Source organism: Vigna unguiculata, chromosome 7 (genome assembly GCF_004118075.2).
Source record: "Vigna unguiculata cultivar IT97K-499-35 chromosome 7, ASM411807v1, whole genome shotgun sequence".
NCBI classification, from domain to species: Eukaryota; Viridiplantae; Streptophyta; class Magnoliopsida; order Fabales; family Fabaceae; genus Vigna; species Vigna unguiculata.
This window is the reverse complement of record NC_040285.1, coordinates 37124931-37230339: the sequence shown is the minus strand read 5'-3', so window position 1 is coordinate 37230339 and position 105409 is coordinate 37124931. Positions and strand designations below refer to the sequence as shown.

General features: G+C 33.3%; 16 protein-coding genes across 20 annotated transcripts; 9 read left to right on the top strand and 7 right to left on the bottom strand.

The window, feature by feature from the left end:
• Positions 1-559: 559 nt before the first annotated feature.
• LOC114192662 (leucine-rich repeat protein 2-like) lies at positions 560-3151 on the top strand. Its single transcript, XM_028082437.1, has 7 exons — positions 560-813; positions 1105-1237; positions 1415-1486; positions 1963-2106; positions 2226-2297; positions 2392-2463; positions 2777-3151. Exons 1-7 carry the CDS (start codon positions 729-731, stop codon positions 2841-2843), a joined length of 645 nt encoding a protein of 214 aa, XP_027938238.1. The 5' UTR covers positions 560-728; the 3' UTR covers positions 2844-3151.
• A 2220-nt stretch (positions 3152-5371) lies between these two features.
• On the top strand, positions 5372-9104 carry LOC114190405 (PXMP2/4 family protein 4-like). Its single transcript, XM_028079273.1, has 4 exons — positions 5372-5979; positions 7549-7777; positions 8611-8735; positions 8835-9104. Exons 1-4 carry the CDS (start codon positions 5614-5616, stop codon positions 8910-8912), a joined length of 798 nt encoding a protein of 265 aa, XP_027935074.1. The 5' UTR covers positions 5372-5613; the 3' UTR covers positions 8913-9104.
• A 924-nt stretch (positions 9105-10028) lies between these two features.
• LOC114192573 lies at positions 10029-12160 on the bottom strand. Its single transcript, XM_028082334.1, has 2 exons — positions 11868-12160; positions 10029-11636 (listed from the first exon to the last, which is right to left on the bottom strand). Exon 2 carries the CDS (start codon positions 11506-11508, stop codon positions 10438-10440), a length of 1071 nt encoding a protein of 356 aa, XP_027938135.1. The 5' UTR covers positions 11509-11636; positions 11868-12160; the 3' UTR covers positions 10029-10437.
• A 3289-nt stretch (positions 12161-15449) lies between these two features.
• LOC114190270 (40S ribosomal protein S29) lies at positions 15450-16741 on the top strand. Its single transcript, XM_028079083.1, has 3 exons — positions 15450-15651; positions 16313-16412; positions 16541-16741. Exons 1-3 carry the CDS (start codon positions 15590-15592, stop codon positions 16547-16549), a joined length of 171 nt encoding a protein of 56 aa, XP_027934884.1. The 5' UTR covers positions 15450-15589; the 3' UTR covers positions 16550-16741.
• A 6093-nt stretch (positions 16742-22834) lies between these two features.
• LOC114192422 (QWRF motif-containing protein 2) lies at positions 22835-27822 on the top strand. 2 transcript variants are annotated; one of them, XM_028082138.1, is made up of 6 exons: positions 22835-24497; positions 25426-25545; positions 25917-26033; positions 26124-26213; positions 27134-27244; positions 27329-27822. In XM_028082138.1, exons 1-6 carry the CDS (start codon positions 23106-23108, stop codon positions 27407-27409), a joined length of 1911 nt encoding a protein of 636 aa, XP_027937939.1. In that variant the 5' UTR covers positions 22835-23105; the 3' UTR covers positions 27410-27822. The 2 variants fall into 2 exon arrangements, with proteins under 2 accessions (XP_027937939.1, XP_027937940.1); XM_028082139.1 differs by having other exon boundaries at positions 22838-24497; positions 27137-27244.
• Positions 27823-28803: 981 nt separating this feature from the next.
• On the bottom strand, positions 28804-32414 carry LOC114190279 (mitotic checkpoint protein BUB3.1). Its single transcript, XM_028079099.1, has 9 exons — positions 32169-32414; positions 31930-32060; positions 30918-31000; positions 30549-30815; positions 30344-30419; positions 30093-30173; positions 29367-29445; positions 29176-29276; positions 28804-29102 (listed from the first exon to the last, which is right to left on the bottom strand). The coding sequence occupies exons 1-9, from the start codon at positions 32286-32288 to the stop codon at positions 29015-29017; spliced, it is 1026 nt and encodes a 341-aa protein (XP_027934900.1). The 5' UTR covers positions 32289-32414; the 3' UTR covers positions 28804-29014.
• Positions 32415-33587: 1173 nt separating this feature from the next.
• LOC114190657 (pentatricopeptide repeat-containing protein At5g43790) lies at positions 33588-38481 on the top strand. 3 transcript variants are annotated; one of them, XM_028079624.1, is made up of 5 exons: positions 33588-35654; positions 35966-36015; positions 36946-37053; positions 37138-37304; positions 38240-38481. In XM_028079624.1, exon 1 carries the CDS (start codon positions 33819-33821, stop codon positions 35610-35612), a length of 1794 nt encoding a protein of 597 aa, XP_027935425.1. In that variant the 5' UTR covers positions 33588-33818; the 3' UTR covers positions 35613-35654; positions 35966-36015; positions 36946-37053; positions 37138-37304; positions 38240-38481. The 3 variants fall into 3 exon arrangements, with proteins under 3 accessions (XP_027935425.1, XP_027935423.1, XP_027935424.1); XM_028079622.1 differs by having other exon boundaries at positions 33588-36015; XM_028079623.1 differs by having other exon boundaries at positions 33588-36015; positions 38233-38337.
• On the bottom strand, positions 38011-39779 carry LOC114190658 (LOB domain-containing protein 38-like). Its single transcript, XM_028079626.1, has 2 exons — positions 39061-39779; positions 38011-38588 (listed from the first exon to the last, which is right to left on the bottom strand). Exons 1-2 carry the CDS (start codon positions 39242-39244, stop codon positions 38236-38238), a joined length of 537 nt encoding a protein of 178 aa, XP_027935427.1. The 5' UTR covers positions 39245-39779; the 3' UTR covers positions 38011-38235.
• Positions 39780-41732: 1953 nt separating this feature from the next.
• Positions 41733-48112, bottom strand: LOC114192077 (BTB/POZ domain-containing protein NPY2). The gene is made up of 5 exons (XM_028081651.1): positions 47413-48112; positions 46045-46823; positions 44460-44529; positions 42661-43836; positions 41733-42504 (listed from the first exon to the last, which is right to left on the bottom strand). Exons 2-5 carry the CDS (start codon positions 46104-46106, stop codon positions 41938-41940), a joined length of 1875 nt encoding a protein of 624 aa, XP_027937452.1. The 5' UTR covers positions 46107-46823; positions 47413-48112; the 3' UTR covers positions 41733-41937.
• Positions 48113-58901: 10789 nt separating this feature from the next.
• On the bottom strand, positions 58902-60112 carry LOC114192483 (zinc finger protein ZAT10-like). Its single transcript, XM_028082217.1, has one exon. It carries the CDS (start codon positions 59965-59967, stop codon positions 59173-59175), a length of 795 nt encoding a protein of 264 aa, XP_027938018.1. The 5' UTR covers positions 59968-60112; the 3' UTR covers positions 58902-59172.
• Positions 60113-71274: 11162 nt separating this feature from the next.
• Positions 71275-75388, top strand: LOC114191874 (ATP-dependent Clp protease proteolytic subunit-related protein 1, chloroplastic). The gene is made up of 9 exons (XM_028081317.1): positions 71275-71567; positions 72383-72495; positions 72663-72863; positions 72969-73073; positions 73168-73230; positions 73363-73474; positions 74607-74668; positions 74750-74938; positions 75017-75388. Exons 1-9 carry the CDS (start codon positions 71384-71386, stop codon positions 75098-75100), a joined length of 1113 nt encoding a protein of 370 aa, XP_027937118.1. The 5' UTR covers positions 71275-71383; the 3' UTR covers positions 75101-75388.
• A 94-nt stretch (positions 75389-75482) lies between these two features.
• Positions 75483-78675, bottom strand: LOC114191875 (mitotic checkpoint protein BUB3.2). 2 transcript variants are annotated; one of them, XM_028081320.1, is made up of 10 exons: positions 78584-78675; positions 78386-78507; positions 78145-78275; positions 77473-77555; positions 77086-77352; positions 76881-76956; positions 76637-76717; positions 76067-76145; positions 75882-75982; positions 75483-75808 (listed from the first exon to the last, which is right to left on the bottom strand). In XM_028081320.1, the coding sequence occupies exons 2-10, from the start codon at positions 78503-78505 to the stop codon at positions 75721-75723; spliced, it is 1026 nt and encodes a 341-aa protein (XP_027937121.1). In that variant the 5' UTR covers positions 78506-78507; positions 78584-78675; the 3' UTR covers positions 75483-75720. The 2 variants fall into 2 exon arrangements, with proteins under 2 accessions (XP_027937121.1, XP_027937119.1); XM_028081318.1 differs by lacking the exon at positions 78584-78675 and having other exon boundaries at positions 78386-78574.
• Positions 78676-80009: 1334 nt separating this feature from the next.
• LOC114192133 (zinc finger protein-like 1 homolog) lies at positions 80010-84566 on the top strand. The gene is made up of 9 exons (XM_028081743.1): positions 80010-80300; positions 80693-80773; positions 81069-81189; positions 81278-81372; positions 82073-82144; positions 82890-83132; positions 83290-83398; positions 83513-83699; positions 84045-84566. The coding sequence occupies exons 1-9, from the start codon at positions 80277-80279 to the stop codon at positions 84130-84132; spliced, it is 1020 nt and encodes a 339-aa protein (XP_027937544.1). The 5' UTR covers positions 80010-80276; the 3' UTR covers positions 84133-84566.
• A 6918-nt stretch (positions 84567-91484) lies between these two features.
• LOC114189633 (transcription factor bHLH85-like) lies at positions 91485-93143 on the top strand. The gene is made up of 5 exons (XM_028078258.1): positions 91485-92055; positions 92177-92416; positions 92640-92705; positions 92787-92852; positions 92939-93143. The coding sequence occupies exons 1-5, from the start codon at positions 91513-91515 to the stop codon at positions 93035-93037; spliced, it is 1014 nt and encodes a 337-aa protein (XP_027934059.1). The 5' UTR covers positions 91485-91512; the 3' UTR covers positions 93038-93143.
• A 3601-nt stretch (positions 93144-96744) lies between these two features.
• On the top strand, positions 96745-98622 carry LOC114192731 (transcription factor bHLH84-like). Its single transcript, XM_028082528.1, has 5 exons — positions 96745-97367; positions 97531-97785; positions 97902-97967; positions 98051-98116; positions 98225-98622. The coding sequence occupies exons 1-5, from the start codon at positions 96795-96797 to the stop codon at positions 98321-98323; spliced, it is 1059 nt and encodes a 352-aa protein (XP_027938329.1). The 5' UTR covers positions 96745-96794; the 3' UTR covers positions 98324-98622.
• An 848-nt stretch (positions 98623-99470) lies between these two features.
• On the bottom strand, positions 99471-103950 carry LOC114192730 (vacuolar-sorting receptor 1-like). The gene is made up of 12 exons (XM_028082527.1): positions 103357-103950; positions 101898-102590; positions 101723-101811; positions 101554-101623; positions 101400-101483; positions 101246-101322; positions 101082-101163; positions 100738-100820; positions 100566-100632; positions 100236-100364; positions 100038-100150; positions 99471-99881 (listed from the first exon to the last, which is right to left on the bottom strand). The coding sequence occupies exons 1-12, from the start codon at positions 103661-103663 to the stop codon at positions 99783-99785; spliced, it is 1893 nt and encodes a 630-aa protein (XP_027938328.1). The 5' UTR covers positions 103664-103950; the 3' UTR covers positions 99471-99782.
• Positions 103951-105409: the final 1459 nt, after the last annotated feature.

Here is a 105409-nt window from a genome sequence, read left to right as displayed (position 1 = left end):
ACACACCAAACGTTTGAATCATGAAATAGTAGATGCATGTTCAGAAAGAAAGAAAGCTAATTAAAAACAGTACCAAAAGAGGAATAGTCCAATCTAACCAATGCAGAGTGGCATTGAAATTTGAAACACAGCATCCGAAGCTGACCCCTTCTTCATTATCCACAGTAAAAGACACAAAGTCCACAACTTTCATTCCAATTTAGTGGAGATGTTAGGTGGGAAGAAGACACTAATCAGTAATCACGTTTATGGCCATGTCCACAATTTCAGACAGGTTAGTTCTCAGTGCTCCGTTCTGTCCTGCAGTCAATACTGTTTCCTTCTCAAGTAACCATAAACCATGTAACAAGTAACACCAACAAAACAATGAATAATGATGATAACAATAAGTGCTTCTAACTCGCAAGTCACCAAGTTCCATAGATGGGGTGGGGTACCCCACAGAACGCGCTTAGAAGACTCTATCTCACCACTTACTCCACTCAAATCTCACACAACCCATGCGTGACTTTTCCACTCATCATCCCCCATTTGAACCATAATATAATAATTTGACCATGACTCACTCTTCTTTTTCCAACCACTGCCAACTTGGTCCACTTTTTTCTTCTCTTCTCTCTTCTTTAGTCCTTGCCCTTCACCTTTTTTTCCTTCTTCTTTCCAAAGTCTACATCTTTCTTTCTTACTTTCTCTCATTCAACCAAAAGATTGCTCACAAAGGAGGAATAATGGCAGTGACACCTTTCATTTCCCTCTCTTTCTTCTTTCTCTTTCTCCATTACCCCCTCCTATCCCTCTCAACCAATCCGGAAGGTATGCCCTACTGCTTCGTTTTTCTCAGTTGTGGATGCTCAATTTCGTTTCTCAACAGTTAATGCCAGCTGGGGAACTTAATCTTCAAAGCTCTTCTTCTTATGGCTAGATCATGTGCTGTTTTGTTTCAATTGTTTGGTTTTCCTTTTTTTCTAATTTTTGTTTTGGGAATGGACATACTTAGTTGCATATTGTGTTTCCAAAATTACCAATTTTCTTTGGCCTCTTCTTAGCTAGAAAACGGGCTTGGTTTGGTCTCAATAGTTTGATTTGATCCAAATTACTGTGTAGGGAATGCTCTGCATGCTTTGAGAAGCAGGCTTTCTGATCCCAACAATGTGTTGCAGAGTTGGGACCCAACACTGGTTAATCCCTGTACTTGGTTCCATGTTACCTGTGACTCCAACAATCATGTGATTCGCTTGTAAGAATCCCTTTGTCCTTTTCTTTTCTTTCTGTTTGTTTATTCTGCAGATATAGGTTTTTTTCTTTTGCCTGTGACTCCATTCATCATGTTTTTTTTTTTTCTTTTGAGTCTTTTGGTTGCAGTAATTTGGTTCGGGCTTTCTAATAAGTTGTATAATTAATCTTTGGATTTCAGAGACTTGGGCAACTCAAACGTTTCAGGGACCCTGGGCCCAGAACTTGGCCAGCTACAGCATCTTCAGTACTTGTATGGTCTTCTTCCCTTGCCTGTGTTACAGCTCAGAAACAGTGTGATTATTTCAGAAACTAGCTCCTGTTTGATCTGTTGTTTGATTTGAAATGCCATCTGACATTTTTCAAACAGTGTAATTCAACAAGATGAACTTTGAATTTTATTTTGTGCCAGTTTACATGTTTTTGTCCCAGGCTAGAGTTAGGAGAGTACCAAATTATGGACTACTCCTACAATTTAATTTAATGGCGTCTTGCACATGTTTGCAGATTATTTGTAGAAAATAACCACTTCAATGCCTAATTTCTCTCTAGAAACTGATAAAAATCAAACCATTGCTTCTTTAAGCTAAGTTGAACCAAACACATGCAGGGGCAACTAGGTTATATTTTTGCTTAACCAAATACGCATTCAAAATGCTTTTTTTTTTTGTGGGGTGGAGGTTAGTTTTGCAAGAAACGGATGAGAGATTTTGAAATTCTTGTTTGCAGGGAACTCTACAGAAATGACTTAACAGGAAAGATTCCTGAGGAACTTGGTAACTTGAAGTCACTAATCAGCATGGATTTGTATGATAACAAGTTGGAGGGGAAGATTCCAAAGTCCTTTGGAAAGTTGAAGTCACTTAAATTCCTGTAAGCGAGTTTATGTTGATTTGCCAAAATCTTGTTGACCTTTTGTTCTTGATTTTTGTTTTCACTGATGCATAAATTGCTGGCTGTTTTACTAACCCATTTTTGCTTTGATGAATTAGGCGGATAAACAGCAACAAGTTAACAGGATCCATCCCAAGAGAACTCACTCATCTCACTGATCTCAAAATCCTGTGAGTTTTCTTTTCATATTGTTTTCTGTTCTTGTTCTTTTATTTACTTCTCTGATTAGTTTTATCAGCTAATTTCGAACCTCAATTTTTGCAGTGATGTTTCTAATAACAACCTATGTGGAACAATACCAGTAGAGGGCAATTTTGAATCTTTCCCAATGGAAAGGTATACCAACTCTATTTCATTGTCATACCATATTCTTAACAAGTGCCTTAACAATTCAAACATGTTTTTGACAAACAGACAAGGTTTATCATTTAGAACTGACAACACATTTTCTTGCACCAAGCATGTAAAACGTCAATACCAAGACGCATAATTAGTGTCATTTTTCTGTTAGAAACTTGGATTCAAACACGAAAAACCAGAAATCATCAAGTGCTAGCTTTCTTGCACTTCATTTGTATAATTTTATCCTAACGATTTCAACACTAATCTAATTGATTTAGTATTTACGAAATGTTTCTCCTTGTTTCAGTTTTGAAAACAACAGGTTTAGTGGTCCTGAACTGAAAGGACTTGTTCCATATGATTTTGGATGCTGAAGAAAGATATAAGTTGCAACAAAGAGGCTTACTTTACTTAAGGAGGGAGTATCAGAAAAGGGAAAGGATGGTGTTAATTGCCCATCAAAATTTCCTCACCATTTTTACACTATAAGATGGGAAAAAGTTGAAATCTGTGTTTTTCTTATTTTGTTACATAGGAAGAAGTGATTTAAGAATGTTCTGAAAAACAATTGTGTGTAAATAACATTGTTAATGATGTATGTTTGACCTGAATATGAATCTAAAAGTGTCAGGCTTGTATGTCGATCTATCTAATAACATCTTTCCATGGCTTTATGGCATAATTTTGCAGTAAGATATGTATAATAAGTGAAACTAAAATACCTCTCACAGTCACACCAGAAAGATTCTTTACTTTTTTTATGAAGAAACTCGTGAAGATTCTTAACCATACAAAACATTCAAAAATTAAATCAATCTTTAGTTAAAGTATTTTAGATCTACTAAAGTTTTGATGAGGGCATATTCCAAAATGGTTAAGTTCTCTGATAAAATCTATTAATAGTTTCTGAGCACTCAGGACACAGAATACATTGCAAATAAAGACTCAATTGTAATAAATCAAAGAAAATAACTTTATCTAATCCAACTTTCAAATGATAGTAGTATAAATCAAAATCAAAAGTACAGCAATTTACACGTAGTATAAGTAACAATATTACACAGCTTTTAAAATAAATTACTTGTTTAACATTTAAAAATTTAAGATTTCTGTATCTGCATTTTGAGAGAGGAAATAAAGCTATAAAAGTGACTATCTGCTTTGGATTGCAACTATGACTCTGCATTGCCTTTGTGAGAAATGAAAACTAAGAAAGTTGTGCATTATTTTAGAAGAAAGAAAACTAAAACAAAAAGTGATTACTTATTTTGAACTGTGTGTGAGACGATCTGCATTTTGTCTTTGAATCAGTGTGTATGAACAATTTGATACTATATTCATTCATAATTATACAGTAAAAGGAGAATCCTAATTATTTTAGTTTTAGTAAAATAATACTAACAATTCTATGAAATTTGAGAAAAAGAAAAATTCAAAGTACTACTAGAGTTACTGCTTTAAATGTTGTTCGTTATCTATAAGGTGGCAATGATATATTATTGTTACAATGGTATAAGATTATTGCAATGAGTGTGATTAAGGTAAGAAAGCTATTGAACTTGTCTTGAGTGGAACAAATCAATCCATCATAGAAAATGGGTTACAAAACATTAACCACTCCAATCAAACTTACATTTTACATGGACCAAAATTTTACAGTGATTCAGAATGATCAAAACCAAAATTTAAAAGAAAAACTATTCTTAAATCAATGACATTCTTATCTAAATGAAAAAAAAATACTGTAATAAGTTATTAATTTGGAACAATCTTTATGTAATAAATTATTAATTTTTATATTAAAAAACTCAATTGCAATAAAAATTACTGACATCATAAATGAACAAGATTTTGATCAGTTAATAATTTGTGGTGTATTAGGTATTGCTAGCTTTCTTAAAAAAGAGAAAGGATGGCCACAAACTATAGTTAATCATGTAAATTAATTTAGGGATTATGGTGAGATAATCTGAAATTAGTTAAAATGTAATATTATCATATTTAAAATTAGTATGAGAAGATTGTTTCGTGTACGCACACAGTTTTTTCTTGAAACTACAAGATTGAATTTTTCAACTTTGAAAACACTATAATTCAAAAACAATTTTTCATGGAACGCTGGCGACAACGTGTTAGGTTAAACATATACGTGTCATCAAAAGAAACTGCATGTTACATGCGTGGCAACAAAACTATCATACCAACCTGAACCCCATTTTTTTTTTTCGTTTTTTAAGTAAACAAATTAAAATTTAGAAGCTTTATTCAACAAGGAATTCAAACGTTTAATACCTGATAACATTATAAAATTAACACCTGGAGTCAAAATTCCAAAACATCATCTCATAACAAACATCATTTTTAATACCCTTAACTTACTTTGACTACTATAATTTTAGAATTTGTAATTTTAAAATTTTATAAAATTTTGATGACCTGATGTTTCCATTTTTTTTTCAATAAAATAATTTAATCGACTGTTAATATGTTATTAATTGTTAGCGGAAATATGTAACTGAAAAGTTAAAAGACTGACTTTCTAATTAAAATTTTCAGAAAAAAATAAATAAATAAAAGTATACTGTTCTAAATTTTTTAATGACTAAAAGGTGGATTTAATTCTTTTTAATGTTAGTAAATGAATTATAATTTTCTAATTAAATTAATTAATTATATCTTATTTTTTAAATAAAACTTTTATTTTAAAAATAGCTAGATCAAATGCATGAATTCATGAACTAAAATTAAGTCAATTTCAGTAATTATTAATTTTTAAATACTTTAATAGAAATTTTGATACTATATATTATTAATAAGATAATAAGAAGGCGGAAGAAAAAAATAATAATTTTTTGAGTTTTTATTTTTCTTTTTAAAAAAAAGGAAAGAAACCCTGTAATAGGAGCATACTCAGGTGGTTGAAGAGCTCTTGTTAGCCTTTGCATGTGCATTGAACAAGTTGGGGTTTAAAGCTCCCAAACCCTTTTTCCTTTTCTGACTTCTGAAACACACACACACACCACAAAATTCCCATGAATTGGGATGTTTGACAACTGAAACTTAAATTTTCATCAGATAAAGATTCAACCTTTATTTGTTGAAGGCTACTCCAAACCCTCAAGCCCGAAACTTCAGATAAAAAAAATGAGCAGTGCTTTTCGAATGAACTCTGCAAAGATTTCCCATGTCATGGGGATACAGAGGCACTTCATGTTGGTGAACCATGTCGTTCATCCAGTCAAAACCTCTTCTTTTCTCTTTAACAAAGTGCATTCTAAACCTTTTATTCGATTGCCACATTTCATCAGAAAACCCAGAGAATATGAAACTTCTCTGTCCTTGTTCTCTTCATCTTTCTGCTCTTCTTCCTCTTCTTCATCTGCTGTTGCAGCTTCCCTATCCAAGGTTGGCTTTGTGAGTTGGTATTTGGGGATGATCAAGTCGTGGCCAATTTTGACAAAAAGTGTTACTTCTTCACTTATTTATATCGGTGCTGATTTATCCTCCCAGGTCTACTGATCTCCTTTATTCAATCTCTTTTGTTATGATAAGATTGGTAACTAAAAAGGAAGAGAGAATGCATTTGTTTGTGTTTGAAAAATTAACAGTTTTGTGTTGGGGTCATGGTTGTTGATTTGTTGCCCTATACTTGTAAAAATTTTAGGGTTTGTAATGCAATTTCTGACATTGCCGGGCATAATGCTGTTGTCAATTCAAATAGACTGAGGTGGTCTTATATTATCTTAATAATGCAGGAACCTAGCAAGAACTCCTTAATTTTAGAACTAATAATTATGATCCTTTTAGTTCCTGTTTTTTCTTGTTCTATCTTTCCCGGCCCCAACTCTTGTAAATATTTCATTATTTGGACATGGAGTGTGAAATGAAAGATGAGAGAACTGTAAAAGTATAAAACTGTAGGAATGTTGTGTAACGCAGTACCATGATCACAGTGTATTGTTCTGTTTCTCCATGATTTTTATTGTTGCCCTCCCTGGTACACACTTGGTTTGGGGTGTCACTCTGCCATGAGATGCTTTGGATGTTGCTAAATTTTTAGCAATATAATTTTTTTTTGTTTTTCCTACAGTCTCCTCAAGGTAGTGTTTTTTTTTTTTTTTTTCCATTTCAGCATTCAATTTATAGATTCTAATACTCATGGGATTAAGTACAGCGGATAAGGGTCGATACCTTGCTTTAGTGTTTGACTATGCCTTGACTAAGACTGCTTCATGGGGGATACTTGTGGGAAACCTGAGATAAAAGTTGCTGTACTATCTATTTTTGTTATAAGCGTTTGGACAGTACATGAAGTGAAAAGGTTCTTTTTGTTTTCTCATTCACCTAGCAGTGCACTGGATGCAGAGAATATGGTTTGTGTTTTCTCTTGATAGATAGTGCTTTGTTTGTTGATTTGTTGCCACTCACTTTGTATCACCATCACATCATTTTCGTTTGGGGCATCCTTGAGTGCACTGCACAATCACTAAAGATCTTTTTCCCATATTTTTCTTCTGACCATTTTTCTCTGAATAGAATCTATAAGTAGGAACATAACCTCTAATGAAATGGAGTATGTTTTGAAATTGTTATTAATTTGTACTTTTAATTGGTAAAAAAAATTAATGATGAGAAGGGAGCAACAACTATACTCAAATCATTAAAAGATTCATATCTATAACCTGAAATCATTAAAATATACTCTTACATGTTTTGAATGTGTTGATGATATGTGATCTTGAAAATACATACATTTCATTGTTCCTATGCAATGTGGTAAAAGCTTTTGCTGCTCACTTAGTCTGAAGCTATATGGTGAAGCTATATGGTTAACGATTTTTATAAGCCTCAAGGCTGACTCTATTAAATTCTTACAATACTTATATTGGTTCACATTCTTGTGCAGACTTGAGACCTTTTTTACTCTGTTGAATAGACATTTTCAACTCATTAAGTGACTTAGTTTGTTTTAACTTGTTTGGTTTAACTTGCACACTTCATGCACATTGGGTCATTGTGTTCTTCATGCTCATTGTGTTGTCCAACATACTCATGGTATTTATTTTGTTATTGGTTTAGACTATTGTGCGCGAACCTTCGGAAGCTTTTGATTTTATGAGGACTTCACGCATGGCAGGATATGGGATGATCGTTTTAGGACCATCCCTGCATTTCTGGTACAATTTTGTGTCAAAGCTTTTCCCAAGGAGGGATATTTTCTCTACATTGAAGAAAATGGTCATCGGTCAGACAATTTATGGACCTGCCATGACTGTTATTTTCTTGTCCTTGAATGCACATTTGCAGGGTATGTTCAATTCTCTTACCATAATATTTATCATGTAGTTTCCTTTTATACATGTTTTTCTTTTACTGGCCTTTTAATTTGCAAGGGTGGGGGGAAGGGTAATGTTCGGGAACTGAATAACGTATTTTAAATCCAAAAAGATTGGACAAGACAACTAGAGCTGTCATCTGGCTATTTTATGGTCTATGCTTTTTTTGAATCCTTAAGTTCATATTGTTACTTCTAAAACGCTATAAAATACTCATAAACTTACAATTTTAAAATGTGGCACTGCATTGTTGTGGGTCCAGTAGCTTATTTCTTTTCAAAATATTCAATATCATGGCATTTTGTTCTTCTTCCAAAATATAAGCTGGCTTTCAAGATGCAGAGGATATGTCTTGTACATGCACCTTGATTAATGTTGTGTTGCAAAGTGTCAATGTGCTGTTATTGAATTGCACTTTACCTTGCATGTGTTTTTTCTAGCGTGTATTTTGTGTTTACCAATATGTCCAATTTCATGCATCGGTTGGTTGGAAGAGATGCAAAGGAAAGGAAAAGAAGACATGGAGAAATAAGGGAAGTTATTTCCCATTGTTGATTATGATATCTTTAATTTGAATTTGATGGCTTTATCTGTTTACAGGAAGTGTACAGTGTACAGTAATAAATTATTTCATTTGGCTTCCTTCGAACCAAACAATATGTTCATGGAGTCCAAAATTTGTGCTCAAAATGAAGTTGTGTGTTGAGACTCAACCGTTTCATATTTGATTTTCTGCCAAATTGGTTATGAAGTGTTACACTGTTTCTCTTGTTATGAAGTGTTAAATGTTTCTCTTGGTTGCCAGGTGAAACAGGGTCAGAGATAGTTGCACGCTTAAAACGCGATTTTCTTTCAACGATGCTGGGTGCGATTATGTATTGGCCTATATGTGATTTTATTACCTTCAAGTTCATTCCTGTCAATTTACAGGTACCTGTTTATTATTAGCATGCCAGTAAACTAAGTTTGGCAGCCAAAAAAATCATTTTGTTCTTTCTGTTATTGACTCTGCATTATTTATATTGGCAGCCATTGATCACCAATTCATTCTCGTACTTGTGGACTGTTTATATGACGTATATGGCAAGCCTAGAGAAAGCAGCGTGATCACCATCAACACTGTCAATCGTTGTTCCACTGTTCAGCCTGGAAGCTGCGGGATACAGACTGCACTATTTCTGATCTCAGATTTTCCCTCTCTGTGCTACTAACCAATATACTCGGTTGTGTAACTATAGACCTTTTTTTTTTCTTTCTCGAAATGAATTTTGGAATCATTAGCATTTCCTTTCTGAGTAACTCTTTATTCTTACGAGTAACATACACGTGGTCACTTGAACAAGAAAGGACTCTATATTTCCGCATAGCAAACACCCTGTTCAAAATCCAAATTATTCTTTTGCAAACCGTTAAGTCGATTAAAAAACTGATGAAATAAAAAATAAAAAAATAAATAAAAAAACGTTTCTTGCAATTTTGGTTATGTTTCAGTTATTGTTGTGAAGACCGAACTATAAGCTAAATTGAATTGCTCATTGCCGATCCACAAAAAACAAGTGAACTGCGCATTAGTTACTTTGATTTTACTTGATGAATGTTAACATTATATGATATTATTTTAAACTTTAAGATAGTATGTTGTTCATAATATATTTTTATGAGGTCTGTAATATGTGCCTTTTGTTTTTCAATTGGGAATAGGTATTAAACTAATTTACATCATTCACTGTAATTGAAATGCACAATTTACTTCTATGTTCTAAAAAGGATGTATCAGTATTGCAAGAGAATAATGATCGCAAAGGGTAGTTGGTGCACACAATACTTTTAGCTAGAATATTGCACTTATGCATAGTGAAACAGTAGAGGTCTTAGCTACACGAAAATCTTTGTAGCGCTCCTTCTCCACTGAACATTGGGTGAGTTGTACCGTTGGGGTTAGGGGTTTCATGGACAACCTAAAAGCTCAACTGCTTGCCAATCCTAAAAGCTGAACTACTTGCCATATTATAAGCCTAAGGTTTGCGTGGGAACGACCTCACAAGCTGAACCAAATTCCTTACATTAAGAATAGGATGGATTCTTGACTACTGTTCTATTCTAGCATCTATTTAAGAAGTGTCCATTGACATTTGTTCGAAATTAAAGACTATAGCACGTTTGTCGCATTGATCCAAAATCAATTCCAAAACTTGTGGTCAAATACAGACGACCAGCCATGGGTGAGATTTAGAACTCAGAATGCCACACTGTTATATTTCAATGAAGAATTGTGAACTAAAAACAAGTACAACAGAGGAGAAATGAAGAGAGAAACAAGAATAAGAACGGGATACCACGAAGAATGGTGACCCTCTTGAAAGTATGAAACAATGAACTTCTTAACCCTATCTAGAAGTTCACATATTTTCTGTATTAACATGACTCACTCCCTACCAATCAGCAATCCTTAAATCTAAGATCCTGTTGTTTATTGTTTTGGTAAATTGTGGAGATTCAGGAAAACACAAAAATCCAAATTTAAGTCAGCTAAAGTAAACGCTTCCGCATTCCAAGCCTTCAGCAATTACCAACTCTGCCTTTTAGATTTCAACCAGCAGTAAATATATAACCTACAGTAACATAGCCGGATTCAATCTTCAGATGCACGTATGCAAATCTTCTCAAGTTGTATGGGCCAATCTGGTCCAAGAACTTGAGGATTTAATTCCATTGCAAGGCGAAAATCTAAAAGAGATGCACCCGCAGATCCAGTTGCTTTTTGCATGCATCTTCCAGGTAGCAAAACATTTGAACCGGTCGCCATCTGCCTGTTTTGCTGTCTTAGGTTCTCATTTCCACATCTTGGCCCACCTAAATCCATAAAGGATTCAATCAGCCTCTTCAGGTATGAATCCAGTGCATTATTCAATAGATTTACACAATCTACTGTCGTAGTCAAACCCTCCTTCTCCAACTTTTGCTCCAGACGACTCCTCAAAGATCTGGTGTCAGGGAGATCTCCATTGGTGTGACAGGTCTCTGGATAACCTTTGCTACATAATGAAACATTAGAATGACGTCTTCCACCACGAACAAAATTCATCGATATACCAAGAGGAGCCGTAACAGGGCTTCTACTTTGAACACTGGGGCTTCCAGCCATCTGTTCAACCTCCTCTCCTTCTTCAACGGAAATTGGAGGTCTACTGCCAAGGGAATTCAGTTCTGTCGCACTCTGCTGCTCCAGTGTTTTACATACAAATTCATCAGACGCAAGACCAAATTGGGGTTTTCCTAAGGGCCCCAAAGAATTTGGGCGGCCCTTGGACCTTCTGTCTCGAGCAGCTGAAGGGCCAATCCTCCGCAACGAAGGAGGAAACGCATCCCCAAACAACGATTGGATAGAGCCTCTCTGCAACCCATTTGAATCTTTTACACTAAATGCACTCCCTGTTTTTGCAGAGCCTCTAACTGGTGGGACTTTAACCAGACACGCATTCTTCAATATCGCTCTAATTAGTCGATTGTGAAGAGGGATATTTTCCCTCCCAATTATCACGATGCAAATTTTGTCAAACTCTGACTTGCTTATCTTTGAACTCAGTAATCTCCGAAGCTGATCAAAATACTTGTCAGCTCTCTGATGACCAACCTTCCTAACAATCAGAGCTTTCAGCTCCAATGTGTCAATTCGAGAATAGCTTCGTTTCGGTATCGTCATTTTGCACAACAATATTCTTCTCCCAATCACTGCCAATCACTGCGTCAAACTATAATCGTAATCTCATATGCTCCAACAAATCCAAAACAAACGCTTCCTAAACCCTAGTCCTCCAAAAATATCCCAATCTGCAATTAATAAATTTTCAATCAGAAGCCATAACGAATTCAACTATTCACCAATTAGAATAGCAAATCAGATAACAATTGCTGAGAGGGACCGCATGCTTTTGGGGAAAATTGAAAATTGAATGAATTCAATAAATACAAGCACAATTATCAAAGAAGAAAAGAAACCCTTGCACGATTCTGAAGAAAGTTGGGAAAATCAATGAAGTTAGAAGAAAAAAATATTCTTACTGTAATGGGCGGCCGGCGGTGGGAATTGACTACGGATAAACCTTTGCGCTCGGCACAATTGATATTGTAGTGGCGTGTGCTCCTTCCGATCCGGTGGTTCGGAACATGAGAGAGACCAAACCCTAAACGGAAATTGATATTAGAATAGAAGAGATGTGTTTCTCAGAACCCAACCCTTTGCTGCTCTTTGTTGTTAAGTTCGTCCTTCTTTCCCATTCCAATATGCAAAATTGAGGAAAATTAAAAGAAAAAATTATGGCTCCTAAAGAATATACATTCTTCTAATCACTCTTTCACTTAGGTCATGTCCATCTCACTACTTACATGTCTTATTGTGAACAAACAAAAGTTCATAATCTACAATCTACTGTAATATAAAAAATAAGAAATACTATAAAATTTCCTTTTTTTATTATCTATGTATATTTTGTTGATAAATAGTTTAATTATGATATTTAATCATTTAACATTATTGATTTATACTCATGTTCATTTTGTTGTTATATTTTTTTACTGAGTTAATTTACTGCTTTGTTTTGTTTTTAAGGGAACATATTATACTTTTCCTTTCATTTTTTAAACGGCATTATTTTTAAAAATAATATAAATTTATTTTTTACTCATTTGTTTTTTTATAAAAATGTATATTACTTTTATTTTTCATTTCTTAAGATAATATTATTTAAAAATAATATATTTACTATTTTACCCAATTATTTTTTAGAAACATATTATACTATTACTTTTTAATTCTTAAAGTTTAATATTTAATACACTATAAATATAAATAATATTTACTCATACTTTTTCTTTTAAATAAATTATATTGAATATTTTAATTTAAAAAATAATAGTAAATATAAATGAAAACGAGCAATTAAATTTCGATATTTAAACAAAATGAAACAAATTTAGAACTATGTTTAACATTACAACATTTTGTATACCAAAATAGTGATTTATTCATATAATTATCAATTTATTTACTTGTTTTGAATAATATTTTTTTATCTATCACCTTAATTTCCTCTACAACTTGATTACTACGTAAAGTTGAAATTCTTTTGTTAATCAATGTAGTTGACTACTATAAAAAATATAATTTCTTGCAACAAATTTCTTTAAAATGATAAATTGAAAATATACACTATAACTATGATATGCAAATGCCAAAAAGAGTTGATTTTTAAAATAAATAAATAAATAAATAGTTTTTTAATATGTGATTTTGTATACACATTTTAACCATTCTTACAAATTTATTTTTAAAGTATTTTCAAAATACTTACTATATTAAACAATGACTTATATTTAAAATATTAATTGTTTTCTATATTTTTTTATTTTTAATTTTATCATTCTATCATTTCTAATTGTTTGGGCATTTAATTATTTACAAATTTATATTTTACTTCTATTTTTAAAAAATAATATATATTAATAATACAAATTATTTACATAGTATAAAAACACACTATCATGTAATAATTTCGTATAAAAAATATCAATAAAAAATTATATTCATCATTTCTATATTAAATTATAATATAATTGTTTTTATCGTGGAACATTTTTTATATTTTTAGTATGTAAAAGTTAAATTGACATTATTTAATAAAAAAATTAGAATTAATCATATGCTTGTAGTATTCCGTATAGGTTTTCAATAATAATATTTGTAATAAAATAAATTAAGATATTATACTTCTTAATATCACAATTCTTAAACTATATAGTTGTAACAATAAAAAAAACATGCATTTTAATATTATAAAATTTGTTTTATATTATTTGAATCTATTTTTTACTATTTTCAATGTCAAAAATGTAATAATAAGAGTAGGACAAAAAATAAAAATAAAAGTTAACAAGTTCCTAAGATATACCTCTGATATATTTATACTTATATTGTTATTAAATGAATCTAAAAATAAATATTAAACATAAGTTCATTATACAGGTATGACAATTCACATGAATATAATAAAAAATATGACAAGTCTAACATTCACATCAGACGAGTTTATCCAAATATCGGTTAAATGAGTATAACAGACAGTTTTAGAAAAATATAAAATTACACATTAAATAAGTTTTTTTTTATATTAATTAGATGGATATAAAAAAAAATATTAGATGAATCCTTCTTATATTAAATTGTGTTTAATAATTACTCTTTCTGTTGTTAATGAAACAAAATTGATATTATACTCAGTACATTAACATAAAGTGAGAGGGGTGATAATGCTACTTTTATCATTATTATTAGTCATTTCATATGTACAAAATAATTTATTTTTTAATTTTGTAATTAGGTTAAGTCAAATAGGAGAGGAGTTCATGAAAGTGCAAAAGAATTGTGAAAGATGGAAATCGTAAAAGATAGCATATGAAAATTGTAATAAATATGAATATATAAATTTTCTTCAGAGAGCAAAAAATAATATAGGAAATCACCTTTTCCCAATTTCAGATATTGTAGTATAACTAAATCATACCATAAGATTATGATTATACCGTATTTATAACAAAAAGCTAAATAACACAAGTAAAAATTCATAAAATAATCAAAGGAATTACACAGGAAGTTAAATTAAATTTTTAATTATTTATCCATATGAAAATATTTGATTTTGTGAAATATTTTAAATAATAAATAAAATTTGTAAAAAATATTAAACTGTTGTGAAATAAAGCGAATAACATAGACAAATAATAGAGAAGAGAAGAAATAAGAGAAAATAGAGAATGAGAGAATAGGGAGCAACTCATCTGTGTATTATTATTGATAGGAAGAGTCCTATTTATAGATACAATATGTAATCCATAAAGAAAACAAATCAACTTAGTTAATACAAATATTTACCATAAAGAGTAATGAATCATATGAGTAAATGTATCAAATCAATGGACAATCATTAATTCATAACACTCCCCTCCTCCCCCTTGAGTGTCCATTGATAAAGTACGTGCTGCCTCGTGAAGGAGAAAAAGTACAACATTATGTATTCTTTAATACAATAGTTGCTCCCTATTCTCTCATTCTCTATTCTCTCTTGTTCTTCTCTTCTCTATTATTTGTCGTCATTCTCTATGTTATTCGCTTTATTTCATAACATAAACGAAATATTAATTAAATTCTTTTCATATGTCATAAAAATAATTTTTCTTAAACCATATATTTTTTAATTACAACTTATATTTTATTATTACTTATTCGTAATACCCATTAATTTTAGGTTTTTACATATTATTTATATATATATATATATATATATATATATATATATATATATATATATATATATATATATATATACTTTGTCTGAAGCATATTATTTCAAAAAATATGTTGTTTTCATATTTTTTCATGAATTACTGATTATTGATTATCCTTAGCCTTAGTAATATTTCTAGAGAAGTGGTTAATCAAATTAAATGAACTCAAATCCAAAATAACAGTCTATACATTCTAATTTTTAGAAAGAAAAGATAGTGTCATTACTGAATTTTCATAGGCCCAGTAAAGTTAATAAAAGGCCCACAAAAATACAACATGAAGAGGGTTGGGCTAAAATTTCGCCCAATTGATATTTGACCCTAACAAAACCCTAATTTCAGTGTTTGTCTATAAATTGATATCTGCAGGAAGAGCTAAGGCTTCTCTTGCATATTCATAAGGGATCGCGTTCTAGTATTGAAAGTTCTTCCGCGGCGCCGCAATGGGACACTCCAACGTTTGGAACTCTCACCCCAAAAACTATGGTCCTGGTTCTCGTACTTGGTATGTAACTGTTTCACTCCCATTTTGAGGCCTTGCTTTTTAATCTTAATGTTTGCTTTTGTTCTCAAATATATATAACCTTTTAGTCGTTGTCATTCCTGTTTTTCGTTTTTTCCCTGGGTTTAGATTGTATAATCGCACATGTTAAGTCCGACGAATCATCCCTGGGTTTAGATTGTATAATCACATGTTAAGTCCGATGAATCATGCTATGCATCGAAATCGCATTTTTCTTAGTTTCTTTGTTTCATTAATTTTAATTTTAATTGGTTACATTTTCAGAATTTATTTTTGATGTCGAGTATTTTGTTGCACCGTGTAAGTTTAGTGATGATTTCATACATGGTAGGTGGGTTCGACTGATTACATCAAGGGTTTCCTTTGACTTTAATTGGTTTTTCATCTAAACCATCACACGGCTGCATTCATATTTTGAATGCAATCATGTGATGGTTTGATACATGTATTATACCTACCTAGCTGCATATGATTTTATATGTTAATGCTATTATATTGCCACTGAATGAATATTCGAACTTTACACTGTTAGGTTTTAGGTTGGTTTAGATGCGTTTGGTTTATTTGATGTTGTTTGTTGCATGTACTTTTATGCAGTTCAATTGTTTAAACGAGCATTACTTATTGTTGTTTTCTCTTGCAGCCGTGTGTGTGGAAACCCACATGGATTGATCAGGAAGTATGGCCTTATGTGCTGCAGGCAGTGCTTCCGTAGCAATGCCAAGGAGATTGGCTTCATCAAGGTATCTGTTCCTGCTAATTCAATGTGATATGTGTCAATTTCTTACATGCTTCTTGATAGGTTGATTTGATTTGTGTCATGTAGCTGTCTTGCCATTTGTCCTAATTACCCTTTTTGTTGTTGTTGCAGTATCGCTAAGGAGCTTCTGTCACCTCCCTACCGATGTTATTTTCTGGCCCTAGGATATGCTGAGGATGTTATGTTGGAAGAAACTTGAGACTTTTTTTCTAATTAATTATCAGACTTTATTCTGTGGATCTAAGAATACTTTTAAATATATTGTTTTGAAGTATTGACTTATATGAGTGATCCTTTATTCATTCTGCATCATATTCATGAGTATCATACGATAATAGTTTAGTTTTAGTTTTGAATCAACTATCAAACACATGGTTTGCAAGTGCTGATTGTTTCTAAATGTCGAGATGATAGACAGATAAATACAGTGTTATGCGATATTGTCCTTGAAGTTGCAATCGGTTAATTTTTACGGGCTCCTAATTAATTGTCTTGGTATCGTGTTTAGACGACATATTTCAAAGGAATAAACGGGAAAGGAACTGATAAACGACTTTTATGGTTTTTTTAAGTGAATATTCTTCTACATGTAACAGAGGAAGAGTTAAGTATGTTAAGTTTGGAATTCAGCTTATCACGTTTGGGAAATTTATGATTACATTGGTTGTCGGTTAGTACTGGCCTTTCTGCATAATTTTATATCAGCAAATTTGTGGCATAAGATGAAAGACGAATACGGAAATGTGGGGTGTCTAGTTTTCCTGTTTTATGTTTTCTTCGCAAGTTAAATTGGATTAAAATTCGTCCTGAATACAATTCGTATGTACTAATCTCATCGAAATAAACAAGTTATTGATAATGAATGGAAGCACGAATGAATTGGACATGGGTGGAAAAAATGATACGAACTGGTTTTATGTTAATCTGGCGCCGTAGGTTTAATGATCTTGTTGGCTTCATAGGGTGCGACCCACAGACAGGCATAGAGAGTGAAAGCGCATAAACGATCAAGTGACCTGCTTTATAAGTTGTACCAACTACTAAATGCAGAGTTCCAATTTCCTTCTTCTTGAAGGCAACTCAGCATCTTACTTTCTTGTATCATTCTTCTTTTCATGCATGATGACCACACCTGCCATTCTTCAATATTTTTTCATTTCTGCTTTTCCACCTTGTCCATCTCCATCATAACTTTTACTGTGCAGGCACCCAACATCTCCAATCATCACTACGTTGTAACTAAAATCAATAGAACAGTTGATTACTCAGGTTTAATAAATCTCCACTACCGTAATAGCTTAAAAGCAGAAGTATGGAAATTATATAATGTTGCAGTGCAAGTATTTCAATATGAAGTATTTGTTAATTTGTTAACAACTTCAGGTTTTGATGGAAACCTGCAACTATAAAAAAAATTGCAAAGGATAAGGATTCGTTAAGGTAGAGTGATCCATAAAAGACAAGACTGGCATGATCAGTACTTTTTTATTGGTAAGATGTTGCAAAAGAGAAAAGGTGCGGTGAAGTGATTAAATCTATAGAAACAAATGGTACATCTACTACACTAAAATTTTACACTAACTATTCTAAAGGTAAATATCATGTCAATAATTTCAAGTGAATATCTATAATATACAGAAATTAAACTCAAATGTGAACAGATCATAGTGGTCCTTATAATAACTAACATAAGGGAACAAAAGAAATACTTTCCACTCTGCGAATCACCTAATTCGGGAACATGGAGAGTTAGTTCTAAAGCTGTGCAGAGGGTCCACTCCTAACCAACTTATTGCATCACCACAAAATGTTTGAAAGGAAGATCTTATCCTCAAAATGAGTTCTACTACGTATGATGCTGTGTCACGGTTTTCAGACATAGTTTAAGGATGAGTTAGAGAGAGAACACAGTTTGTAGTACTTGAGTAAAAAAAAAATGCAGATGATTTAAATCCATATTTATGGACTTCTTGGAAAGTGTTCATACTCTGTTGAAGAGATCCAAGTAGAAGGATTGAATGCAGAGAAAAATGGGTTTGTTATATCATTATAAGCAAGTAGTGACCATGCAAGAGGTGAGTGACCTCTTCAATTGTACACTGTATAGTGCATGACTTTTGAAAAGAATATTTCGTTACACAAGTAAGCTGTCATTTTCGGTATCCCTTTCTCCTAACAAAAATTGGACTGTTCACAGATTATGATGATTGAACTTTTCACTGAATTTTATGCTGCGTTCATAATCATAGTCCAGTAATTTTTCTGCACAGAGCTGCTTTAAGAAGCAATAGAAGAGGATCTTTGTATTGATGGCTTATTTTGAAGTGGCCTAAACATTCCCAACATGTCTACATTAAGTTACTCTAAGATTACACCATCAAGTATTCCATAAGGGAATGATCCCTTGGAGTTTTTGCTTTTTAGTTAATGGGATGTATTATGAAAATGAATGATTTTATAGAAACTTAGCCTCTAAGAGTATCAGTCTATCTATATTAGGGTAGGGTGGTACCAAATGTTTAAGTTACTTTTCGTTTTGTTTTGGTTGTGTCGTCAAATGTAACCATCTCCAAAACAAGAATGAAAACCAAAATGTTAAGCCATAAAATAAAAAATTCCATAGAATGAAGTTGTTTTCTTAAGTACTCAAAGAATTAACTCAACAAGTCAATTATCAGGAATCTTGAATCTTTGGCTTCAAGTGTTATTAACCCCAGCTTAATATAATAATCACCACATTTTTGAGCATGCAGAATAGCCGCCAACACAGACACCAACTTTGAGTCCCAAAGTTGGTTATCACATTTTCTTTTCCTTCTCTCTCCCATTGATAAAAATAATCACACACTTTCCTTGGTAGGGTTGAGTTGGAAAGGAGAAGCAAAGTTGGAAAGCTATGGGACAGAGGAAGAATTATTTCCTTAAGCCTATAATCACTTCCGAAGCAAAGTTAATTAATACCCTATAAACGGACATCTTTGAGTGTCTGTGTGTGTGTGTTTACTTTTTATCCAATTATTCCATTGAGTGTAACTTAAGTTACATGCCTTCAAAGAATTATGCCTTTCTCATCATTCCATGATACATTTGGCAGGGATTCGTTAATCAAATACCATAACCATATCTTCTGTTTTCAGTGTTTTCTAATGCTAAACAGGAATTACAATCAATCAATAAATCAATGAATGTTAACTGAAGTGAGGGCTTCATCTAAAACTATTCACAATTATGAATATGAATATGAATCTGTAGCTTTTCATATTGTGAACATTGTGCAGCAAAAAGCAAAGTAAGAATCTCAGGACTGAACAATCATAATCATGTTGGTATAACATCTAACTAATTATTAGTTAACAGGAAAACAAAGAAGAATTGAACCAACCAAGTCCTTAGTTTGTTGTGAGTTCCATTGTTTATAGGATCACCGGGAAACTATTTTGGATAGAGATGTCTCTAGGTATAGGCAAATGCTAAAGTAATCATGTTTCTGATGCCACATTATCACAGTATGAAACACATTTTTCTCATACTATAAAGGAAGGGAAAGGGTTGCTTCAATACCAGTCAAGATTTGGAATTATATGCAAATACTCTCAGGAGCTTAATATTTTGTATTATCAAATAAACCAGTAGCTTACAAGTTTTACAAATCTTGAATGATATGCTTAAAACTCCTTTAAACTACTGTGTAAATACATCTGAGGTAGAATAACTGTGAACCCGTGACAGCAGCAAAGAATAATTTTAATGAAGCCACTTAATTAAATAAGTGAAGAGCTAAACCCTGAGCCTAGGAAATAGTCACCATCTTAAGTATTTTTAAAACACAAAGATGCTTTGAGATCAAACAAGAAGCAAGCACATAAAAAAGAAAGGGAATAGCAATGGAAGAAGCATGAAGATATATATTATCTGAATGAAAATGAATGAAATGCAGTAGAAGATAGAGAGGGTAGAGGAAAACCAAAGGTTGGAGAGAAGAAAGAAGAAAGTGGAGGGAGGATGTTGATATTAAGAAATAATGAGATGCGTTCAATGGTTGCAATGAATGGCGTAGATGGAGAGGGACAGAAAGGGATGTGGCATCTTAATCTAGTTATAATAATAAATTGATTATAGCTTAGCTTGCAAAAATCACAATTAGGCAACATTGCCTTTCTGGTTGATAACGCCTAAGCTTTTTGGGCATTCCACTGATACCATCAACCACTGTATTTGATTTATAGCTACTTTCATTATGGTTAGCTCATTCATCTCTTTCCCAATGAAGTGATCCATCTATCTCACGTCACACCACTGCCAAATCTTACTCTATATACGCATTCTTATTCTTATATTATATACACACACTATACACACGTGAAACCACACAACATTACATAGCAGATATACATATATTATATATATTGCTATTATGATAGACTCTGATGGGATATTGAAAAGTGAACTTTAAGTTTAACTCAATATTGTAAAACCGATTTGTAAAGTGAGGGTTTCACCCGGTTATATATTATGATCTCCGATACACATGCTACTTCATATTATACCTTTGAGTTATAATTAAAATTAATGTTTTACAACGACATGAAAAAGACAACCTTGTAATCCTCATGACAGAAATAGCCAAATCAAAACACTGTCTGTGGCTGCTAGTTGAATCTTGTGACAGACTAATTTTGGAAGCTACCTATAATCAGTGCTTAATTCATAATAACACAGAGGATAAGAAGGAAATAGTGAAAATGGTGTTGAGAATATTGAGAATAATCTGTGTGTACTTAAATAAGTGTTGGTTTTTCCTTATTCATGTACTTGTAGCTGTGGAAAAGTATCATTCATGACAATGGCTTAGCCCAAGACTTGAAGGGAACAACATTAGTGTCATGTTTGGTAAGCAGAAAATGAAAATAAAATGAGATATGTAATGTATTTAAGTTTAATTGAAATCTAAAATTGTGGCCAACTTGCTTTCTTTGTTTTCAAATCTCTCCTACCAAATATTGTGAAATGCCAAGCTACTAACTGAACCGAGAATTCCATGAAAATAAGAAAGATTTTGAATGTTTGAAGAGAGCATAAATTGATGCAGTATCAGTTTACGAAAGGGATAGCCACTAATTGGTAAAAGACTCCATTTATGGTCAGAATTTATGAAAACTATAATTAGTTACCAAAAGAAGGTTTATTTTTTAATTACTCTTTAATTATGTGTTGGTATAAAGTAACGTAATCATATAATTGTTATTAATTTCTTTCGGTAACTTGACAACATAAAAATGATGCCATTAACAGTACTCTACTTTTACGTATTAAATTAAACTGCATTTTCTAGAGTGTGACAACTTTTTAGCTAATTCTTCCTTAAAGAATGTCATGTCTTATTCTTAACTTATTACAAAATTATATTAAAAAAACAATGTATCATGCATTACGCCAATGTTTAAACTTACTGGCATTACAATGTAAAGAAAGTATATTGTTAGCCGAAAAGAGTTTGAATTTAAAGAAAGACATGTGATTCTCCTTACTAAAAAGTTAAGTATGTCTCAAAGTAATACCTTGATTTGATATTTAATAATAAAGTAACTTCGATTTAAAGAAGAAGTTTAAAAGTTAATGGAAAAATATTTTGAAATTATTTTATTAAAAAAAGATAGCCATGCCCATTTTTTGGAATAAAATTCAACATAAACGGGGAAATATATTTTAATGCAATTTTTTTGGGTACTATGTATGTAGTATATTGTTTTGTTTTAAATATATAACAACTAAAATTAATAAAATTCAAAAGAAAAAGAAATATTGTATATTTAAACATAAATAGTTTCAAATATACTTTTTATAGTATAAAATGTTTTTTATGCCGTATGCAGTATAACGTGCATCAATCTTATAATTTTAATTTTTTAAAACTTTTATTATTTTTCATATATTTTACTTCATTTTAAAATACCTACTAGCAATAATTTAAAATCAAATCCATCCAATAAGAAAAAGAAAAACATGTGGAAGAGTTCACTTTTACAATGAACTAAATTTTAACTAGTAAGAAACTTTAACTATGAAACTTTTTTACTTCATTACATTACTTTGTTTGTGGTTCAACGATAGTAGCATTTTATTTTATTTTAATTTTTCCCTTCCTTTTATATTTAATATATTCATTTTTTGTTTGTTTTTTTTTTTCCTCCCTTAGAAGTAAACGGCAGCGATAAATTCTACGCATGGCATTTTTTAGGTTACACACTAAGAATAAAATGGCACATTGTAAGGTAAAAGGAATATTAAGAAAAAAAAATAATAAACAACAAACTTAGGAATAACAAAGAATTATTAACATTAACACCTCATAACGTTTCTCCAAAGACTCACTCACCTGTGGAACACTCCACTCTACACATTATATTACACACTCACTGTATTTGTATTTTTATTTTTGTTTTCTCTTTTTTAATTAACACCTACTTCCCTTTCTCTTTCTCTTTCTCTCCAAAATCCCACACCCTGCATCGCTATTTCTCTCACTCACTCACTGTTCCTCTCGAATGCTGAATCTGAACCACACCCAGTGATCTGCAGGGTGGAAAACAGGGTAAAGATTTGAGCTTTGGGGAAAGAGAAAAAGGAAAACCATCATGAGAGAGGCAATGTGAGGGAAGGTTCTCAGCTTTCGGAAATGGTGGCTGCCATTTCGGAACGCCCATTGACCTCTTCTGAGAAAGACAACAACAGCAGCAATGGCACCATACCCAGGAGACCAAAGGGTAGGCAAGTTTCTTCAAGGTACATGTCTCACTCTCCTTCACCCTCGCCTTCTTCGACCACAACGACAACAACAACAACTTCAACCTCAACATCAACGACAAGTTCTTCTTCTCGTCGATTCCCTTCCCCTCTTCTTTCTCATTCCACCAATTCCTCCACCCCTTTGGTACCAAAGCGTTCCCAATCGGTGGACCGCCGCCGCCCGCGCCCCGCAACGCCGCTTCCCGAGGCGGCAAAGCTCCTGGTGACTTCCACTCGGAGCCTGTCGGTTTCCTTTCAAGGAGAGGCCTATTCGCTGCCCATTAGCAAGACCAAAGCCACCGCCGCCACCCCTCCGCCGCGGAAGGCTGCCACGCCTGAGCGACGGAGGGCCACTCCGGTGAAGGGGGAGAATTCAAGGCCGGCGGATCAGCATCGGTGGCCGGCGAGGACCAGGCAAGTGGATCATCTTTCCAGGAGTGTGGATATCAGTGATAAGAAGAAGGTTGTTGGGAATGGGTTTGGGAAAGTGGTGAGGGATTTGCAGAAGTCAATGGTGGTGGAAGGTGAAAAGAGAAGGGCTTCTTTTGATGGGTTAGGAGGGTTGAGTTTGGATTTGGGGAAAGTTGAGTTGTTGAAGGGTGATAGTAATGCTAATAATAATTCTATTACCAATGCTAATAATCATAATAATAATGATGGTGGTGGTGGGAATTTGGTGAGTAAGTCTTCCGTGTCTTGTGATCTCACTGCTTCTGATACTGATAGTGTTTCCTCTGGGAGCACTTCCGGAGCACATGACTCTTCCGGGGCTGTGAAGGGCCCTAAGGAGCCTCGTGGCATTGTCATGTCTGCCAGGTTTTGGCAGGAAACTAATAGTCGGCTTCGCCGGCTGCAGGACCCTGGTTCACCCTTGTCCACCAGCCCTGCTTCTAGGATTGGGTTGCCAAACAAAAATGCTCAGTTGAAAAGATATAACAGTGATGGTCCTATGTTGTCGCCACGAACTGTGGCTTCTCCTGTCAGGGGGAGTGTGAATGCTCGGCCTGCTTCGCCGAGTAAGCTTTGGGCAGGATCCTCTCCGTCAAGAGGGATGCCTAGTCCTGCTAGGGTGAGAAGCACAGTTGCCAGCTCCATCAATAGTGGTTCGGGTAACTCACCATCCATTCTTAGCTTCTCAGCTGATGTGCGGAGAGGGAAGATTGGGGAAGATCGGATATTTGATGCACATACATTGAGGCTTCTGTATAACCGGTATGTGCAGTGGCGGTTCGTGAATGCTAGGGCGGATGCTACATTTATGGTGCAGAAACTAAATGCTGAGGTATGCTTAAATGTTGTATTAAGGCATGCCATATTTAGTAAGTATTGTGGTTGCTGTTATCTGTTTCTGACATTAATGTGTCTAATTGTTAGTTATTTTGGTAACTGTATTGTTTAGTGCTTGTATATTGTAGCGTGTTTTGTGGAGTGATTCAGATTAACAGGTCACACTTGTAACACTCAATAGAATAGAATGTGCTTAGGAATTCGTTAGAAAACTATATTTGAGATGTGCTGTGTTAGAATTTAGGCTGCTAAGGTCATAAGATCAATGTAAGACCTCATTTTCAAGGAAATACGCTAGGTTTCTAAATGCTGATAAGACGGTGAAAATTGTTATAGTTATAACTTTTCTTGAATGTAGCATCAAAACCTGGAGAATGTAGATAGTATTTCTCATCTATACCTGACTGAAGTTCGCAATTTGTTACAAGTAGAAGAAGTTTAGGAGTGATTTGAATGGAAATGTAAACTCTTCAACCTTCTATCTGTGTGAACCAAAAGAACATATAAAATGCAGGGAATATGTACAGAAAATAGAAGTTGGAAGTGTATCTTGAATAAGACTCTTGGTATATAGCTTGCCCTAATATCTTGTTGATCTTCAGTCAGGTATATAAGGAAGTTGACACCACTTAATCTTTCTTACATCAATTTGTAGGCCCCAGAAATGTACAGGTCTTAGTGACATTCAGCAATTTTATTCATGATTAATGTTCTGAAATCTTTATCATGAGAGGCGGTCACATATCCAGAAGTTATGTTTTTTGTATGTAGATATCTACATGCACATTTAATTTGTTCTGTTGTGAAATGTTTTACTCCCACTATGTTTAGGATGACAATCCCTATGCTTTTGGGTGATAGCAATTACAGTACTTCACCTCCTAATAACTATAGTGTGACCTAAATTATTTTTATTATGGCAGAGACATTTGTGGAATGCATGGGTAACAATTTCAGAACTTCGGTATTCAGTCATACTTAAAAGAATCAAGCTTGTATTACTGAGACAAAAGTTGAAGTTAACTTCCATTCTTAAAGGACAGGTATGGTTATGCGTTTTCAATTTTAAAATAATGTCTCTTGTGCAATGAATCTAACTTGTGAAAGGTGATTAGCTTGATATAATTCACATTTTAATCTGTACTGCTTTTCTGTTATAAATAATCGCTTACTGTTGAAGTGCATGTCCTGTTTATGAATCGATGCAAATTTGACTATTTGATAATATTATAGCAATTTAATATTGTTACTTCGAAGCATATGTTGTAAGAATTAAATGTTATTTTTACTTGAGTTGATAGCCGTAATCAGCATTCATCATGTCAATTGACCAGTAGTTCTATCATTATCATCATCTTCTTCATTATCATCATCACTGTTATTCATAATCAAAGTTTATTTTGCTTGGGTATAGATTTCTTATTTGGAGGAATGGGCACTTCTAGATAGAGATCACTCCAGTTCTTTGCTTGGAGCAACTGAAGCTTTGAAGGCCAGTACACTCCGTCTTCCGGTTGTTGAAAAAGCAATAGTATGTGCTACTTTTCTTTTTTGTTTTTTTGGATGCTTTACACCACTTTAGAAATAGACTATCAAATTTTGAACTTTTATTGTTTATCAGGCTGATGTACCAAATCTAAAGGATGCTTTGGGGTCAGCAGTTGATGTGATGCAGGCAATGGCATCCTCAATATACTCTCTTTCTTCAAAGGTGCTTTTTATTTTTTTTATTTCTTCTGTATGTTTCTTTCCAAAGTACGGTGATGTTTTAATTGTCAGTTTAGATGTGCAACGTCTTCATGAAACCCATATATCTATAATTTATTTTTCTGACTTCTGTTTGATAATTGTTATTTGTTTGAAGTAATACTTTGATTGTTTCAGTCATTAATGAAATCGTGTCAAGCCAATTGATGTTTTTTTTTTTCCTGTTAATATTATTCCAACTATTTTCAAAACAAATATTTTGTTTGACCTAAAACTTCCAATACATACTAGTTACTATGTTTGGGTAGGCTATCCTTATTTTTTGTGTTGTCAGTATTTGATGTAACTGCTGTTTGTTGCATGTTAATGCCTATTTTACTTTTTTTATGCTCTAGCTCCTCCTTTTGAGTTGTGGCAATTGAATGTTCAGGCGTGTTGTTAAAAAAGACAATAATTTGGAATTCCTTTGTGGCTTCATGCTTGACAGTTGCATTTTCTTTAACCTGTTTTGAATTCTCACATTCTTTGCTGAATTTGTTGATTTTATTGCTCCTTGAACTATTTCTTGGTTAATAATATAGGTGCTCTAAACTTATGCATTATTGCCTGGGTTCATTTCTGCAACCATCATATTCTTTTTCTTTCTGCAGTAAACTTTCCATCTAACATGATTTAAAGGACAGATTAAATCTAATATCTAAGCTCACTAGGTTGGGTGAGTTACATAGACTATTTAACAGCATGCAGCTCTATAGAACAACCAAATCACCTCATTGACACCTTTGTTTTATTCACATTACATTACTGTTGCTCTAGACCAATCACTGACTTGCTCATTTAGTTCGATGGGGAATTGACCTTTGGGTTACAGATAAGTATTTGTTTGCACTTCTGATGGTAAATCTGAACACATTGAGTTTGTAGCAGGTGGAAGAAACTAACTGCTTGGTGGCGGAAATCCTAAAGGTGACCTCAAAAGAAAGGTTTTTGCTTGAACATTGCAAGGAGTTTTTGTCCTCGTTAGCAGCCATGCAGGTAAATCATGTTTGCTTGAAGCTATCTAATTCTGATATGTTGTGTCAATGCTTATTGCCATTGTGAATCTAATAAATGTGGCAGGTCAAGGATTGTAGCTTAAGAACACATACGTTACAACTTTCTCGTGCGCCAAATTCAAGCTGCCTGACAACACGTGTGTAGAACTGATCTTATTTGACTGCTCACTCTTAATGCTAACACTACTCCCAGCCTTTTATTTTCCACGGGGTGGAGATATAACACCGAAGGTAATAAGAATGGAACGGAGTTAATAGCTAGCTTTTGGTGTTCATTTGACATTTTTGAAACCTGTTGTGGCCTTGTATGTCGTGTGTAGTATATCTTTGTGTCTGAATATTACAATTTACAAAGGAAAAGAGGTGGCTTTTCGCTCACTAGTTAGCTAGCTGTATACAATTTACCTTGTCATTTGAGGAAAAGCGGGTGGCTATGTATATATCTATATGTAATCAACTAATCATTGTTTATTAGGTAGTTTGCTGCTTAGATCTTCATTTCAATCCCTGGTATATGTCTTTACTGTATTTTGTCAATGTAGTTTTAGCAACCAGAGACATGATTTTTGCATATCATCGGTGCCATATTCGTCTTGGACTGTCGAATTGCTAACCGGTGGGAGAACATATGTTTGAAGTTGTCTATGAACTTCGTTGTTGTTAACAAGTGAGATGCAATCATGACAGCATAGCAAAGATGCAACTCAGGACCATTCGTTTAAGAAAGTTACCATGATCAAATTAAGACTTTTGGGACAATTGTTTAATTTTCTTGTACAAATTTTTTGTTTTTCAATTGAAAATATACGAATGACACTGTTTCCCCTACCCCGGAAGAAGAAAAATGAAAACAAAGAAAATGTGTAGATCTTGCAAAGATAACTTTGTTTGGAAGCAATATTAACCAATGAACCTAGTTTCTAAGTTAGATGTCTTTGTAGATAGATGTCGTAATCACCAAAATCAAACAGGATTTTAAGCAATCGTAAACAGTTAGCTTGAGGACTGGTACTTGGGATTGAAAAAGAAGAAAGCCAGGAATGCACTCCAACCACAAAGCAACACGAGCCCTATTTCCTGCCACTATTGCAGCCTGTCTAACGTTCTTTTTAATTTGCCGCGTCAGGGAAAAGTCGTATCCATATTAATTTTTAATAAATAATAAACAAATTTTCTCCATACGTTTACATAAATTCTTCAAAATTTGTCATGGCATTCTTGCCAACTAGATCAAGAGCACTCGTTACTGTTGGGCTCACTACTTTTGTTTCTGACTTTGCAATTGGGATACATCTGTCACCCCGAATTTATCTTGAGTTTAATAAGTACTAACTGGATTCCATTTAGTTGATCAACATCACACGTTGACCTTTGTATGACAAGTTTCTTTTTCATTCTATGCCGAAAATTGAGGTGGAAGTACAACATTTCTGTTTGACTAATCATGTTCAATTTTATTTTATTTTTATCATCCAAGAAAGACTACAATATATCTTCCAAGGAAAAAGGAGAGGGAATAAACAAATGTGCACACTCAAATTCATATTTTGCACCTGACCTGATAAGGGTGTTGTTATCAATTTCAATTTACTTTGACGGGGATAAAGACAAATCAATAGGAAAGCATATTGACAGTGATGCGTACCCAACAATAAGCTAGCGATTTTACATTTAGTTTTTGGTGTTCACTAGGAGGAAGTGCAACAGTAGAAATGAAGAAAAAAATAAAACAGTGGCCCTCAGGAATCAATCACGCTGGAGGATTGGGATAGACTTTGGGCTTCGGCTTCACCTCAATCTCGTTTACACTACGAACGAAAATAGCATCTGATTCGTTGCTGTAAATGCAATGAACAAAGTTAATTAAACTAGTTCGTATAAGAGAGACAGATAATTAGATACAAAACATACCTTTTAGGTCCTTCTTCGAATGTGTAACTTGATGCAACAGCTAACAGGCGTCCATCTCTGCTAAACGAAAGTGCGGCAACGCTAGTTGGATATTTAGAGTACTAGAAGAGAAAACAGCAATTTAGTAACTTCATTAATTACGTCAAGAAAATTTGGTCACTCAATTAACCCAAAGCAAAAAGGAATAAAACCTGGTATAGCCTCTTCTTATTGTTTCCGTCCCATACGTTAACATACCCATCACAACCTCCCGTGGCAAATGTGCCATATCTGCGGACATTTTTATAAGGCGGTTTTGTTAATAACGACGAAGTCAACATATGAGTTGATAATCCTAACATGCGTAGATGACAACACCATTTAATTCCAAACTCCATTAAACGGGTGTCACAGCATTTCATCTTTGGATCTCTTGAAATTATAAGGATACGAAAGAAGGGAAACAGAACTTTCATCTACCACATGTATTTGTGCTCAAACTACATATGTGAAGAAATCAATTTCATCTACCACATGTATTTATGCTCAAACTACATATGTGAAGAAATCAATTCCATCTACTTAATTGAAAAATAACTAAAGAAGAAAATTTTCTTAGTATAAAAATGGTCACTCTGCAAGGTCCCCCACCAAGGAGAGAGTCCTGGGGGATAGTACAAACTAGCTAAAATCCCACAAGTGGAAATACTGTTTTCAAGATTTAAATTTATGACCTCCAAGTCACAAGGGAGCTATTAAGAATTTTTTATGTAATTTATATTTTTACTTATATGTTTCTCAACAGGATTTTCGAACGATACACGCTACATCTATTGACACTATAAATCCTAGAGAACCAACTGAGCAAGCAATTTTAAAATACTTGTTAGAGTGTCTCGATTCATGAAGATGATAAAATCAAGGTGAAGAGCACTTACATGGGGTGGAATGCAATTGCATTTACAGGATAGACTATGTCCCTTCCAGCTTCCGATTTTCTGTGACACTTGAAAGCATATCTACATGAAGGTTAGGGAAAGGTCATCAATAGGTAGAAGTTAGTGAAGAAATACTGTTTTTCATATGCACTGAAATACTATTATCTATGCAACAAGAAGTTCAAAATAATCACATAACATTAGTGTTAGAAAGGGAGAACATAGACAGAAGTATAGAGAGAAATGGATACTTTTTCGCTTGGCTAGCCTCTGAGAGGTCAAAGAATTCCATTGCAACCCGGCCCTCAACAGAACTAAGTGCATATCCTGCACAAAGCAGTTATTTGAGTATGAAGTGTAAAAACTATATCGGCTAAGAAACAAAAAAGAAAAAAATAGTGCGTCCTCTTCAGAAAAATATATGATTGCGTATTATAGCCATTAATTAAAGTTCACCTGTTCCATTAGGATAACAGCGAACACATCTGGTTTGATATTTCAATGAAGATTCTCTCTTTTGCTCAGGTTGAGACATGTTCCTCAAATCATAGATATTGACATGTCTTCCAGCCGTTGCTACAACCAGACGATGTCCAACCAGTGAGAGAGAGTACACACGCTCAGGTTGTGGATATGTCCCAACTAGTGTGCGCTCCTGTCCACTGGCGCCTCTAGGGTCCCAGCATTTCAGCGTTTTGTCCCAACTACCAGTGATCAGTTGGCCTATAGTGACAGAAAAGATAGAGGTAAATATCTTTTTCGAGTAAAGTGACATTGTACCATAGGTGAGATGAGGTCAGCATTATAGAGATAGAGAGGGAAGACCTGCAGCATACGAGTACTCAACACAACGAACAGGGGCATCATGCCTCCCCAGAATATCCTCTTTATTGGAGCTGAAGACAAGCCTGGAGCATGACAATATAAAGGGTGAGCGATTTTCCCCTCTCCTTAGAAATGAACGCCCTCTTTCCGCTCAGAAATGTTCAACATACACTTTATCTCCCCCTTTTTTAGAAATTACATTTATTTCTCCATCACAGGGATTAAATGCCTTAAATCTTAATCCATTCAAATGTAAATCAATCTCTTTCGCTGGTAACCAGCAACTACAAACAAGCCTCTCCCTAGGGGTGTTTTCTTGATGCAACTTCTAAAGTCACTGACAATTAATTTTGAACTTTGTACTGTCAAAATTTGGAATTTAGAAGATAAAAAATGTGGTTTTATATACAGAATTGCGCGGTTGGAAGTGGAACTTAACTAATAATATTCATCTCATGTTTCTGAAGCCCCAAACCGGAAATATATATTTTTTACGCTACCAAAATATATATTTTTGTACGCTACGACCCACTAATATGAAGCATATTAATCTCTCTAAAAAAGGTGATCTTCCAAAGTAAATAGTAAAGAAACGTAATTTGTCATGGGCATTTTCTTTCGAATATAATGTTATCAAATGTTGGACTTCACAATATAAAACCAAGTTTCAAAATCCCATAACTCATATTTTCACTTCATATTCTGAAGCATTAATGCCAACAGTTGTGATTCAAAAAAACCTAACCAATGATATTGAGAGTCACAAGAAGAGAAAAATCGAGAGCATGCAATCAGCATAACTCACACTAATCCATCATAAAGAGAGTAACATCAGAAAGAAGAAAAAGAAAAGTAGAGAGAGATGAAATGTAATTTAAGGATATAAGAAAGAAAAATGTGCAATTTAGTTATTCAAGTAAAAGGAACAACCAAACTAGGTTACAAACTCAACAGCCACAGAAGTGGGTAAATTTGAAATTGAAGAGAGTGAGTGAGTGAGTGAGTGATTGACCGTCTAACAGTGTTGTCGGCTGCGGCACTGAAACCGGAGGAATCGTCGTGGAAGCAACAATCGAGCACAGGACCAGCGTGCATGAACTCTCCTCTCAACACATTGGCGCTCGCATCATACAGCCGCACACTCTGAATCACACGCGCGCACACACAAATACCAACAGAATGAAATTAATAGCATACACAGGAAGTAAGTAACAAAGAACTGAGAACGAGGAGCGTGCATATCACACATACCTTGTCCCATGAGGAGACCAAGAGATGGTCGCTGTGATTTGAGAATCGGAGATTGGTTATTCCGTCCGATGGAGGATTCGACAACTCTCGCCCCGTCGCGGCGGGAACCGCAGAAGCCATGTCTGGGATTTGTTGAAATTTGAAAAGTTTGGGGTGGGAAGGGAAGATTCAAAATTGGATACAAGAGTGCAGCCAAGTAAGTTACTAAAACACTGGGAGCGGGTGACCTAATCAAATTTCAAAACAAAACCATCCCCTTTCTAGTTCTCATTTTCAATGTAAATCATTTCTTAAATTTTTTTTTTCAAATTTAATCTTTGTATTTTATTTTATATTTTATCTCTTAATTCACTTCATTTTGTGTCATCTGTTAATGTATGACTAACCCTTTTTTATGAAATTTTTTTATGCAGATTTTTTTTTCACCCGTTTTAATTGTTTTGTCTTCAAATAATGCACTCATTCTGTTTGTCGGATTAGGAAATGGAAATTTTGTTTCATTATATTATATTATAAAATATTCAATTTTCTTTTCAATTTAGTAATTATTTTTTCTCTCCATGTAAAACAATAACAAAAGATCAATATTTCTTAAAATTAAACGTTGCTACACGAAGTTTGTTTACAGTTCATTGATTAATGTGAAATTTTAATTCTTTTTAAACCTCAAAACACACTCTTTAGATATTTATTTTTTGTTAAGAAGGATTCTTAATGAAAAAAATGTCAGTTTATTTCTGGATCTCTATAAAAAAAATTCATTTTACTGTTTTTTAATTGTCTTAAATGAGTTATTTTAATATTATATAATTTTAAAATTAATTTTAACTTTTAAACTGTATAATTTAGAAGTTATCTTGTATTTCGGATGAAATTAAAATGATATTTGGGTTGTGTAATTAAAATCATTTTTAATTTCCGAATTAGACAACCTAAAAAATGTCAGATTATGTAATTTATATCAATATTTTTTATTTTTAAATTATACAATTCATAAATATTCTTTTATTTAATCACATAATTTAAAATTTATTTTTAATTTTTGGATGACATAATTAAAAAAATAAATTAGGAGATTGTAAGAAGAAATATATAAAGGTACAGAAGAAGAAAGTAGCCAACAAATAGACAATTACTTTTTGTACCGTCATCTCCGGAATTTATTTTCCTAAACACAAATAAATAATTCTGGAAATTTTATTTGGGAAATAAAAGATTCTGACCTTCTACGGAAAATATTTGTTGGAAGTATTTTGATGGGTGGGAGAAAAAGTTCGATGGGGTGTAGAAAGTAATTGTCCAAAATCTATACACGGAACAGCGAAGATAGGAGCCCATCTACTGAGCCCGGTCCATACAATTTTATTTATTTATCTGCACCGGTTTGATTCTTCATTCTTCTCAGTAGCATGCATATTAGTATCAACACAAACAACAAGTTCATTGAATCAGTCTTGTGTTCTGTTGTCCACTTCGTTATGATTTTTAGATGAAAGTCGTAGTCTTTAGACTTCTCTTCAATCTTCCATTTCCAAATCCACCTTCTTATTTGGTATCATATCATACCCAATTGGATTATACCTTTCAATATAACGCTACTCTGCAAATAAATGTTCCATGGTTTTGGTCATTTCTTTGTAAGTTGGTTTCATGAAAATGAAATCCAAAAGCCTGATGTCAAACCACCCAATTCTCCAAAAGCTGCAAAAATGTCACAACCTCAACACCCTTAAGCAAGCCCATGCTCAAATGGTAGCAACTGGTCTTTCACTCGAGACATACTATCTGAGCCACCTCCTTAACACATCCTCCAAATTTTCCTCAACCTATGCAATTACCATCTTTAACCGTATCCCAAGCCCAACAGTTTTTCTATACAATACACTCATTTCTTCATTCACTCGTCACAAGGACCAAATTCATCTAGCCTTCTCACTTTATAACCAGATTCTCACCCACAACACCCTTCAACCCAATAGCTTCACTTTTCCTTCCCTCTTCAAAGCTTGTGGCTTTGGTCCATGGCTCCAACATGGTCCTTCCCTCCATGCCCATGTTTTCAAATTCCTTCAACCCCCTTATGACCACTTTGTCAACAATTCACTGCTCAATTTCTATGCCAAATATGGAAAGCTGTGTGTGTCTAGATATTTGTTCAATCAAATCAATGAACCTGACCTCGCCACATGGAATACCATGTTGGCTGCCTACGCACAAAGTGCCACTCATGTTAGTTACTCAACAAGTTTTCAAGACGCTGATATGTCCTTAGAGGCATTGTATTTGTTCAGAGACATGCAGTTGTCTCAGAGAAAGCCTAATGAAGTTACACTTGTGGCATTGATCACTGCATGTTCTAATTTGGGTGCACTGAGTCAGGGTGCTTGGGCACATGCTTATGTGTTAAGGAACAATCTTGAACTGAATCGATTCGTGGGAACTGCACTGGTGGATATGTATTCTAAATGTGGCTGTCTGAATCTAGCATGCCAATTGTTTGATCAGCTGTCTGAAAGGGACGCGTTTTGCTTCACTGCCATGATTGGGGGGTTTGCAGTTCATGGCCATGTGGGTCAGGCACTTGAACTGTATAGAAAGATGAAACTTGAGGGCCTAGCTCCTGGTGATGCAACTATTGTAGTTACTATGTTTGCCTGCTCTCATGGTGGATTGGTAGAGGAGGGCCTCGAAATTTTCGAGTCCATGAAGGTTGTTCATGGAATGGAGCCAAAACTTGAGCATTACGGATGCTTAATTGATCTTCTTGGTCGAGCTGGGAGATTAAAGGAGGCAAAGGATATGTTACAAGCTATGCCTATGAAACCAAATGCAATTTTGTGGAGATCTTTACTTGGTGCAGCAAAACTTCATGGCAACATAGAGATCGGGGAAGCTGCTCTCAAACACTTAATAGAGCTAGAACCAGAAACAAGTGGAAACTATGTGCTTCTGTCTAATATGTATGCTAGCATTGGTCGGTGGAATGATGTGAAGAGAGTGAGGATGCAGATGAAGGATCGTGGGGTTGACAAGTTGCCTGGGTTTAGCTTAGTGGATATTAATGGTGCAATGCATGAATTTCTCACAGGTGACAAAGCTCACCCTTTTTCAAAAGAAATATATTTGAAGATTGGGGACATAAATAGAAGATTACAAGAATATGGTCATAAACCAAGAACATCAGAAGTTTTGTTTGATGTCGAAGAAGAAGATAAGGAAGATGTCCTTTCTTACCACAGTGAAAGGCTGGCTATAGCTTTTGCACTAATAGCATCTCCTTCAAGTTTACCTATAAGAATTATAAAAAACCTGAGAGTTTGTGGGGATTGCCATGCAATTACCAAGCTAATATCAATGGCATATAAAAGAGATATTATTGTCAGAGATCGAAATCGGTTTCACCATTTTAAGGACGGGAGTTGTTCTTGTCTAGACTACTGGTGATACCTTGCTCAACTTACAACAAAGTATATACCTGAAAGAAAGGTGCTATTTGGTACATTAATGTGAAATTCATGTTTACTGAATTTTATCCTGAGTGTAGTTTTTTGTTTAGCAGATGACATGACAACAACTTCCATCAGCTCATATTAGTTTAATTTGTTTGAAAATTAATTTTGAGTTCTTTATTTCTGTAATCATTCATTAACGGAAGCTTAAATTCAATAAGATACAGGAAAGCTTAATTTGTTTTTTGGGATACTTTGCACTATTTTAAAAATAGACTATCAAATTTTGAACTGCTATTGTTTATCTGGCTGATGTATAAAATCTAAAGGATGTTTTGGGGTCAGCAGTTGATGTGATGCAGGCAATGGCATCGTCAATATACTCTCTTTCTTCAAAGGTGATTTTTTTTTATATCTTCTGTATGTTTCGTACGTTGATGTTTTAATTGTAAGTTTAGATGTGCAATGTCTGCGTGAAACCCATATGTCTATAATTTATTTTTCTGACTTCTGTTTGAAAATTGGTATTTGTGTTTGAGGTAATACTTTGATTGTTTCAGTCATTAGTCAAATTGTGTCAAGCCCATTGAGGTTTTATTTCGTGTAAATATTATTCCAACTTTTTTTCGAAACAAATATTAAATTTAACTTTCGTCACTTGTTTGACCTAAACTTTCCGATACATACTAGTTACAATGTTTGGGTATGCTATCCTTAGTTTTTGTATTGTCAATATTTTATGCGTTGCTGTTTGTTGCCTGTAAATGTCTGTTTTACTTATTTCTAATCCCTCTACCTTCTTTTGAGTTGTGCCAAATTAATGTTCAGAAGTGTTGTTAAAAAAAGATGATTTGGAGTTTCTTTGTGGCTTGACGCTTGGCAGTTGCATTTTCTTTAACCTGTTTTGAATTCTCACATTCTTTACTGAATTTGTTGATCTATGGCTCCTTAAACTATTTCTTGGATAATAATATAAGTGCTCTAAACCTATGCATTATTGCTTGGGTTCATTTCTGCCACCATCATATTCTTTTTGCTTTGTTCGGTAAACTTTCTATCTAATATGATGAAAAAGGACGTATTAAATGTAACATGTAAGCTCACTAGGTTGGGTGAGTTACATGGACCATCAACACCATTTAGCTCTATACAACAGCCAAATCATAGCAAAAACACTGACTAGAACCTCATTTAAACCTTTCACATTACTGGTGCTCTGGCCCAATCACTGACTTGCTCATTTAGTTCCATGGGGAATTGACCTTTTACAGATAAGCATTTTGTTTGCATTTCTGGTGGTATATCTGAACACATTGAGTTTGTAGCAGGTGGAAGAAACTAACTGCTTGGTGGCGGAAAACCTAAAGGTGACCTCAAAAGAAAGGTTTTTGTTGGAACATTGCAAGGAGTTTTTGTCCTCGTTAGCGGCCATGCAGGTAAAGCATGTTTTCTTGAAGCTATCTAATTCTGATATGCTGTATCAATGCTTATTTCTATTTTGAATCTAATAAATCTGGCAGGTCAAGGATTGTAGCTTATCAAAACATTCCATTCAACTTTCTGGTGCGCCAACTTCTAGCTGCCTGACAACACGTGTGTAGAACTGATCTTATTTGACTGCTCACTCTTAATGCTAACACCACTCCCAGCCTTTTATTTTCCATCGGGTGGAGATATAACACAGAAGGTAATAAGAATGGAATGGAGTTAATAGCTAGCTTTACTATCTTTGATATTTTTTATTGGTCGAAAGTGTACGTTTTTTTTATAGAACTAAACTCTCAATCTTTTTTCAAAATCAGAAGGATAATATTTTGTTATCTCATTGTCGTGACCGTGACCGAGCAATACTTTTCTACTGTTTCCTAAAACTCAAGCGGATTCACTCTTTTTCATATTGAGAAGTGCTAAATAGATATAAACAGAGACACTTTTACAAATGTACAAACATTTGAAGTATTTTCTTTAACAGTCAACAAAGTTTTTTATTTATTGAATTTCAAAAATATTACGTCTAAACTTTTTTTAGTTTTACATTGCATTAAACATGTTTGTATCCATATATTATTAAAGTTTTTTTTTGGTAAAATAATAAACTTTTTATTAAATAAAAATGGATAATTTTATAATGTAAACATAATTTTTTTCCTGAAATAAAAATTATTAATTTATAATTAAACTAAACACATAAAATTAAAGTTTTTTTTCATGAGTCATATTTATGAAATAGATTTAAATAAGAAGACATGATGCACACACTACAATAGATATGGTTGGTGTTAAAATTTTATCTCCATGATATACATCTTATTTAATACATTTCATATGAAACTTTAAATATGATAGAAGAACAACATTAGCAATACCTATAATAATGTAGGTAAGTTTACTCATTTGAACAAACTAACACTTCAAATTGAAGTAATTAATAGTTTTCACAGTTCATGGTTACAACATTAATTTCGAATACTCAACTCATTTACAGCCATAGTCACGGGCCTATTAATCTAAGACAAGAGTAACTCCAATCCTTAAAATGGTAAAACCGATTTCGATCTCTAGTTATAGTATGATATCTCTTTGATTATGCCACTAACATCAGCTTGCATTATAAGGTATCAGAAGAATAGTGTAAGGAGATTCCTTTGACTTTGAGGGGCAGAATCCGGTGGTTTAAGTTCCACATAGGAGGTCTCAGATTCCTGGGAGGGTGTCCCCACACGTTGCTTTTTTGCCTGGTGACACAATGTTCCACCTGCAATCATCACTCTCTGAGTTACAAGGTGTTGATACTGTACATCTGCACTACCCAGGAAGTGAGGGAGTGGGGTCAACGCAGCACCACCCCGGAGCACTTTCTCCACACCCATTTGGCACATGTGCCAGTTTCCGGTCCACAACAGCCCCACTGCTCCATTCACTGGATTTATAGTACGTCCCACTGCTTCATAAAGCAGTGACTGAAACAAAGCTGTCAGTGCCACATACACACACCAAAGGTCACAACTTTTTCTCCAAACTTCTTCAAAACACACACAAACTCAAATAACACTACATAATTAAGCTCCTCATCAATCGTCCTATATATAGTTAATTATAGTAGTAAATGATTTGTTATATACTGCACTTGCATACTGAAAGTTTAACTGGGTTTCATCTTAATTTAACGGAACCAGGTTTAACAAATGGAAGGTTTTGTAATTTGGTAGGAGTTGCTCAGGGGTTCTTATATATAAGAATAATTTCTCATATAAACAAATGTTTTTGATAGTACTAAGAATTGTAAAATAACTGTAGAACCTTTCCTAAGTTTTTAAGAGATTGTAATATTGGATATGTTCTGAGAAAATCAGAAGAACAGAATTCATGTATCCCCATTTATACCATATATGTAGCTCGGTAACTGTTTTTCATGCATACAAAGATAGGGTTACATTGCATACCGGATCTTTGGTTGGCAGGTACGGCGGAAAGGAAAGACATGAGAGCAGCACGGCCAAAGAACTTGGCCACAAAGAGGGTGGCGTGAGCTTGGGCTTGTGGGTTCTCTATCCATTGTAGGCAATGTCGTAGCATGCAGTTCTCACTGCAACCCTTTCTGAGAACACGACAACCGTTGCAGCTCATCTTTTTCTTCTTTTGATCCACTCCACAACACTCTTACTATGAATCAACTACACTGAGACAGTGAGTGTATAGGGAATAATATATCTTACAGAAGCAGAAGCAGGTTTCACATATGTGGTGGAAGAAAGGTGAGTTGGGCAATATATAAAGTGAGTGTGGAAACATGCATGCATCATCAATTAATCAACCAACCAACCTTGTTCACATTTGTTTATTAATATAACATATAGTATTAGAATAACGTTACTTGTAGTTAATTTTATATCATATAAATTCAACCATGGTTGAGTTACTAATGGGTAGGGTCTTGTGGAAACAATGTGTGGCTAGATAGTATTCCAAAGAAACGGGTGTGCTGGGCCTGCTCAGTTCTCCGCAGATGTTGGAATTTCTCCAAAGTTGGATTGGATTCCAATCAACGTAACCATCAAGTTCTTGCTTGATTCCTTATTCAGATCAATGTTAATGGAAGCTCCAGTGTTATTCTCACATGAATATAGTGATATATTCGTTACAGTTTATTATATGATATTGCTGCTAGATTTATCTTCTATTCAACGCTTTCCCATGTGCTTTACAAAGTTTTAGCCAGTGGCTGAAGACATTTTTACACTGTGATTTCCAAGAAATGAATCTATAATTTTCATCCCGAACTTGCTTGTTCATCAATAGAGCTTGATACCATTGATTAAAAATGTAGAGTGAGGTTTGATGATGCATGACACAAGGATGATAATGATTAAGCTGGCGTATAAAGCTACACAAAAGGCATTGGATGTTATGGTCAGAAGTTGGATACGTGGCATTTGGCATCTTTATCCGAAATGGACCACATCTGCATCCACATGAAAAGAGTTTGGCGTATTTCCCAACAAAATTAATGTCTGTGGAGAATGTGATTCCAATTAGGTTAATCTTTTTCAGCTAAGACTTTGGCCTTATATACATGCATCTTATGTGGTTAAAGAACTCCACCATAGTTCCAAATTGCTGTCATATTTAATTTGAGGGGCAGCAGGACCCATTATATCATATCCCCTGCATATTATTAATTATGTTTGATTAGGCCCTACACATTTCAAAACTAGTTTGTGAATTAGAGGGACTATTATTGGTGTATCTTCATCACAAACACAAGCTATATACACATATTTATGTGTCCCTTCAATACATCAGGAAGACAAATGGAATTTGGGCAATATTATTATTACTTGCTTACTGGCACCTTTCAATGAATTTGACCTTTTTTGTTGAATCTATTATCTGCTGAAGTTGGCAAAGAAGGCCCTTCTCCACCCCTTCAATTTCAACAAGTCCATACTTAAGTAACCTTTTCCTTTTTCTTCACAATGATTTCGGTTTTTCCATTTTTCTTATCTTGATCAATATTCTGTGTTAACAAAATAACCATTCTTCGGCTTTGATCTTAACCCTTGACACTCCTTTGTAATAAACGAATCTTGCTTTTAGGTTTTGGAGTATAGCTTATGAAGCTGATCACAACTTGTGACAGAAACGAAGTGGATAAAGGTACAATATTAACCGAGTGAAGTTAACAGATAGGTTATTAAAAGGAACTATAGCATAGTAACTATTTGGTGGCATTAGTAATATTTATTAGAGTTTGATCAAACTAGCTGCCGCGGCACAACTAACTGGCCTAAGGAGAACCTAGATTTAATTAATATACTATTGCTGATCCAACCTTGAAGGATTGCTATGCGATTAATTAGTGCCGGATTACATTTAATTTTCAATGTTTGTGACGTGCATTTTAAAGCATGCTTCTGTGGATTTTAGGGGAATAGATTTGTTTCTTCTGATGTGTTGGATAAACAATGGATAGTTAAATTACAATTTCAGACCGCTCACCTAATGTAACTATGATTGATTTAACATAATTTATTATACTGTTCCATTTCAAAATTAAAGTTTTTTCTATTGCTTTATCATTATGATTTCTCAAAAATAAAGTCATTAAGACTAGTATGAAATCATTAAGATATTATCTCAATCAAACGAAGACATTTTGACACATTTTGGATTACACTCGCTAATTCCTTTCTTCCATACTGAAATAAATAAGAATGAATCTCTAAAGATTCCACAAGTGGACTTTAAATTATATGCAAGAACCACTGGTTTGACTTCAAACTAGAATAATGGAAAGCTTGCAGGTCCACAAAATGTTACTCAGATCCCCCCAAAACAATAGCTTTATTTTAAATACCAGACGAATCTACTTCTACTTGCACATCTTTTATAGCAGACTCAAAAGTTATTCAAATATTAGGTACGAAATAATAGACCATGAGGTCTTGTCAGTGTTTCAGCAAAAAACACATGGCAGTACCGATAACACTAGATTATTGTGGTAAGTGGTAAATATCCATTTATACCATCAGTTTCCTTCAAATAGTTACTAAGAAAAGAAGTGTGCGGTTGTAATCTTGGGATATTTCGATCTCAAGGAAGTGCGAAGTGCAGCTTAAAAACTATTGATGGGATAGATGTTTTGATTACATGATTTCCATTCTTCACAACTCTACTATTTTAAACTATATGTACTCTACTCAATATAGAAGATATAAACCACTAGTGTTGGAATCTTGTAATAGTGAACTAGTAATAATAAAAAGGAAGAAAGAAAAGAAACAATGATAGAAAAGCCAACAAAACGAACCAAACTACTCTCATGAAACTGAATGTCTCCTATTTCTAGAAGGAGTAGATTTGGCTTCTTCTGGGTTAGCAGAACTAATACTCTCTGAGGAGTCTGAGCCACTATTTTCCCCTTGACCCCCTTTGCTGGCCCAAAGCTTTATGAAAGACTTTTTTGACTTGAGCAACCCTTTCACCTTGCCAATGACAGCTTTGTCCATGCTGGGTTTGATATCTCCATCTTTGTCATTGTTTGCAACTCCATTGCTCAGCCTCAATGATGCAAGTTCCTTTCTTAATGCTTTCAGTTCCTCAGCTGTGGCCACAGCATCCAACTCATCTTCTGGGTTAGTTGTCCCTGACCTTGAGCTTCCATTGGATTCATTGTTCAAGTCTTTGATTCCTCTAGGTATGTCAGGAGTGCTAGTGCCGGATGATGCAGCAGTTCTTAACTGCTCAAAATATAGTACCTGCACAACTACACGCAATGGTAGTCTCTCGTTTTGCACTGCATGCAAGCATGCGTCAACTGATAGCTTTCTACAATCCATCAGCTTGCATATCCTCTTCTTTTCGCCTTTGCTGATCCCAGGATGCTCCTGTGGTGTTTAAAAATTTGAAGCAAGATAAAATAGAAGGGAATGAATTAGTTACCTCCTAATACAACTTAAAAAAGAGTGTAGTTAAAATATTACTGCATATTGAGCACATAAAATTTCTATATGAATGAAATAATTCTTTTTGAGAACAATTACCTTCAGATATGTATCAATAGCCCTGTAAAGGCCATCATGAGCTGGACGAGAGACGCTAGACACTAACTCAGCAAGATTAACAAAATCAGACAAAGGTAAGTTGGGATCTTTTGCAATTTCAGCAAGGTATCCGTCTATCAGTTTTGCAACCATCAGCTTGGAAGCATCTGATAAAATCCCCGGTTTTCTTATTCCCTCTAGTTCACCACCCGCAACTGATTCAATCTCGGCATTGTAATCTTTCGTAAAAAACTCTGTAACAATGTTTTTTACTATACTAACATCATACATTGTAGCATCCCCTTCTGGTGCTTGAATCAAAATATCACTTACAGAAGCCTCCTCCAGCTGCTGCCCAATTCTCTTTACCAGCTCTTCTTTAGTTTTATCTCCTGATTCTACAAAAATGGCAGCTTTCAACAACTTGAGTAAGAACCTACAAGGAACACTGCCTTTCTCAGTAGGCAACAACCACACAATAGTTTCAACTATTACACGATGCTTTGACACATCCCCACACTGGATCATACCCTTGCTGAAATTTGGCAATCTTCTGTAAGCATATGCTTTCAAAGCTTCACCAATTACTTCATTGGATTGAACTGCCTTGGATTTAATATTTGTAATCACAGACTTGTATAGATCAACTTCAAGCTCGCATAAATCTTCTACCCACCAGTCTTTTGGAACCAGTCTTGTTCTGAGCCCATTCTGGTTTGACTCAATCCCATTTTCCTCTGGAAGCTTCCTCCGGTTATAGGTGTAGGACCAGTCAACTTTGGATACATCAACACATGCCTTATTTGCAATGGAATCAACGCAATGGCTGACAACCTTTAGGTCCTCAACCAAAGGTAACATAGACTTTGATGTCTGAAGAAGGATGATTGAATCCTTCCAACTACGGAAAATGCTAGAGCTAAGGAAAACATCAATCTTGTAAACGAGGTTTCCTTTCTCAATGGTCTCATGCATTCCAAGATACTCTGCTGCACACCGAGTTGCTATTACATTGTAAGCATTGAGGGTAACAGTCATACCATAGCAAAACTTAGCACATATTTCAAAGGTAGTTGCACCACCGGGAATGTCAGAAATCTGAACTTCATCTAAATTTTCTTCGTTGTTGAGGGAGATCAATGTCTGTAAGTGTGAACTCTTTGAAAGGAGAGGAAACTACACATCAAAGGATTTGGTATATATCAGTAACATAAAATGAAAACTTGCATCCAAATCTACTTAACTGTTTATTTTGAAGTTGTAACTATTATGGCCAGTTTCCTCAGCGTCTACAGTGACTTTCAAGTAATAGTGGCCCAACCACATTCTTTGCAAATCTTAGAGAGTTTAAACTCATAACAAAAGAAACTAAAACTGTTGAATTCAGCCTTAGAAAGCGAATTTAACATAGGTCAGTAACAGCTCTTATAGGTTCAGCTCCCTATCATAGAGCTATGCAGACAAGTGGTTTACCAGTTGAGTTTTTTACTGTTTGCCCTTTAGGTACATGCTAAAGGAATAAAAAAAATGACCAATTTACTTAACAAAATAAGACCAAACCCCCCCTAAATATCTTCAAAATCCAAAACCCATAATGAACAAAAGCATTTTTCTGTTGTTTTATGTGTTCTACGGGAAATGAACATCGAAGAGTGAACCATCCTCATGATACAATGATATACTGGGAACATAATATCAAAGTATGAATTTTAGTCAATAATTGTCCAGAACTTGCCATAAACAATTGAAATTTCATACTTGTACAAATCATTAGATATGTTTACTGGGCTGAATCATACCTTATGCAAATAAAACTTGATGTCTCCTACACTAACAACAATATCTGACGCCAACTCACTTGCCACATACCTGCACATGAAATGCATCTTGAGAAATACTGTCTGAAGGTTGCATAAAATGGAAAAAAAATTCCAGAAAAGTATGGGGCCAGGTTAAAAAATGATTGAGAACCTGAGACTTTGAATTTTCTTTTTCTTGTATACTCTTTTTAAATGTATTTTTCAGCATCACAATTGGACTAAACAAACTCGGTTAATAATTTGATGTTCAAATTCCAGGCTCAATATGCGAAATCTTATTGTATGTAGCTTTTTCCATGTGCCATACTTATCATGTTAAAACCTTTGTTCATATGAAAAGGATATCCAACTAATATATAATGGCTTCTGAAAGCTCGTTTAAACACCACGAAACTTTTCAAATAGCTTCTTCCCAGAGCAATGGATTCAGCATGAAAGTTAATTGGCTTTTTCCAGGCTACTTTCCTACATACTTGAAGCTGTCACACAGCAAAAGATGCTGTGTGCAGTAGTTATTAGGATAAGTGACTCAGTGACTATTGTGTTCCAAATTTTGGTTGATTTGGATCAATATTGTTTCTAAAAGGGTATGTATGACAAGACTAAAGAAAGTGTGAAAATTATGTGGCCAATATATCATAAAATTAACATAATTTGCATATGACAATACCAAGAATACAATTTTAGAGGATATAGAAAATGCAAGTGGGTTATGTTTAGTTGTCATATAAAAGAATACCAATAATTTGAATAAATAATTGGATAAATTGTCCTATGCAGCAACAATGCACTTAACAAAACAGTAGTTATAGGAGTTAATGGAAAAAAATAAGATAAAAAGATAATTAAACCATCAAAGGAATGTATGAGTCCTAGCTAGGGCGGCCACCAAAGATGCCACAGGTCAATAGCTATCAAGTACAGGGCACGATTATTGTTGATGTGTGTAATATTTAATATTTATATTTATATTTAATAAGCTACATTTCCCAACATTATCTTTTTGCGTATTTTTTTTACTCATACCATGCATTATGAAAGCTAGAAACCATTTACAAGTTCGAATAGTAAGAGAGTAGTTGTTGTCCCAATTAAAAAAGGAAGAAGATATAGGAATGAAACTGAAAACATCTCCTCAATCACAGAAAAGCTCCTTGAAGAATGAAGTGTACGTACATAAATAGAAATCATGACAAATAGGAAGTGTCAAATTCTTACATAGTGTGTTGGATTAGATACATGGTTAGAAATAATCAATTTATTTTTCATAGTGGATGTAAAGTAATAAAATAATAGCCTCTACTTTTTCATGGTATCACCATGATTTTGTAGGGTAGAATTGATTCTTCTGTGTTATCCAAACACTATCAATTATCCACCTTCAAAAGCAAACTATAGGAGCTAAAGAAAGAACCTATTGGGAGAACGTGTATTACACTTAACAGGTTGTGTAAATTTATGCATATTTGTTAAAAAAAAAAGAGGAACGTCAACACATCAAGCAGTGTAATTCATCTCAGGAAAAAAACATCATGACACTGATAAAGAAAATACATAAACTCACCTAACATTGTTCCCATCAGTCTGAAAGGTATCAGGCTTGGATCCAAGCTTCATGAACTTCATCTTGACAGTATAAGATCTGCTTGCTCTCAGCTGAGGGCAACTCGATTGAAACAAGAGAAAAACAGATTTCACCACTATCAGTAGCTGATCTCTAAATCCAATAAATCATAGATAGCCCCAATAAACATCCCTACACATGTAGCAGACAAAATTTCCCCAGGAAAGAGAAGACAGGCTCAGGTCTGAGGGCCAACTCACACTAAGATTAATCCAAGGTTGTTTGTTGGCTTAAGAGAGAAAAGGAAGGTTTTAGAGCAGGAAGGTTAAATAGTGCAGAGTATGACCGAATCTTTACAGCAAACAAGGCAGAAGGTGAATGAATAATGAGAGAGATGAGAGAGTCCAATTTTTTAAGCAAAGGTTCTCTTAAATGGGAAGAGACTCCACCAAGAGATTGTTTCCTTGGTCGGCGGCAAAGCCCACGGAGCCCGGGCGCACCGAGTCAGCTCAGGGGACACAGCCAACAGAGTGTTAACACTAAACAATTATCAAACCAGAGACACAAATCTGACTCCACCTCACTTTCCCATATTTCTTTATCTTTCACTTTCTGTTTCTTTGTTTTTTAAAAGCCAATAAAGATTCACACCAACGACACCTCTAGTGCCCTTAAAGCTCCAAGTTCCAAATCCAGCATCAATTTATATATCTAAATCTATACTTGTAATGCTTTTTTTTTTCTCCTTTTTTATATGGTTGAAGTTTGAAAACCTGCAACTGAAAACAGCATCTCGGTATCAGTTGAAAAAACCACCAAAACTGTAGACAACAAGAATCTTTTGCCAAGTATGGAATAAATGAAGAAGATCACGAATATGGAGTTATTATAGTAATGAACAATCATACATCAGCTACTTGCAAGAATATATCATAAACAAACTTAGGCTGCTGAAATCTGAGGAATCCACCAGAATGTATCACAGATATCTAGTAAAATAATGAAGGCAAGATCATAACTTTATGCTGTTTGGTGCTGTGAAACTCTCAACCACACATGAAGAAATATGCCCCAGATCAACTTGCAAATCACAATGACAAGCACCAAACTTCACTCTCCGTGTAGTTCCCAACAACACCCAACGCCCCATTTTTTTTTTAAACCCATAATATATAGATAAACGAACAACACGCATTGCCAAAAAAAACCTCCAATATTCGCACCCCTTTTGTTAAATTTAGAGGAAAAAAATCAAATTTTTTTCTAGAGAAAAACGGTAAAAGAATATCGAACACAGCATAACCAGATACGAAGCTGAAGGTAACAAAAATAAAGGTAAAGCGAGAGAATGGTAAACCAAGATCTTACACCAGAATCACAGTGGCAAGAGACTCACGCACAGTGGGAGTTCAATAGAAGATGTACAAGACAAATGGTGCAGTGCAACAGGTGTTGTTGCTGTGCATGACAGTGTGTTTGTTTGTGTATGGAGTCAGGAGCACCAAACTGAGTTTCAAGTCCCAACTTTCAACACAGCCACGGAAGCCAGAAGCTGAAGGAGAAAACACACAAAAAAAAAGGAAAAAAGTAAAAAGAAAAAGAACAATCAAGCAGAGACTGAGGTGAAGCGGTTTCTTTTTCTCATGTGTAACTCAAAGTACAGAAAATGCCAAAGTGTTAAGAAACCAAGGTTGTGTTGTGTTGTGTCTAGCAGCCTTGAACATTGCCACTTTGTTACACTTTTCCTAATGCATTTTGGTCTTTGATTTGTGGTGAGAAAGTGTGTAGACACCATTCAATTTCTGGGGTGCAAGTTGCTGAGTTGTGCACGCCAAAACTGACACTTCAGCTTTCTCTTTTGCATCCCTTCAATAACGCGAACTTCTATACATACTATGCTCTAGTATGGTAGTATAGTAGTAAATGGACCTCTCATTAAATGGCTCAGTTCTGTTCATCTTCGCTTCTGCTGTGTTCTGATCAAAGTGTAGTGTGTAGCCAACTCAGTCCTAATCCTCCACCCTTTCATTTTCATCATCACTCACCTCTTTTTCCTTAGTGGACAGTTGGCATCGCCAACACTTATTTTTACTTTCTGCCTCAAAAAATATCACTACTACAATTTCCTTTTTTTTCTTCTTTTCATCTCTCCTTCTATCATTCTTCTTAGTCACTTTAAAACAATTCATCAAACACTTCAAACGCAACATTTTGAATTTGGAGCTTTAGGCAGGATTTAGTGACACCTGGTAAAAGTTTTATATTTTCTACTACATTAAAAATTATTGCAGAAAGAAAATATCCTCTATAAAATATTAAATTTATTTTTAATAAAACTTAAAACATTAAAAAGATGGAACGAATCAAATAGTTATTGATTTCTCTCCTTTTTTTTTACTTTATTTTTCTCTTAAGCTTTTTTCCTTCCTACCACACCAAACACGTGCTAAGCTGGAAAAAAAAATCAATTATGGTTATTTGATAAAAAAAATAGTTGTTTTTCAAGCATACCTTTTCAATTAAATATCACTTGATAAAACTAATTTCTTTTTTTCATTTTCAGTGTCATTGTGTTAAAAGAAATCGATCATGATTAATGTCAACGAGTAATATGTTATAATTTTTTTTGATATTTTATTTTAAATATCCATAAACTTTAAAAAAAGATTTCATTAAACATCAATTTTACTTATTTACAAAAATTATTAATTGTTATAATGATAAGTTTAAATATTAATTTATAAAATAAAAAAATATATATTTGGTTATAAAAATAGACATATTTGAATAAATAATTATAACTGAAATACTAATTAATTAAAGACTAATTAAAAACCAATTCTTTTAGTAGTAAAAATTTTAATAGTTAATGTTCAGTGATTAATTTCTTTTTGTAGTTAAATTTTATAAACAAATTTAGAGATCAATTATGGTTTTTTATTTATAATAGTGATTAGTAACCAATAATTTTTTTATTTTGTAATATTTTTTTGTAATGATATAATTAAATTAATAACATAGTGCATATTTGATTTCACTTTGAAAACACCCAAAATCAATTTACGCTAATAATATGTTTAGAGACACTCAAAATCAATTTTTAAAATCAATTATAGATGGAAAATTCACATCAAAGAAAAGCAATTCTTTTTAGCTTCTCCATCAGCCAAAATTTATTTTTCCACATTAAATAGAATCAATTTTCTTAAAATATTTCCAAACACACCTTTAATGTCAAATTAGTTCTTAAAATGTGATTTAATATCGACTTAAATGACAGAATATCCGCACAAAATAAAATGACAAAATATTCTCACAAAATTTAACAATGAAGAACAAATTGTCTACATTGTTGTATATTTATGACTAAATGTAAAAAAAAAAAAAGAATTTATTATTAAATTGATATGGACTTACACTTTAAGAACTTATTGTTGGTAAATATATAAATTCAAGATGATTGGACAAGATTAGAACTACGTGAGCTAATTAAAATAAATAAACAAGACTTAAAAAAATATAATATTTTGAGTATTAAATAGAAAAAAAATTATGAGAACTTAAATTTTAATTAAATCTTTAATTATGTTCTATAATTATTTGACATTTGAATATACGAAAATGTCTTATTTTTTGTTAGAAGTATCGAATAGAGATAAAGTCAATTTAGAATATATAAATAGGTCTAAACCTCACCTTATAAGTAAGTTTTATGAGATTGAGTTAGACCTACATTTTACTTCTTAATGTTGTATCAAAGTTGAGTTTGAGTGTAACCTAATAAAATTTGTTATTTGTTTGACCTAATATGTCACTCACTATCAAAGATTTGTTATTTGTTGGATCTATTGTACCACTCGTTGTTGAATCGTCATTAATGTCTAGTCCACGCTCAAGATTTATGTGTCTTGGTGTGAGGGACGTGTTGGAGATCCCACATTGACTAGAGTAAGGCGATTTCATAAGGTATATAAGTAGAAGCAAACCTCACATTACAAACATGTTTTTAGGAGTTGAGTTAAACTTAAAATTTCGACATGTCTTTAATGTGAGAAGAGTCTATCGGATATCTCACATCAACTAAAGATAAAGAAATTTCAAATATATAGTGGGTGCAAACTTTATTTTACAAGTCGATTTTACGATGTTGGATTATGTTTAAAGTTCACTTCAATTTAGGTCATGTATCCGTATTTTACATGTATATATATCTGATACTTTAAGATATTTTATAGATACTTATCAATGAAGTATCTAACCTATAAAGTAGTGTACTTTTATGACGATGATAATTTATAATTTTTTATTTTAACAACGTCTAATACATATAATTTTATTTTGGATTCACCCTGTATGAATCATATATTTATCATACTTTTAAGAATTGATGTAATTTTTGAAATACATATTTCAGATATCCTACCTTATTATTTTTAAAATAAACCTGACGACATATTATATACTACGTGTCGTATCCGCACGTTATAAAATTATTACATATGATTCGTGCATCATAACGTATTACATTCTAAAGTCGCGGATCCAAACACATAAAATTATGGTGCATTGCATTCTACACAATATTGTTCTACAATTTTCATAATTTTAGTCATGACTAAATTGCTAATAATATATAAGGAGGGGAATAACTTCTTAAACAATGATTTTTCGAGATTGAAACAAATTTAAATCAAAATTATACTATAATATCAAAAAACTGTTTCTCAAATCACTCTTTATTTTTTTTATCAACTAATAATTTCTCATTGAACTTGCAAAATTAACATTTAAAATATACTTCAACGCAAAGATAAATATGTTGATATACACACACATTGCATACTAGTTTATGGAATAAATCTATATGAAAATTATAATATGACATCGTAATCACTAGTTTTAAAACTCAAAAAAAAATGTACTAAAATTACTGTTAATATTTTAAATTGATTTTGAAAACTCGAGACAGTGTCCTATCGAAGTTGTGTAGTAGGCATTATGTGATTCTACATTGTAAATGCTTTAATTTATTTGTTCCCGAATGAACGGTACTATGCTAGACTTTCTGATACTGAGGCAGACAATATACAACAGATAACTTATAAATGAAGAAATAAGTGTCGAAAAAGTTGAATCAAAGTTTGATTGGTTTCAAAAAGTGAAGTCAATCTGGCAATAAACTTGAAGAAAACTGGTTGGTAGCAATTAATTAATGGTACAAAAAAGTTTGAAGTCCAATATTTACCTAATTTTGCAACACATTACAGTGACCTAGTTCAGAGGGTGTTGACCATATAAACACTACACTGCTAATAAAAATGTGTTCCATCCAACACAAATTAGCACATTGTATCACAGAAACAGTGAAGAATATATCATATTCCCATTTGAACACATCCCCATAATAGTGCTACTCTGCTGCATCTCACCTCACTCATCATGCACATGTTTAGGTCCCCCCCATTCCTTTTCTTCTTTTTCCCTAAACCCTTCAAAACTAAACTCCCTCTTACACATGTTGCTGACTGTATCACCACAAATTCTAAATATTCCTCACTCAAATCTTTTTTTAACTATATTCCTTCCTCCACACTTGATTCCCCCAACTTTCAGATTGTCCCCAATTTGTTCAAACTCACTGTATTCTCCTCAGAGATTCCCAATCAGATTAGTCAACGCCCACTGCATAGAGTGTTGGAATAGCATCCAATCTCATTTAGGATTAACAATTAAACGTTTACATTTAAAATTTTAAGACAAATTGTCTCAAAACTATCTTTTATTAACTTGTTAACTTTCGGATAAAATGGAGTAAAAGTGGTACAGCAGAACAAATTTTGTGGCTATATGTTAAACATTTTCACATTTGTTTAGAAAATGTTTCTTACACCCAATAAGTCCTCACATAGTTTAAAAGTCGAGATCAATAATTTAAATATTTTTTTCATTTTTTAAAATATTTTTTAAGAACAAAATTGTGACGATAGTCAAATAATACATCAGAAATCGGTGGTTGTTCCTGAAGATGTTTCGTGATAAGAAAATGTTACCTATGGTTTTTTTGCCAGAATCCGTTTCTCTTAGAATAATGTTTAGGCAAAACGAAGAAAGAAAAATAACTTGACAGTGATGGTTACCAAAAGCATGCATTTTGGGTAGAAAATGTGGATTCTATATCTACCTAAAGCATATTCTACGTGGTTTGTGTGGATCAGAGTATGAGTGAGAGAAAAGGGACAGCGTAATGATGATAGAGTGTGAGAACCCTGTCACGGTTTAATGCTGCAGATTTTGCGCATAATCTCTCAGATCTTGGCTACCATTGCTACTTCTTCTTCATTTCCTTTCACAATAATTAAACAGCGATTGCACTCAGAAACTCATCATGCACAAACTAACCACTTTAAGAAATTTGTACGGAAATTTAATTCACCCTTATACGTAGCAGACTTCACATGGCTTAAAAATAAGAACAAAGAATCATACCGTTAGGTAGACACATAATTATAGATGTTAAATATGTTGCCATTAAATCTGATCAATTAAACGTTATCAGGTACATATTAAATTCACTCCGGAAATGAATATTCAAAAGTGGAATTAATGAAACGCTCTTAATAAAAAGTTGGGCTACAAAATGTTTAATCATACGAACTTGTGCGATGAAATGATACTGCAATTATTATGTAATAGCGTCGCATTATTTTTACAAGCATGATTGCATGGTAGCATGCGTTCGTTATTTGTAGCTAGTAACGTGTTCCCACAAAGTAACATTACGTTTAAGTTGAAGCTTGGGAATCACTTTGACGAGTTTTAATGTAGTAAACAAAGAAATGGTTACTTTTGGAGTAAAAAATGTTTTAAAATTCTTCTCTTCATCACTTTAATCTGAAGAGAAAAACATGTGTAACGTGAGGGTGTGTGTGATTGATGGTACGGAGCACTGTATTGAGCTTAGCTTTAAGCGTAACCTCCATTATTTCTGTTGGTGACAGCAATAAGAAAACGAAAGTAGTGGTACGACATTAAAAACTGCAAATTCGTATGATGCTATCACAAACCATTTTTATCACGATTTATGGTAACGAGGTCCAGAATAATATATAAAATGGAAAAATAAAATTAGTGGCATTGAACCTATTCATTTAGTATGTAGGTATCAACTTTTGGACGAACAAAGGTATCAAGATTCAATGCACATGAAACAACCATACTTTCTCGTTTCCTCTCGGCCTATATTTTAGTACACAATAATGATATTTTAACTATTAAATTTTAAATTTTTATTCTTACAATATGAAATGTCATTTTCTAAGTAGAAGTGACAATTAGGATTTGGCCCATCAGACCGTCCCGTCAAAAAAATGCGGGTGGACCAAGATAGTGAGCCCGCAGACCCGCATTGGCCCGGCCCGCATAAGCCCGCAAGCTCGCATAAAATTTAGAAAAAAAAAATTAACTTGCACTTGTGTATATTAATTACTTTTTTTATGGATTCTTGCATTAACGTGTTTCAAATTCTTGTATAACTGGAGAAGACAAGTATTATGTATTTTTTAATGTGCTAAAATTTAAAGTATACATTGTGTATGTCATAGTGTGAATATGATAAAAATGTTGAATTATCAATTTATCATCAAATTTCCCAAAGTCTTTACTTAATTTTGTGAACTTCTTAAAGTTTCACAATTTTTAAAAATTGAAAGTTTTATCATAAAAAAAAAAAAAAAAAAAAACGGGTCAGCCTGCAAGCCCGCGGGCCAAGGGATATGCGGGACGAGCCCGTGTTTGCAGCCCGCATAAAGTGTGCGGAGCGGTGCGGGCCGGGTTGGCCCGCATTATCACCCCTACTTCTAAGTGGTTTTGAAATATTGAAAATGAAAAAATTGAAAACTAGTAAACCACTTAAAAAATACCATTTAAGATGATATAAGAGAAAATTGTCAAAATTTAGTAGTCAAAAAATCATTTTTCTTTGGTACATTGTGATCATATGCTCTCACTCTTTTCACCAAACATTATCATAATCTTAGCAAGTTTCAACTATTGTCCCCAAATATACAACTAAGTTTGTGAACATTTTTTATCCGAAAAACACCTCAAAACATTAAAAAAAATCTCAAACTTGCTCATCAAGAATATTTTTTAATAAAATAATCCTTCCAAAGGAAAAGAAAAGAAATGAATAAACAGTGAACACACATGAGAGGTAAAGAAGATCTGTGATTTGATTTCAAGTTCTTATTTTCTTAGCCTAAAATAATCAAGTTTATTCGCTGCATTTAAGGCTCTTTTATACACAACGGTTCTCTATTAATGTTGGTAGTTCTATTATTTAGAAGGAGCTTTGGATCATCACGTCAAATAAAAGAATATTATATTTAAGAAATAGGTAAAAAAAAAAAATGCATTTGTTTTAAACAATGTGTTTAAAATTATTTAAAAGAAAAGCATTTCGACAATAAGTACAAAGAAAGTTTAAAAAGTCGCTTTCACACTGCCCTTTTCAATAGTCAATAAATATACCTCAACGGGTTCAACCAGAGCAAGCTATAAAACAGAATTATAAATGAGACCTTTAAATTTAATTTCTTGAAGAGTATTTAATGCGTTTCAAAATTAAATGAAAGATGTTTGATATAAAAATTAAAATTAAAAAAAAAAAGTTGTGAATGTATTTCGTAATTAAATATCTGGAGGTGTTTTGGATATTAGGAAACATTAATTTCAGAATCTTTTATTAATTACTTTTGAAAGTTATTCACATTGTATTATGTTGTATGGTGAATGGAAATATATTTAAAAGAAAAGCTAAAAAATGTGGTATAACTAGCAGAATTGTACTTACATAACAAGAGTATATCATACATCTTGAACCCAACAAGGTCCAGTTTGGGCTTTCCGTTTTAATACGTGGGCTTGTTTACCCACTTTGTTTGATACGGGCCATCTTGTTACGACTGGAAGACAATTACTTTCCGTACTTCTTTCGGAATGACGAAAATAATTATACTTTTTCAGAAGATGTTAAGAAAATATGGATTATGTATATTTTAACTATGTTAAGTTTCACATTCCGAAATATTAAGGTTTTTGGAATAGTTTGCATAATTGATTGGTCGAAGTGAGTGAGTAATATTATTAAGAGAAAGTATTTACATGAAATAAAAGAAATGTTTAAGGATGTATTGGTGAGGTTATCCATTAAGATATATGTAATTAAAATAAGTTGGCATGATTGAATCGAATTGACCTAAACATTCTCGTATTATCAAAAGCAGAGCAGTGACACAAAGCCTTTCCACGTAAGGATGACGAACCCTAATAAATCTTATCGAATGGAAGAACAAGTTGATAAACTAAAAGAGTGTTATTTATGTGTATGATTGTTGAAAAGAGAAAAGGTCATTGGGTACATAAGACATAGCAAATGGCAATGAACCTAAGGTTTGAGACTTAGACTTCGTAAATCTATATTCAATCTTCTATTCCGATTCCTCTTATTTGACCTAATCCCGTTGGTTTTGCCACTTGCAAACAATTTGCCCAAATATTCTTATTCAATTTAATCCCCTTCATCCAATTTGGCAATAATTGAATGAACAATATCAATTGTGCTTTTTGGTTTTGCCTAGTAGCTTCGACCTTCCACTCTTTCACTGTAAATTTGCATCATCTTTCTTACCTGAATAGTTTAGATTTGAATTCTCTTTTCTCGCGTTGAAACATGTTATATATATACATATATAAAACTTGTTTTGATACATCAAATAAGTCTGATATTATGTAAGAGTTGAGGTCAAGTGCAATTTAAATATTTTTTTTTCTTCCCACTCTCTAAGCGTCTTTTGAAAATAAAACAGTGACAAAACTTCATACTACGGACAATACTTTGAGAATGCGATCATTAATATTAGCGGATTGACTTGAATCGGGTGAAAACATAACCCATTATCAAAATAACCTTTTTTCTATTAAAAAATCAGAAAAGAGATTTGGATTTTCTATGCAATGATATATAATTATAATTGATACCTTCGATAGTTGAATCCCAAATTTCTACATTAATTCCTTTGTTCCGACTAATTTTATTTTCTTCGTGCTTCTTTTGAATAAAAATGATTTTTGTTGGATATCCGTTAACATAAGATTCAGGACACTAAAATTACATTAAAATTGATTGTGAGTTTTTATGTGTGGTTTTTAAGCGTATTTTCGCTAAATTAGATTGCTTTATATAGCATATATAATTCGTTGTAAGTATTGTGGATTCATTGAAATTGCAGTCAGAAAAGACAACTTTTTTTTTTAAAAATAATTCTCTTGAATTTGTGATTTGGATTTCTGCCATAGATGGTTGCTATTTTGGCCCCTATTGGCTGCTAATAGCTTTATTAATTGGTGACAGTTAAGCATATTGTGGTAACCTGGTTTTGATTCTGATTCTATGGGTTAAAACATGACATGATGCTTAAATAGGTCAAACTGTCTAGCTCAGGTACATGATGAAATGCACGTGGAAGTTTGGTGCCTGTGCCAACCAAATTATTATTAGTGACATTTATGGGATATACTCAAGAAAGAAGGGAGATATCACTAAATTAAAGTACTTGTTTTTTCACGTTGGTAATTAATAGTTTTAAAATTTTGGGCTAAATATAACTTAGATGTTATAAGATAGAAGTGAATTTATGAAATTGATTTAATAAGTTGAAATGAAAATTGTGACGAGGACTATAGTATATATAATGTGGCGGCTCACTCAATTTTATGTTTCTTTTTATTATGGTTTTTGTTTTTTTGTGTTTGATTGAGTTCTTCATCACTGAATTAACTAATAATAAGCGTGACAGTGTAGTTAACAGGAGAGTTTTGGTGAGTTTCATTAAGTAAATTTTGACACTTTGTTTTGAGTAATTAAGAGAAAGATGGAGTGGAGGGAATGAGTAATGCAGAAGAGGTGGTGTTTCTTTCACGTCTGTGATGGCTTTTGTTGAAGTTTTTAAAGTGATGTTGAATTGAGATCCACGTACATGTTAAATTTGCATGAGATTATAGTGAAATCGTAATTAAGAAGGAGATTGATTAGTTAATTAATTAATGAATTTGTTTCTTGGTGGTACGTGCATTGAAGAAGCTGACTTATGCTTCTTTACCATTCTAAAATGACAAAGCATACGTGGATCACGTAATAAAAGGCTTCTTCCTCTATATTTACCTCCCGTACGCAAAGGACACAAATTCCTTTCATCTTATCCTTCTTCTCCTCAAATTCTGCATAGGTGTACGTGGATCACGCTGTCCATACCATGTTTTCACATTTAGGGTTTAGTTTTGAATGATATTTAATTTAATCGGGTTTTCATTTCAACCCTTAAAAATCTTAAATATGATTAGAGAGAACGTGCTTTATTTTATTTATTTTTTAGAATTAAAAACTATCAAAGTTATGTGTGTGTACACACATCGTAATTAATATGAATGTGAAGGTAGCGGAGTACTAATTTGGTGGAAAGAAAGTATATAATATAAGGAGAATGGAAAAATATGGGGTTAAGGAAGGAGCGATAATAACGTATGTGTTTGGATTAGCATAGAGTAGAATGGTATAGAATATGTTAGTGAAGAGCGTGTTTGGAGGAACCGACTTTGACAACACGACACGCATGTAACATAGGATTCACACTCCTTCAAGTCACAACTTCTTAATTGAACCCTATCGTCTGGATTTTACATAGCCACATAACATAACGCGTGAGTGAGGATCATATATACTTTTGCATCCCTAAGAAAGCATCGAAAATCAGTACAACTAATTAATTAATTAATAATTAACGTAGCTTAGTTGAATGCATTATCACTACTACACTGTACCACACGTTCAAGCATTCCCCACACGTCTTGCCAGATAAAACCCCCTCACACAACATTACTTTTCAATGAAACAAAAACACACGTACGCTGAATAATTCAACGGAATTACCGAAGTGTGGAGAGTGGATATAGATAGATAGAAAGAGTTGTTATTAATTAGTGGGTGGATGGATTTGCCAACCCGATAACAAGTGTCCTTAGCCACATAATAAAGCGGATGCAAATTTGGTATAATGATACCAACATGTGCATTAAAGGCAGCAGTAACCACATGGGGAAGGGAGGGTTTCGGTTCAACCCACCTTCCCCCATTGCCCTAACATCATCTAATTTGGTGTAGCTAGCCTTTCATTACCACTCTTTTTTCTTTTCATTATCCCATTTCACAACTAAATTCTAGAGCTTTATGCCAGATATAGAGGATTAATTGTCACCAAGTGAGTGTCAATGAATACATTATCTAAACAAAATTAAGAAGAAATTTGGTTCCTGCTGTCCCTGCGTTGTTCACGCGGCATCCAGTGGATGTTTTTGGGCCCAACTAAAAACCTCACCCACCATCTTATTATTATTATTTTATTACACAAAGACTTGACTTAATCCATTCTTCACCACTGGTCAATTAATATGGGTTGCAGTTTACCACCCACCTTCAATACACTTCACTCCTAATTATTATTATATATAATGCTGCCTTATTTGGAATTCGATTCCACTCTCTTTTTCATCCAAGGGGCATATCATTAACTCCATAGAAAACGTCAAAATTTCTGAATAGGTGTGTCTTGCATAGTCTCATCATCATCTTTAATTAACATGGTCTAAGTCCACTTACAGGCAAGTCTTTTTATATTGTTTAATTTTCTTCTACCTGGTAAAAATATGTATTTAATCAATAAGGTAATGTACAATTCACACACCGAGTACTGAAGAATGGAACAAGTAAATGTATAAGAATAATGAGAACTCGTTTTTATTAATCTTTAACATAAATAATATTACTGATAAACGAATTTGTTAGATTGCATCAATGACAAAGAAGAGTCCAAAAGCAATGAACAAATTTTGTCTGTACAGATGAGCAGAAACAAAATCCGAACCTAATCCCAACCCAATCCCCCTAAACCAGACAAAATACAAATAAAAACAACAAATGGAAATTAAACTAAGAGGTTACTATTCATATTCACCAGATCAGCGAACTGAATTACAGTAAAATTAAAATAAACATTTCTTCGGTGGTGAACAAAGCTACGCCGTTTGATCATCACCGACGTGGTCCTCCCCTGAAAACAAACGCGCCTTCTTGGCGGCGGTTATTGGCAACGGGCTTTCCACCTCTTGCTCGCCGCCTCCGCCGACTCTCTTCCTGAAGTCGAACCCCACCGGCGGCCAGAACTCCGTGAGCGGCGCCGGAAGATTCAGGTCGATCCCACGGAGCGTGTGGGAGGAGGCAGCACCGCCGCCAACGCCGTCGGAGGAGGAAGTGAGGGCGCTGCTGTTGTTTCCGTTGGCGTTGCTGTTACTGTGGTGGTTCCCGCCGTCGTAGTGGCAGCGCTTGTGACCACCCAGGGCCTGTCCGGTGGGGAAACTCTTGTGACAGATGGAACACTCGTGCATCCTTCCACCGCCGACAGGGGAAGCGGTAACGCTGTCACTGGCGACGGCGGAGACAGAGGTAGATTCGGACGAGGCCTTGCGGTGGCTGGCCTTGTGTCCACCGAGTGCTTGATAAGAAGGAAAGGCCTTGTTGCAAACGGTGCATCTGTGGGATAACTTGAGCGGCGGTGACGGTGACGGTTCTTTCTGAGATGGTGGCGGCGAGTGTTGAGTTGTTTGGCGGTGGGAGGAACTGTTGTTGCCGCTCTGCGCGAGCATGATGAGGCAAAGAGCGAGGTACTCTTCCTCGGTCTCGAAACGCGGTCGTTTAGAGCGTTTCCTTTTAGACCAAGGCTCGCGGAACTGAAGGTCAAGGTCCTCCTCTTCTTGGTAGCCACGAAAGGGAGCCGCGGGTGCTGTCGGAGAATTCAAAGCCTCCAAAGCCATTAACGAAGGAAGACTTAGATTGAAATATTGAAATACGATGATTGGATGTAGTCTTTTGGTTGGTTAGGTGTGTGAACTGCGAGAGCGAGCAGAGAATTAAGAGTGTGTGTATGAGAGAGGTAGTTGAGTGGGTGTGAGCATAGAGGTTGTGGTGTTTATATAGGAACGAGATGAGATGAGTTGGTGCTATGATGGAAAGAGAGTGAAGTCGGTCAACTAAAGAGCGAGGGGATTCACTTGGATGACTTTTTCCAAGTCAAAGCTCCGTTACGTAATACGTCTGTCTGCGTTATCTTTACCCTTTTTTTTCTTTTTTTCTGTTTCGGTGTATGCACATTCATTGCCCCACACACACACTAACCTAAGCCTTATTCATGTATGGTAATTAATGTGGTTATGTTTAATCTGTGTGATACTGTTGCCAATAGTTTAAGATTTTAGATAACACCGAGTAGTTAAAGGTTAAAAAAGGTTGAAAAAAATATTAATTAAATCGATGATGTGTCTGTTCTCCTTACGAAATCAGTTCACATCCTTATCCCAGATATATATGTGTGTGGAATGTGATTCTGAAAGAAGCATGAGAAATTACACATTTGAGTGTTGAAGAAAAAGAAAGATTTGACCGTTTGATCTTTGAAAAAGCAGAATGGTTTGGTTTAGACGCCTCGTGGCAATAAAAGGAAGGAGAAGTTGTCGTCATGGCTTTGATCACAGTCACAGATCCTCTTCTTGGCTTTTAGAGTTTCGTGGTTTGGGCAACCACTTTCACTGCCATGCCATCACTCACATCGTTCATTCATTTGTTGGTTGGCACATACAACTAAGCTTATACTCACCAAGATAATCACCACGTGCCACCTCATCTTCGATCGCCGCAAATTAATTCCTACTGATATTTTTATTTTATTTTATTTATTAACATTACGATTCAAACAACTACTATTTCGAATAATAATAATTCTATATTTGTCAAACTACAACTATTTCTGTCAAATCAATTTTTTGTTTATATTTTACACAAATCTTCACATTTTTCATATCACAATTCATTTCATGCACGATAATTTGTGTAGCTCATTTTCCATACGAGGAAAAGACAAAAATGTCTTCAAAAACTCCCATAAGGTAAATATTTATTTTTGTGGTTAACTTTTTTTATTGGAGAAAAAAATTGAATACCTAAAAGTATAACTTCAACCACGATTCCCGTTTTAGAATTAGACATCAGATGTAGATTAATTTAAGAAAAAAACTAATCGATGCAATTTTTGTTTTTGAGAATGTCTCGATTTGTTTATAGAGGGAAAAAGGATAAATAAGCTTCAAATGGTTAAAAACACTGAAAACCAATGGTAAAAGGTAATTTAATATTTAGGTAAATGGTAACAGGAAATATGATGTGAAAAGTGTGCAGATTTGTGTAAAATATAAATAAGGAGATAGAAAATTCGATTTCTCGGTATTAACAAATTTAAATAAGTAAAATTTGTTTATAAATGAAAAAGGATAAAAATGCTGAAAAACAATGTTAAAAGGGAATTTAATATTTAAAACTTTAACCGGTCATTAAGGTAACAAAGACATTGCTTTTTGACTTCTTAACTCTAACACAATTAATAAGCAAACTTATACGGTATTAAGTAATAATTTCATTAATGGTTACACTAAAAATATTAAATGTTCATGACAAATATAAAAGGAATTAGTTTAAATTGATCTCGTCAATATTTTCATTAATTTTAAATCAATTAAACTCATTATAAACTGTTTGAATAAATGACCCGGATGATTAATTCTACATTGTGCATTTTGTAGTAAAGTTTTGATGTTTAAATTAAAAACATGTTTAAAGAGCTGATGCAAATAACATTCTGGATAACTTGATTGAGTAGAGTGAGATAATAATGAGATGAGGACGATGGAAAAGGAAAATATGGATAATAATTATTTTAATGATTAAAAAAAGTGATTGTGTGGTTCTAGAATCATAACGGAAAAAATGTGCAAAGGCGTGTTTGTGGTTTATTTTTAACGTGTCAAGCGAGAGAGAGAGTGAGTGAAGAAGGGTAGAGTGTGGTAGTGGGAGAAAGTAGTTGCTTCACCGACGCAATAAAAAAGAGGAAGAAAAAAAGCGTTTAGGAGTATTGATACGCAACGCAGGTAAGCTTTTTGTATTGGTGACACGTTGCACCTTCCACCTTCAATTGCATGCTTCCACGTGTCCTCCATAACCGACACACCTCATCATCATATCATCTACTGCGCTGCCACTGCGTCTCTGGAACCATACTTCATTACATAATTTTAATAATTTTCATCTTCAAATTAACAAATACAATCAAATGATGTGTGATTGTAACTAATTGAGTTAATATAGATTAGGATGAGTGTAAGATAGTTTCCAAAACAAGAGTCTTAACCAATGTCTTGAATTTAACATAACGGTCTTATAAAAAACCTTCATCAAAACATGTAAATTTTATATTGTGAAGATTGGTGCATGACTATAATTCCAAGTTATAAGATACAAAAATATACAACTATATTTTTAATTTTTTATTATAAACAAGTTAAAATATAAGTGAAAATTTATTAAAATGTAAATTTTACAAAATGTCATAATTAAATAAAACTCGTAAAAAGCTCATAAAATAATATAATAAATAAAATTCACTTAAAATAACGTCTTATAATGCTCTGCTCTTGTATTAAATTTGTTTTAAAATTATTAAATAATATAAAATTTCACGTTCGTTGGCTCTCTGAAATTTATTTTTTAGATATATTTATATATTTTTTAAATTATATTAAATACGATATGTATGAGACATGATTCAAACTAAAGTATTGGTACATCATATATATATATATATATATTAAAAGTTAAATGTAGTTATGCATCAATAAAAAAATACATGCTTTCTCTTCATATGGGCTTCTGAAATTTAAACTTCAAATCACAATTGGGCTTTCTACACGCTCAACACAAAGTTGAAAGTTGGTGGACTCGTCGTATCCAAAACGAAACAAACTACGGTGAACTTTTACAAGAATCTGGGATATTATGTTTTTTCTTTTTTAAATTTACTTAAAGATAAATATGTATATTTTTTAAGACCACATTTTTTCCCTTGGAATATTATACTTAAGGCAGTATTTTAGTCTGTATATTGAATAAGATTAACATTTTATTTCTATTATAACCATTATTCACAACAAATAAATAATTTAAACTTTATAATTTATATTACAAATAAAATTAATAAAATTTAATGTATATAAATTATATTTTAAATCTACTGTGATGTATGTGCTTGATTGAAAAAGAAAAAGTATACATTGATGATATTTTATATTTATTTATGAAGCATTGGGCTTAAGATATATTATATTGGCACGATAAAGGTTGGAAACACGTGTATGTTAGGGTTTGAACAGAATCCAAGACTTTTTGTGAAGAACGGGAAAGGAAAGCTTTGTGATATGGTTCGGACTCTGGTTATTCCATTAAATCATTGTCATTTTCAGTCAATTTATCCTTTTTTTCATATTATTTGTGACCACGAATCATTAACTGCATTTTAGAACATATTCCAGAGTCATATAATGTTGGTCACAAGGTCGTGTATGCAACTAAGTCTTCATCAGCTTTTTGCCTTAGGCTTTGGTTCTGTAGTTGAGATAAGTTTGTTTAAATTCGTATTTAGAGTACTTTAATTCATGAACGTAAAAGATGGAAGTTAGTTACTTCAATTTGAACCTTTTCTTTGTCAGCAATAAAAAATACATAAATAGAAAAATATTTAGGATGCTGAAATCCTTTTACACATAAAAAAAAAATACAAATAATAAAATCATATAAAATTAAAAAGAGAAATCAACACTTATAACCTACCAGAAAGAGGATATAACAGTTGAAGATAACTATTCTACAAGCAAAACAATACAGAAGATAAAGAAACAAAATAATGTTAAGGATTCCACAAATTTAAGAAAAAATCAATATTCCAGCCAGCTTTGTAACAAGATTTCTCTTTTGTTCTCAATCATAAACTCACACTTTGTGTTCTGCAAAAGAAATCTCTAAACTATGTAGCCTGAATCTATCAAACACATTAGATGAGCACAACAGCATAACTAAATAGTTGTGTAGCAGTGTAACTTCAAAGAAATGTCACAAACAAAGTATATTTCAAAACACTAAGAAAAAACATCATGTGATGCGTGTGAACAATATTGTACCTTAGGTAGCTACAAAAACATCTTCCAACTAACCAAAAAGACAAACAAACTCCTAATCCACTATTGATTTAATGCACAAATATGGACACAAACACCCGTCTGAGTATCTGAATCTCGCATTGGAAACTTTATTAATTATCCATATTCAAGCTCTAGTTTGGACTAAGTTGAACACTTCCTCACCATCATTCACCTTACTCTTGAAAATGATTATATTCATATGTATTCAGTTGGTCTATACAATAGTGATGGGGAAAACAACAATAAACAATATACCAGAGAATGCAGCGGATATAATTTCCCCTAACTTGCAAGAATCTATGAGGAGCAATAATCAAAGAGCAGTAATAATAAATCACCAAAAGCACAAATAAAGGCACCAAGATTTTTAACATGGAAAACCCCTCAAATCAAGGGTAAAAACCACGAGTCGTCCAGACCAAAGAAATAACTCCACTATGATCAACAAGAGTACAAAAGAGTCTCAATCAATAGCACAAATTAGTGCCAACACCCACCAAATAACAAAGCAACAAAGCTTTCAAATAGAGAAGAACAAGAGGGGAAAACCTCTACAAATCACTGCTGCAGTGCGAAATTAATATCTCCCAACTCAGACCTCGTATCAAAGATCCGACCGATCAGAATGAAGAGCAATGAGTTCCGAACCTGCTGTAAAAATTTCAGCCCGATCCAACGGTGAACGAATCTGCAGCGCCGAATTTACTGTGACAGCTCTGTGAAAAACGTGAACAGAATTTTCCCTCTACCTCTCCCTCTGTGTGTTAGGGCTTTCAGTGTATTCTGACTCTATTGTTCTGCCTCTCTCTTTATTTTATAGCCTCCTCTCCACTAGGTTTAAGTGAGACATGGGCTTCTCAAATTTTGGGCCTTTTCTCCACATAGGAAGGGAGCCCAATACCCAACAAATCTCCCCCTCACAACTATGTGGAGATAACCGCCAAACCGGCGATCTCACAACAAACTTCAAACTTTCCTCTTGGCAATGCTTTAGTCATCATATCAGCACCATTATCATCTGTATGAACTTTTTCCAACTCCAACAACTTAGCATCCAAAGCATCACGTATCCAATGATACCTCACATCAATATGTTTGGATCTCGAATGAAAAGTTGGATTCTTACCAAGATGGATAGCACTTTGGCTATCAACAAACAATGAATAGTTATCTTGCCTAAAACCAAGCTCCTGCAAGAATTTCTTCAACCATAACAACTCCTTGCATGCTTCAGTAATAGCAATGAACTCTGCCTCTGTAGTAGACAACGCTACACACCTCTGTAGTCTTGATTGCCAAGCCACAGCTCCCCCTGCAAACTTTATTAAATAGCCCGAAGTGGACTTTCTGGAATCAATATCCCCAGCCATATCTGAGTCTGAGTAACCCATCAAAGTAGGTTTATCACCTCCAAAACAAAGCTTCATATCAACTGTACCATGAAGATACCTCAAAATCCATTTCACAACATTCCAATGCTCTCTACCTGGGTTTGACAAAAATCGACTAACTTTACCAACAACATGTGCAATATCTGGTCTTGTACACACCATCACATACATCAAACTGCCCACCGCAGATGCATAAGGAACTCTACTCATATTGGTCTTCTCAACTTCATTTGAAGGACTCTGTTTAACACTCAGTTTAAAATGAGTAGCAAGAGGAGTACTCACAACTTTAGCATTTTCCATCTGGAATCTCTACAACACCTTCCTAATGTATTGCTCTTGTGATAGATAAATCTTCTTTTCTCTCCTATCACGTGAGATATGTATGCCAAGAATCCTTTTAGCAGCTCCCAAGTCTTTCATGGCAAAAGACTCGCCAAGTGTCTTCTTTAACCTGTCAATTCTGGAAATATCTTTCCCAACAATAAGCATGTCATCAACATATAATAACAGGATAATAAAGTCATCATTAGAAAACCTTTTAACAAAGACACAATGATCTAAAGTAGTCTTCATGTAACCCTGCTCACACATAAAAGACTCAAACTTCTTATACCACTGCCTTGGAGCCTGCTTCAAACCGTATAGACTCTTCCTTAGTCTACACACATAATCTTCCTTGCCTTTAACAAGAAAACCATCAGGTTGCTTCATGTATATCTCTTCCTCCAAATTACCATGAAGGAAAGCTGTCTTCACATCCATCTGCTCAACCTCCAAATCAAGAGTAGCAGCTAAACTTAGCACAGTTCTGATGGATGACATTTTCACCACAGGTGAGAAAATCTCATTGAAATCAACACCCTTTTTCTATCTGAAACCTTTCACCACTAATCTGGCCTTGTACCTTGGAAGCGTAGAATTTGAATCTTGTTTCACCCTGAAAATCCACCTAGTTTCCAATGCCCTTTTGCCCTTAGGCAATTTCACCAAGTCGTAAGTGTGATTATCATGCAAAGATTTCATCTCATCTTGCATTGCATCCAGCCACTGTTTCTTCTCTTCACTATCCAAAGCCTCTTCAAAACACTCAGGTTCTCCACCGTCAGTCAAGGTTATGTACTCATCACAGGAATACCTTGTAGAAGGTTGTTTCTGTCTATTAGACCTCCTGAGTTGGACTTGAGGTGATTCAGGTATATCACCAAGATCGTCATCATCATCATGTTCCTCTTGAGCATCATCAATTGGAACATCTACTCCACTTCCAAACTGTTGATCATCAACATCACCATGTTGCTCATTGTCTTGAGCTTCCGTTTCAACATTCTCCAAATTGTGAGCGGGCAACCTCATCGGATTACCATCAGTGAGATTACTGTCTTTCTCGGGTGTGGTCTTCTCCACCTTATCAATGTCTTCAATGGTCTGGTCTTCCATGAATTGTACATCACGGCTTCTAACAAGCTTCTTCTCAACAGGATCATAAAACCTGTAGCCAAATTCATCCTCACCATAGCCAATAAAGATACATTGTCTTGTCTTTTTATCTAACTTGGATCTTTCATCCTTAGGAACATTAACAAATGCCCTACAACCAAAGACACGCAAATGATCATAGCCAACATTCTTACCAAACCAAATTTTGTCTGGCACCTCAGTATTCAAAGCAACTGCGGGACTGAGATTAATAACATGCACAGCTGTAAGCAATGCCTCTCCCCAAAAGTGCTTAGGCAACTTTGCTTCTGAAAGCATACATGTAACCCTTTCAACCAAGTTCCTGTTCATCCTCTCCGCTAGACCATTCAACTGAGGAGTTTTAGGAGGAGTCTTCTCGTGTCTAATACCATGCTGCCTGCAATAAACATCAAAAGGTCCACGGTACTCACCACCATTATCACTACGGATGCATTTCAGCTTCTTGCTTGATTGCCTCTCAACCATAGCATGAAATTCCTTGAACTTTTCAAGTACTTGACCTTTCCGCTGAAGAGCATAGACCCATAGCTTCCTGGAACAATCATCAATAAAAGTAACAAAGTAAAGTGCACAACTAAATGACTTTACCTTTAATGGGCCACAAACGTCAGAATGCACCAATTCAAGCAATTCTGACTTCCTTGAGGGTGGATGCTTCTTAAAAGATACTCTGGTTTGTTTACCAGCCATGCAATGAAAACATTTCTCCAATTCTGCATTTCTCAATCCCATAAGCACATCCTTTTTAGCTAAGCAGTTAAGCCCTTTCTCACTTATATGACCAAGCCTCTGGTGCCACAAAGATGCCTCCATATACATAGCATTCACACTGTCTTTAGCAACCAAAGCTTTAGTCCAATACAATTTAGATTGTTTCTCCCCTCTGGCCATAACCAAGTTACCTTTAGTGAGCTTCCATTTACTAGAACCAAAGTGATTGTCATAACCACAATCATCAAGCAACTGCACAGAGATTAAATTAAAACGGACATCTGGAGCATGTTTGACTCCTTTAAGCAACAACTGCACTCCCATGTTGGTTTGCAGGCAAACATCACCAACACCAATCACTTTAGACTCACCATCATTACCCATCTTCAACACTCCAAAATCACCAGAAGTGTAAGATGTGAAGAACTCCTTCCTAGGTGTAACATGCAGTGTAGCACCACTATCAATAATCCACATGCTCTCATCAAATACAAGATTAACGGACTCAAAGTCACGAAGAAGAACAAGATCACCATCTGTAGCAGTAGTGACACGATCATCATCATGATCATTCTCTCTCTGTTTGCCCTTCTTGTCTTTGTTCTCCTTTTTCCACTTAAAACAGTATTTCTGAATGTGCTCAGTTTTATGACAAAAATGGCACTCTAAATTCTTGTATCTTGACTTGGACTTGCTCCTACTCTTCTCTCTACCACCTTTATGTTCCTTTTTCTGACTTCTCCCCCTAGCTTCTGTAACAAGCATCTCAGACTGAGATGAAGAACCATGTGCCTTCCTTCTCATCTCTTCATTAAGAGCACCACTCTTTGCCATCTGAAAAGAAACAACACCATTCGAGGCAGAGTTTGTAATTGAAACCTGAAATACCTCCCAAGACTCTGGTAGAGTATTAAGCAACCATAACCCCATAACTTCGTCATCAAACTTTATGCCCATTCCTGACAATTGATCTAGGAGCCCTTGAAACTCATTTAAGTGATCAGAAATAGAAGAATTCTCCCTGTACCTCAAATTCATCAAGCAATTTAACAAATACAATTTATTATTGCCTGACTTAGAAGCATACAAAGACTCAATCTTCTCCCACAAAGCTCTGGCATGTGTCTCATTAGCAATATGATTATAAACATTATCTTCAACATATTGTCGAATAAAACCACATACCTGTTGGTGCTCAAAGTCCCATTCTTCTTCAGACATAAAATCTGGCTTCTGTGTAGCAAAGACCGGAAGATGCAATTTCTTGACAAATAATAAATCTTTCATCTTGCCCTTCCACAAATGATAATTTGTACCATTCAAAGCAACCATCTTTGCATTTGCCTCAATCATTCAAGCAAGTAAATATAGCACAACCAAGAGCTCTGATACCACTCTGATGGGGAAAACAACAATAAACAATATACCAGAGAATGCAGCGGATATAATTTCCCCTAACTTGCAAGAATCTATGAGGAGCAATAATCAAAGAGCAGCAATAATAAATCACCAGAAGCACAAATAAAGGCACCAAGATTTCTAACATGGAAAACCCCTCAAATCAAGGGTAAAAACCACGAGTCCTCCAGACCAAAGAAATAACTCCACTATGATCAACAAGAGTACAAAAGAGTCTCAATCAATAGCACAAATTAGTGCCAACACCCAACCAAATAACAAAGCAACAAAGCTTTCAAATAGAGAAGAACAAGAGGGGAAAACCTCTACAAATCACTGCTGCAGTGCGAAATTAATATCTCCCAACTCAAACCTCGTATCAAAGATCCGACCGGTCAGAATGAAGAGCAATGAGTTCCGAACCTGCTGTAAAAATTTCAGCCCGATCCAACGGTGAACGAATCCGCAGCGCCGAATTTACTGTGACAGCTCTGTGAAAAACGTGAACAGAATTTTCCCTCTACCTCTCCTCTATGTGTTAGGGCTTTCAGTGTATTCTGACTCTATTGTTCTGCCTCTCTCTTTATTTTATAGCCTCCTCTCCACTAGGTTTAAGTGAGACGTGGGCTTCTCAAATTTTGGGCATTTTCTCCACATAGAAAGGGAGTCCAATATCCAACAAATAGCAACCTACATACACTTTTAAATATAATTACCCTTTATACTTAACCCATGGTATACGAAATTGGTAAAAATGGTTGTTTGCTAAAATGTGATGTAAAATATCCACCAAATTATTACACAAATTTCAAATACTCTGAGTAAAAGGGCATTTAAAAACATGTGACCCGATAACTTTTCACACTTGTCACACATGATTTACTCATGAGTACTCTCATTCACCATTCTTTTAATCAAATTATCATATATTGTAACTTTATTTAATATTAATTTGTTCACTTTGTTTAAGATTCTGATTTGAACGTGAATAATTAATTTGTATTTCACTTTATGTAATTTATGTTAACATGAAAATTTATGTACTTTTATGTGAGTTTTTGTTTTTAATTATAAGTAATTTAGAATCACATTCTGTCTTTTGGATTGAACGAACTTATTTTAATAATGTTATAAGTGTTTATTATAATCTGATTTAGAAAAATGATAAATAAAAAAAATAAAAAGTTACAAAAAATCAATATTTTTTTGAATTTGAATTTATTATTAGGTTGATCTAATTCAATGAAAATTTTTGTTATTATTAAAAAGTTATGATTTTTTTTATGTTATTTTTTTTATAATTATGATAAAAAAATGATATTCACACTAAAAATACATGTGTTTTTAACAGTGTATACATATATAAGTTGACTTCAGATTCATCATCAAATTCATTGTTGATCTATCTTTAATTACTTTAAGTTTAAGTTGTATTTTTTTAAATATAATGAAGAATATGATAATCAACATGTGAGTTTTATTACATATTTTTGTTCCACTTATTATGTATAGAAATTAATGTAACCATATTATCATCTTTATTTTTTTATGTGTATTTAACCTCTTTTTAGACTCTATATCCAATTTGTGAACGTAATTATCCATTGGGTTATAAAAGATTATTACTTTTTCCTCTTTAATTTTGTTTATTATAATTTTTTAATTATTATATGCAATGATGATATTTTCATTAACTTTACATACAATTTTCAAGTCTAAAATTTTAGATGAATTTTTTTTATTTAACTTTTTACAATTAAATTTGAAAACAGTTAAATATAGAAGAATATTACTTTGAGGTTATTTTTTGTTATTATAATTGTAGAAATAAATATAAATAATTTTATAATTTAACCGTAAATAATTTTTTTTTATAAATATTTTTAATTATCATAAATAATTATTTTAATTTAAGCAATAGTTAAATTTAAAAAAAGAACAGTTAAATTAAAAACAAAGTATAACAAGAAAATATAGAGGTGTTAAGATTATGAAAAAACTTAGAATAGTGTTTATATTATAACCCGACCCGTTTACCACAAGGAGTGGATAGTGCCTTCTAGCCCACCTATCTTTCTCGCTGTTGGAACCAAAACCACATCCCTGGTGTCATACCCTTCACCCGTTCATATCAAATTTTGAAACTTTGTTTCCAATTGCGTGTACCCATGTCCTCTTCTCTCTCACCGCCACTTTCTGCGTCCTTCATCCATGATTCTTCCTTCCTCCATGGAACAAAGCTTTTTCCCCTTTCTCGAAGAGTGCCACCACGTGGTTTCAGCTCTTTCTCTGCTAAGTGCTCCCTTGACAACATCCCCAAACAGTTCAGACAGGAAAATCTCATAGATGGATGTTAGTTTTTTATACCTTTCGTTGTTCCTTCTCTTTTCTGTTTGATGATAATTTTCTCTGTTCGATTTAGATTAGGCCAAAGAAAAAAAAACGTGCTTGAATATGTTTTATAGGAAAAGTTAGAGCACAAAAATTGAAGAAGTTGGAATTTTTAATCTGGTTATGATCTAGTTTAGTGTTTTTTAGGAAAAGTTAGAACTCTACTGTCGAGTGAGTATGTGCGATTGATTATTTACCCCTTTAGAAAGGTTTAAATACTTAGATTGAATCTCACCTTACCTTCCTATTTTTTGGTCCAAACTCGTCAAGTTTCAGGGGCATGAACCACAGTTCCTTAAATTTTGAGAAAAAAATGTAGGTAATATTTATTTCCCCCCTAAATACCAGATGCATATAGATGTGTCTTTTGAAATTTATTTGTAGAACAGATAGTGAATTATGTGCATAACTTGTAGGATAATAAAATAAAGAGACACTATGAATTCTGGTAGTATAAACTAGGAGAAACAACATTGGGCAAGACCATGTGAAGTTTTGGTTGGCTAAGAAACTAACAACATGCGTCTCCCTTTTCAGTTTTGACTGATTTTCACACTCTTGGTGTTTCAAAGTGTTCTAGTCAAACAGAGGGGTAAAGTTTGTTTATAAACCATAAAGCTTAAAACTCTTGCTCTTAGATTAATTTGCATGAAATTTTCTGGATGTTGAGTACAATTTTCCAGAATAAGAGATCTTTTAAAATTTATTCAAGTTTAGTTGAAAGGTTTAAAAATTGGGTGCCCAACCTTTAGTTTTATTTTCTTTATCATATGCAGTGACGCACAACTACAAGAACGTTCCTCAATATCTATATGGCCTTTCACCTTCACAAATGGACATGTTCATGACAGAAGATGTTATCCGCCGGCAAAGTGAAAGAGTCACAGAGGTTCTCACCATATATATATATATTCTTCATCCTGTCTAACTGTCTGTGATGTTATAATAGCAAATATGCTAAACTGTAACCTAATTGTTGATTTTCCAAAGCACCCAGCTTTTATCATGGCTTATTTGACTGTTCAAAAGTGTTCTTAATTTTAATCATTGTGACAGGAAAGCATCTCATCTGCCAAGAATTATATAGATAATGGTGGAACATGGAGTCTATCTGGCATGGGAAAAAATGATGCTTCAAGATACAGCATGAGTACTAGAATGTATCAAGGAGGTTGGGGAAGTGAAAGGCCACAAACTGCTCCACCAGATCTACCTTCTTTGCTTTTAGATGCTCGAATATGCTATCTGGGTATGCCGGTAAGCCTCACCTGAAAGCTACCTTTCGTATATAGATAAATACCTGATATCTTTCATCCTCATCTTTTTTTACGTTCCTCTGTAAGTCTTTATAATTTTGTACAGATCGTTCCAGCTGTGACGGAACTTATTGTTGCTCAATTCATGTGGTTGGATTATGATAACTCAACCAAACCTATTTACTTTTATATTAATTCATCTGGAACTCAGGTAAGTGTTATGACCATTTTCTAACATTTTCCCTTGTGGTGTATGAGGTGCTGGTTTATATAATTGCTTTTTCTTTCCAATTTTTCCTGTTCAGAATGAGAAGCATGAGACAGTGGGGTCAGAAACTGATGCATATTCCATAGCTGATATGATGTCTGTAAGTTTTATCATGAATCATGTGCCAATCCTAGTACTCCTACCCCACCAAGACTGAGACATGATTTTTCTCTTTGAACTTCTCTTTTGTAACTCTTGCTTTTTAATTAATCTTATTTCTTTTTGCTTGAAGTATGTCAAAGCAGATGTGTACACTGTGAATTGTGGTATGGCATTTGGTCAGGCAGCAATGCTTCTGTCGCTTGGAACAAAGGGTTATCGTGCGGTACAACCAAACTCATCTAGTACGAATCACATCTTCGCAAACTTTTAAAAAAAATTGCTTTCACTTATGTGTTTTTGTTGGAACTTCTGACACAACTATAGTATCCGATTCATCAATATATTTGAAGAATAGACAATGGCTTACTGATTTATAGTTTTCCTATTATCTTTTTTGTCACATATATTACACTTTTTGATCAAATGTGTGCTTGTTAAGTATTTTCCGGAATATCAGTTTATCGAATTCTAGTTCTTAGTATCCTTAGGACATGGATTGTAGAGTTACGATCTGTGTGAACTGAAAGCTCAGTACTCTGCATTGAAACTGTTGGGTTGCCATTTGCGATTAAAAGAGACCCTAATTTTCAAGGGGCTAATGAGAGAATTTCGATCTTTATGTAATGCTACAATACTTTGTGGACAAACGTGGCCTACATGTTCATGGAATGAAAGGCTGCAGCCACAGCAGATCGACTTATTAGTCATGTTTCTTTGCCATTGGTGTGTGGGCTTTGTATTATTTATTCCTCAAGCACAAGCACAACAAGAAAACTTTTAAATAATGACAAATTTTAGTGACTAAAAACATGTTTAAAGACCAATTTTATAATTAGAAACCAATTTCTTTGGTAGCCAATTAATGTTAGTAACCAATCTAGAAACCAATTTATAATAGAAATTATTTTAGTTACCAATTTAGAGACCAATTATAATTTTTAGAAACTATTTCAGTTACCAAGAATTTTTAGTTTATAGATTAGTATCTAAATTGGTCATTATAATGACTAATTATTTTTCATCACTAAAATTGGTCATTATTCAATGATTTTCTTGTAGTGAAGTATAACCTATTTTCCTTTATATTTTGGCACACATAGCACCACTATGGTATCGATTCTTGTGACACATACATTAGTTCAGGAAAACATAGAAATATATCTTGATTGGATTTTCATAGAAAATGACCTTCAACGCTGAATTGCAGATGGCATATTTTTTTCTGTCCCGAAATTTGTGAATAGATAGGGATATTTTTCCTTGTCAGTTGGTAGTTTTGATCATTGACAAGGTAGAAAGATAGCTGTTCGTATGCTCTGAATAAACTATGTATTTAGCATTGCCTTACCGAGGATTAACTGTTTGCTATTGCAGCAAAATTGTATCTCCCAAAAGTCAATAGATCAAGTGGTGCTGTTATAGACATGTGGATCAAGGTACTGTCTACCTGTTTGTATATTCTCTCCATCATTTTAGACACTATATTTATATCAATTATGTTGGCAAAACACATACAGGCAAAAGAGCTTGAGGCAAATTCGGACTATTACATTGATCTGTTGGTAAAAGGGACAGGGAAATCCAAGGAAGAAATCACTAAAGATGTCCAGAGGCCTAAGTATCTTCAAGCACAGCAAGCTATAGACTACGGACTTGCTGACAAAATGATTCAGTCAAGTTCCACGGATGCTGCATTTGAGAAGCGGGTAATAATTATTTCTATTTACTATTGATATTCTTTTTAAGCATTTTTATAATATACTTACGATTACTGTCTGGATCAGAACTATGATGAAATACTTGCTCAATCAAGTATGAGGAATCAAGGTGGTGTCGATCCTCAAGCGTCTCCTTCGGGATTCAGGTAATCACACAGCGAAAGGCCACTCACTTAATCAGCTCCGAATCCAATGCCCTTCAATGCTTATGGGTTTAAGTTGACGCCTGGTGTAAAGGTCAAGCAGCTATCTCATAGCAAAAGGCCAAATGGAAACTTCCAATTTGTATCTTGGCTGTTGGGTGACTTTTTCGATACTTAAAATGACATATGCTTAGTTTCAATAACTTAAGAAAATTACCAGGGTTTTTAAAAAATGTAAATATTGAACCATTACCTATGAGATGGATTTGATTAAGACACATCATGTTGCACAGTAGCTGGCATTGCATCCTTGAAATTTTTTGCCTTGATTTTTCTTGTCCTAGATTAACAATTTCGCAGTATGTGTTTTGCAATTATGTGAATGCATGTGACTTGAATTTTGTCATTGACTAAGCAACGTCACATGATCGGGACAAAGCTTTCCAGTGATGATTTGAAAATGAGTGAGGCACCATACTTTACAATATACAATATACCTACTTGCACGAAGTGCACAATTTGAAGAAAATCTAGAAAATCAGAAACTATCAGTTTACTTGTTTTTGGCGTTTACAACAGTAGAAATAATATAAAAAAAAACCCTGTTTCTGAAACGGCCATCAGGAATTACGCTGGAGCATTGGGATAGACTTTGGGCTTCGGCTTCACCTCAATCTCGTTTACACTACGAACGAAGATAGCATCTGATTCGTTGCTGTGAATCCAATGAAAAAAGTTACTTAAACAAGCTCGTATAAGAGAGACAGATAAGTAGATACAGAACATACCTTTTAGGTCCTTCTTCGAATGTGTAACTTGATGCAACAGCCAACAGGCGTCCATCTCTGCTAAACGACAGTGCAGCAATGCTGGTAGGATATTTCATGTACTGGAAGAGAATACGAAAATTTAGAAATTATTACTATGTGAAAATTCTGGTCTCTCAATTACTAAAAAGTAAAAGAATATAAACCTGGTATAGCCTTTTCTTATTGTTTCCGTCCCACACGTTAACATACCCGTCACAACCACCTGTGGCAAACGTTCCATATCTGCACAGATTTTTATCAAGCATTCTCATGGTAAGAAATTCAGTCAACAAGTCAGTAACCCTAACATGAACAATATCTAATTCCAAAGTTCATGTAAAAGTTAATTATTCACTGCACTTCATCTTTGGAGTTTTTTAAGTTTTAGGAATTCGGTAATGGAAGAACTCAAGAAATTATAACCAAGTTAAAGATTGTGGATTTTTATAATACTGTAATATAGAACACTCATCTTCTAACTCCATGCATTTATTTTACCACGCAAACTGTGAAAAAAGATCGACACCCTCTATTTTTGGATGACAATATGTACTTAGATTACCTTCTTAACAATAACTTATATTTATATTTCTCAACTAGATCCTTGATGATGCAAGCTACCGCTATTGACATTGTAAATAGTAGATACACAGTTAAGTAAAAGCAATTTGAAATACTCTTCACAGAGTGTCTTGTTTTAGAAGTATTTCAAATTGTAATTTTAAAACACTTACATGGGGTGGTATGCCATTGCATTTACGGGATAGACAATGTCCCTTCCGGCCTCGGATTTTCTGTGACACTTGAAAGCATATCTGCACAAAGGTAATAAATCATTAACAGCTAGAAGTTGATGGATACATGCTATTTTTCCTATGGACTGAAAGACCATCATATGAATGAAAAAGAAGTTCAAAATATCCATATCACAGTATTATTAAGAAGAGAAAACAGAGAAATAAATATAGAAGTATTTACTTTTTTGCCTGGATAGCTTCTGAGAGGTCGAAGAATTCCATCGATACACGCCCTTCCACTGAACTAAGTGCATATCCTGCATAATGTAGTTGTACAAATATGAAAGGAAATATTGGATAAAAACACGACAGAGGCCTTGTTAATCATTATTTAAAGTTTTGTCATCTTTGAAAATGAACGGTTGAGTTAGTTAGTTAAAGTTCACCTGTTCCATTTGGGTAACAGCGCACACATCTGGTTTGATATTTCAATGAAGATTCTCTTTTCTGTTCAGGTTGAGACATGTTCCTCAAATCATAGATATTAACATGTCTTCCAGCTGTTGCTACAACCAGGCGATTTCCAACCAGAGAGAGAGAGTAAACACGCTCAGGCTGTGGATATGTCCCAACGAGTGTGCGCTCTTGGCCACTCGCACCTCTAGGGTCCCAGCATTTCAGGGTTTTGTCCCAACTACCAGTGATCAATTGCCCTGTGACAGACAAGATAGACATAAACGTGAAATATCCTTTTAAAAATAATTCCCCGGAATTAAGTGACAGAAGAACATAGATGAGATGAGTTTAACATCATAGAGATAGAAAGGAGAGACCTGCAGCATATGAGTACTCAACACAACGAACAGGCGCATCATGCTTTCCTAGGATATCCTCTTTATTAGAGCTGAAGAAAAGCCTGGAGCATAATCATATAACGGGTGAATTACTCTCTTCACGGCTTTGAGATGCATAAATAACAGTTTCTCTTCCCTTAGTTTAAGATTTACAATTCCCTCTCTAAACAGACATGAATTGTGTTACATTTTAGTCCATTAGTCCATTCTAGAATCAGTGGTAGGACGGGAAGAAAAGATGAAAATATGGAAAGTGAATGAAAATAAACAACACATAAAATGAGAATAAAAATATTTTATTTTAGAAAATAAATAAGAAATAGATTAAAAATAACAGCTGAATCTTGCAACTTTTAACTTTTCTTTTCTTTAATTTCTCCTATCTATTCCCCATTTACCCACCAAAGGCAAAATGTAAACTATCCTCAAAGTGGTGACAGACAACTACAAAGAAACCTATATCCGTAGGGCGCCTTTTGTGTTAGAACATATCCTTTTGGAGAAATATTTTTTACAAAATATTTCAAAATTTGGAATTTAGAAGATAAATGATGCCAGCATTATGGAGCTTTAAACGGCTAGGTTAAGTCCAAACAAAAAGAGAACAATCTAAGGCAAGTTTGAAGTTTAAGAGTAGAGTAAGAGTATGACCGTCTAACAGTGTTGTCGGCGGCGACACTGAAACCGGAGGAATCGTCGTGGAAGCAACAATCGAGAACGGGGCCAGCGTGCCTGAACTCTCCTCTCAACACATTGGCGCTCGCATCATACAATCTCACACTCTGAATAGCGCAAACACCAATGAAGGCAATAAAATTGATAGCATACATAGTATAGCACAGGAAGTACGTAATTGATAAGTGAGAAAGAGGAGTATGCATAGCATACATACCTTGTCCCATGAGGAGACCAAGAGATTATCGCTGTGATTTGAAAATCGGAGATTGGTTATTCCGTCCGATGGAGGATTCGACAACTCTAGCCCCGCCGCGGCGGCCACCGCAGAAGCCATGTCTGCAATTTGTTGAAATTTGAAAGTTGAAGGGGTGGAAGTGAAAGTGAATTAAAGAAAGAAAAAAAAAAGAGTGACCCTTTATTCAAATTTCAAATCTTAGGAGCCACGCATTCATCTTCACGTCATGTGTTCCAATGGGGTTTACTAAATGTAACTTGATAATAAATCATGATAGGTAGAAACATATAATCAAATCTAATTCCCTCTTGTAATAAATTAGTTAATTAGGTAATCCTAAACATTAAGATTAAGAAAAACATTTATGCGTCTTGTTTAATTGCAGATTATTTTAAAATTTTGATTTAATATGATATAAAAAATGAAAATGGAAAATGGAAAATATAAATTAAGAGATGAGCGATCGAGCAATAATTTAACTTTATATATACACAAATTTTCATACTACAAGAAATCGTAACTTTTGAAGCATTATTGAAAATAATATACGTGTCAAGTTTTGGTTAGTGTGTGTGCTTAATAAATTTAAAAATAAAATAAAAAATTAAAGGGAGAATCCTTATTCTTTATTACCAATTTTAAATTAGATTAAATAAATATTAAAATTATGAAACTGTTATAAATTAATGGTCGTCCATTGATTTGATACAATTATTCATATAATCATATAATTGATATGATTGACATTCATATGATTCATTATTCTTTTTGTAATATTTAATATTAACTATTTGATTTATATCCTTCCTGGATTACCATATTGTATCTATAATTAGGACTCGTCCTATCAATAATAATAGGGTTAAATATGTTTTTGGTCCCTCAAGTTTCAGCGAAATTTGGAATTAGTCCCTCATCAAAACTTTTGACCAATTCAGTCCTTCATCTTTCAAAATGCGTGAATTTAGTCCTTTTAACCAAATTTTGTTAAGTTTATCTGACGTTTCGAGCGCATTTCATGATAGTATCTAAGTTAACATTGAAGCAAAAATGTGTCAAACAGTATAAATAATTTAAATACTATCATGAAATGCACTTGAAATGACAGATAAACTTAACAAAATTTGGTTAAAAGGACTAAATTCACGCAGTTTGAAAGATAAATGACTAAATTGGTCAAAAGTTTTGATGAGGGACTAAACCCAAATTTTGCTCAAACTTAAGGGACCAAAAACATATTTAACCCATAATAATAATAAGACACATACAGATAGAACTTGTTCCTTACTCTTTCATTCTTTATTCTACCTCTTATTCTTCTCTTTTACTACCTTTATTTTATAACAGAAACATAGATATCATAATCGATATCATTAAAGGATGATAAAAATAATTTTAAGACAATGATAATATAAATATTTTCCAACTATCTCAATCTATATTTCAGGAAAATTACTTTTTGTTTGTATAAAATAGACAGAAACTTTGCTGGCCCAGTAGAGACTGCAGTGGCCCATATTACTAACCCGGCCCGTAAACCTTTTTTGGATTTTTTTTCTTCACCTGTTTTTGCAAATAATTAATTAGGAGAAGGGAAAAAAATGTGAAGGAAATGAAAAACTCAAACGGATCTGAATTGCAAACGTAGGAGGGGGTTTTGTTTCGCAGTGAACTGAGCCTATTATCAACACAAACAACATTTTCAGTGAATCAACACAAAAAAAAAAAGAAGAGAGAGAGAGAAAAGGATTATTGTCTCATGATTTCGATTTTTTGACCATGCTCTTGGCTTCAATTCCCCTTTCTAAATCCTCTTGATTTTCTTTTTCCGAATAACGTCAGATTCAATTGAATTATACCCCTCAATGCAATGGTGGTCTGCAAATGTCGCAAGGTTCCGTTCGTTTTCTCTTTCTTTGCATATAGTTCGCGCCTTTTTCTTTCTCCTTCCAAAACCCTGATTTGTGTTTTCCCAATCACGATTGATTTGTTTGCTGGGTGTGTAGATCCGATTGGTATTGTCTATTCAGATCAATCGCGGGTGATCTACGTGCTCTTGCATTTTACGTGATTTGATTTTTATTTTCATTTGAATATGCATTTGGGTGAGGGAAACGGGTGCTTGCACTTGAGCATAAAATTGATACAAGTGATTTGTCTTGGCTTGTTGTTGTTGCACGTGGTTCTTGTTTCTTGATTATCTTGGGGAGCTATACTAGTTGTTTCCTATTTTCTTGCTTTGAATTAGAGCTAATGCTGTGTTGTGCGTTCTTGATGATGTTTTAGGCTACTAAGTTATATTGCTTCGTGCACAAAGTTCCTGTCTGCGGGGAATGTATCTGCTTCCCGGAGCACCAAATCTGCGTGGTAATTTATTTTTCTACAATTCGTATCTTTTGTTATAATTCACTTTCAATGTATGCTATATAGCCTTTGTTCTAGTTCTTTTATTTTTCATTTCTTCCTCTTGTTTTTGCTGATTTTTGTTTTTCATTTAATATATTATTTTTGGTCATTTGTTTCCTGGTCCAAGTCTTCAATTTTTTCTTGTTTTGGATGAGTATTACTGGGGATCATGCAGTTTTGTGATTTGTCCACATATTTATGTTTGAAGCTGCAGAGTTTCCAGGGTTAAGCTGCGTCTACTTTGTAAATTTTGCAGGTCCGAACTTATTCGGAATGGGTTATAGATGGGGAGTATGATTGGCCTCCGAAATGCTGCCAATGTCAGGCTGTTTTAGAAGAGGGGGATGCATCTCAAACTACTCGACTGGGCTGCTTGCGTATGTGGTTTTTCTTATGTTTTCATTCCAAATAATTTTTGGCTGGGCTTGCATTGGTCACATTTATAAATTTAAATTTTGTACATAGATGTTATCCACACAAACTGCTTCGTCTCGCATATCAAGAGTTTTCCTCCCCATACTGCCCCAGCAGGATATGCGTGTCCTTCATGTTCTACTTCTGTAAGATCTACTGATCTACCTTCAAACGGTTCCTGTATTCTTTTATAAAAAACTACTGATTGAAATTCATTTATTAATTTATATGTTTTAACTGACAGCTAGTATGAGGTTTCTGTCTGGTTTTGTTCAAACTTCAAAATATGGTTTACAGTGTTCTTTTCCTTGAGCATTATGCAGAAACAGGAGAGAAAAGCATCCTACTCTTATGTTTTCCACCCCCCTTTTGTTACTTTTCAAATCCATAATCCTTGAGAGATTGGACAGAAACACTAGAAAGGCAATTGGTGTTTTAGGTGCCCAGAACTGTGTGTAAGCGGAAAAAGAAAATGACTTGCTATTCCCAACATTTTTTCTCTCCCCATTTTATTTATTCTTTCTTTAAAATTTGTTTTCTTAATTATGATTGGTAGGTAGAAACTCCAGAAAGCTAACCATTCATTAGTATTTGTTTTAAAACCACTACATAGTGGCTTGTCTTAGGAGGGACCCTAGTCACGAAAGTAGTTTCTTAGCAGGTAGAGTTATAGTATGTTTTGGAAATAGACACTCTATTAAGAATTAGCTACATAAAATGTAACTTGGTAAACCACTATTGTGATTATGTTTTCGCCTTTACCTTTTAAAACGAACTTTAGACAGTAGTACGGTAAAATTCTCCATAATTTTTTTCAATGTGTCCTTTGATGAAATAACTGTACAGATATGGCCTCCCAAAAGTGTGAAAGATTCGGGGTCACGTCTACATTCCAAGTTGAAGGAAGCTATCATACAGGTGATTTATGAAGTTGATAGTATATGATTGTCTCACTTTTTATTGGTTTGAGATATAGTGGGGGTATATTTCTTGACATACAGAAATGTAGAACAAGCTTGTTGCCACAAACATTGCCACATTTACGAATTATGAATGAATTGGGTCTTGACAATTATATTCATAGAACTTTTATGTTTAAGAAAATCCCTGTTGTTCCAGGTCTTATCGGTCTTCACTCTTTGATGAGTACAATGAAATAGTATTATATGGAATGACACCATTCTTTGGTGCTAAGACCTGACCTGTTGAACTTATCAGGCAATCAGAAGAATTTATTTACTAGCAAATGCTTGGACTACGCATAACTTTAATATAATTAGTTTCTCTTTCATTTCCATGTAATTTTTGTTCAGCTTCTTTGGGGTCACTAGGGAATGGATGATATTTAGGATTATGAAATTCAGTCAAGGCATGGTGTCTGATTCTTTTTTAGAGGGACAGTACTGAATGTTAGTGCTGTACCACTGATCAATAATTGTGGTTGTGAATTGTTGATTATTGCTGCAGAAAAAGTTACCATTTCTAAAAATCATATAAATCCACACTTCCATTCTTTCTTTTGTCTTGATGATTTTATATATATATATATATATATATATATATATATATATATATATATATAAGCACTAGAGTTATTTTCCTTTTCTGTTTTATCCTCATTATACAAATAAAATTTTCATTAGTTTTTATCTGTTTTTTTCAGTCTGGTATGGAAAAGAATGTTTTTGGAAATCATCCAGTTTCGATGACAGAATCACGAAGTCCTCCGCCTGCTTTTTCTTCAGATCCATTGGTTAGTAGGGAAAATCATGGAAACTCAGACCCAGTTGATGGATTCTCACCTGCAACTGGGTCAGAACTACCTAAACTTACAGTGGCTGATATTATGGAGATAGATGGTGCTAACTCAGGAGGAAATTTCATGAAAGCCTCAAGTCCTGGTGCTGTAAGAGGATATTTTCATTGCACTTTTATTGTTTGCATTTATCTAGCCTCTTAAAACTCTTAATAAGTAGGCTGAATTTTCTCTTGTTTTGTTGTATCTTGTTTCTTGTATTTGATATTTTTTTAATATAGTTTTGTTCTAATCGCAAATAATTTAGCCTGGTGCCACCACAAGGAAGGGCACCGTCCATGTTGAAAGACAGAATTCTGAAATTTCTTACTATGCTGACGATGAAGACGGGAAAAGGAAAAAGTACACAAAACGAGGTGACATGGTCTTTTTGAATGATATTTTAAATTTTTTTTATTAAAACTTGACATGTCTCCTCTCTCCTCGTTTGTTATAGCTTGTTAATTTGAATTTCATCTTTGAAAGTGCAGGTCCATTCCACCATAAGTTTCTTAGAGCTTTGCTTCCTTTCTGGTCTACTTCCTTACCTACTCTACCAGTGACTGCACCTCCAAGGAAAGATGCAACAAATGCAGCTGAAACCTCAGAAGGCCGTACACGGCATCAAAGATCATCAAGGATGGACCCAAGAAAAATTCTTCTTCTGATTGCAATTATGTATAGCTCTTCACTTCATGTTAATATATAATAATCCAAAGTAGAAAGTACAGTAACAGTAAAAGATAAAAAATGTGTTTAGTCACTGATGAGTAACGAGGAATGTTTTGTTTATGGCAAGTGGGGAACAACTGGGTTAGTGATTCTGGGCTTTTATTGCAACATGTAGTATGTGTCCCAGGGTTAAAGTGCTTGCGGTCTCTATTAAATTTATCTGGCATACATCTTTCGCAATGCTGATGCTCTAATTCCTGTACCATGTATATAACAACTATACGCAGTATCAGTTGTGGTATATACTGCTAGTTTTTAACTGATGTAGTTATTATGATGATCCATTTGCAGGGCTTGCATGGCGACTATGGGTATATTGTATTACAGACTGGTGCAACGGGGTCCAGGGGATGAACATGGACTTCCTAATGAAGAATAAATTTGCAATGGAGCTCTTCAAACCCGGAGACGCTCAGTGGCTCCATTTTGGATATTACTGGTTTCTTGTTGCTTCTGCTGCTTCTTATCTGTTTGGCTTCTTTATTTGGACCAGTCGCTGTTTCGGCCAACATACAAGTAGTTGTTGATAATTTTTCATCTGAAAGCCTATGACAGTGACTTGTTACATAAATTCTTAGTCAGCCATCTTTGCTCTTTACCCTCAGTTTTGGTACCCCCTCTTGGAATGTAATTGCAGATTTAAATATTGCTCTCTTAATTGGATTCAGTTGTCTCCATCATTTCAAATGCACATTGTTAGTCAGTCAACATTTGTATCTGTAGTTTTATACAAAAACTCATACAATGTTGTTATGCATTATGTATTTTGATAAACATGTGATATGAAAATATGACCATCTGCATCTGCAATGATGATACCGTATGTTTATCTTTTGATTTGGCTGAGTGTAGGACGTTGAGCAGTATTTCTGTTCCATCGGAAAATTGTAAATGAATATAGAACTCCGCAGCTGAAACCATATTTAGGTTGGGCCTACAAATCATAGGCAACAACGACATAAATACAACCAAGAAACATTAGGGGGCACTCCTACATGCCAATGTTTGTTTTTTAAATTGTGGGGAATTAAAATAAAATAAGTTTTTAATTTTGTTTCTAGAAGACTATTCTTCTCATTTTTCATATTGCCTCTTCAATCAAAGAAGAAGACACATTATCTGGGGTTCTTTTATCTCAGTTTTGCTTCCTTACTTTCATTTTTTCGAAACAGATATATCTGCATAACCTTCAATTTCTTTAAAACAACTTTTTCTACTGCTATAAAATATCAATAAATACGATAATTTTTTTAAGGTTTAATGGAATATTTACAAGATTTTTCATTTTACTCTACTTATAACTAATTAAAACTAGTTCAATGGCAAAGATATAAAATATAGAAAAAAGTTGTTCTGATATTTCAATAGAATTGAGATCAAGATTAATTTAAATATATTTTTCTTCTCCTACCTTCCCAAATATTTTTTAAGAAAAAAAATCGTGGAGTTTCAAGCTTCAAAGCATACATCTCAGATGTAATGATTGATTTTAATGACATTATTTCAATAAACTTAATGTCAAAACATTGATATTGTGTGTGGGGATAAAAACACTCTTAGACACTTCCGAACAGGGGATCATGATTTGGTACCATAATAGTCTCATTATTCAGAAATTGAGATAAGTGTAATTTAAATATACATTTTTTCTTTTAATTTTCTGAGACACATTTTAAAGATAAAATCATAAATTCTAAAATAAACGATATCTAGAATATTGTGATTGATGTTAATGACTTATAAATCAACTTACTTGAACTTGTTTAATTCATAAGTTAAAATAATTAATTTACTCTCACATTTAAAATAAACTACATTTATTTCGATCCACTTATAATAAATCAAATTAGCTCACGGATTTAAATCATTTTGACACGAGTAAATTCTTTTTATGTATAGGCCAGAGTGTGCTAAGGGTGTCAATGAAAATGAAAAATTGAAGTGAAACGTAAAACAAAAATTATAAATGTCTCAAGTGTATATAGTCGAAGGCTCTAAGGAAAATTACAAGTATTCCCTTTATTCCAATGCTAAGTTTCTTCAAATAATTATTGGCTCGCTTTGTACAACCTTTCGACCTCTTTGGTTGTCAAAATATAAGAAACACATTATACATAAATAAATAAATTCTCAAAATTGATACATTGCAACTGAAGATATGTTTGTTGATCTGACCATTGGTATCATGTTGTAGTTTGTTACATAACACCCTCCAAAATATAATTTTATAAACCTGTGCCAAACTCCATTGTCAAAGCTACCATCAAATAAACGAATTTAATTTCAGAAGTCAAAGCAAATATTCAATGTATTACTTAAAATTCAGATCCCTTTAAAAATTCTGAAAAAATATGATGCTTAGTTTGCGTTTTAGAAGTCAAACTCATTCCAATATTAAATTGTATATTAGGGATAAACTTCTTCCTTTCTCACCTAATGTTCATTATAGTACTCCAATTCGTCCTTTTATCAACAGTTAACTGGTTGACAAACTAAAAGTCAATTTGAAAAAAAAAAAAAAACAAAGAGGCCTATTATTTGAAGCCACTGAAGTCAACCATCATACTTAGATCAAAATTAATATAATGTTTGCCTTCATTGACTTGCATGCATGGTCTTCTCCTTCGATGCTTTTCTTATCAACCCAACAAAATATCCTACCAAAGGAAGTCTTTGTTCATTCATTGGTTTTCACTTGTAGTAACAATTTTTTAACATTATTAGCAAAAACAAAGAAAGGAATCTAAGTTTTGCAATTTCTGTGGCTATATGTTTCAGGAAATTACTATGACATCTAAATATCACATTATTATTTCTTGTTATTTTTGTTGGAATTTTACATCCTTATGATAAATCAATTAAAAAATATTCAGAACTTTAGTGGTTATTCAGTCACAAAGTTCCAAACAGTTCTTTTATCCAACGAGTTTCACACAGTTAATTAATTTAAACCAAATACTAATACTAGTTTTTGTGGAGTTAATATAAATACAATAATTTGTAAGTAATGTTTTATGGATTTCAAAAAGTGAATAAAATAACCTTGAAGCCATTTTATATGCACATGTGATTCTGATGCCCGTACAATTGCAAAGTACATTATTGTAGTTGCTTAACTTAAATAACAATCATAATAATAGTAATTGTAATAATAATCAAATGGGCCACGACACGACTTAGCAGTGGAGAGCACGTTTCCATGTTAAACATAGGTTAATTTAATATGTACCATCTTATATATATTTTTTAACCTTTTTTTTAATTTATTTATAAACAAATATTAACTTATAAAGAAATAAAATCATTTTTTTTTCTTTGAATATAATTAAACAAACAAGTATAATTTCCGTAGTGTGTGTAAGAGAAGTAGTTTTAGATTGAAAAAAGTACTTACTTTGGGTTCAATTGGAATCAATTATTTTCTCGCTAAAGCTTCATTAGTTAAGTTATGAATGCTAACTCAAGTGAGATAAGATGATAGAAATGAGTTTTAAATCTAACTTAACATCACAAAACTGGTTTGTAAGGTGAGATTTGCACCTCACTTATATATTATGAAATTGTTTTATCTCTAGTTGATGTGAAACTTCCAACATAAAAATAACATAATAATTCTATCTTTTCTTAAATTCTAATCACTTATGATAAATACATGTATTTATGTGTTATGGATAATATATTTATATGTTTATATATTGTTTAATTATTACCTTGAGATGTTAGAAATGATATATCCTCCCCATTAAGTAACTTTGTTGAATATGACAGCAAATAGTATTAAAAAAAATTAAAATAACAAGTAATATTTTAAAAATAAATTTTTGAAATAACTTAGTTTGTAGAGCAGTAATTTTAAAACAACTTCTTTTCATCTATCTTTTTATTTGTTTTTAAACAAACAATTATAATAATTAGATAAAAAAACATTGCTATAAACTATAGGATCATATAATATATCAATGAGGGTATAGTTGATAAAAAAACAGAAGTTATTAGAAATAGGTAACTGAATGCCAACTGTTTTATTATATGAATCAGGCAACAAATAAATAAAAGCACAAAACCCTTTCCTTTAATTAAAGTCGTGCCCGCCGGTTTCTTAATTTTGTGTTTTTTTGGTGCATGCTTCATAAATTAATTTTTCAATATATCTTATAATATATACAAACTCCAATGATGAAGCATAAGGGCGAATACACATAATTTTTTAGTCTAAAATGCAGACGCATGCATTGCCAGAAACAGAATCTCATTTTTTATGCCCTTCAAACTTTATAAATAAAGTACTGGTAGTTAAGTTTTATTAAGTACAAATTTAACAGCTAAGCAACCTTTACAATATTCAATTTTTTCAGAAAATATCAATTATTAAGAGGGATAGCCACTTATTCAGGAAGAACATATTTTCAATTTCAATTTATTGTTTACTGATTTAGATCGATGCCAGAACGTAAATCACACCCATCAATTTGTTTTAGATCTTTTGCTTAAAGTAATAAAACCTAATAATGATTCGTTTATATAAACGGATAAGTGACATAGGCTTGTCGTTAATAATAATTAATGAACCATTACCGCATTTTGAGGTATTGTCTGTTTTAGAGCATAGTTCTGTCACGGTTTTGTTTTTAAAAAGTATTTCGAAGGGTGAAGGGTGGAGAAAGATAGAAATATTTAAATTTTACTTGACCTCAACTCCTAAGCGATGTTGGACTTATTGGGTATACCGGAACAATTACATTTTACAAAAATTTATAACTAATTATAATATTAAATAAATTTTAATTTTATAAAAGTTAAAAAACAATTAAATAGTAAAATAATTTAATTTTGTTGTATGTTTTTTTTTTCAACCGTTTGTCTTTCATTTTAATATTGCTAAAAATTAAAATATAATTAAGTTTGAAAAAAAAACTTAAATTAATAGAGAAAATAATAAATAAAAATTAAAAATTAAAAAAAAACTATAATCCTATTAACCATTCATTTCAAAACAAACAAGAAAAATTAATTTAAAAAGTAACAGAAAGCAATATAAAGAAAGGGAAATTTTTTCTAAAAAAAGTGCAATATTTCAATCATATAAGAATCTTGAAAAGTCTGAAAATTTCAAAGAGGGTTTTGTTCGTAAAAATTAGAGATAGTATCTTTCAAATGTTTCAAGCATTTACCATTCAACCTTCACATTTAAATATTTCATTAAGGTTGTGTTTACATGTGAGAATTGATTTATGAGAGAAGGAGATAATGTGACTTTGAGTGATTAGAGGGTGAAGTTTGTGTTGTTATTTTAAAGAAATTTGGAAATGAAAGTGAGTGGATTTAGAAATAAAATTTGTGAATGATTTGACTGATGTAATAGATTAAATATTAAGTTTAACGGAAAGAAAAACATGATTATCTATAGCTCTTGATATTGAAAGTAATATAAAATTATATTTAGATGAAATAGATCTATTTTATAAAAAATATTTAAACGAATAAATTAAAAAAATATTATTTTAATAAAAAATACAATATACTTACATATTGATTTTTTTAAAACAATTTAGAATTTTTTTTATTAATTATTGTTGTAAGCATAATTTTAAAATAAATGAGAAACATACATGCATGTGAATAAAAATGAATAAAAAGTATAAATGAATTATAAATGAATCTAGGGTATAATTATATTTCTTCATTAATCACTCTCAACTTAGTCCATGTGAGGAGATATGAGAAAAATAAGAGAATCTCTCAATTTCTTCCTCTATCTCACTCTCAAATATCAACAAGTGAACATGTTTGTCATCATACAATCATACCTCTCTAAATACTAAATCATCACAAATGAACACAATGTAAAAGACTGTTTTTAAGCATTAGAGAACTATTTTTGCTTGCTTCTTGACAAAGATATTAATAATTCTAAAGTGTTTGTTTTAGTTTTAAGGGTTAAATATGTTTTTGTTCCTCAAGTTTTAGTGAAATTTGGAATTAGTCCCTCTTCAAAATTTTTGACCAATTTAGTTATTCGTCTTTAAAAATGCATGAATTTAGTCCTTTTAATCACGTGTTGTTAAGTTTGTTAAGTTTATCCTACGTTTTAAGTGCATTTTAGGATAATATTTGAATTATTTACACCGTTTAACACATTTTCATTTCAATGTTAACTCAAATATTATCATATTTTTAAAATGTCAAATAAACTTAACAAAATTTGGTAAGAGAGACTAAATCCACATATTTCTAAAAATAAAAGATTAAATTGATATAAAATTTTGAAGAAAAACTAATTTCAAAATCTACTGAAACTTGAAAGATAAAAACATATTTTTAATCGTAATTTTAATTTTGTTTGTTAATTGAATGGGTAACATAATGTCTGTTTTAAATGCATTATATATTGTTATAATTGTTTTATAACAAAAATTCGAAATGAAGTATGAGAAATTTATAAACTACTTTTACAAACTTAAAAGAAATATTGCAAATATCATTGAATAATTTATGATAGTGTAATTATTAATTTTGAAGCGTGTGACAGTTGCTCGTGTGGTGTGCATGAATGAAGAAGATACCTACGCGTAAAATCAACCGTCCAAACTGGCGTGAAGATCGGTGATTGGTTTGATAGTGACACAACTACTTTCTAATTCATTTCAAACACTAATCATTTTCTTTTCTTCTTTTCCACATTTTTTTTTGTTGCTCGCCGCTTAAAATAGAAGCACATTATTCATCAGTGCAACCTCTAATTTTACATTTTAGATTGGTTAATCATGCAAACACTGTATTCTCAATACACTCTTACACTATATTTCATCAAACACTACCCAAAAAAAATACATTTTTAATTAACCTAAGGTAAGACCAGCACCAATTCATTAATTTTTAAAGATCAATAAAATTGTTGGATATAATGTTAAAAAATAAGCACATTTTTAAAACTGATGTAGAAATGTAGGTATTGTGGTCCATATTTTTTGTATAGGTAATCATGAAAAACAGTTAGTACAGTTAAAGAAACAACTATACTACTTTGAAAAACATGTTTTTATAGTAGTTTCCTTTCATTTTATACAGTTAAGTATAGGCTCAAAAGTATTAAGAAAAGAAAAAACATGAGTTGAGGGAACTGAATGAGTTTTAGAGTGCTTGAGAGGGTACACGAATCCAGTTGGTAGACATCAAACAACAAAGTCCGAATGAAAATTAAAGAAGGAATTTAGAATGTTGGACAGACACCAGACACCACTTCAATTTCCCCATATCAATGTCATTTTCATTCTTTCTGTCCAAACACAAATAGTTCTTGCTAAATTAATATCATATTCTGGGCCAGCAATCACATTTTTCATTCTCCCTTTTTTTGTCTCTAACCAACCAACTCCCACACCAGTCTGATTCAGCAATACTTTGATCATTGTATTTCACCTGAGAGGGGAGTTATAAGCTCATTCAGGAGTTGTTATTTTAATAAAAATGAATATCATTAGCTGAATCTTTTAATGTATAAACTGGTCTGGTCAAGAACTAGTGGAAATTAATTTCAGGGTATTAGTAGTTTGTCAGCGCTTAATTATTTCCAATGGTTTTGGGATCTTTTTCCATAGATGGAACCAATCCCTTTTTGGCATTACCTGAGGTTGTTAGCTATAAATGTACTACCAATCCCTTAGAACACTGAAACAAACCAAGTTTCTTCAGTTTTTGCACACTATCACACTAAAACAAGAGAACCCTTCCTTCTCAAAGATTTTAAAACAGAAGTAGAATGGAATCTTCTCAGCAGATTTCTGAAGAATGGGGTTCTCTCTGTGGATTGCACACAACTGAAGAAGCTGACTTTATGGCTCAGTTGTTTGGTGGTACTAACTATTCTGTCACAGAAAAGCAATATGGAAATACCACTTTTGGTTTTTGGCCCGACCATGATTCCATGAAAGCCATTAATAGCAACTCATATTTCCTTCCAAATGTTACAGACATTAACTTATGTTTCTCACAAGGGAGTAGCTCCAGCATTGACAGTGGTAATAGTATCTTTTCCACTACAAGTAGTGATCAAGCAACAAACTTTGACTCTCTTTCCATGGCTTTTTGCCTGGGAGATGCCCAATTTTTTCCCCATAGTTTTCACTGTAATGACAACTCAAACAAACACATAAATGAAAACACTGATGAAGAGTCAAGTCTAGACCCAGTAGCTCTTGCTGACAACAATTTGCAGTATGAAATTATGGTTTCTGAATATGAACAGGAGGATAGAAGTGAAAACCTGGAGAACCTAACAAAAAGGCTTAGGAACTCAAAAGAGGTAGAAATAGAAAGTTCTGTTACCTAGTGCCATATTTCTACTCTTTTTGTTTTTTCCTTCAGAATATTGAGTTATGTTGTTTACTTGTGTTGGACTCTGATCATGATTTTATTATTTGTAGGTCTCAAAAACATTGAGGAATACCAAGTTGAAGAAAAATTCAAAATCTGCTTCAACGAACAAGAATGAAGATGACCGAAGCTTGAACCTCCAAGGGCTTGGCTGTTTTTCACAGGGTGACTCTAATGCTTCTCTGAAGCCAAATGGAGGAGCATTGAAAGATCCTGCACCTCCCAATTTGCTTAGAAAATCAAGACCAACTAAGGGTCCTGCTACTGATCCACAGAGCCTTTATGCAAGAGTGAGTCACCCATTAGAACCACATTTCAATAAATCACAATGACAATGTATGATCACGCTGCTAATAATAATAATCAAGATTTCAAATAGCATTCTACGACTATGATTTCAAATCCAACATCAAGTTTTTAGAAAGTATACAACTACATAAGGACTGTAATTATCTACATTACATCAGTTGCATTTATTCTGATATCAAAGACTTTTTCTATCGGGTTGTGCAGAAGAGAAGAGAAAGAATAAATGAAAGGTTGAGAATACTGCAGAGTCTTGTCCCCAACGGAACTAAGGTAACTCTCTGTTAATTGAACTGTTGCTCAAAAATTGGTGACAGTGTTCAAATTCTGATGTTCTATCTTCCTAAACTGTAGGTGGATATCAGCACCATGCTTGATGAAGCAGTGCAATACGTTAAGTTTTTACAGCTCCAAATTAAGGTAACAATTAGGAAACAGCTTCTGAGGTCTTTTTCATTTTACATTAAGATTGTGATCATTAATTCATTTTGATTTGGATGAAACAGCTTCTGAGCTCTGACGAATTGTGGATGTATGCCCCAATTGCTTACAATGGTATAAACATTGGACTTGACCTCACTATTTCTCCAACCAAAGGAAGATGAATTAATGTGATAGTATAGCAATTGAAGAGGTTACAGCATTTCATTAACTTAGATTTCCACTGTACGATGTTTTAGTCTATTCATTTGTGTAATGCCACTCAATCCTGAAAACTATGGACATCATTCATTAATCAAACAAGTCCTTTCAAGAAACCAGACACCAATATATGTGTTAACTTTCATGATAAGAATATTTTTGTTTACTTTCTAATGTTTCATGCAAATTAATGTTTTTACATATCACGTGTGTGTATTCTATGATTTGAGTCCACTGAGTAAAAACTTGGATCACGAGTTATAGTTAATCTAAAAGAAACTCTGTTTCATTTTTTTAAGTCACCTTATCATTAATTAATTTCAATAAAAAACATTTAACTATTTTTAATAGATCTTTTAGTAAAATCTCGAATTATAATATTATTGACAGAAAAAATATAGCTAAGAATATGCTATACCGGATGAACAAAATATTTCAAATCAGTATCAGTAAAAAAAAAATCTTTTCAACTCATAAAAATTAAGGAGATATTTTTCTTAAAAGTTAAAATTGCTTTTACTTAAATCAACAACATTTGCTTACTCATTTTTTATTTGATATTAATAATGGGGATGGTGACAATTTGCGCGTAGGGACCATGATGGTCATATTTATAATTATGTAATTTATTCAAAAGAATTAATTTATTATTGAATAAATACCAACTAATAGGAGATGCAAACACACTTCCGTGGTGAGTCTATATATTATTGAATTGTAACTACATTTTTATTCATATAAATTATGGAGCTGAAAATAAATAAATATATATAACGACTAAAAATATATAATCAAATTAAATAAATTGGGAAGACAATGTATTTAAATTAAATAATTATATAGAGGAATGATGAACTGTCGAAGGTCTTTCAGACCACCTTATGTGCAAACATGTTCCAACAAGTTCTACTAATAAAGATGGTTCTGAGGAGAGAATATACATTGAATCTAAAGTTGATAGTAACTTATGTATAATAAAAAAGAGAAAATACCAATACTAAATAACAATTATAAGAAAATAAGAAAATAAAACAAAATAAATCATGGAATCTAAGGAAATGTTGAAACAAATCATAAAACATAAATTTAACATATTCTAAATTATTTTATGATACCCGTTTAAAACATATTTTTCATGTATTATAATATTTCCATTTCTGAGTATGTTGTCACCTTGAAGATTGAGAATAGTTACAGCTTCAACAAGATTCAACCCGATTTTATGTCTCCTCGATTATAGCCATGATTGCAAATAAGTAGTAACGGTGGATCTTCATACTAACAACCTGGTAAATCACAAAAATAAATAATAATAATAATAATAATAATAATAATAATGTATATATTTAATTATTGTTCCTAATCAAACAAAGTTAAATAATTAAATCATTAATATCATGTTCTATTTTATCACTTTTAGAATATTTATGATATCAACATTACAAAACTAATAGTTTAGTATCAAATTAAATAATAGAAAATAACCTTTTTCTTTTTCTTCAAAATGGAACAAAACATTTAAAAATGAATGTTTATTTAATTTTTTTTCTTTTTAAAATAAAAAACATGTGAAAGAGTCAAAAATGAATAAATAAATAAATACAAAGACAAAAAAAATTCTTAATCTATTTTTTATTTTTAATTATATTTAATTTTATATTTTATTATTTATTAAGATTAAATAACTAGATTTACAAAAAAAATAAATTATAAATCTTTTTAATTTAATTCTCATTATACATACTAGCATTCACACATGCACTATCACATTTGTGTGTATGCATGTTTTAGATATGAATGATAATATATTAATATATAAAATAAATTTATATTTATTAAAAATAAAGTGAAATGAATAGAGAAATTAATTGTTGATGAATAAAAAAAAAAGAAAAAAACAATTTTATAGAAAATAAGTAAAAATAATCATTAATTTTAAAAAATTTAATAAATAATTATACTGTAAAAGGTAAAATTGATATTATGAAATTTGAACACAAAAGAGGAAATCTCTTTATATATTATTATAAATACATAATTTTTAAAATTTAGGGGACATGCATCTTCCCACCTCCAAGATCTGCTTTGGAGTACTAACAACCTAGTAAATAACAAATTCATAATCTTGATAAATTTATTCTTGAGGTCAGTTAAAAAGAAACATTTATATATTTATCAATTTGAGAAAGAAAAGTATAAATAATGTAATTTTAACCGGTATAATTGAACTCATGGCCTTAGTTCTGATACTAATTATTAGGATCGAACACTTACCATTAAACCAAGAGATATAACAAATAATCAAGTCGTAACTCTTTTTACTTAAAAATATAACATTCCAAATGTCACCATTCGATTGTGATCTAACTCACTTGATTTCTAACACGAAACAATTAATGTCATATGCAACATTTTAATTATTTGAATAATGTCATACAACTTTTTTTATGAATGTCAAAGTGTAGAACAATATCTAGTTAAAATAATTAAGATAATAATAGCACTGTAATTAATCTCCGGGCTAAGGTTTTGTAGTACGAGATAGATCTTATGTGTAACAATCTTAAATTGAAGTGGAAGAGGAAGAAGAATCTTACGCAGTGTTCGAATCTCTGATCTAACCAAACGGGCACTCACGAACTCACAAAGGATAAATAAAATACACCGAATCTTGTTAATCATCCATATGTCGAGGAATATATTGTTGTCCATATATTCCAACACAATAAACATAAAATACTATACAGAATGTAGAACACTGCCCTGAAGTCTCAGAAGTGATGTTCATATACAAAAATCGTTAATTATGCCATTGTTTCATATCTGGATTATAGCCCAGATTTCCCAACTCAGCATTACGATAAAATGCTGAACTGGGCACAAGAATCTCGCATTATATCGATCCACGTAATGTTTGCAAAATCTAGAACTGAAAACTGAGTTGAAATGATGAAAAGAATGTGGTAGGTTTTTAACAGCTCCAGAGGGGACAAAAACACAGTTAGCAGATAATGCTGTCTAGTTTTGAAAACAGTTTTCAGAATAGCAGACTTACCACCACGATCTCTGGCCGTCCTTCTTGCATACGTCATTTTGTGTTTTGTCTAATTCATAATTCATATAATATCATATTCTGGGCCAACCCCACGTCGGTCTCACAGTTAACAGGTGTAATTCTCTTTGTACAACCCTCCAAATCTTCTTCTTCTCACTCACAAATACTTTTATATTCTGCTTCTCTCTCATCCGTGGAAGGAATTTTCAGCTCTACCAAATCTCTGTAGGACTTCCTCAACAATGATATATTCATACTCTAATGAAAAACGAATAATTGCTACTAACCAAGCCTTTTGGTTTTCACAGTGTTAAAAAAGTTTTCATCACTGCAAGTCTTATCCAACTATAACACAAATTAATCATCTGTTTCGAATTACTGTGTGAAAAAAATACTTAGGAAAAAGGACATCTTCAGTTATAGCTTAAAGGTGGTCCCATCAAGGACTTTTGCGTATTGGTTTAAGGGTGTAGGACTTTGTCAGATGCTAATTATTGGCAATTATGAATTGAGATATTTTTATATGGATGAAGTCAATCCTTAGTGGTTTATGGTTTCTACTTGTTGGGTATAAATAGAGTACAGTTTCATTCAACAAGTGGGGTTCTTCTTCAATAACAGTAGAAGAAAAAGAAGAAGAAGAAGAATCACACCTAAGAAACAAAATGGATCCTACTGAGCAAATTTCTGAAGAATGGAGTTCTCTCAGTGGTTTTTGCACAGCTGAGGAAGCTGACTTCATGAGCCAGTTGCTTGGCAACTGCTCACTCCCTGAAAATCTGTGTGGAAATTTCCACTTGGGAATTCCATCTGCGGCATGGCCAGGCCATGAATCAACGATAGTGACGGTGACAAGCATCAATGACAGTCCATATTTTCCTGCAACCGCTGATTATAGTAATAGTAATTATTTATGTTTTTCACAAGGTAGTTGTTCCACTTCTGATAGTAGCAATATATTTCCTGCTACAAGTGGCAATAAACACTGCTTGAATGATCCAGTGGCCAACATTGGCTACATGTCCATGGGTTTGGCCAAGTTCAGCCCATATAATGTTCAAGGGAGTGACACCCATCAGATGAATGAAAACACTGATCAAGATTTAGGTCCTGAGGTTATTGCTGACAAGAATTCGCAGGATCACCAGGAATGTGAAGTACTAGTTTCTGAACCAGCAACAGAGGATATAACCACCAATCTAGAGAAGTCGGGAAAAAGATCTAGGGGCTCAATGCAGGTAGAATAACACAAATTATTACTAGTGCTGTTTCTTAGTCCTATAATAGTGTAGTTATTAGTTATATAAGCATTTCCTTTTCCGGCAGAATTTATTGTATGTGTTTGATTTTGTGCGGTTCTTCTCATCATGATTTGATAATTTTTACTTAATGATTTCATAGGTACGAAAGAGCAAGAAAAATGCTAAATCCGTGAAGAAACCAAAATCTGATTCTATAAGTAACTCTGAAGAGGGTAGAAGTCCTGATCTTCAGGGTTGCTGCTCAGAGGATGATGATTCCAATGCTTCTCAGGAGCTAAATGGAGGAGGATCTTCAAATCTGAGTCTGGAGGATTCTACATCGCTTAAGTTGAAGGGAAAAAAATCAACAGCTAGTAGAGGTTCTGCTACTGATCCACAAAGTGTATATGCAAGGGTACGTGTTTCATCAAATTAATCCATTCTAACAATTCTATGATATTTTATTGTTGTCAATGTACTGTAAACTGTAAAGGATGTGATCTCAAGAAATTTCCTTTTTTCACAACGCAGAGAAGAAGAGAAAGAATAAATGAAAGACTGAAAATCCTACAAAACCTTGTCCCGAACGGAACCAAGGTAGAATTCTCAATCAATATCCTGCCCAAGTCAAACAAGTGGTTGACTTAAGATTCTGAATTTTGCTTCCTCGTGAATTGCAGGTGGATATCAGCACCATGCTTGAGGAAGCCGTTCAATATGTGAAGTTTTTACAGCTCCAAATTAAGGTAACAAAGATCCTCCTTAGTCTTTAATTTGCATCCAAATTTCAGTTCAGTATAAAAGATTTTTGCTATATCATAAGATAGAGACTCATTTTGATTTGAATTTAACAGCTTCTGAGTTCTGATGATCTTTGGATGTACGCTCCTATTGCTTACAATGGAATGAACATTGGACTAGACCTCAATATTACCCCAACCAAACAGCCATAAGTATCTTGCATAACAATGAAAAGGTGATGCAGAAGCAATTTGGGAGCTGTCTTTTGTGACGTGTCTATTATGTTCATAAGTATGTATTAACTGCCATTTGATCATGAGGAAGTTTGAGATTTTTTTATTCATAAAGCAAGAGATTGGTTAATCAGGCGAACCATGTGTATTCTTTAACCATGAGAAATCATTTTCGGTTGATTTCCTGGTTGTTTACTACTCATACTTTTAACTATGTTCGGTTTCACCTTATATATAATGTTTTTGAATATACAGTGACTCGTGCTACTTACAGTATTGAATGAGATTGAGTTTGATCCTCTGTAGAAATAATTTTTATCAGATTTTACTTATTTGGAAATCAAAATAGATTAATCAGTGACAAGGTTTTAGAGCATTGATGGACAATAAAAAGAGGAGTAATTTTCTTGAAAAAGAAATTCTGATCTGGTTGCAAAGCGTAACGTAAAAACATTTATGAGGACATTTATTAAGTCAAATCATTAGACATTTTCCATAAGAAAATAATTATACAACATAAGACATCTATACATACCATCATTTGGCTTGAAAATCTGAAGACAAAAAAAAAAGTGCAATAAACGTATCTTTCATTTATCTTAAATAAATAAAGTGCCGCGGCGTTTATTCCACAAGAAAATATGTCGCCAGTATTGATGAAAATTATTAACAAGACAAAATACACTAAAATATTAAAAAAAAGTATAAAAATTAATTACATGAAAAATGCTTGTCTTAAGAGAAGTGATGAAAATAAATACAGAGCATATGGATAACAGAATAAAATTCTTACTGAGATTATTAACTACGTAAAAATCTCAGGTTTATTTCTTATCGCGCATAGCAACGAATTTTAAAATTGATTTGGCAGTTTTAATCGAAAAAATAACACTAAAAACCCACTAGCTATTTTTAAATTTTGCGAATGTAGAACCCATAGAAGAAATGCATGCGAACATTTCGTGGCAATATAAAGCGGCTGAAAAACATGCCTCTCCGTCACTCCTATATTTACCCGTATTTCGTACCTTATATCTTCTTCTCCCTATTTTCACACCATTTTTGTTATTTCAAACAAGAAAACGTTTAAGATAGCGGGTGAAGAAAAAAACCACCCACCTATGAATGAATGAACAATGTTGTTAAGGCTGCAATAAAAAAGCGCGATAGGTTACAATCACAAGTGTGGAACAAGAAGTGGCACAAACAGAAATCCTAAAATCTAGTGGAAATAAAATAACTTAAAAAAGTATGCCCTAAATTAGGTATACAACCCTGCCACATTCCCAGTAAAAACGGAGGACAACTATCTAATTCTGAACCCTTTTTATTGTCATATGATACAGTCTATGAAATTCATGTGTTCAGAAATCTGAACTCAAAAAGGTACACTTCACACATAAATATCCAATCAAAAGAGGTCACAAGTATTCTCCTCTCACGCTCTTTCATCGTTCGCATGATTTACAACCTCTGATTGGCTGTCCAAGGGCATATACTGTGCCATGATAGCTCTGATCTCGGAATCCATGTAAGACTGCAAAAACACCAACAAAGTAAATGTGATGTAATAATAGGTCTCAGCTGATAAGGAATTTGGTGGATCTCATTACATGCTGTGTAAAATAAGAATTGAATAGAAAAGGAAGGTAATAACAGCATCACTAAACTTAGAGAATGTGACTAGGCTTACCCTTATTCTATATTTGTAGAGGAGGTATGCCCCAGCAGCAGCCATAACTAAGCCAACTAAAATAACCCAAAAAACAGTCCAAGCTGATCTTCCCTCCTGACGGGCAGTTTTACCTGCAAAATACCCAGTTCGATATAAATGAAACCAAGAAATTCAAATGTCGTCAAAGTAGAAGAACATCAAGTGTGTTTGACTCACTTATGCAAGTATCATGGTCCCTTATATACAAAAGATCTCCACTGCAAGTGCAGTCATAGCTGCCCCAAGTATTCTTGCAGCTACATTCAGGGCACTGACAAGCTTTCTTCTCTCTGCATTCATCAATGTCTGCAAGGATAATAAAACAAAACAGTTCAGATACTTTGTTTAGATTTGATGAAAACTGTCAAAGTTAATGATGGATTAATAGTAGTACACAACCACTTAACAGTGAGATGAAGTTAAAATATGGCTTATCAAAGTAATCTTTCTTCTCTCAATCCGAGGAAAAAACAATAAAAAAAAAAAGACATTATCAATATATCTCACCTTCACAATTTTTGACACCATCACCTTTGAAGCCTGCAGGACACTTGCATTTAACCCCTCCATCATCCTGTCCATAAGGCAATGACAATATATGCCATAATTTAGTTTCCGTTATAGATTTATAAACCTTACCCCGTGAAGTTGACATTCAAAAAAATTAGTGACTACTAACCAAACAAGCAGAATATGCATGTCCATTCCTAGCTTCATGCCAACAACCTCCGTTGTTTATCTTGCATCGGCCAGGTCCACTGGCTGCAAACCCAGAAGAAACTAGTTCAATAAAACTCTGAATACATTCAATGAAAACCCAAGGAACCACTCTAATTCATTAAGCTTAGCACATTTGTAAATTAAAGAAATTTGTAATTATGAAGATGGATAAGTGTTCATAATGTTAAATACACATCCTTTTAATTCCACCCTTTCCTTATTCTTTTCAATTAAATATAACATGCACGGAATTAGATATTGTTTAGATGACACTTGCGCAAATAGATAAGTTTGAAATTTAACCTGCACATGTTGTATAACCATCTCCTTTGAACTGCACACCATCCACCAAGGGGCATTCACATACTCTCCCCCGGAAAGTATCCTGAAAAAATATTGACATATATAATCAGGGATACAGAAAACTGAAGCCAGGATTGTTAGAAATTCATTTTAAGTACAAATACCTTGCATGCGGTGATGTTAGCTGATTTATCCTGCCAACAACCACCATTATTCTCTAAGCACTCATTTGTCTCCACATCTGCCAATAAAAAAAGTTTTCGACTTAGAAAACAAAATAGCTTGTTTCTTCAGAACCGAATGAAAGACAATATTTACCACTGCTCAAACAAATAGCAGGTTCGGTAGTTTCTTCAAAACCAGCACAAATAGCTTTCATAACAGCACCTTTCTCCAATTTTCCTGGAAAAAAAAAATCCATGAGAAATGGAAATCCAGACCAATATCAATCCGAGAAGCATATAATACAAACCTCGATACTGTCTATTGTTGACAACTAGGGTAGGCAATATGGTAACATCACCTCGTGATCCCTTCCCAACCTACAAACACTAGCTTGTTAAAAATCTATGTATGACAATGTGATCCAAGCAATTAAACAATAACATAAACTGAAAAAAAAAAATGTTATAAAGGAGTACCTGGGCATCTTGCTCTTCTTTCAAAACAGGATTTTCAGCATCATTATTTGGATCTCCCATGCACCTTTCAATCTTTTTAATATCAAGGCCTGCAAATATTGAATAATCATCTTTTAGAAATCATTCTCAACCAACCACCAATGGAAAGCATAATAAGCAACAATGATACACTTACCAAGTGATTCAATGACAGCATCTGCACATTTCTTGTTGTATTTTTTCTCCTTCATTGGGCATCTAATTTGAAAATCAGTGACATAATCCCACCACACCCAAGGCTTTTTGGTTTCATTTGCCACCTTGAAAACACATAGCTGCCTTAAGTTTTCAATCACTACATCCTTTCCGTCATATCCAGTACTGAAATCCTGCTCAGGATCTGGAGCACAATATCTCCCATGATTAATGCACTGGGACTTGCACTGTTTGCTCAATGTGAAAGCCTGAGGACAGTACCAAGTTATATAATGGGGCGTAAATTGAGTATAACCACCTTTCTCCAATATCTGTGCCGCACCCTTAAAATCTTTCACAAATTCCATCAACATGTCACATTTAACTCCACACTCATCATTGCTGTTGGTCCACAGTTCATACTCCACACGATCATCTGGGTGGGGGACAGCCTCTCTCCAATCAAGATTTACATTGACCATATCCCCATTACTTATGGCATCCTTTAACTTTCCACCAAAACTTTTTTCAATGAGGGCAGATGGTATAGTTATGTTCTCTATGTATTTTGCAGAAGACCCATCTTCTTCAGGAGTGTCCATGGTTATCAACTTTTCCTCAATGTCATCAGCAACAAGAACAGCAGAAGCTCCAGCCTTTTGTGCATTCCAGACCTTCAAAGCAAAGAAGCAATCTGCAAAAGAAAGAACACATAAAGACACTTAGAATAACCCAAGAACATATCAAGACTAGGTCAAACTTACAGCATGTCACTTATGCAAAAGCAAACCACAAATTTGAACTAATAGATCTTTATGTGTGATTGGATAAGTATTTTCAAAATTAATTTTGAATGAAATTAACTTCGGTCAAAATTGATTTTTTCCGTGAAAAGCTTTATGTTTCTCCGTCTATATTCTAAAAGACAACGCTAATTAATAGTTGTTTCAACTAAAAAACGTAAAACCTCGGAATCAACTCCTAAATGTAGAACCAATCGCTTGAATATATTTACTAAAAATCATTTTAGCGGATCAAGTCAAATAGAACAAATCGACCGAAAGTTTAATAATAATCATCTAAGATGCTATTTTAAGGCAATTTTGTAGAATCAAACGTGAATCCAAACACGCACGAAATAAAACCTAAGACCCGTCATTATCTATCAACCCAATGGGGCAAATAATTATTCTCTCCATATATACATGAAAAAACAATAGCAAAGCCCCATGAACCAAACAGCAAGGTAACGTACCTAAACCAAGATACCAATTTTGGCTCCTAACAAGCAACACATTAAACCGAGAGACAAAAACCCCCCAAATAAAACCTCAAATCAAGCAAAACGAGCTAAAAAGCATCAAAACCACATACAAAATTACACCCCGTAAAATCACTACCAACAGAAGTTGAAACCTTCGAAATCAGACGTCAAAATAGTTGAAATAAAAGAATCTTACTTCCTCGATCGAGCAAAACGATAGTAGGAAGAGCACCGGGTTTAGATTTAAAGGAAATCCCAGACTCATCAAACTCCTTGCAACCCTTTTTATTGTCCTTAGGATACACCACGTTCCCAGCCATGCTGCCTCCGTATTGAGGTATCCCAAAGTTCCCAATCGCGCTATCGTGCGTGCCCTTGATGTTGTCCGGTGACGTTACCGTCAAACTGTTCTTCTCCACCACGAATTTCGCCATTGACGGCGCCGAAAGGAACAGCACCAGAAACCCTAGAAAGACGCAAAACGAAGATCTCCGAAGCTTCATTTTGGTAACACCCAGAGAGGATTAGCACTGGGTTTTAAGAATTCCAAAATGGGTCAGCTTCAGAGATCGCTTCAAGTGAGAAAGAAGGGTAAAAATTGAATCTTTGCTTTCTCTCAGTTTCCTATCGAAAAAAAAAAAGGAAAGTGGGATTTTTTGTTGTTGTTTAAGAAAACAAAAATGGATTTAGTACTTGAGTTGCGTATATATAATTATGCGAGGACTTGGAAACGCAAAGAACTTTCACTGTTGAATTCTGAATTCGGGAGACAACAAAATGCCTAACCTTCTTTGTTTCTTGACTGTAAGTCTTAACCATTAAGCATTTACAATTTTAAATATATTTCAATTTTTCCTTCATCATTTAATATATATATATATATATATATATATATATATATATATATATTGTGCGTGACATGAGATAAAAACTTTGAAAGTTAGGTATTTGAAACAAGAAATATTAAATATACAACTATTGATATAAGACGTTATACAATTATTTTTTTTTGTTTTTATTTAGTTTTTACATATATCATCTATTGCATATAATAATGATATAAAAACATTAATATTCTACAAATTATTGTATGAATTATCTTAAGTTATGTTTCTGGGAAAAAAAATAGTATACAAAAATATTATTATACTTCTAATCTTATCTACGTATACCTTATATATCATCCAATGAAAAGAAAAACGTATCGTGTACAGGATAGTTACCCCGTATCTCAATTCTCTACGCAAACAGAGGTTTCTGTTCTCTATAATAATAATACTCGATATCTCAACAAATTAACAATAAATTATTTTTTGATCATTTATTTTTATCAATTAACAATCAATTATATTCATATTTTTTAACATTTTAAGGAAATTTTTTTTGGTCTTATGCTAGTCTCTTTGACATGAATATAAGTGTAATGTTTTTTTTTTCTTTAAACCAAAAGATACATGTATAATGTAGAAATGAGTATCAATACTTACAAAATAAATAAAAGGGGCGTAAGATTTTAAAAGGAATCGGAAAGTTTAATGATAATTATCTGGATAAGAAATAGCTTTTAATGAATACTTTTTAAACTACCTAAATCAATGTATTTTTGTGAGATATATTAGATTCAATTAAAATTAATGTAATGTTATTTTAATTTAGTCTTGTTTTGTGAGATATCTTGAGACGGATTTTGAAAGTTGTTTCACTTTTATTATATACGGAACTTGAATATATAAAATAAAATTAATAATATAAAAGTAGATAAAGGATATATATAAATCAAATGGATTCAAGTTTTATGATTTAGATAAAATTTTTAGTTTGAGACAAATATTTGAATTGTGATATTTGTTAATAAAAGTCAACGCAGTATATATGTGTAAATGGGAACAATCAACTTTCAAGTCAAGAGTTTTTAAGTGAGAAAGATAATGCATTAATATTCTTTATTTTTTTTTAGTAGTTTTATCACTTAAAAATAGATGATTGACAATTGAAAACTGAGAGGAATTATGTTACTTAAACTGTTATTTAGAATTTGAATGAAAAAAAGGTTGAAGCAATTATCAAGGTCTAAACTCTATTTTTCCGTGGTGAAATACATGTGTTTATTGCACTTAATTTATTAAAGTAAGATAAATTGAATTGATGTTATTTACAAATTAAATAGACAATAATGTGGGTGAATAAAACATGTGATAATTTAACTGAATGAAAAATGTATAGATAATTACTAAGATAATTTTACCAAA

Bases quoted from the DNA above. Each gene is read 5' to 3' on its own strand.
- LOC114192483 (XM_028082217.1), bottom strand. From the start codon at position 59,967: ATGGCTTTGGAGGCTTTGAATTCTCCGACAGCACCCGCGGCTCCCTTT.
- LOC114190405 (XM_028079273.1), top strand. From the start codon at position 5,614: ATGAGCAGTGCTTTTCGAATGAACTCTGCAAAGATTTCCCATGTCATG. The intron at 7,778-8,610 runs GTATGTTCAATT...CTTGGTTGCCAG, and splicing joins CTTGAATGCACATTTGCAGG to GTGAAACAGGGTCAGAGATA. The intron at 8,736-8,834 runs GTACCTGTTTAT...TTATATTGGCAG, and splicing joins TCATTCCTGTCAATTTACAG to CCATTGATCACCAATTCATT.
- LOC114191874 (XM_028081317.1), top strand. From the start codon at position 71,384: ATGTCCTCTTCTCTCTCACCGCCACTTTCTGCGTCCTTCATCCATGAT. The intron at 73,074-73,167 runs GTAAGTGTTATG...TTTCCTGTTCAG, and splicing joins TTAATTCATCTGGAACTCAG to AATGAGAAGCATGAGACAGT. The intron at 73,475-74,606 runs GTACGAATCACA...TTGCTATTGCAG, and splicing joins GGTACAACCAAACTCATCTA to CAAAATTGTATCTCCCAAAA.
- LOC114192730 (XM_028082527.1), bottom strand. From the start codon at position 103,663: ATGAAGCTTCGGAGATCTTCGTTTTGCGTCTTTCTAGGGTTTCTGGTG. The intron at 102,591-103,356 runs GTAAGATTCTTT...TTTCTTTTGCAG, and splicing joins CGTTTTGCTCGATCGAGGAA to ATTGCTTCTTTGCTTTGAAG. The intron at 100,821-101,081 runs GTTAAATTTCAA...CTGGGTTTGCAG, and splicing joins TGGTTATACAACATGTGCAG to CCAGTGGACCTGGCCGATGC.
- LOC114189633 (XM_028078258.1), top strand. From the start codon at position 91,513: ATGGAATCTTCTCAGCAGATTTCTGAAGAATGGGGTTCTCTCTGTGGA. The intron at 92,056-92,176 runs GTAGAAATAGAA...TATTATTTGTAG, and splicing joins GGCTTAGGAACTCAAAAGAG to GTCTCAAAAACATTGAGGAA. The intron at 92,853-92,938 runs GTAACAATTAGG...TGGATGAAACAG, and splicing joins TTTTACAGCTCCAAATTAAG to CTTCTGAGCTCTGACGAATT.
- LOC114192662 (XM_028082437.1), top strand. From the start codon at position 729: ATGGCAGTGACACCTTTCATTTCCCTCTCTTTCTTCTTTCTCTTTCTC. The intron at 1,487-1,962 runs GTATGGTCTTCT...TCTTGTTTGCAG, and splicing joins CTACAGCATCTTCAGTACTT to GGAACTCTACAGAAATGACT. The intron at 2,298-2,391 runs GTGAGTTTTCTT...CAATTTTTGCAG, and splicing joins CTCACTGATCTCAAAATCCT to TGATGTTTCTAATAACAACC.
- LOC114192077 (XM_028081651.1), bottom strand. From the start codon at position 46,106: ATGAAGTTCATGAAGCTTGGATCCAAGCCTGATACCTTTCAGACTGAT. The intron at 44,530-46,044 runs GTGAGTTTATGT...TTTCATGTGCAG, and splicing joins ACTGATGGGAACAATGTTAG to GTATGTGGCAAGTGAGTTGG. The intron at 43,837-44,459 runs GTATGATTCAGC...TTTGATGTGTAG, and splicing joins TCAAGTTTTATTTGCATAAG to TTTCCTCTCCTTTCAAAGAG.
- LOC114190270 (XM_028079083.1), top strand. From the start codon at position 15,590: ATGGGACACTCCAACGTTTGGAACTCTCACCCCAAAAACTATGGTCCT. The intron at 15,652-16,312 runs GTATGTAACTGT...TTTCTCTTGCAG, and splicing joins GGTCCTGGTTCTCGTACTTG to CCGTGTGTGTGGAAACCCAC.
- LOC114192731 (XM_028082528.1), top strand. From the start codon at position 96,795: ATGGATCCTACTGAGCAAATTTCTGAAGAATGGAGTTCTCTCAGTGGT. The intron at 97,786-97,901 runs GTACGTGTTTCA...TTCACAACGCAG, and splicing joins CACAAAGTGTATATGCAAGG to AGAAGAAGAGAAAGAATAAA. The intron at 98,117-98,224 runs GTAACAAAGATC...TGAATTTAACAG, and splicing joins TTTTACAGCTCCAAATTAAG to CTTCTGAGTTCTGATGATCT.
- LOC114192573 (XM_028082334.1), bottom strand. From the start codon at position 11,508: ATGACGATACCGAAACGAAGCTATTCTCGAATTGACACATTGGAGCTG.
- LOC114190657 (XM_028079624.1), top strand. From the start codon at position 33,819: ATGAAAATGAAATCCAAAAGCCTGATGTCAAACCACCCAATTCTCCAA.
- LOC114192133 (XM_028081743.1), top strand. From the start codon at position 80,277: ATGGTGGTCTGCAAATGTCGCAAG. The intron at 82,145-82,889 runs GTGATTTATGAA...TGTTTTTTTCAG, and splicing joins TGAAGGAAGCTATCATACAG to TCTGGTATGGAAAAGAATGT. The intron at 83,700-84,044 runs GTATAGCTCTTC...ATCCATTTGCAG, and splicing joins CTTCTTCTGATTGCAATTAT to GGCTTGCATGGCGACTATGG.
- LOC114190658 (XM_028079626.1), bottom strand. From the start codon at position 39,244: ATGAGCTGCAACGGTTGTCGTGTTCTCAGAAAGGGTTGCAGTGAGAAC. The intron at 38,589-39,060 runs GTATGCAATGTA...TGGCACTGACAG, and splicing joins ACCTGCCAACCAAAGATCCG to CTTTGTTTCAGTCACTGCTT.
- LOC114191875 (XM_028081320.1), bottom strand. From the start codon at position 78,505: ATGGCTTCTGCGGTGGCCGCCGCGGCGGGGCTAGAGTTGTCGAATCCT. The intron at 78,276-78,385 runs GTATGTATGCTA...TGCGCTATTCAG, and splicing joins TGGTCTCCTCATGGGACAAG to AGTGTGAGATTGTATGATGC. The intron at 76,957-77,085 runs GTGAACTTTAAC...TACATTATGCAG, and splicing joins CTGTTACCCAAATGGAACAG to GATATGCACTTAGTTCAGTG.
- LOC114192422 (XM_028082138.1), top strand. From the start codon at position 23,106: ATGGTGGCTGCCATTTCGGAACGCCCATTGACCTCTTCTGAGAAAGAC. The intron at 25,546-25,916 runs GTATGGTTATGC...GCTTGGGTATAG, and splicing joins CTTCCATTCTTAAAGGACAG to ATTTCTTATTTGGAGGAATG. The intron at 26,214-27,133 runs GTGCTTTTTATT...TTGAGTTTGTAG, and splicing joins TATACTCTCTTTCTTCAAAG to CAGGTGGAAGAAACTAACTG.
- LOC114190279 (XM_028079099.1), bottom strand. From the start codon at position 32,288: ATGGCTTCTGCGGTTCCCGCCGCGACGGGGCGAGAGTTGTCGAATCCT. The intron at 32,061-32,168 runs GTATGTGTGATA...CGTGTGATTCAG, and splicing joins TGGTCTCCTCATGGGACAAG to AGTGTGCGGCTGTATGATGC. The intron at 29,446-30,092 runs GTAAGTGCTCTT...AAATGTCCGCAG, and splicing joins GCAATTGCATTCCACCCCAT to ATATGGCACATTTGCCACGG.